The sequence below is a fragment of the Pelecanus crispus genome, chromosome 2, assembly GCF_030463565.1.
Source record: "Pelecanus crispus isolate bPelCri1 chromosome 2, bPelCri1.pri, whole genome shotgun sequence".
NCBI classification, from domain to species: Eukaryota; Metazoa; Chordata; class Aves; order Pelecaniformes; family Pelecanidae; genus Pelecanus; species Pelecanus crispus.
This window is the reverse complement of record NC_134644.1, coordinates 100636890-100781068: the sequence shown is the minus strand read 5'-3', so window position 1 is coordinate 100781068 and position 144179 is coordinate 100636890. Positions and strand designations below refer to the sequence as shown.

At 41.2% G+C, this 144179-nt stretch overlaps 2 protein-coding genes across 10 annotated transcripts; one reads left to right on the top strand and one right to left on the bottom strand.

Annotated features, from left to right (window-relative positions):
* The first annotated feature begins 81156 nt into the window (after positions 1-81156).
* Positions 81157-87488, top strand: RMP24 (ribonuclease MRP subunit p24). Its single transcript, XM_075705756.1, has 5 exons — positions 81157-81236; positions 81474-81496; positions 83162-83361; positions 86557-86765; positions 87155-87488. The coding sequence occupies exons 1-5, from the start codon at positions 81157-81159 to the stop codon at positions 87306-87308; spliced, it is 666 nt and encodes a 221-aa protein (XP_075561871.1). The 3' UTR covers positions 87309-87488.
* Positions 87489-90737: 3249 nt separating this feature from the next.
* On the bottom strand, positions 90738-138994 carry RPRD1A (regulation of nuclear pre-mRNA domain containing 1A). Of its 9 annotated transcripts, none has more exons than XR_012830817.1 (8): positions 138833-138994; positions 125948-126077; positions 125145-125251; positions 124968-125062; positions 123862-123988; positions 123588-123763; positions 122334-123424; positions 120408-120507 (listed from the first exon to the last, which is right to left on the bottom strand). XR_012830817.1 is itself a non-coding variant. In XM_075704587.1 (8 exons), exons 1-7 carry the CDS (start codon positions 138981-138983, stop codon positions 123392-123394), a joined length of 819 nt encoding a protein of 272 aa, XP_075560702.1. In that variant the 5' UTR covers positions 138984-138994; the 3' UTR covers positions 122210-122420. The 9 variants fall into 9 exon arrangements, 7 of the variants coding, with proteins under 7 accessions (XP_075560699.1, XP_009485310.1, XP_075560704.1 ...); XR_012830818.1 differs by having other exon boundaries at positions 120408-120495; XM_075704587.1 differs by lacking the exon at positions 120408-120507 and having other exon boundaries at positions 122210-122420; positions 123392-123424.
* Positions 138995-144179: the final 5185 nt, after the last annotated feature.

Here is a 144179-nt window from a genome sequence, read left to right as displayed (position 1 = left end):
GACACAGTAATTGTGCTCAAAACTGAGAATAAAAATAAGGGGCAATAGAGCCTTATGTTTCAGATGTAAGATCTCTGACGCTGTGCATGGAGCCCCTAATTAAAACCAGAGTTGCTTGCGGGATTCGAGCCTGCAAGTGAAGTTTTTGAGAGAAACAGATCCAGCCCTGGAGAAATCAGCCAGCATCACAAAGAAGTCACTGCTGAGTGCTCAGACAACTATAACACATGTCACTGGGACTCCAAAGCTCTCAGGTGAGGAGAGGGTACTGCCCAGCAACGTCTCTGGTAATACAGTGAGCAGGGCATGCTGTGCAGAGCCCCACACAGATGTCTGTTTGCAAAACCTTTACAGCCCAGAAGGGAGGCTGCGGCAATTGCTATAACTTACTGCCCACGATGAGCGCTGCAGGACATGCCTGTCCTAACTCCCAGCATTTTTCTTAAATAGCCACCCAGTAGTTCTGGCAAAGATCTGACATCGTTTATCCAACATACGCTGAACACGTGGGAGCCATGGAGCATATCCTCCGGCCAAGCATGAGTGCCCACAGAGAACACTGTCAGCCAGAGAAAACAGCGAGCTGGCAGGGAGACAGCCCAGCCTGACCCCTGGAAAAACAACTGGACAGGTCGGTTTGCTTTTAATAACAGGAACATATACAGCCACCGCAGCTTGTTGTCCCAGCTTCATGAAGACTGGCTGCTTCAGAGCAGCTTTCTAGTTTTTGGGAGCCATAGGTGCAAAGGAAGTGAGGTTGCAGGTTTTGATCTGGGGCAAAACAGTGGGAAAATGTGATTTGAGCCTCAGTAATGGAAGGAAAATCCTGCCTAATGAATTCCTGGGAGAGGACTTAAAATAGCAGGAGACAGAGCTGGCTCTGAGTAAGATGGAAGACAGAGTACAGTCATGCTGGACATGACACACTGAGTAAAGTAGTATGCGACAACAGGTTAGAAACTTGGCATGAGTTTTAGGGGTACATCTGTAATTGCTAGTTGTGCACAAAGTCCCATGACACAAAGAGGAAAGCCGGGTCATACGCACGTCTCTCTGACCCTTCTAAAGCCTCTTCAGTTTCAGTCCAAACACAGAGCCTCTGCACCAGCCTCATGGGAATCCTCAATGCTAAAATCACCAGGATTGTCATTTCTAAGGTGGTGTAGACAGATACAGGACACAGGAAGCCTGAAAGTCCCAGGAGACCCTGGAGATGTTTGTTATAAGCTGTATCATTTACTATTATAACCTACGGCATTGGCCAGATGCTACAAACCTTGTCGTGTGAAAGAGCCTGAGCAGCTGATGCCACCCTCAAGCCCAAGAGGAGAAGGTTACAAAGAGATTCAGCTGGGAAGGTCTTGAACAGACAGGAGATTACTATTCGAGACCTCATATCTGAGGTTGTACAGCACCTGTAACGCCAGATCACCACAGCCTCGAAAAATCAGTACTATTCCTCATGAGGGGGTAGCCAGCTGCAGTCCAAGCAGGAGAGAGCAGCATCTATGCTGTGGATCCTACCAGCAGGACAAAGCCAAAACTGATTTACCAACATGAAACAACAGAGTTGCTGAAGAGTCGGGGGGAGAACTGGAGGTCGAAACAGCACAGGATGTCCCAGGGGCTTTCCTGAATTAGAGGACCATGACAATTAAATAGGTATATTTTGTTAATGCTTGTTTTGTGTTAATGTTTGTTGTTAATGTTTGATGTTTGGGTAATGAAGATGTGAGGAAAGGTAGCTGTAGGATGCTCTGGCACAAGGCAGCTGGACCTCTTTCTTCAGGATTGCAGAGGTCCCTGTTACACACGTATCTACCGACACTGCTTAAAACTGGCCTCCGCCAGGTGCCTGGGCTCTGCGTGATGGCTGAGCAGCACAGCTACAGCGTCGTCCGTGGCTGCAGTACCTCTGAAAATAGCTTTTTTCAATAAGGAGCTTGTTTCATTTTTACAAGCAAGGAAGTGCTTTTTGGCTGCTGCTCAGCATGTATTACCTGACATGCCAGGCATTCCCGGCAGCCGGGAGGAGAGTCAGGCAGTGAGAAACTACTCTGTGTACTGAGCCAAACTTACTTTCTTGTTTTGCCAAGTTTTGGCAGGCAGGTAAATTTTTTAAAGGTGATACTTGCCTTTAAATGCAACACGTAACTTGTTTTGCTGCAGTCTATCCATCTAGTGTGCTATGCTTACAGGGACAAGGCATTACCAGTTAATGTGAATCTAAGAATTAACAAGGAAATATGTGCTTTTCTATCAGAGAAAGAGTGGCTTGAGTGAAAATGTTTCAAGGGATTGTGCAGTTCTGTTGAAGTTTGAAGCTCAATGTTCCTCACCTGCTTAAATAAAGAGAAGTTGAGCTTAATGGTATATTTCTGCATAATTGAAAATGCACAAACACAGGGAGAGAGGCAAAAAGAGAGAAAGCTAATTGGAAGCAGTTTCCTAATATGTGCAAGTCGCTTGAGCTTGGCCAACAGAACCTGCAGTTTCAAGCCATTTAGGCACTTCGGAAAATTTGTTCTGGTTATGAAGCATGCTCGCTGGGCAGCTGCAACGCCGGTCAATACTCTGTGCTGCAGCCAGCCCTGGGGAAAGAGGAGTCTCTCGGTGGGCTGCAGCCAGCGTCCTGGGCAGCTTCCAGTCCTCGCCTCCTTCCAACAGTAAATAAAAGCATAATGAAATAAGAACAGCTAATGACAACGCCCCAAAGCTGATGCTGAAAGGAGGAGCACGAGACCAGACAAGCACAAGCAGCATCTCCCCTCTCCTCAAATACTTTGCAGCCATTTGTGGCCCAGACGCATCCTGAGCCAGACTCGTTTTCTGTGTATTTAGTAGCTCTCAGTGGGCTTCCTCTTCCATGAATTCATCCAGCCTTCTCTCGAGGCTGCGCTAGTGATCAATGTTTTCTAAGCAGCCAGTCACACCGAGGAAGAAGGGAATCAATATTCACTTTGGTCTTGGCCTCTCCAGGCCTCGGCTGTTCCCTTACGTGTCCCTGTGTTAACAACCGCATGTGAGGGATAGGAATGAGATCAGCAGCTGCCGGGAGGGCCCTGTGCCATAGAAATTTCCAAATAATATTTGTTCTTTGTCTCTTAAAGGACACAGAGTGCAGCTGACACTCCCGTCCTGTTATTATGCCTTTTTCTGGCATACAACTCATCTGGCAAATAGACACTAAAGTAAATGTAAGGAAAAAAAATCAAAATAAAAGCTCACAAATGAAACCAAAAAGCCCAATCAACATGAAAAGTGCATTGCTGAGGTTTTGTTTCATGTACATATATACATGTTAGTGTTTAGTAATATGCAGAAATTGCAGATGTGACTTAATCCTTCTAAGACTTTATGCTAATTTCTCCCTCTGCAAAATAAAATTGTCGGTGGAGGAAGAACAGTATGAAAGAACTAAGCATCGTGATGTCAAGATGGTCAGTATTATTGACATTTTTTCCTTTCATATTTTAATTTGACAGAATTAGCTAAACACATTTCCTAAAAGAATGAACCCAAATTGGATTCAGTTGAGTTACTGTGTGAAAGAATGAATTATTTTCTTAATTTCCCCCAGGAAAGAAAGGTCTCTGCATTACTCGTACATCCTATCAAACTCAAATGGTGTGAAGAAGTCTCGAGTTACTCAGCAATGAAATGTTGTGGAGTAAATGGGAGGCAATCATTAAAAACCCTCATCTGAGCAGTGAAGGAGAAAATTCCTTCATGATACACATAGGTGACATCATCTTGGGAACACCCTTCCCACAGGTGTGGGGCTTCTTTGCAGATATTCCCCAGATGAATTCTGCACATCGTTTGCCAACATGGCTGTAGATTTATGTCTTTGTTTTCTTAGAAATATGGTACTTTGTAGATTCATTGATTTTCAGTCTAGAATTAAACATTACAATCATGTTGTACATCAGTCCTTATAGACTTGCCACAGACTTTTAAGTTCTTTCCTCAAGCTCATATTTTCTAGCTGAATTGAAGCATGTTTTCTGCAAGGGAAAAAAAAAAAAATCCAGCCTTGATTTAGGGACATCAGGTGTTAGTAAACTGTCAGGCAGACTCGCATTCCTGGTCTGAGTTGTCTTGTGGTTTTCATCATGTGGTTCATTGGTCCCTGGGCATCTGTGGACTACCTCTAATGCAGTCATGAAATGTGATTGAGAAAATGAAGTTCTTGGTCTCTACATAGCAATTGACCTGTGTAAAATGTCCTTGAAAGTCTGTATTTCCACTGTAAGAAGTTGAAGGATCTATAAATTTTAAAAATTACTTACCTAGTATCTAAAAGTGCCAGCACTAGACCCCTCAGAGAAAGATGCAAGCAGTCCTGTATTCTGTAATTATAAAGTAATGTGTCAGAAGGGGATATTATTCCTATCCCAACCTTTTACAAAGCTTGTTTATGCCCTGAAGCACAAGGTTATTTCACTTATTTTTTTGAGATGACTTTTATTCCATCCTGTAACTCAGAGTGGCTTGTTGGAAAACAACATTAGATTAGTGGTCAGTTTTCTAAACCACAGCATCTGACATCCCTTTCTTCAGCATTACCCTTCGATAAACTACTCATTCCAGCCCATAGTCCTGTATAATCTGAAAACATAAATAAATAGTATCACAGATATTTCAGTGTGGTGGCTGTCATGACAGGAAAAAAAAAAAAATCAGTATGGAAAAAAATAGCAAAGTTACTGTATGTCAAAAGACAACAAAAATTGCCCAACTCTCACACTGATATCCCAGCCTTTCCTGGAGAGGCAAAGATGAGATGTGTCATGGTGGAAGCTGCATCCTCAGGGACTGGGGAGAAGAGGCTGAGCTGTGAGATGGTTTCACATCTGCCTTGGTGGGACTGGTGTCAGACACCTCAGCAGCTTCCCTACTCATTCTTTGTCTGAAGTCTGGTCACATTTGGTTTCAAGCTTTGTACTACCATGCTTTCACTGTCGGGCACTGGAGGCCTCATCCTCCTCATGTCCTTAGTCTTGATGGCATTAATGGGCATGCTGATGAGGGAGGCACACATGCCCAGACCTAACCTTTGGAGGGAAAAAAAAAAAAATTAGAAGTTAAATAAATTGTGAAGAAGGAAACAATTTTCCCGTGTTGAAGAGTCACAACAGTTCTGAAATGAGAAGGCATATTTTAGTGATTAGTTGCAGCCAATCTTAAGAATGCTTTAGGCTTTGTAATAAGTCAAACACAATATCTTCTTCTCCATGGAGGAGTGAGATGTGGAGTTTCTGAGTGGAAGAACAAAAGCATTACAAATGAGATATTTGCAATAATTCCTCCACAGTGGCTATCCACACTACATAATATTTTCCCCCAAAACAGAAATCTGTCTTGAATAAATGGAAGAAAACTACATTGGGAGAGAGAAGTCATATCTACAAACTACGTGCAAATCAGAAGTTCATTAGGGGAGCATGCAAAGAAGCTTTTGGAAGGTAATTTTGCTACAAACTAGTTATCACAAGAATGAAGTAAAGCTTTCAAAAGCATGATTGCTCTAAGTAATTCAAATTATCTACTCTACCTGATACTAAGTCTTCCCATAGAGATTACAAAGCACTTAAATTTTTACCCACTTTTTTACAGAAATCCCCAAGGAAGGTTTCAATCCATTTACAAGCACTGCTGTGAGAAAGAAAGAGAAGATGCCAGAAGTTTTCAAAACCACCTCCAGCACAGCTAGAGTTAAACACTTTTTACAGTATTGCCTCCATATCATAAAGCTCTTTGTTCAGAAATTTATCACTGAGTCACGCAAAAAACCCACTCTGGACTGAAACTTGGTCTGCAAGAGTTCAACCAAGAAACAGTATTTCCTGACGCTTTGTCCCCTTCTTTTTTCTCGCACTGAAATCACCAAAGATGCTAAGTGCTCTATGGTTTCCAAGTGCAAATGTGCTCCTACTGCTCAGAAAATGACTTTAATTTTAAAATGAAATGGTGTGGGCTTATAGCCTAGAGTGTCGATTATACTTTAAGCGTCAGGTGAGCTCTGCAGCGCTGGTGGCCACAGGCAGCGCTGGCTGCACAGCCATTGCTCAGAGGTGTGCAGACTCCCCTAGGACATCTCCCATTGTGTCCTAAGCAGTCCAAAGTCTAGCTTTTATTTAGGCAAAACTCCCACTGGCACCCACAGGGGTATGTTACAGCAAGGGTCATTAGGGCAGGTATTGCTCACCAGGACAGCAGTCTCTGTCCCTGCCCCATAGCAAGCGAGACCCGCATTTTGCAGTGTGGAAACACTTTGTGGGGACACAAAAGTGCTTGGACATCTTATCCCTCTCACAGCCCAGCAGCAGCATTAGCAGTGTGGCTGTGTTTTCATCTGGCTTGCCAATCAGTTGTGCCAGACTCGGCCAGTTGCAGCATCTTCCCACAAGGTCGCTCCTCAGGGTAGCTGAAAGGGTTATGGATCGGGACAGGTGAAAGCTGGCCCAGCTTCAACCAAAACCATTTCTAACTAGGGTTTTGTACTTACATACAAGGGGTTTTGCTGAGTTCTGCTTTGTGTGCCCAAGTCTGAATGGCTCCAAACACAACAACATAAAAAAACATCAAAAAAGAAGATGCAGAGGAGGAAGCCTGTGTGGAATAAAAAGGCCAAAGAATGAATGTTCCTAGAAGCTCCTTTGCAAGTGCTGCTGCATGTTGTGCTTTGAAACCTGAAGGTGAAAATCCAGCCCTTCTGAGGACAGGGGGAGCTTTGCCTTTGGCTTTCGTGTACGTAGGCTTCCAGGCAAGGTCACCACTTCGCTGTCTTCCAGGTCTGTACATGCCTGCAAAGTTCCTGCAGGTCACAGCAGCTGCGTGAGGGACCCACATGCCATCCTGAGCAGAGCAGGAGGAATGAGGCAGCAGAAAAGTTGCCAGAAAATACACCATTGTGGTAAAGTGCACAAATGTCTGCATTATTGTGTTTGGCTGCTTCCTCTCCTAGTTGCGTCTTGCTGCCTGCATGAATACATGGCTAAATCAAGATTAGTTATGCAACTGATCAATAGCAGACCAGCAGAAAAGGTGACATAAACAGGGTCCCTCGGTGGCCTCCCTTCAAAGCAGTTGGCAGTCATCTGGGAGAGAAAATTGCTCACCAGCTTCTCTGGGGCTGGAGCATGAAGGAGTCTCCCAACCCAAAGCATGGCCTCAAGAAAGACCTGGAGCTTCTGAAAATGGCTGTGTTGTGTTAATAACTGAGGGAATCACAGAGCTGGAGGGACAAATACCTTCAGATATGGCATCCATGGCCTCTTGCAGAAATAGGGTTGCATTCAGAGTGCAGGCAAAACATTTTTAGTTTTCTTCCAGCATTGCCTCTTGCATTTACTCCAGCACACTGTATTTGGTATGGTTGTTTCTGTAGGAGAGCTGCTCTCTAACAACTGTTATCACATAGAAGAAGCAAATCTCCTGGGAGTTTAAGACAGTTTTTATTTAGACCCATGCTTTGTTATGATACCAAGTTTAGCCTCAGCCATACTGCATACTGAAATCCCAGTGTCTGCGGCTGCTCACAAGCTAAAGGTCTGCATTTCTTTGGTTTCACTGTATTTCACAACATCGCTGCCCGTGCAAAATTCTGTTCCTGTTAATCCAAACCTTCAACTGTAGCTCAGATGTGTGGAAATGGAGAGAGAGGGTGGTCGAAAAGACGGCATGCAGTGTGTGCTGATGGAGACAGGAAACAGTGTTGTCAGCACAGAGAAAGGAAGGCTGGTCTTAGAGGAGCGATGTTTGCGATGGAAGGCACGAAGATCAATTTAACTTCTTTGATGTTCCATATCTTGCTGGTAAAGGTTTAAATGCTATTTTTGTCTGCCACATTGATGTTCATTACCATGAGTCCTCTTTCTGAGGTGAGGACATTCTCTCAGAGAATGTCCCTAAACTTTTTTAGCTTGAGATGATGGCATGTTTTAAATTACAACACAAATATATGCACACACATATGTGCCAACTCATACTATCCGTAGGAGATCTGTGTATGGTACTGTGTAATTTTAGTTTTCCATTACAGCAGCATTTAAATTATGGATTTGCTTGAAAAAGAAAAAGAAAACAAAACATAACTCATCCAACTTGTAAGTACAACACCCTGAGTTATCCTGTTTGTTCATCTCCCATTCAGCTGGAGTTTGGGAGGTATTAAGTGATGCAGACTTTTGAATCTGCCCCCTCAGAAACTCTGACAACTCAGAACATAGAATCATAGAATGGTTTAGGTTGGAAAAGACCTTTAAGATCATTCAGTCCAACCATTAACCTACACTACCAGGTCCACCACTAAGCCAATTAAGGGTAGAGTAGCAATTTCATGTTTTCTGGCTTGGTGGCTGGATTATTTTTTAATGAAAGTAAAAACTAGGAATCATTAAGGTTGGAAAGGATCTCTAAGATCATCAGTCCAATCATCAACCCAACACCACCATGCCCACTAAACCATGTCCCAGAGTGCCACGTCTACCCATTTTTTGAACACTTCCAGGGATGGTGACTCCACCACCTCTCTGGAAAGCAAGTCAATGCTTGACTACCCTTTCCGTGAAGAAATTGTTCCTAATATCCAATCTAAATCTCCCCTGGTGCAGCTTGAGGCCATTTCCTCTCTGTTATTATTCCAAAATATCAGCTTGCATACTCCAAAACTGTTTAAGAAATACTGATTTGATCATACTCTCCCACATTTTTGCAACTGCCATATTTTACTGTGAATGTTAATACACTGAGTGGGACAATGGTGGTGTTTCACTGCTGTAAAGAACAATCTTTTTCCTCGTAAATTCCAGGAACTGCTTCTTTCTGCTGCTCTAGCTGTTTCATGTAACAAATAATCTTTGCAATAGGATAATTTGGCTCATCATGCAGATTTGTGTTCTTTATAAGTGGAAAATAATAGCAGACAGTTTTCCCCGTGTGTCAGGGCTTTTATTCCAGTCAAGGTTGATAAAAATATTTATTGAGGAGAAACATACAAATCAGCCTGTGTAAGAAACCCTGCCGCTGCTGCTGAGGGCAAGTTTTGGGGTGCCATTCTGGTGTAGCGCAGTCCCTTCCCTGTGCAGGGCAGTCTTCATGCAAGTCTAACGTGGCACAGCCTGAGTGAGAAAGACATTGAGGTGCTGGAGCGTGTCCAGAGAAGGGCAACGAAGCTGGTGAAGGGTCTGGAGCACAGGCCTTATGAGGAGCGGCTGAGGGAACTGGGGTTGTTTAGCCTGGAGAAGAGGAGGCTGAGGGGAGACCTTATCGCTCTCTACAACTGCCTGAAAGGAGGTTGGAGTGAGGTGGGTGTTGGTCTCTTCTCCCACGTAGTTAGCGATAGGACAAGAGGAAATGGGCTTAAGCTGCGCCAGGGGAGGTTTAGGTTGGAAATTAGGAAAAAATTCTTTACGGAAAGGGTGGTCAAGCATTGGAACAGGCTGCCCAGAGAGGTGGTGAAGTCCCCATCCCTGGAAGTGTTCAAAAAACGGGTAGATGTGGCACTTCGGGGCATGGTTTAGTCTAGTCTACCCTTGATTGGCTTAGAGTAGACTTGGTAGTGTGGGTTAATGGTTGGACTTGATGATCTTAAAGGTCTTTTCCAACCTAAACGATCCTATGATTCTATGATTCTATGAGTGGGGGCTCTCCCGAGGAACAGACCTTCGTACGGGCACGTACCACCCTCGTCTGCCTCCACTGCAGGGAGGGAGGGAGATGATGGCTCGTCCAGAGCGAAGCAACGCATCCCATTGGTACACCTTTCGGCAGTGGTCCATTCAGGCCTGTGAAGCTGTTTCAGTGCTATATGTTAGAGCAAGCCAGCCACTGGTCTAAAACAGACCAGCAGGATGAATCCGCCTCTAACACAGTTGGGGGGGGTTTCAAAGCTGACCATTAAACCTCTCCTTCATGCGAATAAATGAGTGTGTGTGCATACACCCACGTAGCCACACACACACATACACGCACTCCTTAAGCCTTGCAGAAGATCAGCGAGCACTTGGGTTTTGGCTGGTGGGCTTGGTATGAGACCAATGAACGTTCTTACAGCTGAGATGAAAACCATGCATGATGTTACAGCTGGAAGAGCTGTTTGGAGAAGCCTGAGTGCTCCCAGAATAGTACAGCTTCTCTAACATAACTACAAGCAACACATCAAGCTCCAAACAGCTTCTTTTTTTAAGCTTGGATCTAAGGGGGTGGAGGGGGGGACAAGCAGTGCAGGGCTGACAATAACAAGCAGGCATTCATTTGAAGGAAAAGAATAAATCTACTAAACTCTTAAAGACTTACAGCATAAAGTCTTGGCAATCTCATCACTTTCCTGAAATCATTCCAAGGAACATGAAAATGTCAGGATTCTGGTCTTCGGGAATAAAGAAACAGCACAACGCTTAAGGTTACAACATGGCATTTTGTAACGGCATAATAATAAATACAACCCTATCTGGAAATGTATGAAATAACTGCTTTTTTGGTTTTTCTTTTTTCTGGGCTGAAGGATTGCAGTTGCTCCTGCATAATCATATACCCCAGCTATGTGTGAGCACATGGAGGCCCTAATGTTGTAAAAACACCACTATATTTTGTAGTAATGCCTCTGTACTGTAATTTTAAGAAATGTCCCTAACTGTTAGCATCCCATAGCATGGCTTATTGTTTTGTGTACTCACAGACATTTAATGCCCCTGGGCTGGTTTTCAGCAGGGATTATTTGGGTGGTTATGTTTTTCACTGCTCCCTGAAGGCTTCATGGACCTTCCCAAGTTCCAGCTCAGTCTGGTGAGTGCAGTTCAGCACATCCCAGCTCCTCCGTGGAAAGAAAGAAAAGATCTTGTGGTTAGACCCAGACATTTAGTTTTCTTAAGCATCAGATGCTTCCCTACCTTCTAGACAGCTTAGTTCTCTGGCCTACAGCTCTGTGTTTCCCCGCTGTCTTGGTCGTGTGCAGAAAGTACAATCCAATTACGTCTTCCATGTGGAGAAGATGCAGAGAGTCAGCAGTGATAGACAGATCCCTGCAGGGCAGAAAGACCCATCCTCTGCAAAATAATAAACCCTGTAGCAAAAAAAAAAAAAGTCAAAAGGATCTCGGTTTACACATTGGTTATACATTTAATCTTGCTTTAGCGGCTGCAATCAAGTCAAAAGTTTTTACTGTTTGGGAGGTTTTTTGAGTGAAAGCCAATACCGCGTGTGGGGAGAGAGGGCTTTCTTCAATTCCACAGACCCGAAATAATCAGTAGCCCGGTGTGAGCTCCACTTTGTTCAGATGCACTGTAGGCCAAAACGTCTTTCCTAGTCCTGGACTACTGTTCTGGATATTCTTCACAGAGGTGCGAGCATGGACATTTCTGAGGCAAGCACTGGCATTATCACTCACAGCAGCCCCTGAGCAAGTGATCTGATTTTCAAAGTGATGAAATGAAAGCTGCTGGTGCTTTTTCACTTCTGAACATCAGACAGTGTGCTCACAGCCTTCTCTGGATGGAGGCATTTGATATTAGCCACCGTTTTGAAAATTGTCCCTTCTTGCTATGTTACGAACATGGATGCAAAAACTTGAGCACTGCTATCATTTGCAGTAAGAAGCAGTGAATATCCACTTATCACTGCTGCACCATGATCACGTTAGTTATAGACAAACACAGGTAATTGACTATCTTTGATGTCATTGCATTCATTATTATGTATTTCTTTGCCTACTGTGGAAATCAGCATATTTGGGGATCTTCTTAATGGAAGCAGTGCTATTTGGATATGTATAAAATTGTAGACCTTGCAAAACAGTCCTCTAACAGTAGATTTTTGAAAACATTTCCCTCGTCCCAAAACACAATTTTGCCAGTTATGGGTCTGTGAAATGCAAACATCATTCACTATGTGGCAGAGCACAGCTTGGAAAACCATTCCAATGCCATTTGTCCACCTTGCAGATGTGGCGACGTTCACTTTCTCCGCTTATTGGGGAGCCTGAACTTCACCACCACAAATTAAAGAACAGATACTTTAGAGCCAAGCACCCACCTCACATTGCACATGCACTGGTGTAATTCACAAGAAGCAGCGCACACCATGTGAGTGCTTGCCTGTGTCATCTGGTCAGAGAATATTCCCCCATGTGACACATAACGCCCTCAGCAAAGCCTGGGCTGGGTGACGGCCGCCTTGCTCCCATGGAGGAGCATCTGCCTCTGCCAATAGTTTCAGAGAAACCAGTGGGTGGCAGAATCAGACTCTGGGGCTGTAGCCACCTCTTCCCAGGTGACCTGCACATCAGATTTTTTTTTCTGAAGAAGGTGGCAAATGCATTTGAAATACATGCAGAGATTTTTTTCAGCCTGGCAATAGCCAGTTTAAGCCACGGAGGGGAACTTCCGTGGGCTGCAGAACAAGTAGGTGTAGTTTTCAAAAACCTCTTCCCTCTCTTCATAGCCTGATGCCTAGTAATGGGTGAGTTTATTAGCCTTTCCACCCGTGAGGCATAAGCATCTCTTTCCATCCAGTATGGACAAACTGAATTACCTCCAAGAACTGCTGACCCCCCTGTCAAAAGTCATTGGCACCAGGTCAGCGGGATAAAATTCTGGTGTGGGGTTTGTGGAAGGAGCAACCTGCCACACACACATCTTTGCCCAGACAAGCAGGATGGCATAAACCTCATTTCTTTAAGGAGTTCAGGCTCAAAAAATATTTGATTTTTGCCCTCTTTATATTACGCATTTCATTCAGCTGTGCTTCAATCACTGTTCGCCAGCCTTCCTTGCTCTTGTGAGACTGGAGAAGTCATAAATACAGCAGCTCTCTTTGAGTGTTAATGCTGGATGCTGTCCATGACTGCTGAGTTGCAATATGCGAGCCAGCGATACCACAAAGTGAGAGTTTATATTCCTCCCTTATTGCATATTTTTAGTGTGTAAATCCACAGAGCAGAAAAAAATTACAGGGGAATGAGTGGTCATGGGGAAAGTAATCCGCATACAAAGCAGCAGCAGATACCTCTTTCTGCCTGGGACTCATCCTGTTGGGAAGTTTCACACCAGGCTGAACGAAATCTTCAACCACTGGTGATTTTTTCTTGTGCCTGGGTTAAGGGTGGGGGGTGGGGGGGTGGGGGGGTGGGGTGTCACTGACATTGTTTATCCATTATTCATTTAGCAATGGCTCTGGGGAGCAACTTAACGTCATGTGTTTTTCACTTACATGAATTGCAATAGTGTCTTTTCTTCTTCAAGCCTGCCTGCACTGGGAAATTTTCTAAGTTGTTTAACAACTGGCATGGCTTAAACTGTTTGGGGGCTACAGCTAAGACCTGGTTGTAGACAGCTTGAGGTGAGTGATCAGTTTTTACTGATGTGGTTTCAGACTGTGGCACTAACTACACCTACTAAAAACTGAATTACTGAGACTACATAACCTGGAAATATTTTGGCTTTGTTGAAATGCACAATATCTATCTCCCTTGGACTGAAAATACTTCTGTTCCCCAAATTGCTCATTCTTTCTTGAAAGGACTGGCTTTTATTGGGAGATTTGAGTTTTTCTTGCTTTGTTTTCCTAGCCTTCTTTAAACCAGGTATTTTAAGTCAACGTATCACTAACAAGCCCAGATGAGATTTTCAGTGTAGCCTTTACTGACAGAATCAAAATTACATGAAGTATTGCACTTTGAGGCAGTGATATGTGTGCAGTCAAGAAGAGGTCGATTCTGATCTGGCTGGGTGAAATGCTCCCAGTTAAATCCCATCACTTGCGAGGCTCTGTGCAACCAACACACTTGTGCACTAATAAAACTGAGGGGCTGGAAGGAGAAAAAATGACTTTCTGGGTCTAATAGGAAGGATGTGAATAAAATCACAGCTGAAAACATGGAGCAGAAAACCTTGGCGGATCCCCAAGAGACAGAGATGGTAGACCCTTTGCTGAAGGAAGGCAGAGGAGGAGGAGAAGGTGCTACACGGAAGGGAACATCTGCTTCTGCACTCAAGACCTCCCAGTCCTGACATGAGAAGTATCTGGGTCATTGGATGTGGTGGATTAAAAATTATCCCATAGGCACAAAGACATTTTCTGAAGACTAGCAAGATTTGCTGAATTTCAGCTGGAGTCAGATGCACATGCTTCACTCCTTTAGACAGTCTCCAAAAATAGTAGAAACAAGGGGGGATGTTAAAGCATCAAAGTCCTTGTGCGAGAACGCTTCCCTCGGCGTGGGAAGCATTCCTGCCTCAAGATAAAGTACAGGCCAGGTAAAGGTAGCAGAGATCATGCCCAAGGGGCCATGGTCAGTCAGATGTGCTCAGCCTGTGTCCCAGGAGTACCAGAAGAGCCTGCTTTTCCTACACCTCCTGCCTCCTCTCCCTGCTGGGCTTCTGGCACAGGGAGGCAGGGGCTGTGCTTCCCCATGTGCCAGGGATGAGGCCACAGGGAAGAGGAGAAGGAATGCAGAGAAAACAAGTTGGCTCTCAGCCTTTACCACCCATTAACCTCTGCACAACATTTCCCTCCTGGGAACTGACCCAGGGTTCCCTGTGAAATCAGGAGGCACGTGGTCATATGAAGAGCTGCTAGGTCCATCCCAAAGGAGGGAGAGAGGCTCCTCTGAAGCAGAAATCAGCTGTATTTCCCCTCAGAGCTCTCCTGTCTTCTCAGATGTGGCCTCATCTCAGGCCACCCCTGGAGTGGGTTTGGCTTCCAGGGTCTCTAGTCCCATGCCACAGCTCTGGGGGACAGTAAGAGGTAACTGGAGCTGCTCACTTATCTCCGCAAAGAGATCGCTGGTCACCTTTTCCCCACAACTTTTTTTTCCAGGGCTACCCATCAATAATAGAGGACATTCAGTAGTCTGTTGGCAAGGCTGTAAGCCCTGGTTTACACCAGCTTGTGAGGACATCTCTGTACAGTGTGTACCAGCTTGTTCACACCTCTGTATCCTCTATCTGCCCAGGAGGATGCCTGATTCACAGTCTGGAGTTTCTGGCTGGCCAAATGCCCCAGTACAGGACCCTGTCCTCTGTGCTGTGAAGCTCCCCTGGAAGGAAGTGCCTGTCTCTCTCCACCAGCTCTACAGCCAAACCAGCCTTACACCTCAGGCTTAAAGCTAGGTTCCCAAAGTTAGGCCACGCAAAGGTCTCCCTTGGACTCTGCGTTGAGTGCGAAGGATGCCTGAGAGCACACATCACCTTTCCATCATGCCAGAATTAGTTTCTATGCAAAAGAGTTTTGTACTTGCAGAGACCAGAGGGTGTCATGTGCCTCCTTTTCTTGCCTCCAAGAGCTAAAATTCTCACATAAAATCTGGGCTAAGATGGTTTTGGCTAAATAATCAGTAAAAGCATGCTGAATGATCAGACAACAAACCCCTTCTGTCTTCTGAGAAATGACTGTATGTGGTCCTTGGTGCTAAACTGTCCAGACTGTCTTCTATCTAATGAACTCTCATCTCTGCCTCTACCAAACTAACTAAATTCCAGGCTTCACACATTTGCTTTAGTTTATTCTTACTCCAGCTGACACAGTCTGGTGGAGAACTACATAATAGTTTTCTCGAGGCATTTCTGGTGGCTCTCCAGGTTGCTACCTCACCCACAATGTGGCCACACAGATCCCTCTCAGAACTGGTGGCTGAAACACACCTCCCATGCCCTCCCTTGGTTGGGCTGGGGGCTGGGGGCCAGCGGGGTTACACTGACCACAGTGGTAAGGGTAGCAGACACCTCTGATGTGTAGGACGTCTTTTTTTGGTTGGGGAAGCCTGCAGCTTGCTGATTCACCAGCAGGAGGTTTGATAACTCCTACCCTCCAGTGCTATTTCCTCTTCTGCAGTTACACTGGCTAGATGTGGTGCCCAGCTGGCAAGCTAAGGAGGAAACCTTCGAAGAGAGGGTGTGCTGGAGCTGGAGGAGTCTTTCACAAGTCACAGCCTTGCAGTGAGCAAGGAAGCATGTGGCTTGCATGTCATCCACTTTTAATACGGTCAGGTGTCCCCTTGAAGAGCTGGTGTCTCCCCCTGACTATGTTTTGGGCAGTACACTCCTGCAGCATGCAGAAATACGGGAGTGTGAAACCCTTTTGAGGCTCTATTGGAAGCTGCCTTGTCAGTGGCTTCCCATGCTGGCCACAGGGAAGTGCCAGATGCAATCAAAGATCAAGCTTTTTCCCAGCATTTGGGCTAAGCTGCAGTGTGTCAGAGTTACTCCATCCTCCTCCAGCTTGCTGTGTCCTAAATGGTGGTACAACTCCAGCTACAGTCCCGTGAGAAAGGGATTGCAAGTGACCCCACTCTACCACAGCAGGCATCCATACAGGCAAAGCAGGAAACAGGAGCAGCATGCCAGCATTGGTCCCCCCAAAAAAGAGCAGACTCTCCCCAAATAGAAGGTAGGTTGCAATATGCCATAAGCAAGAATTTGAAGCACCCAGTGTTGATACACATAACATCAACTGCAGACCACTAAAGAGCAATGAGCAAGATTCCTTCCCCTCAAATGCAAGGTTAATACTTTCTATATACCATTTATTAGCTATGCTTAATTTACATTCTTTTTCATTTGGCGGTGAAAACATTGCCGTAAGTGTGAACGCAAATTCCATTTAAATACCTGTATTTAGTTCCATTCTTCCCCTTCCAGTGAAAGTTTCAGTGGCAGAAAAACTTCTGATGGACAGCTTGCATTCATATTGACTATCTGTGATTTTTGATCTGTAATAAATTAGCTCAGATCTGGGTATTGCCTTAACTTAATTGTTTACGTACTAACTGGGAAAAACTAATGTACAGCCTTGGCTTTATTTAGCAATTTAAATTTGAGGTTTTACTGAGTGATTAGTAGAACAAATGTTACTTTTTTTTTTTTCCCCTTGCCCTATAATATTTTACTTTGATTAAAGCTGTACTGAGGTAAAATTGCACATCTCACGCAAAAAGCAATTTACCTCTGCTCTTATTGAAGTTAACTGTACTTATTTGTCCTAGCATAATGTATTTTTCTAGCTGCATTCTAACTGCAGTGCTTTGTCATATGAACCAAGTTAGATTTAATCAAATTCAGTTTGTGTTGTGAATTTTAAGACATTCGTTCAATTAGTTGGAATAAAAGGAGAACATTTGGAGGAAAGATTAAAGTTGAAAAATGCTGCTGCTGAGCTGGGCATTCAGTGCTCCTTCTGCACCTTTCTCACCCCAAAACGTTTCTCATGGTTGAAAAGGCTCCCTGATCTTTTTTTTCCTCTTTCTGTTTCTCAGATTGCCGGTGATGTTCATGGGATGGGGAAGATAAGAGTCATTTAATCAGGTTGCAACACCCAGGTGCATGTAAGGCCTGACCGGTTTTCCTCCTGCTGTGCCTGTCATGAGCTTTTCCTGGGCACTGATGGACAATAATGGGACCACGTTCAAGCTGGGGCTTTTTTAACGTATTGGAGTCCACTGGGAAGCCACAGTGCTGCTCCCCAGTTGCACTCCAGTCTTACCAGTGCCCCTCAACTGCTTTCCTATTACTGTCCTAGTTGCCACCTGGTGGGAAAATTGCCATCACTTGTGTTTGCCTTTCGGACGTGGGTGCGCAGCTCGGGGAGGCCAGCACAGGAGCCAAGGGACACCAAGGAGATCGGTCAGCCCTAACTCCCCTTTCCAGCAAGCAAACTATTTTCTTCTGTCACCCTTTCTGTTGCTTCCTCCTAAAATGGCTTATTTGCACACATACCAAGTATTTTTGGGTTATCAGGATGTTTTTGCTGTGTAGTCCCGTGTGCTGAATGCAATATCCATTAATTATTATTAGCATATTACCTTTATTAAGAAAATTTTGATGTTTGTTGTTATATGTCTTATGGCTGTAATTGTCCTCATCTGGGAATTCTTGATTAACTTGGCTTAGTTTCACCAGCCTGAGTGATTTGAAAAGGCCATTGTAAAATAATAGAAATAAAAATGTCTTGGTGCAGTCAGGCTCCACTCCCTCAACTGAAAAACATGGTGTTTTTACATTTTGAGACAGTTTCTCAGACAGCCAGACAAGGTGACATTAAACAAATCACGCTAATTACAACAGAATTTGTGTAGAGAGATTTTACTGGCCTGCTAATACTTGGCAGGAGCTGCCAATTACAAATGTTTCAAAAAAGAGCGCTTCAAGCATTAACTTTTTTGGTTCTTAGGGAAATGGAAAGATGGAGCCTGTTGAGCTCCTTTGTTTGTGCCAAGGGACGCAGACCCCGGTCCAAGCACAGAAGCAGGAGTCAGAGACCTGAGGTCAGGTCATGGGTTTCAGGCAGAGTTGGACAGACTGTGCTGCAGCCCCCGGCAGATCACTCCTGAATGCACCCCATGCCAAACCAAATCAGCAAGACTTTGTGTGTGATCCCTGGAGGCGTTGCATCTCTTTGGCCTCCGTTATCCAACACCAGGTGTCCTGCTGTGTGTGTCAGCCCCAGAGGTGCAGACAAGACACTGCCATTCTGGTCTGGGGACATTTTGCGTGGTTGATGGTACACCATACAACAGAGGGGAAGATCACCCTCTTGTGCATTAGATGCCTCATTAACAGAAGAAGGATCAAAAACAGAAGAAGGATCAAAAACTTACCTATAACACTTGCCAACAGCATCATGAAATTTGTTTCCCAGGAGCCTGCAAAGCACTTTAAGCTTAAACCTCAGAGATATGTAGGGCTTTGCCTCCTATTCACTTAGCTTAAGGCTGTGATCATGTAAGATGCTACTTCCCCCCATCCATCACCAGCAACTGGTTACCTTCACCTTTGCAGAACCGACAAAAGGGAATGGGACACCCACGCCTCACCCACATTGGTGCTTACACCACAGTTTAAACGCTGTGGTGTACAAGACACCACCTTGTCCTGGGAGGTGTTCAGATGCATCATGCTGGTTTTGCTGCAGCAGCCTGGTTTTGCAGCAGCAAATGGCTTTGGGAGCAGGGCCGGGGCCAGAAAGCAAAAGAGGGAGAAGGCTGGTGATAGCCTCTCACTGAAGGGGTTTACTGAATGAGTGTCCTGGTTTTGGCTGGCCAGGGTTCCACTCCATGCAGTGACCACTGACCACATACGGGAATGCAAAGCTCTGGGTTAGACTCTTAACTCAAAGGAGAGTGAGATGGCAGGGGGAAAGGTCCTCAAAAACCTGCTGCTCAGAGCTAAATCAGCTCAGACCCTTCCTCTGCCTTCTTTGGGACAGCCAGAAAAAGAAGCCAATCAGATAATCAGCTCACTCTCTGCAACAGTAGAAAAACCCTGGCAAGCTTTTCCTCCTGTGCTCAAAGGAGGATGGTGTGAATAAATGTGATTTGGAGATTCTCAGACAGGCTGGTGGGTGGGATGCCTCACTCTGGAGGTGGGTTCAGATCCTCCTCCAAAGCAAGATGAAGTCTTGGGCTTCCTATGTTTTGCTCTGAGGTAGATTTGCAAGCAACTCCACATCTATGCTTCAGGGGCTTCATGCTGCCGGTAGGAATTGATGATCTCTGGTGAGTCCTGGATACTTACGAAAATTGCCCAGGAGGTAAGCTGTATTTTTGAGAGGGTCACAAGCACTCTAAATGGTAGATTTAGCATCAGCTGGAGATAGGAAGACCTTAATGGCCCTTGGTGGAGGTGGCACTTTTTGCATGCGTAAAGGAAATGCAAACTCCTGCCCTGCATAATAGCACCACTAACTCCTGCAGTGTTTGCACATCCAGTGAGTAGCCCTTTGGAGCTGTTGCCTTTGGCTGAGTGGTTTGTGACAGTTGCATAGAAGAGGTTTGGAGGGCAAGGGCAGGGTACTGCAAGAGGTAAAGCTTCCACAGGGAATGAAGCCTCGCAGCCTCACCAGCCACCAGAATTCCTGGGAACTGAAGATGATCAGCACCTCACCTCAGCAACCTCTGGGAGTTACACCTGAGTATGAGGAGAGGCTTTTCTGTCGAGGTGACACACAGAGCTGATTTTCCTTTACGTCTGCACCTGATGGCACGTGTGACTGTTGCTTGCCTGCGTACAGGCACATTTTCACGCTTGACTCACAGTTAGTCCAGCACCACAAGCCAACACTGCCTGTGGTTACATGGAAATTCAGTAGGATTGGGAACACGTATAGCAGGGGAGAGAAATAGGCCAGAAGAGTTATTTCAAGCAGATGTTGGTGATAGCTGCTGGTAGCAACAGTAAGTTAGCAAAAGGAAATAGATATATATCTCTTCAGAATAAAAAACAGCATCTGCACCTGAACAGGGTTTGGTGTTTACTAAATAGCTCCATAGGCAAGAGAAGAGCTTTATGGACAGAAGGTTTTGCATAAAGCAGTTGTTGTTTACACCTGAAACTGGTGTACAAATAAAGTCATCGCTTTTTACTGCCAATCCTCCTCTACTCTGAGCCAAAGCAGCCTGTGGAGCCGCATGACAGCACTCCTTGCAATTGTTGCTCACAGGTGTAGGTTTTATACGTGTTCGCCAACGGTTGTCCAGGTCAACTCACACGCTGAGCCCCATTTAATCCAAAAAAGCAATGTATTAAAAAGAGAAGGGAGGGCATTATTCAGAAAGGCCTGGTCCCTAATTCCCCTTGGATGGAAAAAGGAGAACATGGAGTTAATTTTCTGCTTTGAATTGCCCCGCAGAGGAGTTTAGCTTTTTCTACCGAGTGTCAGCAGAGCCCAGGGAGACAGGCCACCATGGACAGAAGTTTTCTTGTCCAGCTGCCTTACTTGCCTTCCCTTCCACAGGCAGCAATCACAGACCCATAGACTGACCTTCAACTGGATAAAAAATGAAGCCTAAATTGTAAACCACTAGAAAACATTAGGTCTGAAATCCAACCTTTTTCTCCCTTCCCATTTCTGTTTCTTTTATACAATCGCCACCATCATCTGTTTCTCCCGTATCTTCCTCCTTGCTAAGGTAGGTCACATAAGGTGCCTTCACCTTGGGAGGATCAATTTTGGGAGTCATGATCTTTTGGTATCTCTCACTGCGCACCCCCTGCGATGGCAACCCCCAGCTGCTACAGATGTGCCGGGGACCCCTGTGACCCTCAGCACCAAACTGCCCTCCACCAGGTCTGTGTTTGACTTGCAGGAGGCAGCAAGCGCCGGGTTTTCACACTGTCTTCTACACCCCTGAAAGCCACCAGGAGCCTGGGGTGAGGAAGTGCCACTCCAATGGAGGGGACACGAGAAGGGGATGAAGGCACGAAAGCCCTGCTGGTGCTCACTGCGTGTTTGTAATGGCTGGGAGGAGCACAGGGAGGTGGTGAGGTGGGAGGAAAGTCTGGGAGAAGCAATGAAAAGGGAAGCTGGGGGCTGGAGTAACCCCAAGAGGAAGGAGATGGAGAAGCAGAAAGGATTTGCCAGTCTTAGCAAGGGAAAGAGGTAGTGATGGTGGTAGGAAGCCCTGAGCATCGTTATACTGTGCTGCGTAATTGTAATGCAGTGTTGTTATTTTTATGCTTTAAAAAATCACATGCTAGATCTCAGAAAGCTCAAAATGAACTTAAATACCTACAGACGGCTTAAAAACAGTAAGTTCAACCCTTTTTCTTTTCACTTCTCATTGTGGAAGGAGGACTCTGGTCACGTCTTCAGGCTTTTTTCTAGAAATTAACATTTGACAAAATAATATTCACCAAGCCGTGTGACTCAAAGAACTGGGGCTTTGGGGAAAACACCAGCTATCACAAACCTTAGCACTAAACAGCAAGCACTAGCAAGTGGGGGATTAGGTTTTCTCTGGAGCTGCCCCTTTAAGTTCCTGGTAGCCTGTTTTTTTGAGGAAGTAGCTTTGATTTAGCAGCAGAGAACTGAGGTGGGAGTGACAGACCACATACTCCCTCCTGGATACTTTCCTTTTGTAGTTATGTGTGACGCTGTCGCTTAATCTTGGTTAGAAATGGGAACAGACAGTTTCTTCTTGTGCAGGGAGCAAGGATATTTCCCATGCAGGCACTCGCAGCCATCCGTACATTTGAAGAAGCGGTGGGAAACAGGGTCCAGTCCCCGCTAGCCTGGCTTCAAGACACAGTTTCCGAGCAGAGGTCAAGCTGGGGCTCGCAGCCTGCTGCCTGGGCACATGTGCAGCAAAAAAACAAGCCACAGACCCACACCCCAGGTGTGAAGAACTGCAAGGTACAAGGTTGTCCCCCGGGCAAGTTTTGTTTAGCACTTGGAAACTCCTGACAAACAGCCAAAGTCTCCAAACTGTGTCTGGACAAAAATTCCAGATGGAAAACAAGCATATTTCTAGAGAAATCTGGGTTGTATCCAAAACCAAAAAAAAAAATCCATTTCCCATTCAGTGATAGCCAGCCCCAGCCTTCAGATTCACAAATGCAAACCCCAGGTCTCCACATCCCTTCAGACAGTGTGAAAGCTAATTTGGGCATTTGCAGAAAATCCACATAAAATCAAGCTCATCTTAATCTTTCATCCAATGAGACATTTGATGTATTTGAAAGTTTATCTCCTCTTTTAAAATCACCTGTGGCTCCCTTTTAAAGTCTGAAATCATCACACCCATAATAAATCTCTTTATGGAAGTTCAGCTTCTTGAAATTGAATTAGAATAGGAAGTGGCTATATAGACAGATACACAGAAGAAAACAGGTAGGGTGGCTTACAGTGATGTATATTGACTGTAAGGAAATATATCAGCGATCACAAAAAACACCTTTCTGCCACTATGGAATGCATTAAATGACACTTTTTAATGTATTTTTTTTCTTCTCCAGTAAGAAAATTGATTTGTCTGGATATCTCACTTGCCTGAGCCCAACCCCAGGGTGTGTAGTGTCATCTGTGCCAGTGCGAATATTCCTGGTAGATTTCTTTCTAAGGACTCTTTCTCCTACCTGAAGTGATCAAAAGCAGCAAATAAGAAACAACTTAAGTTTATTTCCTTGCTTACATGTCTCCTGTTCCCTGAAATATCTTACAAGCATGCTGAATATGAACTGGAAGAAATAATCTTTAAATACATAAAGATATGCCTACATAAACTAGTCCTATGCTGGATTAGACTACAGATCTTTCCTGTAAAGGTAAAACACTTACTTTTCCATTTTACATCTGTTTTTTTAAGACTGTTATATTTTCTGAGATTCGATAGATCACCCAAAACCACAGATACTCAGATCGACTCTCAAGCAAGTCTTCACCATTCCTTGGAATTCTATTTTTTCCCAGGAAAAAAAAAACCCAGTGGTTTTTGTTAACTATGTTCCACTAATGTTTAAACTATTGATTAGTCAAAAGGTGTAAACAGTTAAAACTCTACCACATGTGAAGCAGCTCCTGATGACACCAGGTATCACTGTCTAGAATTGTGCTGGCTCCATTAACCTTTTTCACCCCAGGAAGACAAAAGAAACTCCCCCAAGAGACGCTGCTACGCAGTATTGAAAAATTTCCCATCAGAGCCAGGCGACAGAGACCGGGCAGGGGCCGTTGTTGTTGCAGCCCCCTGTTCAGGAGCGCTCTCGGGCTTGTGCTGAGGCTCTCTGGGGGGCCCCGCATCGCACCCCCCATCACTGAGGGCTCCCTTCCCGCTCTGCCCCGCTCCGCTGCCACTGTTTGTCCTCTGTCTTCTTCCACCCAGGCGGCTATCCAGCATCTTCTGAGAACTTTCTGCTGACTGAGTTTCATCTGTACATCGACGGGGGATTTATGGCTGCTTCTGCACGGCTTCCTGGCTGTGCCAGCTCTAGTTTCCCACTCAGCGGCTCCTTCTGCTTGACCGTGGATGGCAAGAGAAGCGAGTCAGCAAGCCCTTTCTTTTTTCAGCTCTTTCCCAGCGAAAGAAACATTAGCACGTAAGACTGCCAGACAAGACACCACAGAGATTCTCCACATATTGCTGCTTTTCTTCCTTTTTTCATGTCAAGAGCTAAAGAGGTGGGTGACAGATTTCCAAGGGGGGGGGGGGGGGGGGAATTTATGCTGCGCACTGCTATTGCGAACTTTCTGTCTTTTACACTTGAATGGGAAGGGGCCCTGAAGTGAGGCACTAAAGCCAGCAGCTTATCCACAAAGCCCCTGGCTAATTAGTCAATAAGAAAAAAAAAAAAAAAAAGAATTGCAATCTGTCAAGAGAGGTAAGAGGGGTTTAAAAGGATATACCTTTATAGCTATAAATCGCTTAAGAAAAAGAATTACAGGATAATGCACAAAGGGTCAATTCAATAAAAGGAGGGAAAGAGACACCTGAGTTTCCTTGAACTCATTGGGGAGGCAGCTGTGTTCGGTGCTTTTGCTGCACATACACGTAGCTGGATAATTGCTAGGTTAGGAACTGAAATAGCAGCATGTGGGCACGATCCAAAGGAGCAAGCAGACACACAGAAAAAAAAAAATCGCCAGCCCAGCCTTGGGCAAAGTTTCACTGCATGTAGAGTAGATCAACTATTTATTTCTGAAATTTACACTTTGTAAAGCATAACAAAGCAGGGAGGATCAGCGTGCTCCCCCAGCAATGTACATACCCTCTGACAGACACTGCATTTGGCTGTATCTAATGAGTGCAGCCCCAGAAACGAGACTAGAGCCCTGCAGGAGTTGCGTGCTCTCACATTGCATTTTTTTAGAAAGCAGCTCAATTAATCTGAAGGTTAACTTAATTAAGTAAAGCTCACCTCCTGATAAGGCTCTGCTAGGCTTTTACATCATACCAGGTATTGTGGAGCCATTCGTCAGGCCTCACAATGTGCCTCTCAGCTAGGTAAATATGCGCTAATCGTATTTCGCAGAGGGTTCGGACAAAGGCAGAACAGCTGAGGCCAAAGCTTTGAACGTCTGGCCTTCGGGAGTTGTGTAGGGACACAAAGGAAAATCTAGGGCAGGGGAAGGAATCCCACAGCACCCAGGGGACCACGAGAGCCGACAAAGGAGGAGAAGGAGACTGGACAGTCACCCAAAACACCAATGGGTGTTTGCTAAGCCCCAAACTGCGTGCTGCACATTCAGGGTGGGCTACCAAGGCTCTCAGGGCTGGGGTTGACTGGAGAAAAACCACAGCCACCCCCATCCCTGCAGCTGGGAGGCGCTGGGGAGCCAAGGGCACTGGGATGATGTGATAATAAGGATTGTTTCCAATCCATTTTAGGCTCCTGCTTTCCTCTTAGAAGAAAGGAGAGCTCACACCCATCAGTGGGTGTCAGCCCCAGCAGGGCAGTCACAGTGCAAACCCCACTGGAAGCCCTACGTGCAAACACGGCTCACGTCACCTGCGTGCAGCGAACAAACCAAATCACAGCAGGCCAGTCGCCACATTAGTGATGGTGCAACGTGGAGTCTGGCACAGGGGTGCATGCGCGTGAGTGTTGCAGACTGGGGGGGACTGTCTCTTGTTCTTACATGATGGAGAAGGGAGTTTGTCCTGCCGTCCTACAGTCACAGGTACTGCAGCAAAAGAAACCTAAAGGAACCGGACAAGGTCACCAAGAGAAAGAAAAACAAATCTGAAGGAGGTTTTCAAGACACCTTGCCTTGAATCCATGTCCCAGTTATACTCTTCTTGCCTGTCCTCACACTCCCAAGTTATAATTCCTTAGCCTCATTTTTCCTATAAAAGAACAAAATGAATGTAATGTTTATTGTTACAAGAAGCGCAATGCCATAATCAGGTTAGGGAAACAATTGACTGAATGCTGACATATATTACTGAAAATTTAATTCTGAAAAGCTTCATTCGCTCATTGGGGACGTTTGTCTTGTTTACACTGTCACTTCTGTTACAAGTGTTTTTAAGGACAGACACTTCTGAGAATGAGAGGAGCCTGATGGTCTTGTGAATTTGGCAGGCAAATTTACCAGGCAGATTCAACCTGTTTCCTCACCTATGAGCACTAATAGAAAGCCTGTGTATTCACCTCATCTGAAGGAAAAGAGAGAGAGAGAAAAAAAAAAGAAAGAAGAGAAGGAGACATATGAAGAGAGGAAGGAGGAAGGAAGCATGTGGACCTAGCGCAGCACGAGGGGTTAGCAGCAGAGGTGAGAAGAGCTGTATGTACACCACTAGCGCATAGTCCCTGTCTCTGTTAGCACTCTGCCAGTTCTATATATGCCTTCAAAAAAAGTTCCTCGGTGCTGCTTAATTCCTGTATGGTCTCTGAAGTTTCAGAGACAAATACATCTCCCAATAACCCTATATTAATTTTGTCCTATTCTCGGCATTTTCAAAAATGCACCACCTCCCACCCCAGCCTCAAGCAATCGTATTCATCTTATTCCATCTTACCCCAGAGCTTCCTCAACACTTTTTAGACCTATTTTCACGAATCAAAGTGGTTGCTTTAAAGGCTGATTTCTCCTATATGCTGCTGTTTTGGAGGTAACAGCCTCGGTACCTGATTAGGATCTTCCCTTTCCCCTACTAGAACAGAATCCATGTTTTAAGGACACATTTTCCTCACCTTCATGTTCGTATCTACCTCATTTTAAACAAGCAAGCATTTCTCTTGAAAAAATGAAATCTGTGGTTCCCCCAACGCCCCCAAATTTCTCCTAGAGGAACAGCTACGTGCACTCCGATGCAGGAGATCAGCAGCCAAGACCCAGTGGAAAGCAAGAGTGTCTCTTCGCTGCCCAACCCAGAGGTCTTGGGCACACGTGGATTTGCCACTTTAAGGATGTTCCCAAATCTTAGCCATTTTTGAGGGACTTTAGATGATCTTCATTTCAATGTCTCCTGCTTTTCTGTACTCAAATCACATGTGCTGTGAGCAGCCTAACACAGCTAGCACAGCTCTGTATGGTGTGCTGACAGTTTTTCCAAACCTTGAGCATTTGGCATGTGAGGGCACACTCGGCCAACTACACAGCAGAGGGCAATGATAAAAAAGCGTCCTCTCTAAAAGAAGGAAGGACCCATTTTATTGGCAGACCACCAGCAACAAGAGATTAGGCTAAGACTGTAAATAATGAAAGCATGAGAAAAGTATGAGAAATGCTTTTTTTTCCTCCTCGATCCCTCTATTATGTTTTCTGGCATAAAAACAATAACCTGCTGTTGTCCAACAGTTTCCTCATTTATAGAAGACTCAGAGTGCCCTTGAGGTTTGAGAGGTTGACTCTGCAGTAAAGAGTCGCGTGGGTTTATGCAGACCTCTCTTGGCTCACTGGGAAGGCCAGGAGAAGCGAGCCAGCAAACTGGAGCTGAGAAGTACATGCTGAGGCAGTTCTGTAAAATGAAACAAAACAGAGGAGTAGAGCTGGAGACACATTGCTGAAAGGAGCATTAGTGGAAATTTTTGCCAAGTGGTGTGGGACTACCAAACCCACAGACAGTTTGAGACTACCTCACAGTTCATGGCTTGGAAAATGTATTTTGTGTTAAGAGCTATGCACACTCCTAAGAGCCCATAGTTTAGCTTAAAAGTCAGTCTGATTAATTCATACATAGGCCAGGACTGGGAGCAACATGGAGGTGGGAGCAACAGAATAGAGCTGGGGAAAAAAAGAAAGCAAGCAAGGGAAAATACACTTGGGAGCTCTGTGGTGGTGGACATACTGGCTGCTACTAGCAGTCGGTGGGATTGATGCTGGGGCACCTTTAGAAAAGGGAGCAGATAATGAGAAACAGCATTAAGAACAAATCAAGGTGGGAAAAATTTACTGCCGTCTCTGAGAGACGGTGGATGGAAAATTTGGAGAGAGGTGGTGAAAATACTAAAAGAGGCCAAACAAACAAATTCCACTAGAACCAGCAGAATGTTTTTAAATCATGTCCTTTAATAATCTACTATCTGCATTACCATAACATGCCATTGCATTATTTGGGCTTGCAAACAGTAGTTGAGTTCCCAACTTCTGCTGCTGGAAAAAAATGATGACCCGGGGGAAAGAATTTCTGTAGTAAATACCTCAGCATGAATAATAAGATGAGGTTATTTAAGCGACAGCTCCTTGAAAAATTAGCCTAACTTACTAATAACTGTACTACATAGCTTAAAGAAATCTAATTTTATCTCTGCCTCCCACACAGTAAATCTCCCTATCACATTCTTTCCTTGCTTCATTGCTATTTCTTTGCTTAATAATCAGCTATTTAAAAGATTGGGGATAATGTTAATAATGGGCAAATTAGATACACAGAAAAGAAATGTTTTCTGTGCTTGCAGAGGTACCCAGCATGACTGTCATTAAACCAAAACCAAGGCTGGAGGAGGGAGCACATAAACCTGGGCAGGCTGCAGTGGAACAGGGCAAGGACTGGCTAACTTAGTGTCGAGCAGACAACATTAGTCAGTGTTGCAATGGTAAAATATTTAACAACAGGAGCTCCTCTCCCCTTCAGCATTTTTCTCCCATAAACTAATTAAGCTATAATATTATGAGCACTTCCTTTCAGGCTAGGCTTTCCTTTTAGCATGACTATGGGCAGGCTGGGCAAAGCTGGGTTATTGCTGTGATGAAAAAAATGGCACTACATTTTGCCTCAGTCTCCTTTATTATTTTTTTTTCAAGCTCTACACAAAACCACTCACATGCCCAATGGCTCAATCTCACTTCCAATTAAGTCAATGATAAAACTCACATTGACTTAAATGGGAGTAAGTTTGCATCCCAAAGGCTAGCAGTCAAGGCTTTTAACAGTCAGACTACTAATAGAGAAAGTAGAAAGAGTTAGAAAATGTCATCTTGTCCTCTTTTCTTAGGAGCAGTAATTCAAAGTGAATAGACTAGGCACGTTCAGCCTGAAATTATTTTCAGGGAGAAAAAATACGTAGTGAGTCTATTTATAACGTGGTGATTCAGCTCTTCTTATAATATGTGTGGATGGATCTGTTGCAAAGAAGGAGGCAGCACATACCAAGAATTATCAACTCTCCCTTTAGATAGTTTGCAAGCCCTTTCTTAGCCCTTACTATATTCAGCCCTTACTATATTACCTAGCCTGTGCAGTAGTGTACACTGCTGTTAAAATGTTTTGGCCAATTAACTTGATTATATTGGAGTCCACTGCTGAATAAAGAACAAAAGACCCGGCACGCTCCAGGCGCTTCCTCAGCACTGGCCTCCTGCTAGGGACAGAGCCCGTACAAGGCCCAGGAAGAAAGAGAATTTTGGTTTTCTTTTTACAGCATTGACAAAATTAAGCAAAAGGAAGAGATGAGATTAACAATGGCCACATTAATGTTGATTTCTCTCGCATGAACCCATGTACTTGCAGGGGAAGGGGGCGGGGTGTTAATCCACAAGTAAAAAAGCCTGGAGAGGGCTTTGGACACAGCCTGGCAGAGACGCCCAGCATTTAAATGTCCCACGAATCCTTCAAAGGTAGCTGCTTCCACCCAGCCCAGTTTCCCTAGCATCTGTGTGATTCCCACTCCTCACAGAGGGAAGAGGCACACGCACAGAAGGGCAATCCTTTGGGAGCAGCGTTTCGGGTGGTGAGAACCTGCTGGCAGTGATAACCAATTTCTCCTCCTTCCCCGCCTCTCCTCCCCCTCGCACTGGCAGAGGAAGAGGGATGCAGGCTGCAGAGTGACTCAGCTGCGGTCCCGGGGAACACGGGGGCTTCTGCTGCCGGGGAGCCAGTAGGGAGGACATCGCTACCGCCGACTGGGCCTGGAAATCTGCTGCCTTGCCGGGCGGCGAGCTGCAGGGAGCCGGTGCCCGGCAGATACTCGGCTCCATTACGGCAGGCGTGCAGCTGGAGGGCTTCCACGGGAACCCTGCGGCTCCCGGCCTGCCGCCGCCCCAGTACGCATGATGGAGCCATCCTGGGGAGGCTGACGCCATGGAAAGTTTGAAACTTTCTGCCAGCTGGATTTTATGTTTCTTCAGGATGCCTGTGACAGCCATAGTTGTAAGCGCACACCACGTGTAGGAAGAGGGAAGCCTGCCCTGCCCTGTCACAGTGTTGAAAGTATTTTCCGTCTATTCTGGGTATTGTTTGTTCATCACCTGGTGGATGCGTTCCACCTATATACGTCTTTCAACTCAGTGCCTTTTCTACTCCTTGCTTTTCCCCTGCTAGCAGAGTGGAAGGAAACATGCCTTTTGCAGCGCTTATTGTCAAGTTCAAATGAAGAATGCTGAACTGTAGCACTGCCTGAGTAACCTGGTGTAATACACCCAGGCAGGAGGGAAAGGGAAAGGGGACAGCTTTTGTGAATGACGTTCAAGTTCAGCTTGCAGGTTTGCAAGTCTTCTGAAAAACTGAAATGGCAAAACTGGGAGCAAAGTTCCATTACCTGTTACTCTAAGGGAAGCCAGGTGGCTTGGCAGAAATTGAAGGAGTTGCTCTGGATGAACATGAGGGTAACAGGCATCTATAGCATCAGCTCCCAAATGTTTGCACCCCTTCTCTCCCCAGTTTGCGATCTGGAGAGTACATGTGCATGCGCCCACACATGTGCTGGTTTTCTCTCCTTTTTTGCATCATTCTCCTTTCCAAACCTTTTTGATTGTCACGGCTTCAGAATTCAAAACAGTCCCAGCCCATTTCTCTAATTAAAGCAGAGATCATGGTTTTGCATTTCTGTGTCAAATGTTGAGGGCCAATGGCATTCGAAACAACCATAAAGTTGATAATGAGATAGTAGCTTGGTACAAGTACAAACTGCAAAACCTCTTGGAGGAGGAAGCAGTGCAGTCCTGGAGGCTGTGGGTCTGGGTCCTCTCCTCTTCCTCTCTCTCTTCCTCAGCCCCTGACTCTTCCTCCCTCCCTCCCAGACCCCTTAGAGCAGTATGACCTGTGCTGAGGGCCTTTGCCCACTCCCATGCTGCGGATGCCCTAATCCCAGCATGTTTCCCTCCTGCTCCAGCTGCACCGCATGACCTACAGACCCCCTCTGGCCCCGTGTGTCTCGGAGCTCTTCTCTGGCATGGTGATGGCGAGGAAAAGAAGTACCATTGGCATTGCATAGGAAATCCCACCAGCATCCCAGCTGCTGCTGGCTCTGCCTCCTCTTTGGAGAGCAGAAGCAGAGGGGAAAAGCATCAGAAGTGCAGTGGGGCCAGACAGGAGCCCACCGCTGAGGTGAGGGCACCCAGCAACTCCTGTACGGTTTGGCACCGCGCGCATGAAGACCAGTGTCCTGGTTTCGGCTGGGATAGAGTTAATTTTCTTCCTAGTAGCAGGCACAGTGCTGTGGTTTGGATTTAATAGGAGAAGAATGTTGATAACCTGCTGATGTTTTTAGTTGTTGCTGAGTACTGCTTATGCTAGTCAAGGACTTTGCAGCTTCCCATGCTCTGCCAGGGGCACAAGAAACTGGGAGGGGGCACAGCCAGAATAGTTGATCCAAACTGCCCAAAGGGCTATTCCATACCATATGACGTCATGCTCAGTATAGAAACTGGGGGGGGTTGGCCGGGGAGCAGTGATCGCTGCTCGGGAACTGTCTGGGTATCGGTCGTCGGGTGGTGAGCAATTGCATTGTGCATCACTTGCTTTGTATATTGTTATTACTATTATTATTATATTGTTATTATTATTATTTTACTTTATTTTATTTCAATTATTAAACTGTTCTTATCTCAACCCAGGAGTGTTTCTCACTCTTACTCCTCCGATTGTCTCCCCCATCCCATCGGGGCAGGGGGAGTGAGCGAGCGGCTGCATGGTGCTTAGTTGCTGGCTGGGGCTAAACCACAGCAACCAGCAATGCTGCCATGGTATCAGCGCGCTGGCCAGCAGCAGGACTCAGGAGCATTCAGGACAGGGCTTGCACTGCCACAGCAGCCACTCTGCCTTTAAAAAAGGTAGATGACTTTGAAAAATGTCCTCCCACAGCTAACTGGCTTTGCAGGCCAGTGTGAAGAGGGAAGAAACCTCCTCCCCACTTTCCTGCTGTCACAGGCACCGATCTGACTCACTCCGTTACTCCCACTGGGATTTTGAGTCGACCCTGTGTCAGAGTTACGGGGTTGCTCTGCCAGATCTTGCCTTGCTCCCTTCCTTCACCCGCAGGGAGGAGGGCTGTCCCCCGACTGGCCTGCCTTGCCCAGCCCGGCCCCACTCAAGGAGTGCTATGGGGACCCGTGCTCCCCGTGCCTCTTTGGCTCGGCTTAATTTACAGGGACACTCTCTTTCCTGACTACTGGAAGTTCACCCAAGGCTCTTAACGGATGTTTCCCCTGCATCATGACTACTGATAAACATTCTTCATTAAAGCACTAAATTAATCTCTGCTGAATATATGCGGTGCAGCCTGAAGCCCACCTCAATCTCCATTAACTGCATTGTTCTTGCAGCCGAGAGAAATAAGATTTATTTTAGTCAGTAAAGTGAACAAACACCACCTGTGATCCACTCAGGAAGCTGACCTGAGCTAGAAGGTGACATTTTTACTGTTCCTTTTTGACTATAACCAAGGCTAATGATGCATGGATTATTATGCTTCCAGCAAAGCTGTCTTTTTCACTTGAAAATGAGGATTTTGTCAATTAAATTCTCAGTGAAACAAAGACATGTAAACCACACATATAATAATTCAATTTAAAAAAAACATATGGAAAGAAAGGAGCTTTAAAGAATGGCACTGTAAATGACAGATAAGAATTTTTTTTTTGTGGCTTGAGTGAATTGCCACTTTTGTTCACATGCTCTACAGAGTGATCACAGACTGAATCAGCCTGCAAATATGAACAGTCCCTTTGCTTTCCAAGCAACTCACTGGCTAAAGTAACTTACATAGTGCCACTGTTTTATGGATAAACAGGCTAAGTCAGTTCCTCATCCTGTCAGTATGGAGCTCTGACAATCAGTAAGTTCATGTTTTGAAGAGGGATGGAGAAACTCTCTCAGTGAACTGCGTGGGACTTTCAAAGCATAAACAGAGCTTAAATGAAGACAAGGATACTTCTTTATTACATCTCTTTTTCACAGTTAATGCAACTCCTGGAAAGTTCAGAGCCCGTAAGAGTGCAGGCTTTTTCCATACGTGTTGCAAAGCAGGTTTCCTCCATCAAAGTCAAACAATGTCTGTGAAGCAGACACGCCTTCCCACTTTTTCTTTCAAGATGTACTGTGCCTGATTTCCTGCACATGACATGACAGTGTTAAAAATATAGTCAGCAATTACATATTAGAGCTTGCATTCTGCTGCGTGCTCTCTGCTGGGACTGTCTGAGGGTCTGAGCCTTAATAGGGCTCAACAACTGGAGCGCTCGTTAAATCAGAGGGGGCTGAGGGTGCTCAGAGAAGGCGGAGGAGGAAAACAGATGAAATCACAAAAGGTTCAGGCATGCTTGGGATAAACTTTTAGATTTTGTGTCCCACACTCAGTCTCCTTCTCTAGCACCATCTGGGAACACAAGATGAAACCAGAGCCCCTATGGGGAGAGCTAGGATGATGGTGTCGACTTGTGCTGATCTGTGCAAGAAGCCAGACCAGGTGGGAATCACATGTTCCCATTCAGGACCCAAAGGATGTGTAAGCCTCATGTGAAAAGAGAGGAGAGAGAAAAGAGCCTTTTAAAGGAACACTTTAGGTTTCTTCAGGACTAAGCTTTGGTTCATTATTTGAAGCAAATCTTGTGAAGCAGATAAATTATAGACAGCAAAGCTAATGCTGTAATGACTATCACTGTCAAAGGCTCCTAACTCCAGATTCCCTTGAAAATCCCTGTATGCTGCATGTTGCACTGACGGAGCGGAGTAAGGGCTCTGACTAGTACAGGAAGAAAAAGCTCCCACCATTTTCATGCTTCATCTATGGTTTCCATAGCAGATTTGGCAACATCTCAAACCTTCCTCAGCCCTATACCTATTATCAGTTACGTTATGTTACAGTGCCGCATTTTAATTGCTATGTTTTCTCAGACAGAGGGAGCTGAATCTAAATATATCTCAAGCGCCAGCAGTGATATTTAGCACAGCTACTGTAATTAAGTATTCAGCCATCGCCAACAAATAAACTTCTCACTTGAGCAAATAGGTTCTCTGAAAAACACCTGAATGTTTGACAAAATTCCATTTTCTGTGATTTTAATAACATTAGGAGGCCTTGGCTTTCTTGATTGGCGGGGTGTGCATCTAAACTGCCAAGAAATTACCCGTTTTCGATCACAGCTCTTTTCTTTTTATGAATGTAGACACTGACAGCTCTAACAAAGATGCTCAGCTAGGAAGCTTTTTCTCCTTTAAGAGAAATGAAATATTGCTGAGTTAAACCCACTAATTACAGTTTATAATAACAATACTTCCTGGAAAAAAAATTAAACTATACTTAACTGCTGGGTTTTTTTCTTTAAACTAGGGGTTTGGCTACAGTCTGATGGCTAACTACTTGCAAAAGTCTTCTCAACTGGTACAGTCTAGCTGGCAGATTCCAGAGCAAAAAAACACCCCTCTCCCGCAGTGTAGACGTATTTTTCTGTCAAACCATTTGCTTTGTATTTCTAGTGCAAAACTTAATGTATGCAATAGGACACAAAGAATTTGAATAAAGATCACTGAAAAAACCCAAAGTAAATCCTTCACTTCGAGTATTTTAGAAAGCTCTTGGACTTTTTGCTGGCTCATATGGGATACTTTAGAAAGGGGAAAATCGCTAGGTAAAATGCTTAGGCTGGAGTAAACTGGTGCAGCTGCAGAGATTTATACCCAGACCTCCGCTCTTCTATCCAAGTGCATGTGTCCTTGTTTTCTCCTGAAGTGTTGTCTCCTCCAAGGTCTTCCATCAGGACTGGGGAGTTTTTCTCACTCCCTTTTCCCTCAGAAAATGTCTGAACATTACTTGTATTTGAGAATACTGAGAGACGGAGCTGCTTTAGCAAGACTTTTCAAATTATCAGGTTTTATGCTCCTGGGATTGAAAGAGATGCTGGAGGTGGAGACATGCACACACAGAGATGCAACAGCTGGGCTTTTCAACCCAATAGGAATTAAGGGGGCAATGGATGGCACTGGTGCATCGGTCTCCCGTGGGTTATTTTGCTAATTCTTTCCGCTGACTTGCACCAAAGATCAGGAGGACCAACTGAACACTGTAAATGGCATTGAAAACTGAGCCAGAAGTACTGACCCAGAAGGCCACTTTGTGACTGAAAGCACTCTCTCTCATTTAAATGATAGCTACACAAAGGGTGCAGGAAACACTGAGCCTGATCAGACAAGTGAAGGTGAGAATATTTATTTACCTTTCTTATAACTACCTTTTTATTTTTCCTGTGGGAAATAGCAATCTGAAGCAGACTACAAAACCACAGTGTTTATCAGGTAAGGGAATCTTCAAAAACATCTTCTTTGTGACGATCCAAGGACCAGCTCCTGCTATTCTTAATCCCTTGAGCAGAGCTTGGTTTTGTGTGTATTGCCACTGGAATCAATGAATACAGAATGGGGCAAATTTCTACAGATTTCTACTGTCTACAGATCATAGACAGTCTGGAAACATACTCTAAATTATTCAGATCCTACCCCCAAATTTAACAGTGTTTATTGCCACATGAGAAGACATGTCTCTGTAGCTTCCTAAAAGATGTCAAAATGGAAGGATTGGAATGAGAACATTTTTAATCACATTTGTTATTTTAACAAAACACAAATCCAGAGTCCTCTTCTGGGTATTTCAGTGGCATACACGTTTTCTGATGCAGATATTTAAAACATTATATCCCAGTACATCACGTCTAATGCAGTATTAAAAAGGAAGATTTCAGTTGAGTATACTTTAATACTTTATTAGATGGGACATACTGGCATGCGACGTTTTAAACAAGTGGCAAACTTAAGCCAAATCAAAGAAATTGTGTTGTAGCTCCTACCCAAGCTGAGGCTCACCCTGAAGTCAGCTGCTGAAGAAGTGAAAAATTTGTCCCAGTGAGAAACAAAAAAATTCAATGCTAATCATAGGCATGTTCTCTCCTCAAGACATGTGAGGCTACTTAATTCTATTTCTACTGAAAGCTCACACCTACAACTGCTGAAGTACAGAAACAAAACTGCTGAGTTTCAAAAGGGCATATCATGAGATACTTGCAAACGGTTTAGTGTTTAATTCAGTGATTCCAGTCAAATTTGCAGAAAGAAACAAAAAGACCAACGCCAGTGGCACTGTAAGCACAGTAACTTTTACTACCTGATTCAGATCTTTCAATCTGCATTCAAGAACAGGCAGAAATCTGACATCTCCTCTGGATCTAGGAGAAAGCTTCAAAGGCTAATGCCAAGGATCACATTCCTGAGTCTGCTTCTGTCAGATGTTCAGTGAAGTCCCATGCCCGTACCCGTCTCACTCTCTCTTTACACCTCTTTCATGTTGGTTTCTTCTACTTGTCTCAGACTCGGTTGAAAAGATGTGCCCCTCTGGCTGCAACACAAGACACGAGGGTTCGGAAAAGCTCCCATGTCCTGTGTTGTAGCCGGAGGTCTCACAATAGTTTAGAGCAAACCCTCTGGAGTGCAGGCTCCTTTCGCAGGCAGAGCTCTTTTCCTGCACTTTTGAATTCAACCTATGTGTCAATCTGCGAAAGAGAAGTGGAGAATAATGGAAATCAGGTGCTTGTGGACAGCACGCAGATAACACTGTGTGCTATTGCTACTGTCAACATCGCAAATGGAAAAATGACCCCAGTAGCTGCCAGCCTGGAGCAGAAAGGTCAAATTCAGACCCAGAGTTAAAAGCTGTCATTCGGCTGACCTCGGCAAAGACATGCCAGCTCACAGCAGTTTGAATTAGCCCTACTGCTTTTCCAGCATGATCTCCAAAACTTGCAGACTGAAAGCATTTCTTTGGCAACTTTGCCAGCACCTATTCTTTCAACGGCAGATAAAGCTAAGCAAATAATTAGCAACTAATCATGTATAAACAAATTCTGCCTTTTGTTTCTTGTTTGCAAATTGCCCTTACACGGATCACAACATTTCCAAATTTGTTATGCAGAATTATTTATGAATCCCTTCATAATTAATAATTCCAGGTCTGCAGATCACTCATAAGGAGTTGTGAACATTTGCAAATCACACTGCATTTCTTAATTATGTAAGCCATGTAAAACTTATTCCTGATGAGGTTAGTTGTCTAATTAACTAACTGACGCTGTGGATATGCAGCTCAAGAAATCACTTTTGGTAAACATTCAAACTTTTCAATTTAAAATGGTCACTGCTGAGAATAGATTCTGCTAATAAAGCTCTGTGCCAAATATCCACACAAAACAACCCCCAGAAATGGTTCAAAGAGTTAAACTGAAATTCGTTTATGAATCCAAGCGGATATTCACAGGACGACATGTCTTTTTACTGCTTGCTCAACTCAAGTCATAAATTAATGCTAACGAAAATATTCAGAGCTGTTGTTGAATTTCTTATGAGCACAGTATTTACTTGTATGTGTTCTTTTCCTTGTGGACTTACAATTCATTCCCAGCTGAAATGCTTTGAGAGGCAGAGCTTGAAAAGAATTTTTTTTTTATAAATATCAATCCAGTACAGTACATTGCTGTGCATTACAATAAAGATCAGCAATTTGGAGTCAGGTATACAAGACAAGATTATTGCTATCTCTGTTCAAAATATCTTTGGCAGGTTTATTGCTTTTTTGTCCCTGACTCTCTACATATCACTTTTATGCTGTTGCTACTTTGTTTGGTACTTTTGCTTCTCCAAACAAACTCGAAGAAGCGGGAGAGGAAATGAAGTGTACTTAGCTGCTATTTTTATGAAGGTGACCCACTGAATGCCTGTTCAGGCACTCTGATGATAAGTACTCACATTAATGGAACTTAGTAAATTACATAAGCTGTTTGCTCTGAAATGTCAAACTTCTGTTCAAAAGATTTTTAATTTTTTCTTAAACTTTCCTATCTACTTCAAATAAAACTCACAGCTATCAGCTTTGTTCATTTCCAGACTTATCTCACATGGAATAAAGTACAGTTCAATCAGTCACAGCTCAGATTATGCAAAGGACAAAGCTATGAATTAAAAGATCTTTCCATATGAGCACATCAAAAGAAATGCCGTCAGTATTTTTGACAATAACATGACTCTCAAGGTTGTCTAATGATGAGCGCAACAACAGTTTTCAGCCATTAGTCTGCAACTTGAAAAACCCCCAAATCTTTTTGTGTGCGTATTTTGAGAGTTTTGCTACGAATTATATAGTTTATCTAGAAATTGGTTATTTCCAGCCACCTGCCTTTATCTCAGCTGCATAGTAAAAAAAACCCAGCAATTTTTACATTCAGCGTGAAAAAAAAATCATGCCAAGCTCCATCTGTCTTACCAATTCCCTAAACTGTGCCCATATAGGCACTAAAAGGAAATCAAAACACAGAGTACTAGAAACATGGGACCCAGAATTAATCTGCTTTTAACAGAAAAATTATGTTCAGATAAAGCTAAAAGATTCACTCCATCCCTATTACAGCAAGGAAATTCAAGGTTAGAGCTGAAATTGCATCCTTAAAGATTTGCTGATGCCTTGTGGAAAAAGCATGAAAATCACTTGGGTTAGAGAAGATTCTGCTTAATTAGTCTGTATTTCCTTCTTTTGTGTCTCCTCGTTTTTGTTCACTGAAGGCATTTCCAAGAGAAGTTTCTCTGAGTTCACAAGCCTCTCTGGAACGGTCTCGTTGTCTGCTCCATGCGACGTCTCAAATAGGAAGCAGGATGCATTAGCGCTGCAGCCTGCTCTACACAATGCCTCCTTTTACCTGTTTTATACTACCAACAGGGGTAAGTTGATTTATGGGTCCTCAGGATTCATTTCCCTAGTCTGACAGTACAATCATCTTTCACTCCACGGCTATAAACTTTGAGTCATGATGAATACTGATGGGATGGAGGGTGAGGGAGAGATTTGCAAATCACCTCTTGCGTGGTGTTTCAGTCCCCTCTCCCCCAACGCGAGTGGGAAGCTGATATGGCAAGTTGCAGTGAACGATCATTGAAATTTGGCCTCTCAGCTGAGCCGGTCAGCATGATCTTCACAGTGAGCCGCTCGAGAACAATCAGTGGCGATATCATTAGCCAGATAGTCATTACTTCTATGGCTTGCATAAGGAGCAAGAATGGATATAATGTGCTCATATGACTCCAGAGGTGTCCAAGGGATCCTTCCCTGGGGTGAGGAGCTCCCATTCCAGATCCGGCCGTTGAATCAAACCTCTAAACTGGAGGTCCGAGAAGACTTCTGACTTCCACCACCAAACCCACCCCTAAAATTTGGTGGTGTGGCTGGACCCAAAATGGGAAGGGGGTTATTTTCCAGTTCCAGAAACACATCACAGGGATACTGAAGCCAGAGAATGTGAATCTGAACTTGAGCCAGGGTGATTTGTCCTCATCTTCAAACCATTAGATGTAAACTAGCACTTTCCTTTGGACCTGGATACTGCCTTCTCTGCCCATTACAATTATTACTTAAGTGAGACATTTCTTGCCACTGTTGGAATCAAATTTCCTTCCCAGCCCCCACTCTTTGTTATAATGTTTGAGTTTGTGACAAATACTCTTTTGTTCTTCTAATTAAATTTCACATCTGTTCCACACCAGTTCACCTTATTCTTTGGAGAGGACAGTCATGCTGGGGCACGCTAAACATTTCAGTCATTTTATAGAAAAATAAATGTGAGTATGTGTTGCAATTTACCTAACCACTGTGAATTAATTTGGTGTTTAAGGTGACACCGTACTAATTACATATTAGCACATTAAGGTAGCTGCAGGCTGTAATAATTTCCCTTTGAATGAACAGTGCACACTTCCAGCAAAGTCCTCAAGAACTATTTTGGAATGCAAGAAAGCAATAATCAATTTTCTTGTTGCTGCTACTTCAATATAAAGCAAAGAATTGTCTAACTTTATTTTTAAGAACATCAGTCGCTGTTTATTATTAGTAAAACATTTTTGACAAACTCTGCCCTTGCATGAACACAAACCCTTGTTGTACTCAACAGGTACACATCACCTCAGGTGGAATTCGTCCCTCAGGACCTTAAGCTCTCCATGAGCCCAATCTTCTTCTAATCTGTATTCACTGTGGGATTTCCCCCATTCCAGACTCCAAAGCCTTATAACCACGCAACTTGGGACAAGGCCTCTGCGGGTCATGTGGCAGTTCTGCTTTGACATGGTCACGCACAAGCATTTATCAATGGTGACTGTTACACTTTAACTACCATAATTTGAGAAAGAGAAAGGAAGGAATTCACTTTTAAATATGGAAAGCTTTAAACAATATTTTCTGAATTAAAGACTGCGATTTAAAATAATCCTGTAAATTGAAAATCTATATCTGATGTGGCTGGAGGGGGACTTCTAGATCTAACTGTCTTAAATATAGATTTTAAATCAATATGAGTAGTTTTGGAGCAGTAACGTTCAAGGATTTTGTGCCACTGCTGTTAAAGCATTATTAATTCATGTTCTTATCTTTCTCATTTCATAAAGTGTAAGGTTTTTTTTGGTGCAAGTCTATTAATGTAGGAACTATAATCCATCTTTTTCTATTTCGCCTTGGTATTGTCTCCCCAGATCAAAGTTAGATTATAACACAGAGTGAATTTAATAAATTATTTTGAATAATTTTACAGAAAAAAAAAGAAAGGAGAATGCAGGTTAAAGTCGAAGCACATCACATATCACACAATTTACCAAGAAGCAGTCAAGACTGCTTGAGATAATCTGCTAAAACTCAGCAATAAAAAGTTTGTTTAATTTCTAAAGATGGCAGATGTCATAAAAAAAGAGGCTGATGGAAAAATAAAGCCTCCAGAGTCTGGCAGTGCTGTTCAGATGTCAATAAAAGATAATGTAACCTGTCAAATTTGCAAGCATGTTTTATCCAACCATCGCATTCTACCTTCACCACTCAAGCATTACTTTCCAGGAAACATCCGCATCTGCCTGATTATCCTAAAGTAATTCTGATGAAGAGAGCAAGTTGCAAATTAAAGGCGTCTTTCTCTTCCTAGTTTTCTCTCTCTCCCCCCCACCTCACTTTAATCCTTCATTTTTTACAGTTCAGCTAATTTTTTCTTGAAAGGTTAAGGAGCTAGCAATTATTTCAATGGCTCTTGCAGCTTTAGGGTAAGTGTCTCATCTGGCCTTTATTTTAAGGAGCTATCCTTCATGCTTCATACTTGATGTCTCTTGTTGAACACTTAGGTTACTCTAGAGTTGCAGTACAACGGTAACTTGGGAGATACTGACTCTTGTTCCTACTAGAGCATACAAACCGTGGTATGGAGATGGCCTGCAGTTGCCATGGATGGGTTGCCATGCTTTACAGATTTTTGCTTTCCTGTATCCATTATGATTTTTCCAAACATTTTAATTTGTCTTCTATTAAGTCAGCCTTCACTTGTTTTACCATCCGTTCATACATTGTGACTTTGCAAAGTTTTGGAGGTTTGCTTGACTATTTCCATTGTGTATGTTCAGTTCTGGAAAGAGGCCCAAAAAAAGCCCACAGTCTCAACAAATTGAGCGTTTATTTTGAGGCTTCTGCTGACAGCCCTCATCACTGAACTGAGAAAGTTCGCATCATATCCCCATGATATCTCTTCGTGGTGTTATGCTTGATGGATTCAGTCACCCTGGCCACTGTGTTTCTGGAGAATCTGTCCAAATTCTGCATCAATCTCCAAAGAGAGTCTGAAAGTCAAAAGCTCAGTTGCTTGCTTCCCAGCTGTACAGCAAACATGCAGAAAATGCATGAATCAACCAAGATCACAGCTATTTCAGGAGCCCAGAAGGGTGGAGCATTGGGTCAAGGTGAATATATTTGTGCTAGTGATTCTCCAACATCAGTATTTAGCAAACCTGCCCCTGTGCAAGCATTCCCTCTTTAGGCAGAGCTGGTTTATGCTGTGAGGGGGCTGCGGTTCATTATCCAGCAGCTTGGGTAACACGGAGAAAGCCCATCTCCACAGACAAAACCAAAAGTGAGCCAGGCATTAATTCCTAAAAAACAAAGTGTCTCTTTCCTAAATCGAGGAAAAGAGGCGAAGCAGGCCCAGCACTTCCACTCAGCACAGAAGAAATCCCCCAAAACTGCCACTTTCACCCCAGGATCGGCATCAGTTTGGGAGAAAGGCTGTCGACGCAAGCTCTGTCTTGTCAGGCAGTGCTGTCCCCCCGCGGGCTTGCTCTGCGTGGCCGCGCTCTCCGTGCTGGGAAGCCACCAGCACGTGCCTGCTGCCGCGTGCGTGCACCCTCCGATGGGGATGCTGCGGCTTGCACGGTTTAGGCTCCTTTGCCTCCTTGTTCCTGCGGGGTGAAGATGTACGAGGAGACTGTCATTGTTGTTATGACAGGCCGTAATTTTTTTTTTCCACTTCTTATTCAGCTGTGACTTGAGCTGTCCTTCTCCCACAGAAATGCACTTGTGTAACAGCATCCGCGTCCTGCTTGTGCGCACTTAACACTTTCTGGGTACCGATTTACAAAGCAGAGTTAGGCAGTCAGTTATTAAAACTGACCTAATTAATTAAATGAAATAGCACCAAGGGAAGGCATGTGGCTATACCTGTGGACTGATATAGAAGTCTCATCTAGTGGTACTCTTCACTGATACAGCGACCCTCAGACAAACGTCTCCACAGGCTGGAGACAAGGCACTGAACATTGCTTCCTTGAGAACTGAGCAGCTATTACAGACATTTTATGTCTGGGACTACCGCTGCTCACTAGCTTATCTACGGTTATACAGAAAGTGTGGGGCAGAATCAGCAATGCAAACAGGATTTTAAAGCTGGGACTGAACAGGCATCTGCTGCTGTATGTAAAAACCCTCTGCAGGTTTTGAGCCGGTGTCCAGAGGGCACCAGAAAATAGGGTTGGACACAGCGTGCCTGGTGTGCCACAGTGACATACACAAACGAGCCTCCCCAGGTGCCGGCAGCCACGCGCAGCACTTGCCACGTAGCTCCTCCCAGCCAGCCTCCGGATCCGAGGTGCACATAAAGCCTGTAAACTTCACCTCCCCAGAAACTGATTTCCATATTCACTGTTAAGCCCCTGTCGGTGTTGTCTGCGGTATGTAATTGAAACACGGTGAATAATGGAGTCGATGATGGATTTAGAGATGTTCTAAATTTGCCGGTCTGTAGGTGGTTTTGTCCACTGCTACTTCCTTCCAGTACTAAGCACTGACTATTGCTTCCAGAATTAAATACTCTGTATGAAAAAATTGTTCCCACAGCACAACTGACAGAAATTTGAAATGATATAATAATAATGTACAGTCCATTTGCTGTCTAATGTATGTGTGGGATTGAATAGCTCTTTGCGATACATTCCCTTCTTGCTAAATTACTCTAACTTCAAATGGAATTAAAGTAGTTAGTTGCCACTACGCCACTGAACTTTGATAGCTGGATCCATTCCAAAACTTGGGACTGCAGTCGCTTTTCTTGCAGAAATTCACAAATAAGGGAAAAAGACAAGATTTAAAAAAAAAAAAAAAAAAAAAAAAAAAAAAGCGCTTATTCCATTCTCTAAGCTCTGCTTCATTCACCAGTCTGGAAAGTGTGATTAGGGCTATGCAACGCGTAACACCTGGAAATGTCCTGCCAAGGCGGGGGTCTCCTGTGCACGAGTTCCCAGTCTCTTCTTCCACTGTAGTAGTACAGCTACATCTTAGACTGTGGCTGTGTGTTTACCCACGTACTGATCAATACATTTAAGAACAACACCCCCATTGGTAATTTTTGCTTACATGATGACGTGCCAGCAATGCTATGGCAAACCCATGGATACCTGCTACCAAATTCAGTCCAACAGCTCCTAACACCATTAGCTCATGTACCTCTGTTTTCCATTAGTGCCAGCTATGCTGAACTGTGTGGGAACATACCAAATCATGGAACATACAAAACTATACTAAATTATTACACTCTACAAGTATGGCACCTAGAATCCTACCCACAGGGCACACGTTACCTCTGAGTTGCTGCTGAGGCATGTTAGGCTGTAACCGTGGCTGTACTAAGTCATGCACTCAGGCATAGCCATTCATGAAAGTGTCTACACTACAGCTGACTACAGTCAGTTTTGCTTTTGAATGGGTCCCACTGTATGGCATTGGCAAAGTCAGTAAGAAACTGTTTTTGCACTGGGCATGTCTGGTACCTGTCTGCTCAGCACAGACCTCCCGTTTTATTGCGTTTGCCTGGTAGTGAAGGGTGTAGGCAGACACAGCCTGATGAAACTGGCTACCAGAGAATCATCCTGTTGTATTCTCCATGTCTTTGATTACTCTTTAATTCAGTGAAATTCTTGTGCAAAGTCCTTCTGACTCCGAACGAGCACAAGTATGTCCATTCCAGTTCTTAAGAACATAAAAGACTGTGCTACCATCCTGTCCATAGACACCCTTCTGTTACCCTGCCCTCTCAGAGAACAAAAGCATTCACTTAAGGAAGGAATAACATACAAGGCATTTTTTGAAGTTCAGACTATTGAAGTGTACTTGAGCACTTCGTATACTTCAACGACTATTCTTGCAGCTAGCTGCAAAAGAAGAAGAACAGACATGCAAAAATAGTAAGTAACTAGTCTGAGGTCACACAGACCGTGGCTACAGTGTCTGGCAAGGGCAGCATCAAAGCTTAAATATTCCCCAAACTAAACACGTCCGCTGTCCGGGGGTGAGCCTGAAAGCACATTCGCTGGTACAAGCGGGAAATGCCCTCCGGAGCATGTGCCCTAGCAAGACCGGAACATTAGCGCACGGCTTTCGCAGCCTGCTCGCACACACCGCCCACTGCCTGCCTCCAAGGCAGCTGCATGGAAGGAGGTGAGGAGGAGGCAAAGGGCATCGCCCTTGCACCTACTCTGGAGACAACCCTTTCAAAGTGCTGTAGATAGATCAAAGACACTGAACTGGTTCTCTTGAATATCTTTTAATGCTTTCTCCATTTCCCAGGATCAAAGGTACTTTGGGCGGAAAACCTCAAATTTTGGGCAACTTCAGGGGCATCGCGGAATGAAATGAACAGATAACAGAACAGAAGGTTTCCAAAGACAGCTGTGAGAGTGAAAATGGGAAAAGGGAAATAGAAAACAAAGGAATCAAGTCTCTATACATTCCTTATGGGAATCATTCAGCAGTATAGTCTATGGTTGCTACAGGTGTCACTAACTCTTTGGCAACATTGTTAATAAAAAACAGCAGCAACAAAAAATGCTTTAGTTGGACTTTGTATTTAAGTTAATTAAAATGGCTTAGATTAATCAGCATCATGCATTTACACAGAGTGCATGTGCCATCTGTGTAAAGTGTCTCTGAGTAAATCTAGATTAGCGCTTGTGGTCCGATTTTAATTCAATTGAATTGGCTGTAAATTAATTTAGAGACAGTAAATGGTGACCAGAGCATGCTAAGAATGCTTGGTTCAGTGTGGGCTGAGCTTCAGAGCAGAGGCTGTCCAGAGATGGCAAATACAGTTGAGATGGATGCCAAGGGACAGCAGAGAAGTTTTTGGTGGGACACAACACAAACTTGGGAGCTCTGTACATTTTCTGCAGTCAGTCAGATGAAAGGACAGAGCTCGAGAAGGTTTACACCTATGCATATACGAGAGAGAGCGAGAGTAACTGGCACTTTTCAGTGGGACATTTGGACAGACAGTCTGGACTGCCTGTGTGTGAGAAGTAGCATGAGGTGACCAGCGCAGGTTGTGGGTGCGTACGATAGAGCAGGGGAATGTGATGCTGAGAGCTGACCCTTGTGACGGTGGTGAGCTATACTGCCCCAGTTTTTGCCAGCACTCCAGTGCAGCAGGGCTAAAATCCACCAGGCACCAACCTCCTGTCAGCTTCAACAGAAGACTATGTGCTTAAATAATCTTCGAGGAGTTGTGTATAAAATGGTATTACTGCCATTTGTCAATCCACCCAGGGAAGTCTTCATCTCCAGCTTGGGAAATACTGCTTATAGAGGTGGAAGGAAGTGGCAGTCTGGGAAATTGGTAGAATAATGTATTTGTATAAGCAACAAAAAAAATTACAATAAAGGGAATACTAGTATGCAGTAAACGAGGACTTGTATTTCTCCTTAAGAGGCCATAGACAGGTAAAATTAGCCCCTGTAGCGGTTCTAGTATTCAGACAGACAGATTACCTTTGTAGTCCCACATAAAAGAATGCAGGTAAAGGAGAAATTAACTATTGAATAAAAACCTTCTCTGGGGTTCAAATGTTCAAAAATTCTTCCTCCTATAAATACTGTTTTTCTAGCTCAAACCTAAGTAAAAAAGAAAAGCAATCTCCATCACTCAAAATCATACTCATTTACAAAACTTATACAGAAACATGCTCTACAACAAATCTCTGTGTCTTGTTATAAGCAGGGAGGCATCAAAATCCATAATAACAGCATTTATAAGAGAAAGATCAATATGGCACCTGGTATTTCGAAGACAGAAAATGATTCTATTAAATTTCTACTGGTAGAAAATGCACTGGACAAAATACCTAAAACTCATAGTGGGTTTTAGCCTCTCACACTGTGCCACTGAATAAATCACAGGGAAACCATCATAAAATTCTTTGTAAAAGATGCAATAGGGCCTTCTTCACCCTCTTCTGACTGAAACAACAGCTCTCCAACACAAGATTGTGGCTCAGGACATCACTGACCTTCTCCAACTCACGTCTTATCATAGCATCTCTGTTGTCACTGGGATGTGGGGGTAAAGCTTAAGGTTTGGGGTTTTTTTCCCTGGGTGACACTGTTTTAATATTGTGTGCATGTGTGTGTGTGTAACTAATTTAGTTGTGCTAAAGGAAAAACAACAAAAAGGGTAACAGAGAGTTAAATACTCTGATTTTGATTCCCATTTTAGATACATAAAAGCAAAACCTAAGAATGGCCACAGTGGGTTAGACCAAAGGTTCGTCCACTCCAGGAGAGCACCCTGTTTTTATAGAATGGACATTAAGAGATCTCTGAACACAGTTTTTGCTCCTGGGACTGTTGACAACCTCTTGTTCTGGTGTCTTGATAAAAGAAACCCCAAAGTATGGCCATAAGTGGATGGTTATGGAACCATAAAAGCAGGACAACTATATATGAAACATCTTGCTAATACTCCCTCTGTCTTTAATGATTTTAGCTCAGGACCTTATTTCTCTGAATGTGGGCTTTATGTATTCTGCAATGCTCAGTGGATTTATTTTCATGAGCTTCAGTCATCCCTTGTAAATTTTTAGTATCTACCATATCCTTTGGCAAGGAGTTTCACAAGTCATCCACGCGTCGTGAAAAGAAAAGAATGAGACAGCCCTAGCCAGTGGGAAGTTACGGTGTCAGCCCACTGGCTGTCATTGTTGTCATGTACTCTGCTGGTAACTCATAAATGGAACTACAGAGGAAAATATTTTTGAAGTGTGACGATGAAGTAGATATTGATGGATATTTGCAGAGCACAGTCCCCCAGCATGAGGGACATCAGAGGAGAAAGCATGGAAGTCTCCATTTGCAAACCTTGGAGACCGTGGAAGATGGCCTGTAGGCTGGACCAACCTGCTGGGTTACCTGCAGGGAGACGGCACCCACGGCTGTCTCAGACCTTCCCGGGAATGGGTGGTTCTGTGAATATAGCATTGAAGACAGGCTCAGGAAGAGCAATATAGAGTCAGACTGTATTTCAACTACAAGACAAGACAAATACTGCTAGGCCAGGAAGAAGTCTGGGAAGTTGTATCTTTGTTCCTTATCCTTTATATAAGTGATCAACCATCCTGTTCCTTCATTTCTGCAAGATCTGGAATGACTGCGTTCAGAGAGGAGGCTAGACCAAAGCAGCAGCTCCCTTTTTCCCCTTGAAACCCGTGTGAAGGGCCATTTTGCTGCAATAAACTTTGACCCTTGTTACAGTCAAACACAAATCCAGCTATTCATGGCACTTGTAAATGGCCTTGTCTTAGAGGAATGCTCAGTGCTGAAGCCAGTGACATTAAATGAAGTTAGAGACTGGATTTTTACATGCACCTGAGATAAAACATAGCAACTGGTATGTGGCCTTAGGAATTTGTACATCAGTAGTAATTAATACCAGTCATTAACCTGGGAGCCACGAGGGCTTATGGTGTCTGAAGGCCTCCAGTGGATCCTAATAAAGCCAGGCTTATACAAGGAACAGAGCAGTTATGGATAAAAGCAGTAGGATAGATGTGACAACTAGCAATTTTAACTTATCACCTTGGAGCTTTATTTTTGAAAGCTTTTACTTCCCACTGATTGCAGGCTTCCAATTTTGTGTTGTCATGTAATAAATTACAAAAATTATCTTCCTTTTTTTTTTTTTTGCATGGTGCTTCATAGACAAAGTATCTAAAAAGCTTCTTTTTTTAACAGAATGAGTTAAGTATTGCTGCCATGGTGATTATAAGAAGAAATCAGCACCAAACAGCAGCTTGGAAATCTGGATACAGATTCAAAATTCTCAGTAGCTAGGGTATTTGGTTTGAGTCCTTTCTAACAGGAGGTTTTTACTGTGTGTGTGGAGGGGGTGGGGGTGGAAGGCTGGAGCAGAGGTCATTTTGAAAAGCAGATCTTTAACCCTTTTCCTGAAAGCGAGAGGACTGTCTAACTTACTAATTTGTCTGAAGGAGATATAAAGGAGATCACTCCTAGCAGGGAGGGGAACCTCCTTTTCACAGCAGAGGTGTGAAGGAGAAGGCGTCATCATCCCTGAGGTGGCTGTAAGGGTGGCACTACTGTGCTGATCATTTAAAAGCTGTCCCATTTGACCAGGACCTTCCCTATTTACTACTAAGGTAGTCTTGACTCTTGCATATACCAAGTACTAACAGAATTTATTAATATTCACTGCCACACTTACTCCCCACTGAATTTATATTCTAAATAAGTATTGTAGACCAAGAGGTCTAGTTTGCTGACAGGGCACATGCTTGATCATAACCATCATAAAAAGTCAGTAATGGATGCAAAGACAAAACTTACAAGAGCCATTGTGAAGCTAGTAAAAATGTTTTCAATATTTAATTAATTATCTCCTATGTATCACCCACAACAAGAGGACAAAGATTTTGTGGGATAATTACAGAACTAAAAGCACAAAGCCATAAAAGAATGCCTTACTCAAAACCTGCAACTTAACTAGAGCAGATATAAAACCAGCAATAGCCTGTTAAGCACCTGACTAAAAGGTAAAGTCTTTGCATCAGAAAAAGGTAGTGAGATCAAAGATGGAAAGTTTCTGCCGTTAATGTCCCCCATGGCTAGCTTGAGAAGGGAGCCCAGGGACTGAGAGCTAAACTGACCTCTTCCAGGGACATGGAGATGTAGGTGGTCATGTCAAACTGCTCTGTTCCCTACCATGCAGGGCATTCAAGATTAGTCACATTTTACAGTCAGTGACATTAAACTCTTTCGTAGTGTTCCATGTGCTATAAGTTATAATATATTATTTATAATATTTTAATCACCTAAAGTTCAGGGACCTCAAAGCACATATTAATTAATGCCTATTTTAATTAGCTCTGCCTCAGAGAGAGGGAGAAGACAAAACTGTGGAGCCGTATTAGCACTACACTCCAGCACCATAATTAAACCCAGAAAATGCAATGTAATACACATCAGGACTTAAAGAAGTGGAAGGTTGGTCATCACCATGGCAGCCTCCTACTCTTATAACTTCCTTTTCCCTTAACATCATTCTTCTTTCCTCCCTGCGTCTTCCTGTGAATGGCAGTTTCCACAAGGGAAAAGATCTCTGCTCCTCATGGGCCAAACTCAGCTCTGTTCTTGCAGTAACAGCATCATCTTCAGTGGAGTTATTCTATACTCCATTGTACCTGGAAGAATATATTATTATTATGAGGAGAAATTACTTTTGCGCAGGTATCTTCACATGCAATTTTTTTCCTCCTGTTGGCTACCAGCCACTGTGGATCTGTCTGCAGGCACAGAAACCTCTGCTTTGCTGCCTTCAAGCATTCTGTCTCCTTCCCTGTCCAAGAATCCCTGAAGATACTTCATTTTAAATTTCACAGCTGCTGGATTCTGAAAGGAGAAAAATGGATTCTTCATATTTCCTGACTCTTCACAATAAATTAACTGTGGGCTGAAGGGGCAAGTCAAATGTGCAAAGGTCATACAGCCAGTCAATGGAAAAGCATCAATACAACACTTAGTAGAGCCAATCTTTAGCATCCTACCCTTGTCTGCTGAATGACCAAGTTAGGAAATTCCAGTCACTGCCATTCAAGCATCTTCTTACGTACATTTTAGCCATTAAACAGGAACAAAACTCTAATACACTGAGATGCTGATCCTAACTCCCTGGAAGTCAGTAACAGTTTTCTTCTTGACTTCAAGGTTTTTACGATAAGACCTTAATAATGATAAAGAGCTTAATAATGATATTAGAAAAAAATTACCTAACTCTGTACTGGTACTATAATATAGCATTAGTTTTCAACCTTTTTTGCTTGCAGCTCCTTAAAATTTACTCAATAGACTTGATTTTCTTAGCAAAGTTCTAAAGATGCCTTAAGAGTGGTGCTCACACTCTCAGATAGGTATGGGTCATAAACTGAAAACATCTGCTAAGGAGAAGGAAAGGACATTCATATAAAAAAACCCCAAATCTTACCAGTAATCAAATATAGGAAAGTTCTGTTTTCTCTTTCTTATTTCATGCTAATTCCCAAATTCTTTCAACTCTGAATTGCAATAAATTTCCCTCAATTTCACTTCCCCTGCCCCATTCCATAAAATGTCTCCAAATAAATAATGAAATTGAATAGTTAAGCTTGCAGAAATTGCTATTACTTTATCAATGCCTGAGGCAACAAAAGCATTTTTCATGCACCTGCATAAAAGAGAAGGAACTGAATAGCTTTTAAGAAATGTGCTACATTTTAATATGTCCTGGTGACATGCAGAAGCATATCTACAACGCTGAAAGGAGTGGAGATGGAAGAATGGGTGGAGAGGGCTCCATTGATCACACTGTGTGAACTCAGAGCACTCAGTAATACCAACAAATTTTGTACACTCGTGTTTCTTTGTAATGAATTTACTGATGTTAGAACAAACAGTGGTACTGTGCTCCAGAAACAATTCTTGGCCAATAAATTTTGCATCAAATCCTAAATCATCATTTTAGTAATTTCTAAAAAGCAAACCCATGTAAAATGTTAATATTTCAGTATCTTTTACTCTTAAATGTAGTATTTCACTTTATTATTTACTCATTTGCATTTGCTATTATTTTGTTTGCTGTTATTTTGCTTTACTGTATTGTAATTTATTTTGCAATTTTAACTCATTTTGTGATATATTTAAAGTGTTTTATTAATTCTGATAGTTTTGTTAGCACAACACACAGAATATTTAGTGGATTATAGCATGTTTCCTTCCACTACTCAGCATCAAGTGACTGTAGAGACATTAATGTATGCCTAAATTAGACCCGGCAGCAAATGAGTTTAGGCTGGTTTAACCTTCCCCAAAGTTTTAGAGGAGCTCATTAATGTTGCTCTGCAAAGCATCTATAGTCTTATAATGGAGTCATTATGTGATATTGTTATGATACTTTCTTCCCAGGCTCCCAACGCCTTGCAAGTAATTCACTTTTTATGCCCTGTTATTCTCACTGGCAATTTTCAGGTTGCATCATCACAATTCTTCATTTTGACTCCTCCCATAAAGTAAAGTTTCCTGAAGTCCTCCTTATATATCAATGATCTGGATGAGGGGATTGAGTGCACCCTCAGTAAGTTTGCAGATGACACCAAACTGGGTGGGAGTGTCGATCTGCTGGAGGGTAAGAAGGCCCTGCAGAGGGACCTGGACAGGCTGGACCGATGGGCCGAGGCCAACTGTATGAGGTTCAACAAGGCCAAGTGTCGGGTCCTGCACTTGGGTCACAACAACCCCATGCAACGCTACAGGCTTGGGGAAGAGTGGCTGGAAAGCTGCCTGGCTGAAAAGGACCTGGGGGTGCTGGTCAACAGCCGGCTGAACATGAGCCAGCAGTGTGCCCAGGTGGCCAAGAAGGCCAACAGCATCCTGGCTTGTATCAGGAATAGTGTGGCCAGCAGGAGCAGGGAGGTGATTGTCCCCCTGTACTCAGCGCTGGTGAGGCCGCACCTGGAATACTGTGTCCAGTTTTGGGCCCCTCACTGCGAGAAAGACATTGAGGTGCTGGAGCGTGTCCAGAGAAGGGCAACAAGGCTGGTGAAGGGTCTGGAGCACAGGCCTTATGAGGAGCGGCTGAGGGAACTGGGGTTGTTTAGCCTGGAGAAGAGGAGGCTGAGGGGAGACCTTATCACTCTCTACAACTCCCTGAAAGGAGGTTGGAGTGAGGTGGGTGTTGGTCTCTTCTCCCAAGTAGATAAAGATAGGACAAGAGGAAATGGGCTTAAGCTGCACCAGGGGAGGTTTAGGTTGGATATTAGGAGAAACTTCTTTACGGAAAGGGTGGTCAAGAATTGGAACAGGCTGCCCAGAGAGGTGGTGGAGTCCCCATCCCTGGAAGTGTTTAAAAAACGGGTAGATGTGGCACTTTGGGACATGGTTTAGTGTAGTCTACCCTTGATTGGCTTAGAGTAGACTTGGTAGTGTAGGTTAATGGTTGGACTGGATGATCTTAAAGGTCTTTTCCAACCTAAACGATCCTATGATTCTATGTTTATTAGAAGGACCAGGAATAAAAGGGAATTTTAGGGAAACTGTTTACAAGGAAAAAATACACCGGTACATTAGTGCTTCAGTAGCTGAACCCCAGCCTGAGCACTCAGCTTGAGACAATAGCTTCTCTCAGAACCCCTTGAATTTGGACAGATGCAAAACTGAACTGGGTCCTGGGAACATCTTTAAATAGAGCACAACAAGAGTTTAGTTTACTGGAGGTGAATGCTACAGCCAAACTTCATTGAAAACCTACTTCATTTTTTCACCCAGCTTCTGCTTCCTCACGAATGTGTACCCATGTATGAATTCTGAAATCTAGCAAAGATCTTAAAGAGAAAACAGAAAACAAACAGGTTCAGTCACGTCTGCAGAGCATTTTCAGAAACTAGTGGATGCCGGACTAGAATCTTATAAGTCAAAGAAGGGCAGGCAAATGGACACAAAGACTGACACTGCAGACTGACTTTCCACAGAAAGCTGACAGTCATTTTGGAAATACAGAAAAAAATAATGTCATGATATTTCCCCTCTGTTCCCACCTTCTCTCTTCTTTCTAACCCTCAAGGAACTAACTTTTTTTAACCGTGAACCCAAATGCATTGGGGTAACTCAATTTCAATAAATTAAGCACCAGCTGTTCTTTTTAGAGCTCCATTTAAAAAAAAAAAATTAATTAACTATTAAATATTTAATCATTAAATATACTCCCTGCATGTGTGCATGCTAAAATGCAAAATGCTGGGCCCACTTCTCTGGCTCTCTGCATTCAGGTGGCAGAGGCAGAAGTGGAAACCAGATGGAACACGGCAGATGGGTATTGTGCTGCTGCAAAGAAGTCCCTGGAGCTGTAAAAGGTAATGCAGTCCAGCTTCTGAAAATTACACTTCAGGCAAGACGACTAACTGGAATAATCACAAAATCAGCAACAGAAAGGAAAAAATAACCTCCTGCAATAAAATGAGAAAGATATACAAAGATATAGACAAACTAGGAGGTTAACTTTGCAACACCTTATGGTAATGAGCAGTGATCAAGATTACAATGAAGAGATTCATGCCTGAAGACTGGCCTCCTTCTTCCAAGTATAGCAGATGATCTAATAAAAGATAATCTCTCCTCTAAAACCTTGCCTCTCTTAGATTTTTAATCCATTCCGAATAGAAAAACTACTGCTATTTCATTTTTCATTTGGAGATTTTAAAGAGCTTTACAAAAAGGTTTACAGATATCAGTGGGATTCTTGATGTATGAAGTGTGATGGACTATCTTCAGAAAGACAAATATTCCTTGATGCTTGCTTTGACACTTTATAATCCATATGCTGACTTAGATACTGATGTGCTATTAGGTATTGCATGGGAACAGTTAGGTGTCTCAGCATGGGACAAATGAAAGGCCCACCTGCTGAGGCTGGCCAAGTGGCACTGCTGGAGGTGGAGATGTCTTTCTCTTCTCCCCAACATAGCTGCTATCCTGAGCTGCAGCTGGCGCTTCTCTTCTCCTGCAATTCATAGTTATGAACCCTCTCATGAAGATGGACACTTAAGCCTTCCCTTTCTCACAAAACACAGATAAGATCCTCTCTAAGCTCCTTGGAGCTCTCACTTGGGATCTCAAATCCCAGCTTCAAATCCTTCAAATGTCTGAAGGTGTTTGGCCCCTTCTCTATCCCTTGGTACAGTTTGTTCATTCTCTTCACTCCCTCCCCCCAAACATTTAATCACTTCCTAGAAATTGGAAGAGCTTCAACTGAGGGAAGGACAATCTTGGCTCCATGTCCCATCACCCTTTCTCAAAGCTTACTCTATAGCCTGGTGTTTAAGCTGCTTCCCCTGTGAGGCAGAAAATGCAAATTCATATCTACTTAGGCAGAGGTGGGATTTGAAGTAGGATCTCCCAATGACTGGATGAATGCCACTAGACCAGACTAAGGGTGTCAACACCATCCATGCTCAAAGAATATCTATAACATTGGATCCTCCATGTGAGCCATACATTTCTAAGTTTGAAACCCTGACAGGTCTGAGGTGCAAGACAGATGATGAACTGCTCAGTAATGTCAAGGCTGAAGAAACTTTGGGCATGTAGAGGAGCAAGACTTAAGGCAGATCAGGAACATCTTAACATTAGACACTTAGACTACACCTGATTAAGAGACAAGTGGTTCTGCACATATGTGATGGGAAAAACCTATATATTTTCTTATCTTGAAAATATATACCTTCACACTTCCAGCATGTCCAAGAACTACCAGCTTCCAAATCTAGAACACAGAGCAGCAGGCTGTAAACAGAAGAGAAATCTAGGGTACATTAATTCAGGCTTCATAAATTAATAGCTAAACTGCTCAATAAGATCCTGGATACTACAGATATGTGGAGAACCTAGTGATGGCATGAAGGTGTGCTAGGAGATAGAAAATGAGGACAAAGCTCTCCATACCTGGGGTCAAATTTTCCAAGCTGTCTCAGTTGATGTTCTGGGTTTTTTTCATATGGCCGTTTCATATGTGTACATCACCTGTGCAGCTGAGCACAGTTGGGCATGAACTTGTCTGAATCCATTCCCATTCAACTGCAGGCACAAACCCTGTGGAGACCATGAATTCTACCATGAATTTTGCACAAATGTCTCTATATAAGTAATTTTACACTCATACAAAAGGAGACCTTTAATATCCTATGCTAGGCAGCTATTGAAATTTCATGAGTGTATGAGATGGACACATTTTATGACCCCTTAACTAATTATTGTGCCATTACTACCCTGGGTGCTTCCTACATTTACTGACCTCAGACTATACTTACATACCTTTCTTCACATGATTTCAGACTGAATATGACTTTCGTCTCATACCCATTTTCACTTAACTCTGATCTGTCCCTTTTTTGAAATTCTGAGCTGGTTTTCATAAAAATCTTATCTACAATCAAAGTTCTGATTCTCTTTAATGCTCTGGGATATGGCCGTATCTCATGCTATTATTAAAAACGGAAAACTCTTTTATACAGGTATATTTTTGACCTCTGCTCTTCTCTGTTTGGAACAAAACCTGCAGCAGCATGGCCAAGAATAGAAGTGGCATCACTCAGCTCCCAATTCTGTACTTTAACCACTAGATCATGCTTCCTGTGAGTATATAAAATTTCATTTAAATGCAAAACTCTCACTATGTTTGCTTCCACTTCTGACATGTTAATATTATTTTTTACATCCTGCCTCTCCTTGACCTCCCTTGTCCTCCTGGTCTTAGCAGATTTTCAAGGTCCGTTACAACAGTGAGGAAGGTTTATGTGGCTACTTGTCATTCAGCTTGTATGTGAAAGGTTCCCATCAAACAGCTGGGGATAGTTACTACACCATAGTCGGCGCTGTTTGAACAAAGGACTCTCATGACTCTGTGAACAAAATTTCTGATAATGCAGATATTTTAGGAAACAAGCAGAAACCTTCTGAGGATATTATCGCCAGCCAGGCATTTGTATTACCCAGGAGTTCAGCACTTTCAATATGTGATGAAATGTCCAAAAGTCCTTTTTTGCAGCCACGTGTATAAATTGGGATGCATTCCACTTACACTGAAGGCACTATATTTGTATCAAATAGCGTAAACACAGAGTCAATCCCAGCCAATCACCATTACAGTAAAATAAAAACAACACTGTGGTTCTGGAGATAAAGTTACCAGGTAAGTGGATAAAGAGTTGTTGCTAGTATATTGTGCTCTGCCAAGAAATCAAGACTACCAAGAAATTAAGAAATAAGAAGCGAATAACAGGGTCAATAAAAGAGGCTATACTGCACATCAATCTATTGCGAAAGCTTTTAATAGTAAAACTACGACTTATTTGTGACTATGACTTATTTCTGACTGTAGGCCATGAAGTTGTTTTCCAAGTGCAGAAGGAAGGTAAAAGAAACATGCTATTTTCTACAAAAGCTTGGGTTCTATTTAAAAAATCTTGTCAACCAGAAATGGGGAGGAGTTGCTGAGTAAGAGCAACCATAAGAATAGCCATTATCTTCTGAAAAATCAAGGCACCACAGACAATGTATTTGACCAGCAATATGATCATAAGTTCATGTCATTTTGATCAGGAATAACATTAGCCTGCTAAGCTCCAAATTTTCACAGCACCTTAGTACCCAGCTTTTCATTGAGTTGGTAACAGCCACAGTGAATTAAGTACTCGCTGCATTGAGAGATGGTCAAAATTTAAATTTCTGTTCTGCAGGAAATATCAACCCTTCAGAATTTGATTATGTTCTAAATCAGAAAGAATGTCACTACTTCAGAATTTCCCATTAAACAAATGTCTTGAAGAAATTCAAGATTCAGGAATCTAAAACAAAAGCCATTTGGTAATGACAAAACAATTTATTGTTATACGATTGAATGGTTTTAGTTTGATGTAGTAAGAAGCTTTACATCAATTGTATCTAAATGCTATCTAAACCACTTTAGATTACATTTCCTGTCATCATAGTAATATGGTTAACATTAATATCTAATGTAAAAGTCAGGACAAAATAAAGAACTGGCATTACTCAACCAGAAGATTTTTACAAAACTGAAATAATTATTTCTGACAGGTCTCCATGGATATCTGCACTGTATCTATTACAAAATCTTAAAATGTTGACTACCCTTCATTCACTGGTAAAAAACAAACCAACACTCCTTACCCCTGCCCCAAAACTATTCCTTTGAAAAACATGATTAGTTCAGGCCTCACTGAAGTGAGTGGGAGTTTTGGCATTGACATCAATGAAGTCAGAATTTTATTCACTGATTTCAGGACTAGTTGTGTACTTGAACACAGGCAAACATAAGTCCTGTATTGATCTGGAACCTTAACAACAAAACTTCAAGGAAAAAGACTTCATTTCAGTCTTAGCTGAGAGCATAGAGGAAGACTCAGACATAGTGCACAGACTCTCAGACAAGCAAAAGCATTGTCTAGCCAGATTTTGAGACCATTTTCCATGAGTTTACATCATCTGGAACAACAGCAAAAATAGATTATTTCAAAATCAGTATGACAAGTCCACCAATTTTAAAGCATCTTCAACCACAGGAAAATAGTGACACACTATTTTTACCATACACTTAGAAAAAAATCATTACTGTTATTACATTATTAAAATCTGCATACTTATAAAGAAGGTATTGATTTCTGACATTAAGGAGACACTGTTCTCCACAGTTAATATAATAAAACAAAACCATATAGTAACATAAACAAAAGGAGAATTCACCAAATGTGGGCAAATATGCCTCAGGCACCGTCTCTTATGTGCACATCTGCCCACAGGGCAGATTGCTATTATCTAGCATTATCAAGATGCTCCATGTATTTCTCAGGAAACAAGTACAAACACTCCCAACAAATCATGGTGCTAAATTTATGTTTCTCTGTCAGTAAGACATTGCCTTCCATCTTGGTTATGCCTGAGAGAGAATGTTTCTTTTTTTTTGTCAGTTCAGAAAAAAGAAAGAGTAGATTCTCTTCTTCCCTCCTGCCTCATCCCTTGAGCATGTGCTTTATTACAGATTTGAAAAGCCTCGTGGGGCCCTTTTGTCATGGAACAGGCAGGCTTCATTGCCCACATATGGGCTTCTTTGCCTGTCTACGCTGCCCGCCACTTTTCTGATGGTACCTTGGAGACAAAAATTCTTTTGGATGTCCACTGGCCTGGATATAAACATGAAGCTAAAGATCCTGACATCATCTTACGCCAATATAGTCTGAAGCGACATCCCCACTGCTGCAAATGATAGAAGACTAACAACCATCCACCCCTACCTCCAAAACCAACAGCCAGTGCAAAGTAAAAGGCATCTTAATTTTAAACAATAGAGAAGTATATTTAAGAGAAAGTAGGAAACAATATTTCAAGTATGAATCATGCAACACAAATGACTGCAAAATGCCACTGAAATTTTCAGAATCATCACTTAAAAGCTTCTTTATTTTCTTTAAATGAATGTTTATTTTTGGTACATTAACTCGGTATTTCTGGAATCAGTAGGTGGAATGTACACCCTAATCTAAACTCAATATGAGTATTAGCCGGAGCTTTGAAACTACTTTCATCCAAACACATGAATGTATTTAGTACTGCAGTATAACCTTGCTTAGTCTCCAAAATAAATTTGAAAAAGGGTTGGAATACTCTGAGGATAATTAATGTGATAGGGAGGGGTTTTTATCTTGATGTCATTATTTGAAACTAAATTAAATCTGTTATGTTAAGTAATCTGGGGCACCAAATGCAATTGGAACCCTACTTCCTAGGTACAGAAGAAAACAAAGCCCTGTCACAAAGCAGACTATCCAAGCAGCCAGGGCATAAGAAAGAAGCTCTGTCAACCCTATTATGACAGGCCCAAGAGCGACTCACCTCTGTTCCCACAGCAAATACATAACAGAGATGGAAACTCTCTGAGCAGGGACCTCCCAAGTGCCAAGGTCTTAAGTACAAGTCCCAACCATCACTATGGAAGAACCTGCATTGACCCCAGTGAATCTGTATTTGAACTACAGAAGCCAGACACAAGACAAAACAGAGATGGGGAGCAAGTAAGTGTCCACTGAAATGCTAGTCTAAGGACCAACTGTCTGTTGACAGATGTGTTGTATCACTTTGACAATGCAATTCCACTGAAGTTCTCTAATCACCATTTAAGTATTGCTGGATATTAGTGAATTTGCCACATTTTTTAAATGTACAATGAAAGATTAAATACCTTGCTCTATTAATGTTATACAAATTTTATCCTATGTTTATTGATTATCTCTATGGACAGCAAAAAGCAAATATGGTATTTAACAGTGATGAGAATTAATAGCCTGATAGAACGTGCAAAAGTTTCACTGGAAACTCATGGATAATGGCCAGAAATCAGCAGTACCACAAGCATAAAACTAGAGTAACTGCAAGGATCATTCCAGGCCAATTAAGGTTCAGTGAACATTCAGCATCTGTGGGTTCCTTATGGTTTTTATTAAGCCAGAATGAAAGGGTTAAGCACATAATTCCGTACCCCTTTTTCTTTTTTTCTTTATGTTTTTCTTTCTTTTTTTTTCTAAAGAAGAGCCTCCCTAGAGGTCTCCCAAGGTCTGAATCTATCGCTGCATTTAATCACTTTTGGTGTCTTTCCTTCTTCTTTGCAGCAATTTTGCCTGAACACTCCTGGGACTGGCGTTGCATTACAGATTCATCAATGATGTGCTGCTTACTCTACATTATCCCACAAGTGCTGAGGCAAACAGTTCTTTGCCAGGATCAAATGATGTTCTATATTTGCCTGCAGTTTAAAATCTTGTTAATGTTGACACTTCTGATGAAAGCTCCACAGTGAAGCTGGAATGAGTGAAATCTGCAGGCTTTGGTGACTGCCAAATGAACGGGTACTCAGGGCACAAAGTTTCTTCCATGTCCTCTATATGCCCACAGGGGCATCATCAACTTAGGCGACATCTTTACCAGAAAAAATGTCAAATAGAACACCTAACGCACCCTGGCTGTGGGTGACATTGCTGATGGGTGACAAGGTGACTGTTTGCTACCCTATGTTGCTAAACCAGTGTGCCTGAGAAAGAACTTTGCTCTAAAGTCAATTAACTTCAATGGAAAGACTCCAAATTACTTCAATGATCTTTGGACCAAGCTCAGTAAGAACTAATTCCATTCCAGAACATTCCAAAGGTTAGTTGTCAGAATTATTAATGGATTTTTCTTTGTTTGTTTTTAATATTGGATGAGAGGCTCTTTTTTTAGAGGGACTGACATCGCTTTGAAAGTCATAAGTTGCAAATACAGATGCCAGTACTGAAAAAAATAGTTTCAGATAGTAAGACAAGTAGAGAAATTTTACACACTGTGCAAATATGGTCCCCTTCACGGGGACAAAGGAAATACAAACTACAGTTAGTGACACCTATAATTTAGTTCTGTGGCATTTACTACACTCCACAGCCTTACCAAATCTTACATGTGTTCAACATAAGTACAACTAGGTTTACTGACTATAGCTTCCAGTTCTGCCAACAAAATCTATGACTGGAGCTGGACTTTTTAGAACTCACCTCACTCCCTCTTCTTAAAACTCCTGACACAGAAGAAGATTGTATGTCTGAAAAACTTACCACAGGAGAGAAGATACTTGAAGAAAGATGATGATACAGGTTCCTTATATGGGAGTGATACCACAGCAAGTGGCTGAGCAGTCTTGGCAATTTCTAAGATTTATTTATTCTGGCAGCAGATCATCACCTGCAAATCAAATTAAGAAATGCTCAAAATCTGAAAGTCACAAAGTAGACCAGGGTGAATTCTATGATGTCATTTATCTGACGATGATTTTCCTCCTATCTTTCCTTCCTTATAAATTGTCCCAGTAGGCCACGAATTTTCTTCTTTGGACTTTCTCCATTACTAAAAATAAATTGCTAAATCATTTCTACATATTGGTCAGTAGCTTATTGCTTTTTTTAAAGGAAGTTTTCCTGGAAATTGCAGGAAATACTTAAAGTTCAAAGTATAATAAACATAATACACTCAAATTGTATTTATAGCATACAAGACAGGAAACAGAGATGTAATTCTTCCCTATGAATTGGTCAGACAACAAAATGGGTTAACTTGGAGCACAGTCTTCAAAAAAAGACCTAAAATCTGCCTTTGGATACTGGAGTCCAGTCCTCTCTGGCACTAAAGAAAAGTCAAATCATATTCTGGAAGAACATGGGCCTGCACCTTTGCTGCTGAGCTCTGAAAACCTAGTTATAGGAGAAGAGGAGTCTGTCTTCGTGGTATAACAGAGGGGATGAGAGGAAAGACATAGCTCACACCGTCACAGGGTGCATACAAAGGTAGAGAGCAAAAAGTTCTTCCTGTGGGCAGGGACTATGCCCTCCTTTCTCCCCAGTAGGGACCAATCCCCCTGAAATACAAGGCGGGAAAGGAGGATGGTTGCTCCCCTCTCCTCCATCTCCCGCTCCCCTTGTACGCACCAAAGGGACAAGCTCAACTGAACTCTGGCACAGAGGTTTTCAAGAGGCTGCCCCCACCTGCCCCTTTGCCAGAGGCTGTGTCAGCTGAAACGTGCATCTGCTCTGTACCCCCTCCAAGTGACAGGTCATTTACTATCTTAAAGCAGATGAAACACCAGGGTACAAACAGGATGCACTGAAGGTCACCTGATGGAAGTCATGGTGGGTGTAGGTGCACACACACTCGTCATTTACTCTGTGCATGGACATGAACCACTGGCAAACCCATTTGGTCTGAAGTGTTGGGTCTTCAGAGCTGGCTTATAGTTAACAGTCTCTTGCAGAGCTATAGGTTAACTGCAGAGCTGTGGAGTACCCTGTACAAATCCAAGCTTTAGAAGCAGTGACACTGTTGACTTAAGCTAAAGCCAATGAAGATGTGGGCAAACAGCCTTTCTGAAAATCAGTTTCTCAACAGTCTTGTAGTTGCACTGAGTAACAGTTACTCAGATTTCTAATTAATAGACAGACCATAAAAAAAGATTTTGGGTTAATAAAAAGAAAAATTGGAAGAGCTCAGATGCACTAAATACCTGTGCCGACCCCAGCCTAAAGGCTCGATTATGATGTGTAAGTATACAAAGCAACTTGTGCTAAAAATAGTAACAACAGAACTGGCGCTAATTTATGCCCAGTCAATCAGAATGATCCATAATGTGGAATTTTTTAACAAGCTGCTGTCCAACAGTTTTGACATGTTTTAAAACAAGCCATCGTGATCAGCCCTGTAGAGGCTAATGCTTCTAAGCTTACTGACTCTCCAAAGGCATGAAGATTTAGCAACTCAGTAGATGACTGCACAGACCTCTGCAGCCAGCTTAGAAATGGCAAACAATTTGTTAATAGAGAAGCTTTATTTTTTTTTCTGATTATGTGAAAACAGAACATTGATTAAGCAATCCAAGCTGAAAATATTCTATCCAAATTGGAAAACACTCAGACGAGCAGCTGGTTTCAAGGCTTTGAAATACAACTTCTGTTTGTTGTTTGATGCTTAAAGATACCTATCTTAGAGCCACAGACAGTAATTGATGTCAAGCTGACACTGTAGTTCACAGACGGATTTCAGTTGTGTGGGCCATGCCACATGCACAACACTTGTGTAAAAAATTATTTTTGTCTCAAATGCTATGAACTCAGAGAAAGGATTAATAGACCCATCAACAAAAAAGTTCTCCGTACAAATAGAGTATGGATGAAGAATACAAATAGCCCAACAAGCTCTTAACTCACCATCACCCCTCTCTTCCTCCTATCAGATGAAGTCATTTGTATATAAATTCAGACTGAGCCTTTCACATGCATCACTAGGTTTTTGCACAACTCAAATTCTAAGCTCATTTCCTGTGAACTAATTTTACTGAAGTCACCATACGTATTCAACAGTAAATGAGAACTAGGTGTCTAGAGGTAATTAAAAATATTTGTGTTTTTTTCCTTTGCAGAGAAGAATTCAATTTTCCAGGGGAGCTTTAAATACAAGCTTTTGGCCCTCACAGATATTAAAGTTTGAGTGACTCATATTCTCATTCCCTTGCGTAGCTACATTATTAGACTGTATTTCCCTCAATTCATCAGAGAATAGGCTACGTCCATAGTCATAAAGCAGAGATAGTGGCACATCATGGAAGATTAGGTCCACACAGGAAAACAGGCCCCTAAGTAGAACAGGAGCAAGAAGCATCTAAATTGTAATACTCAGAAGGTATTATGGAGCCTTTTTGGAATTAAGAATAATATGATTTTGTGGTTGAATATTTGGGTTTTGAGGTGGTTTTGGTTTTTATTAAACTAAAGCTGCGAAAAGAACATGCCTTTCACTACAAATCTCCTAATGCACCAATAGAAAACTGCTGCAATGAAAAATTTTTGCGTTAATCAGGTCACTTTGTTTGGAGAGACTGCTGAGTAAATACCTATGCCACATTATTTGTATTGTAGCTTTTTCTCCACAGCTAAGAAAAATCAACATAGACATATAAGCCAAATGAAAAATATGCATTATTTTTAACAAATAAGCATTAAAATAAATTATACTTTTTTTCAACTAGGGATCTATACATTTTACACATCTGAAAATTAAACCAGTTATTTTTGTCTGCCTGGATTTTAAATCAACACCCATCACTCTAACGGGCTGTTAACAGAGGGAGTGTCCCTGATGTAGTAGAATTGTTTTCCTGAAAAGCTCATGCAGGAGTACAAATCCTAAGGCTAAGATCCTGTTTTCTGAAAATCTTGCTCAGAAAGTCAGCACATATACTGGAAGGGGCAGCTTTCCATTACCATGATTTATCATCCCCGATTAACCTATTCCTTCCACATTCCTGATAGAAAAGTTTCTAATTGTTTGAGTACCTCCTTCTTTCGTGAAAAAAAACAATCAGAACAAGAGAACAAAACAAAGATTTGTGTTGGCTATTTTAGAACAGAAACTGGAGAAAAAACATTACCAGTAGAAAAAGTATCTGAATTTTGTTTTTGTTGAGACAAATTACTGCGCACAAGATTTGTTGGGTGAGTAACTGCAACACTGGTGCCAGCGGAAACCCTCTTGTAGTGCTTTTTACAACACTCTGTTGGTACCTGACAATCCTGTAGGCATTCATAGCCTGAGTACCATCTTGATCAGAATTTCTTTGAAATTCCTTAATATAACATTATGTGAGCACTTCTATGAGATTTGTTGCTGTTCTTTTGGTAAATACAATATGTAGTTTCGCTGCCAGAGAGGGAAGTAAGAGCTTTGCCACGTACATGAGATGACACTCTTCAAATTCTGTTTCCTTTTCTTTCCTATGACCCAGGATCCTGCCTTGCTGTGAAGTTGACACAGTGGTAAGTACTGAATCACGCACAGTTTCCTCACTAATCTCTCCTGAATCTTTCAGACATACACAGGAGTGACATTCCAGCTAAGTTTTATTGGTCAAACTTAAATTCACTGAGACGCTGCTGAAGTAAATAGATGTATTTATACACGGAAGAGACTTGCAGGGTTTTTTTTTTCATTCCCACAGCAAAAAATGACACTATTCAAAGTAGCTGTGTCCATTACATTAAAAAAAAAAAAAAGTTCTTTTTTCATTAACTGATTATTTTCAATGTATTTCATAATTTATTTGTAGCAGAAAAAGGATTTATAAATAGAAACCACAGGAGAGTCATAATTCAAGTCACATTTGTGCAGCTTGCAAGTTAATCTGAAAATCTAAATGTACTGAGACTTCCTCATATCTTCTCAGAATTGTGTGTAATATTACTTATGAATAGGCTCAATCTGAAAGGAAGCCTTTTATATACCAAAAAATACTTTCTGCATCGTCATCTACTTCTTTGTTCAGTCATTTCATGCCTATTGCTCAAAATTTGTAAATTAACAGCCAGATCAGGTTTTGACCCATCCACTGCCTTCTGCCTGTGACAGATTAATAGCTAATATATACTCCCCGACTGGATTGGCTAAAAAATGCAATGGCACCAGCAGAGAACATACCATGCTTTCTCCTTCTACCAATTACTTTGTCATATAGTGACAGATTATTAAAGTAAGTGAAACAGCAGGAAAATAAATGAAATTTTGTCTCTTTTCATTCCCATTTCCTGCTGAAATTTCCTACTCCTATTAATGACTGCACTGGATGAAAATAGGAAAAATCTTTCTGCAACTGAGAGAGAGATTAACAAGTCAAGGAGACTGGGTTCAGCTACTGGTCATGCCCTAGGTGAGTGACACTGGCTTACTTCCCACATTTCACAATGACCGTAAAAAAAAATGTTTGCTTCCTTTGGCTTGGCCCTGAATGTATTTTATGTATTTCAGTTGCAAGCTCTTTGGGGCAGAGTCTGCTGCTGAATGTGTGTTTCCAGTGTTAATGCAACACAGCCTTGATGTATCTTGAGACCTGACAAAAATCCAAGTAATAAGTAGTTACCAAGGAACTTTCTCAAACAGCTTTTACAGTTCAGCTAAAAAAGCCACCACTGTGAGAAAATTCTACACCTGGTGAAAGTACTTTAAGGAATGTAGACCCTGACCTGCAACCCTTTTCTCACACAAATAACTTTCATAGCTTTGATTACAACATGAGTAGGATTATTTATGTAAGAGAGAAGCAAGGTAGGCATAGGAACTTAAGAATTACACTAGCATAGAAAAACATTGTAAAACAACAATAAAAATGGCATTTAAGCTCTCTCAAGTTATGTCTATTCTGTAGTGCAGAAAAGGGACAGTAAATTGAACAAGCAGCTTTTACAAAGCTGCAGCCAGCAACTAGTGGGACCCTGTAAGAAGAGATCCCAGGTCTAACCTGAATGAATAACCATGTCAAAAAGAAGGTACTGGAAATAAGCAGAGTCCACATAGAATGCCAAAGGTACTGTCCACAAATTAAAACCATCTGAGAGGTCAGGAAGTACAAAGATAATGTTTGAACTGCCAAGAACCCAACTGAGTTATCTCTTGCAAAGAATATGAAAACAAATAGTAGAAGGCTCTTTGGTAGTATAAATAAAAAAAGACAAGGAAAAACGCTGTGCTACTATGGAGGAAGGATGGAGGACAGATTAAAGACAACACAAGGAAAAGCCCTGAATAACTATTTTGCCACAGTTTTCAATAAGAAGTTTAAATTAAAGTTGAATTTAGAGACAAAGATGGGCTGAATAATGAGAATGTGCACATGCAAATAGACACAGCTAACACAAACGCTCGACTCAAAAAGTTAAATGCATCAAGCTTGAAGTCTGGTTAATCACTGTCTCTGACTTCTAAAAATTTCTGGCACATGTAATGCTGGTTCAGTGACAAATATTTTTAATAGCACCAACAAACTGGGAGTGAAACTGAAAAATAGTAAATATGGTTTCTTCCTTTAAAAAAAAAAAGTGAAGAAAAATAAGAGGAGAAGGCAGTTGGGAAATTACATGCTATTTCATTTGACCTCATTAATTTGAAAGGCCTTAAAATACATTTTGAGGGAGACAATATATAAAGACACAGAGATAAATGAAAAATGGGATAAAATGCAACAGCAATTTACCAAAAGGACACCATACAAACGATCCATATAGTTTTCTTAGATGAGGTAAGTGATTTTCTGAACAGATGACATGTAACAGATCTCATCTTTCAGGACTTTAGGAATGCATTTGACATCATGTTATACACTATTAAGGAATCTGAGGACTAAGGAGAAGATTGGTGGTTAAAAAACAGCTAAAGGAGAAGTAGTAACAGGTAAGTGCCATTAAGAAGGGATGCATCAAGTCAGTTGAGATTAGCAGTGAGGGTCTTCAGAATCCATCCTGGGGCTTCTGCTGTCCTTTCATAGCTCTTGATCATTGTGACCCAGGTAGAAGAGTACCTGGGCACTCTTGTACTGTCAATACAGAAGAGTAGTGAAACTATACAAATATAGCAGCTTGAAGATGGGAGGCATAGAAATGGGGTAAACAGCAAGGTCATATGCAGAAAAATCAAATGTAACCTGGGAGATGACCAGGTAGACACAAATAAGGAGTGTAGTTGCCAATGAGAGGATGACTAAATGGGTAACATGATGAAAAAGGCAAGTGAGACTGTAGGACATGAGGACAGAGATTTCCAGTAGAAGCCAGAAGACATCTGTGATCATGTCCAAAGTACCTCACCTGAAATCCTACATACATTCAAGAAAGATGAACTCAAATGGGGAAAAGTGCAGACAGTAACTTCTAAAATGAGCGAAGGAATGGAGATCCTCCATCCAAAGATACTAACAGAGCAAGGTTGTTTAGCCTAGAAATAAAAGAGGTAAGTAAGGATATAACTGCTGCCTAGAAATGCCTTGAGGAAGACACCTCCAGGTGGGAGAAGTTATTTAAGTTAAAGAGCAACAATAGCATAGGTGAGGTGGGGAAGGCAGTATACTTGCCACATATTCATTCAGGCTGTAAAGAATGGACCTAGCAATAAGCCTATGAGTTTCTCAAATAGTCTCCCAGATAGAAGAGAGGGCAAAATTACACCCTTCAAGTTGGAGCTTGAGATACCATTTGATGTTACTGGTATCATTTTGGGGAACATATCCAACACCATTTACCATTCCATTTTTCATATACAGTCTTCATTACAAAGTCCACATAAAACTAATTACATAGATAAAGGCTTTTGTGATAATGCAGGCTACTTTTAAGTGAAAATAAATAAATAGAAGAATGTAGGGCCCAAGATTATTTGAATAGCTAGGACTCACACAAACATAATCAACAAAAGCTTTAATGAAAAATAATTAAGTCTTTTGTGAAATTATCCAGTGCAAACTATGAAATTGTTTTAAAATTGTTATTAGCTGCTCAGATGGAGTTTGTCAGATGGGTTTTCAGTGCTCTAAAGCTGAGAAATTTAATAGAAATAGTACGTTGCTGTATTTTCAGAACTTGCAGAGAGATGCATCTCTCCTGAAGAGAGTGAAGATTTGGCACTTTGTATGAGCAGAGAGGATCTGGCCCAAACACTCCTGTCTGCAGATGACGACTTTACTGCATTATTCACTTTGTCTTGGCACAGTCAATCAACAGAGGAAGTGCAGCGGAAATAATGAAGCCTTTTCTCTGTTTGCTGATAACATTTTTAGCACATATAAAGAGAAATCTGAAGAACCACAATAATTTCTGCACCTCAGAAAATGTGTTGAGCAGTGAGAAAAGGACAGAGGGGACATCAGTTGCAAAATACAAAACAAAACCCAGGAAAATGTCTCTGAAAAGGGAATGTGAAAAGATACATTTTAAGGAAGTATATGAAAGAACCTTTCCAGGACATAACGCCTATTTACACCCATTAAGTTTACACCTATCTGAACACAAATCAGTGGATTTATATTAGGGGCGAATCTAATCCATGTTGTGTATTCAAAATAATAGGTTCAAGGGATTAGCGAGGACAACAGCATTTTTATCAAATAGAATTCCTTTGTATCCATCCTCACATTACCAGAAATGCAGCTATCTCCTAATTAGCACATCTCCAACTTTAACCTTTTGTCTTGTCTGCAGTCTCTTAGATTAGTGGTGATGTTCAGCCTCCTCAAAACTTCTTTCATAAATTGACTATTTCCATGGCAACAGCTGCCACTTTCATTCTACAAGCGTCAAGAAAATGTGATTTCCTTTATATCAGAGGGCCAGGCTGGGTGTGCAACTTCGGCCTTTGTCAATGCTCTTTTCAGACAAAACTGTTTATTCCAGAAGAAGAGGAAACAGGTGCAAGCACAATTCAGGAGGCAGTTGTTGGCTGATCCATGAAGCAGGATTGGCAACAGTCCGAAAGGGAGCTGTCGGACAACCCACCTGCAATGCCAGTATGTTCTGCAGCTGCAAGAGGGAAGGGACAAGCACATTCAACATGAGCCACCAAACTTAAATCAATATTTTCTGTCGGGGTTTTTTGTTTGGTTTTTTTTGTTGTTGGGGTTTTTTTTTTTCTTTTTGCTTGTTTCTTTGGTGGTTCCGCAAGCAGTAGCAAGACATCAGCGTAATACCCCCACAAGAATAGTTGAGAAACACTTAATATAAATCAAGGGTTCTCATTCAAAGAGCACTGAACTTAAGCCAAAAAGAACATCAGTTCGTTGCTGAGAAGCTGACACAGCTTTAATGATCAGTGTCTTCACCTTCAACACTCACCCCAGTCTATAACCAAAGTCCTAATCTCAGCTGAAGTCAATCCCCAATGTAGCATCAACTTCAGTGGCACCCGCAAACGTTCACGACAACAGTACTTTGTCTCCTGCCAGTCATGGGAAATTTTTCTGGAAGTCTATCAAATTGCAGGCTTTTTCCAGAAAACCCATCTGTTTCATACGAACTCACTCTGACACCTTTACCTTCTTTGAAACTGAAGGTTTCCAAGTCAATCTGCTAAGATGAGAACGGATAAAGTGAGATTCACATCTACTCCTCTAGCAATCCACTGAAATAATCAGGTTTTCCCTTAGTCACAAATGTAAGATTGTGTCAGAAAATAGAGCTGCAATTTTCCAAAGTTAGTATTGCATGTTCAGTTTCTTAAATTGGTCTTTAAAATACATTTTTAATTTTTTTATGAAATTTTTAGCACTCATGTAAAGGACTGGCAGAAGGCAAAGAGACTGAAAAATTAAACACAAACAGACCTTTTTTACTTCTTCCTTAATTCTTCATTAATCCTTTTAGCACTAGAGCAGGTGATTGCTTTCCTTTCCTTACATACTTTTTAATTCCAGGTGTACCAATACCTGCTGTTAATCAGACACTTGGAAAACTTGAACTCAGTTTGGATTTGGGCCTACTGTTTTAAACCAAAATTACCAAGTGTTTGAGGACAGAAAAATCATGGGTCTGCTTTTCTGAAGGTGAACAGTCAACGGTTGCAGTTGTGCAACCTATATAAACTCTTTCTCTGCCCATTCCAACAGACATTAAGATCGTTCAGAATGGACTTATTTCTGACCCTCATATATGAGCATTTATCACACTTCTACATCTGCAGATTTTGTTACCATTATAAGGTACCAAACCCAATATCAACAGTGAAGCCCACAGCTTCTCTCACTGTAGCTGAAAAAGAAAACGCCACTAGTTAGAAATGAACAGCAGGCTGTAAACATACTGCAAGCATTAAGCTAGTATATTTACACGAGTATCACAGAACCTGGATGCCATTCAGATTCAAAACCTAATTCTGTTGCTGGATCATAATCCATAAAGCGCCAAATTAAAACTCGCAGTTCTGGGCTCACATTGGGAAAGCCTGGGTTTGAGTTTGAGCTCAGAGTCCTAAGCTCATATTTGTTTTCACTTGAGCTCACCAAAAATTGGTGAATAATCCAGAACTGCTCATCCAGGAAAGATTCCAAAGGTTTGCCAAGTTCCAGACAATAGTCCATGGAAAAAAACAAGTGCACAGATCTGCTGGCAGGAGACGCCTCTATCCACGCTCAACTTGCACGTGTTTCTAGGGTGGTTCTCAAAAACAGAACACCCTTGGGAAGGAAAGGACGAGGGAGTTAACTGAACCGTACCTGTGAATGCCATGAATACCCCTCAGATTTAATGCAAAGGAACACCAAAAAAATTACTGCAGATTAATAAAAAAGAGGAAATGGGTGGCAGGAAGGGTTGCCTACACGACTGGCAACATCACAGCAACAAAAGCATTTTACAGGACAACTCATAGATCCTGCACTGCAGATGTTTGCCATCTCAGTAGTAGTAGTCTATATTCTGATGCCACAGCGCAGTTTTGCAATCGTGCTACAGGCACCAGGATTGTTAAGGTATTACTTTGATACCCCACAATACCAGCCTGCACCCTGTTTGGTGCCTTCCTGTGCCATCTGGCCTGACTTCCACCTGGGAGAGACGTGACTCTACCTGCACTGGCTCCTGGAGTCAGGAGAGGCACAGGAGGCAAGCAGTGCCCATTTTCCACTTTCCTCAAGGGCTGTTCTTCCTCCCCAGTAAAACACCAGAGCAGAGCAGAGTTGCCGTACCTGTATGTTTTACAAGGATCTGTGACTCCTAGAGAGTTCAAGGACTGGATGGTGCCAAGATGGAAAGTCCCATACTGCAGAAGGATGGAGAGGAGGGGATCTCAATTCCAATGCCTTCCAAATGGAATCCTTAAAGTGTAAGTCCTGGCTTCTCTCTCACCACCCCTGCAAGAACATCAGCTCAGATCTTACAGGAAGCAGGCTAGGGAGAGGACCACTGTCCTGACCCACAAGTCCCACAGATCTCACTCACCCTTTGCTCAGAAATGTTAACAGGATTGCTATATTTAGTGTCTTTACAATACTTTTTTTTTTTTTTTTTTTGGTATCAGTAATATGGGAGATTCAAATGGTGTTGCTTTGTCTTCACACTGCTTGTAAGTGTCTCCAACTTCTGGCAAGCAGTGCATCACAGGCCCTTCCTACCTTATGCCAGGGAGACATAAACAGCACCCCTGCACCACTGTCAGAGTTTTGAGCTTTTGTGCACGCTTTTACCATATATTAATGGAACTCGGCCCACACCAATTGGTGAGCTAATTGCTGTCAGAACAGATGGTAAGACAGGCCTGAAAAAGATATTTGGTATTTTTTATCATGTGAGGGAAATGTAAGAGGGAAAGGATGTCTTTTCCATTTCCTGAGGGTTGCAACAATAGTTAAAGCAAGCTTTTATGATCAGTGGAGTCTGAGGAACAATTATCCAGCTCCAGTGGATGCACACCTCACATCTAGCTCTATCTGATTCCCTCCTCTGTGGTTTACTTTGCCTCCTGGGCACGTCATGTGCTGGGGGTTCATAGACTGCCAGTATGCTAGTTCAATCTGCTCCAGGCACCAGTGTTCAGAAGCAGTGTTGTGAAGCAATTCAAGATACCAAAAGCAGGAAGAAACTCATAAGGTACTCATGATAAAGAGGTAATATTTGTTTCTATATTCTGTGCAGTTACCTTGGAGGGATGCTAGCACAGTAATGCCCTCTGTGGGAAACTATTGCTCAGCGCTAACTTTCCAGTGGCAGCCACCATAAATATTCAAACAGATATAAATAGCCCTGCACTATAAAAAGTAACAACAGCAATAGAGGTCTGTGTGAGGATCAGACCTCAAAACGTGACACTGCAGAAGAGACGCTGCATAGGAGCTATTCAGGCAGAAGGCTTCGTATTTGGAGAAGAACAGTTTGCCAGTTGGCATTCCAGCAGTTAGTTGCTGGCCAGGATTTTCAAAGTTCCACTTTATACCCCTAGTTTCATAAAGGTCACACTAGCAAACTGGTGGGGCTTAAGAGACCAAGACACATTTGGCTTTTATTCCAAGGCCCGTTCCCTGATTTTAATATAGACAACAAGGGAATAAACATTTAAATAGCTGCACAGAAAGGCCAATGCACAAATGTGCTATACGCAACATATGGAAGAAGTTTCAAGCCTTTCAAACTACTTAAGTTTCCATGAGAAAGCTGTGGATATCAACAGCAGAAAAAAAAGAGCTAACAGGGGAGGAAGAAGCCTATATCCTATGATGCTAATTTGTATTGTTAGAGAGGAAAGTCAACAGCAATGTTAGCTATGCTGAGGATTGTCAAAAGTTGTATTTATTTTGGGTTTCCTTTCAAAAATAGTGTTTTAATGAATATGCAGCATGCTGGGTCTGTGGCACTGGTAGTGTGTCCATCACCATGGTACCTGAGCACTCAAGCAAATGATTAACCAGCAGAGCAACTGAAACAGAAGCAGAGAGCCAACAGGCACCGTGACAAGCTCTTCACAGACCTGCCAGTACCTCTCTATCTGGACCTTACTCCTTCAGGCTTTCCGCTGTCCTATCTTTCACCCACACTCTCATGATAACCAGATCTTTTTTTCCAAACAGTGCTAAGGGACGCAGAGGTCTCAGACTGGCTTAGAAGGAAGGGTGAGATTAATAAAAAAACCCCAAAACACACATATTTTCATCAGGAAAACTTTGCCTAAGGACACAGTAAGAAAAAAAAAAAATTAATTTGCACAAACTAAGCCTGATTATGAATTGACAAAATTTGTTATGTCTGCTATGCCATGAGCCTGGCCACTTTAAAATGACTTCTCTAAAGAGGAAAAACAGGCCTTTTCCCCACTAAGGGCCAAAATGACATTTCAGGAGGCTGATGCAGACCATACATGAACACTAGTGTTAGCATTATCTAATAATAATGAAAAGAATACATAAAACCATATGGCTATGGGCCTTCTGGAAAAAGCCTGGAGATTGCATCAGTCCCTCCCCACACTTCAAACAGGTAGCAAGTTAACAACAACTCTGGTAATGTTTGTTTAACGTTGCATAATGTTAAACGTTGCATAAATGTTGTTTAACGTGCATATTACTTTGAGCTTCTTCTGACTTGGGATGCTTAAGCAGAGACCTCTGGGGTTTTATAAAAAAATATTCTATTGAGTCATCTATCCCTTACTGTTTTGCTTTCTGTACAAAATCTCTGAGGAGCACAGGAAAGCAGAGGGCCTTGCAAGCAGGCCAACTTTAGAAAGGCTAGCTCCTTTCAGTATTGGGGAATTATGCAGCTGTAATACAAACCCCACTGAAGAAGTTTCCTGTTTTACATCACTAGTCAGGACAGTAACACTGCAGTCTCATAAAATGACTGCCATGTGGAATTTTTCCTCTTTACTGTAGCTGCTTCAGACTTATGCGTAGTTACATCCTCTCCATTCCAGTTTTTCCTTTAAAAGAGGAATAAATTCTGGGGGCAATGCTACTTTACTAGCAATGAAGACTCAAGTTTCTCTTCCCAATGTAGATAAAATGTACTGTGCTGCCACTGTGCCTCAGCAGCAGTTTTGAAGCAGATAAGGAGCGCTGCACCACCCACCCATGTTTGACTGTGAAACCCTGGCTTAAAGTTCACTCTAAGCATCAGTCTGATTCTGTTACCTCTCTTGTGTCTAAATTATATCCATCACTGTCATCTCTAAAGATTCAGATCTTCTGCGGACTTTATCGGGCTTTATAATCGAAGTTAATGAAAGATATGTTTGTTTACCTGTTGTAAACAGCTTTGAAGATCTCGGTCTCAGCAAGGGTGATGAATTAAGGATGTCAGCTGAGCAAACAGTTTAATTTTGAATGAATTTAGCCAAAATTGATTACAGAAAAACTGATAGGAATCTTTCAAGTTCATATTATTTCACATACTTTAGCAGTAAATATTCTGCCCCTTCTTGCCATCTGACTCACCAAGCATAAAACTGGAAGAATCAGCAATGATGGCAGCTTCTCAGACATGAGACCAACTTTGGATACTATAAACTGGTCTGAGAAGCCACATTTTGATTGCAGCAGGGAGTACACCCCTCAAACGGTTTAGCCCTCAGCTGACTAAATTTCTGCATGATAGCAATTCTGTTAAGCAGCCTACACATGATAGCAGAAGCATTTATCACAAAACCCAGAAACACAAAACCCAGAAACCAACAACTGCAAAGAACTACTCCATGACACAGTTATTTATTGGAAGTACCTGTTTTTTAGTCTCTCTGGTCCATTTTCAAACAAACTAAAATAATAAGTTAGGGGGGAAAGAAAATTGTATTAAAATAGTCCTGTTTTTTTCCCTCTCCCAGGTAATTTGGAGTCAGGAAGAATCCAAAATAACAGCATGAGTATTGAAAATTACAGGGTAAGGTTGGAAGCCTCTAGAGGTCATCTAGTCCAACCTCATGCTCAAACCAGTGCCACCTTAGAACAGGTTGCTCAGAATTAAAAGAAAATAATTTAAAGCAAAAAGAAATAAAAAATGAAGACCTCCTCTATCCCCGTTTTGCACCAGGAGGGGGGGAAGCAAGAAATGTTTTCCTGAAACATATAGCTCTTCTTTGTTGTTCATAAGTAAATATGACCAATATGGAAAATACCTCCAGCTGCCTCCTTTCGTTGACCAAGTTACCCTTCTGTCTTGATGCAGGTAATGTTTAGCACAGCGTGTGGCAAACGCCAACTCAGTTACCAGCACTGCTCTGCCACACTCCAGGCCAGAAAAGGCTAGGAATGCTGCACGTTCAGCTCCAGTGACAGAGAAAATGCTCCGTATCATTCATTAGCAGTCCCCTCCAAGATAATTAAGGAATGGAGCCAACAGCTGCTGAAGAGGGTTCCACCCCATCTTTCGGCTGGGAAAGCAAGGCCTCTATCGCAGGGGCTGGACTATACAGCAAAGAACAGGGTGGGGAAACCTTATAAGATCCCAGTGAAACCCAGATGACTCATCAGAAAGTACAATGTTCCTATTTTGGCAAGAGGCTGAAATAGCAGCCCTGGGTTGTGCTGCAGCACAGCAATAAATGACCCTGAGTGCTTGGGACAAACTCTTGTGCACATTGATATTCCTAACAGTAGGGGCTGTTTCACATCTCATTAAGCAAAGAGGAATACATGACAATTAACACATTAAATAGCAGCGTCTTTTTCACAGGTGAAACTTTGGCTTGAGGTTCCAACATTTTTAGACAACCGTTTCATGAGTGAAAATGAAGGAATAGTTTCTTAGGACTCAAGGAGACAAGGAGCCATACCCAGAACTGGCATAGCAGCATATTCGTCTGCGTCCTGAAGGACACTGAAACTAGATGATGGCCTTTCCCATAAGTTCTATGCATGGAGGGCCTCCTTGTACATCTGCAGCCTGCCATTCAAAGCCTAGCCCTTAGCGTGGGCAAGATGCCAGGCTGGCCACTTCATAAGCTGACCATAAAAAGGCCCAACATACCACACAGTCACACAGAGGCAAAGCAGAGCCTGGACTTGAACAAGCAGTAGCTCCCATTTCTCACCCCCAGCTGCTGACCTGCGTGGCTCCTCACTACAAAACCCCCTTTGATTATATCTGTAGAGATATGACCCCTGAGAAAACTCTTCAGCAAACACCTACAAGCAATCATGCTAATTTCACTGAAAATAGGTATCAGCTGTAAGAGAATGTTTATTGCCCTAGAGCTTCACATTTTAGACAAAGAACTAATCATTTCTAGCAGAGACCACTTTAAAGAAGAGTTGGTACGCAAGTAGGGATTTCCTTAAACTGCAGGTACGTTTCTCTTTGAGGTTTTTTATTCTGTGCCGTCTTTAATTTATATTTTGAGAGAATGGATTTGCAGGTATGTAAGAAATTTGAAAGTACTGGAAATGGAATAAAAGGAACTAAAAATTGGAGACTGGAACTGGAACTTGCAGCTTTCAAGATCAGGGGGATTCTGATATTCATTGAGTCCCTTCCCTGTCAGATGGATGTTGCCAACTCATGGAAAATAGTGTCATGCTTTATATATGTTATCTTTTATTTTTCTCATGTACATACTGCAAGGAAGCTGTGTTCTAAGCAATGTATCAACAAACAATCTTCATATTAATCTTTTACATATTGTGACACTCCAAGCACAGATAAATCACCATGCCGTAGCCTTACCTATCATACTACTTACAAAATAAATCCAGGCTCAGGAGGAACACTAGATAACTTTTCCTTTACTTAGCTTTTCAAAGCTGATGGTATTTTTCAGAATATGATTTATTCCTTTTACTTATCAGCCTGCCTTGTTTCAGATGGGTACTGTCTGACTGACCTCTAGATACCCTTGCACTTGCTCTGTGATATCCCCAGAATGTCAATGCTTCAATTCTTCATCTTTCATTTCCCAAACGTTTCTTATTGGTCACCTCTGGTACCAGTGGCAGCTGAAGTGGAAGTTTATCCTCTGATAATCTGTACTGCTTTAATGGTTCCCAGCATCCCGAGGATATTTTCCAAGTGTTATGGTGACACCAGCCGAGATCTTGGCAATAGAAAAGCGTTTCTATACGCTTATTTCCTAACTTAGTCTCTTGGTTTTTTCTGCTTTCCCAACCCTCTGTCAGCCCCTTGATTTTCTATGGCTTAACTCTTTTTGTTATTGCTATATTCTTTTTTATCACTTCTCAGTATCTTTCTGATAATAAAGCCTTTGAAGAATCTGAGGGCATTCCCACCATGCATCCAAAATCTCTTAATAAATTTCTCCAAACCTCCAAGTCACATTTGTCAAAAAGCTTAGGAGAATTCCCCTCTAAAAGGAACAACAATAGTCACATCTTCTTTATCTATTTCTCTGTAAACTAGAGTCTAGGAACTATAGCACATAAACCTTGTAAAATGATGAGCATGTTTCAAACAGTTCTGATATAAAAAAATTACACATAAAGCAAGTCACCAGTTTTAGCATGTCTCCAAAATAATGTATGCTTAGAAATGCTTATCGTTGTAGCATCACTATCCTTTTTTTTTCCCCAAGATAAAATTAGTCTTGCACCAGCATGCCTGAAAAAGCAAAATTCTCATATAATTTCAATCACTCAGTTTGCTCGTGACTTTTATACAGCTGACTGAACGCCTATTATCTCACCTGAAAGAGAAGCTGTGAGTTTGCTCACCTCGGTCACCTGCAGGATCTTTGAAATGCCTCCTTTTCCTTCCAAAGAGTGCCTTCCCGCATCTCCCAGTCCATTCCCGAGTCCACTAAACATGCAGTCATCAGTAAGTTCTGGCTAAGTTATCCTACGCAACTCTGAAGAAAGAAGGAGAGACTCGCAGATGCTGCCGAAGGTCGTCTTTGCTGTCTTTGAAAATTTTGTTTTCTTGGTGGTCTGTCACAGTCAGGTCTCCAGTAGTAAACTGAACAACCTATCCTCCTGGCTCTTCTTTTCTTCTTTTTCTTTTCTGTAAACACATAATCAGTGCTTCAAATCCTTTAGGTATCACAAACTGTATTTCTCTATTGCCCTCTACTGACTGCTAGCTACCACCGCCTTCCTGGAGAATCGGCACGCAACAGATACACGGTACGCTTTCCTCCGCTGCCCTCCCTCAAATCAATAATGATACACGATGACCAAAAGTCAACACAAATCATTCTATTTTTTCCTTTGTTACAAAACACCAGGCAAGATTTACAGCTTGTTGGTCAGCCGTGGTAGCTACAAAACACTAAACAAGAGAAGCAGGAAGCAGTGGGTAACATGGGTCTACTAATGTGGGGTTTTTTTGGTGAGCAAAAGCCAGGAAAAAGTAGAGACAAATGCATTTTGCCTTGAAATGTGGGTGAATTCACTCCACTAATGTCATAAATACTATACCAGGGATCTGAGGGTTTTCTGGTTTTAAGGGTCTGGTGCTGCCAGCACTGGATACACAGAAATACTGACTTTTGATGGGAGTTCTGCAGAAAGGGGCCCGCAGAGAGCCGCGAACTGGAGGCCATGGTTTCTTGGTCATTTTGCCTTTGCCTCTAGTTTTATTTGTTTAGCACATTCAGCACCACACCTAACATGGGACACGTCGTTTCTGCCTCACGAGACAGGTACGGGGACAAGACACAGGGTATGCTGTGTATGAATGGCACTGGGAGGTGCTGTTTGCACCGCTTTTCAGACGACGATGATCTACAACGCAAAGAGAAACCAGCAAACTGACGTAACAAAGGAGGGAACAGCACAGCGCAGCTTCAGGAGCAGAAGAAAAAAAAATACGTATAAGCATTTCAGACAGACTGGAAGATGGGGGGAAGCAGGGATAAGAACGGTGTAAGAGCCAGGTGGGGGGAAGGGAGAGAAATAAAAAGCATTGTGCAAGTCACGGCTTCCAGCCACTACAAGAGTGGCTGGAAAGCTGCCTGGCCGAAAAGGGCCTGGGGGTGTTGGTAGACAGCCGGCTGAACATGAGCCAGAAGTGTGCCCAGGTGGCCAAGAAGGCCAACAGCATCCTGGCTTGTATCAGGAATAGTGTGGCCAGCAGGAGCAGGGAGGTGATTGTCCCCCTGGACTCGGCGCTGGTGAGGCCGCACCTGGAATACTGTGTCCAGTTTTGGGCCCCTCAATACAAGAAAGACTTTGAGGTGCTGGAGCGTGTTCAGAGAAGGGCAACAAGGCTGGTGAAGGGTCTGGAGCACAGGCCTTATGAGGAGCGGCTGAGGGAACTGGGGTTGTTTAGTCTGGAGGAGGCTGAGGGGAGACCTTATCGCTCTCTACAGCTACCTGAAAGGAGGTTGTAGTGAGGTGGGTGTTGGTCTCTTCTCCCAAGTAGCTAGCGATAGGACGAGAGGAAGTGGGCTCAAAGGAAATATTTCTTTACGGAAAGGGTGGTCAAGCATTGGAACAGGCTGCCCAGAGAGGTGGTGGAGTCACCATCCCTGGAAGTGTTTAAAAAACGGGTAGATGTGGCACTTGGGGACATGGTTTAGTCTAGTCTACCCTTGATTGGTTTAGTGTGGACTTGGTAGTGTAGGTTAATGGTTGGACTGGATGATCTTAAAGGTCTTTTCCAACCTCAACGATTCTATGATTCGTTAGTACAGCACAGTGCTTGTTAACCAAGTCACTCAGGCACTTGTTCTCACCAAAAAAAAAAGTTACGCCGAGGTGCTGGTGCAAGTGCTCTGGCCGAGGGGCAGGGAGGGAGCCCGGTCCCAGTGCCGGGCGCCTTTCCCTTTGGCGAGGCAGAGGCTGGGGGAGAACATGGCGCTACCTCGCCTCCCCATTCCTCCGCTGCCACCGAGTGCCCCGGGGAGCAAATGGCCTCATGTGGTTCAGCAGGATAAAACCAGGCCCACCCCCCCCACCCCCCCCAAAAAAATGTTGACATTATTTGTGCTTACCCATGCTCCAAAAAAAAAAAAATAATAATTTTGTTTTTTCCCGCCACTATTAATAAACGGGAATATTTCGTTTGCCAAAAATTTGTTGACTGATGAACGCTGGTTGCGTTTTAAGTGGATGTTACGTGACGGCCCTGCTCTTTGACTCAAGAAAGGTAGAGTTCGCACAAAAACGATCATTCACAAACCCAGCAACTTGGCAACAAAAAATGTAATATTGAAAGGTCCATTGAAAAATGTATTTTTAATTCAAAAATAAAGTCAGCAGCTACAATTAGGACCTCTATTACGAACATTTCATTAACAAGCCCAGATTTATTGACTTTACTGTAAAGATCTCCTATTAAAGGAAGCCCAGAAATTCAATTTTCCCCATGCTTTTCTACTTCTAAAGCCCTCGGCTACTCCGTGTTAGAAAATAAGAAATAATTATATTTATTCAAATTCCGTGATAGAATATTGAAGCCTGCTCAGATGAATACCTCTCCTAAATGAACACCATTACCAACAGATCAAAGAAGAATGTCTAGCAAATGAACGGGGCCAAGGGAATTAATAAAACACACATCAAACATTGAAAAGTTGAGGGTTTTGGTTTTTTTTTTTTGCTTTAATCGGAGCGCATTTGCAGAGTGATAAAGCGACGTGTGTAGTTGCCAAAATTCATAAAAAGGCATCCAAATAGAGCGGGAGACAGCTGACGTTCAGCACTTTTGAACATCGAGTGGCCTTCTGGAGCTGCTGGGGGAAATTATTCACGTGACAACTCTTGACAGAGAAATCTATTTTTCCCCCGCTAAGGTAAAAGTTCTCTTTCCTGGGGGGGGGGGCGCAAAAAAAAAAAAAAAAACCAAACCCCGAACTTTTTAACACCGCGGAAGACGCAGGCGGCTCGCGCGCAGAGGCAGCCCTTCCGACCGCCTCTTCAGGGGCGGCAGCGCGAGGCGGGGCGGGCGCCAAGCCCGCGCGCCGTCCCCCGCAGCGGGCCCCGCCAACGGCCGCGCGCAGCCGTTGCTGCCGCCCCAAACGGCCGGCGGCGGCACGAGCCCCGGCGGATCCGCGGCCTCCCGGGGACGGCGGCGGCCGCGCGCGCGCCGCTGGCGAAGCCTTCGCCAACGCAAGGATCCCGGGCCCCGAAGGGCCCGGGGGGAAGCCGCGCTGCGCTCCGTGGGGCGCCGCCGGCCCTTCCCGAGCCCGGAACCATGGTGCTGCGGCCGCGGGTGCCCGCCGGGCCTCGGCGAAACAGTGCACGTCGCCCCCCTTCCTTCCCTGCCCCTTAGCCGCCGGACCTGGCTGGCGGCCGCTTCCGGCGGGGCGGGCGTTCAGCGGCATGGGGCGGCAGTGGCGGTTCTTGGAGGTGGCAGCGAAGGGGCTGGTGGGCGCCTGCCCGGGCCAGGCGCGGTTCCTGCTGTAAGCGCCCGCGGCGGGGTGGGGGGCGGGGGCGCGGGAAGGGAAGCGAAGCGAAGCGAAGCGGCGAGGGACGGCGCGCGCGGGATGGAAGGGGTCGGGTGGGGGGAGAGCGCGCGGGTGACGCGCGTGGGCGGCCCCGCCCCCTGTCTTCGCGCCTGCCGTGGCGTGCTGCCGCGTGGCCGGGGCCGGTGCGGGGTGACGTGACGCGACGTGACGCTGTGCCCTTTTCCCGCGCAGGTGGACGCTCCGCAATGACCGAGGCGAGTGAGGGGGCCCGTGCGCAGACGGTGGTGCCGGTGCCCTGCTGCAGGAGGAGGAGAGGGGCTCCCGCTGTCCCCGCCGGCGGCCCTGCGAGCCCGGTGCAGCCCAGCGGGGGCTCCTGCCGTGGGAGAGCAGCGCACAGGGGTTGCCTGGGCAGCTGGAGGGCGGAAGCGTGGCCCTAAGAATGAGGGCAGACTTTCCCGTCTTCTCCATTTTCCCTCGCGCTGCCCTGCAAAAACTGCCGGGCTGTGCTTCGGGGCTGCTGGCAGAAACGGCATACTTGCTAAACAGCGGGGTCCAGGTGTTTCTTCAGGGGTTGAGAGATGCTCAGGCTGCGCCGGGGGAGGTTTAGGTTGGCTATTAGGAAAAATTTCTTCACAGAAAGGGTAGTCAAGCATTGGAACAGGCTGCCCAGAGAGGTGGTGGAGTCCCCATCCCTGGGAGTGTTCAAAAAACGGGTAGACGTGGCACTTCGGGACATGGTTTAGTCTAGTCTACCCTTGATTGGTTTAGTGTGGACTTGGTAGTGTAGATTAATGGTTGGACTGGATGATCTTAAAGGTCTTTTCCAACCTAAACGATTCTATGATTCTATGCTTGAGTCCAGCTCTGGCAGCAGGAAGTAATAAGGCAGATGCGGGAGCATGCTTTTTATTATTAGGTCTGAAATTTATCGCAAAGCTTTTCTTCATCTCAGGCTGAGATGCTGTCATCTTCTTGCCCTTAAAATGGAGAAAGAGCTTTACAAGGCTTTGGTGTCACTGATCTGGCAAAAGAGCCTGCTTGCTTGGAGCTCCTTGCAGAATTGCGAGCCTCCGTAATTAAAGATTTTTAGGAAGGAATTGCATTTTTCCAGCCAAATATACTATTACATATTGTGTAAACTTATGCTGTGCGTAAACTTAGCATTAGTTTTTGTCGTGGTTTATCCCCAGCCAGCAACTCAGCACCACGCAGCCGCTCGCTCACTCCCCCTACCCCGATGGGATGGGGGAGAGAATCGGAGGAGTAAGAGTGAAGAAACACTCCTGGGTTGAGATAAGAACAGTTTAATAGTTGAAATAAAGTAAAATAGTAATGATAATAGTAACAGTATAATAATAATAATAATAATGATATAGAAAGCAAGTGATGCACAATGCAATTGCTCACCACCCACCGACCGATACCCAGACAGTTCCCGAGCAGCGATCGCTGGTCCCCAGCCAACCCCCCTAGTTTATATACTGAGCATGACATCATATGGTATGGAATAGCCCTTTGGGCAGTTTGGATCAACTCTTCTGGCTGTGTCCCCTCCCAGTTTCTTGTGCACCTGGCAGAGCATGGGAAGCTGCAAAGTCCTTGACTAGCATAAGCAGTACTCAGCAACAACTAAAAACATCAGCGTGTTATCAACATTCTTCTCCTACTAAATCCAAAACACAGCACTATGCCTGCTACTAGGAAGAAAAATAACTCTATCCCAGCCGAAACCAGGACAGTTGTGCTCAGTTGAGCACATACTGGTGCTCAGCTTCCTCTTGTGTTCTAGCTGTATCTGAAACATAGAGTAAAAACGTCTCTACCTAGATAATGTTAAAATAGAACACTACAATTTTAATGTTTGCTTATGAGACATAATTGTTTCAAGTTTTACATTTTTTACCTTTATTAATCTGTAGATAATGAATGTGGATTAGAAGGGATATGTCCTTACTGCTTCCAGTTCCTGGTTCCTGATAGCTACCGGGTGCGTCTCAAACCAAAGATGAAAGTGACTCCACAGATAGAGAAAATTCTTAAACGAGAGGCGAAGAACCATAAACTTAATATGAAACAGACAAAGCTTTTGAAAAAATACAGGGAGTCGAGAAGCGTTCTGGTAAGGATATTTACTTGGAACTGCCAAATGCCTGATATTTCCCTGAAACCTTTCAGTGGCATAAAAAAGAAAATATGGAAATCTTTCTCTTAGAAGCAGAGCTCACACCTACACGTTTCTTTTTTTCGTGAGCCTGTAACTCTTCCTTTCTTTTGGGATAACTTCTATTCACAATCAAAATTTTTAAAATCTACCCTCCACAACAGAGAGATCTTGAGCACAATGAGAAGAGCAGTGATCTTTCCCCCCCAAAAAAAACCCCAACCCTACGTGTCAGAGAAGCTACACAAACAGCTCTGCCCTCCCTGTGATCTCTTTAGTGGCAGTCTGGGTAGACTCTGCGGATGTCTAAGATCTTGCTGAAAATTAAGTATTTTCTTCCTGACAGGAAGCTCTGGCATTTCTGCTGTCAGCTACTGTATCATTTGCATAGCTTTGCAAAAATGGCAGGACTGGCAGATTTTTGCCTGTTCCTTTTTGCCTGTGAATGTGGTAGAATTAGGACCAGGCAACTCTACTGGATGCAGAACCTTAATACAGCCATGTAGAACCTAAAATTCATTAGAATCCTTAGAAATCCATTGCTAAGAATACCCCAAAACATACCTAAGAAGAAAAACATGCCACTGACTGAAGTCAGGCTGGTTTTGCCGGTATGCATAGCTTCACATTTGCTGCCTTTGTTTCAGCTGTGAAGAAGGGCTTGAGTGACTGATAGATTGTCAGTTTTTTCAGTTTTATCAGTTGTCTAAAAATACATTTACAACTTAAAACCTTTACTTCATTTACTTCAGTAGACCATCATGGCTACATCAGATTATTGTTACCTTCTGTACAAACCTAAATTTTTACATTTGTCTGAATATTACTGTTTATAGGAAGTCTTTCAAAACTAAACCACGTAGGTAATTTAAACAAGTTAATGTTGCTTTTGGGGCTTCAGTTCTTTCTCCTAAAATTACTCAGGAGTTTAAGATTTAATCACTTTTTTTTAATAGTAATTACTATTACTTGAAGAATAATAGTATACATTTAATCTAGTGTTGCCAAGTCATGCACTACTATTAAAACAGGTTATGTGAATGGTTGTTTTAATAAATGAGACAGCACCATACTGTGCCTAGCAGTTGCTGGCACACTTGGCATTTTCTCAGATGAGAGTCTGCTGGTTTGGGGAGTAAAATTTGCAAAACCAAAAATTATTAAAGAGTCGGTAGCACAAAATTAAACTGAGGAAATATGACAGAGGTTCTCAGCTGTCAGGGTAAAAAAAGGCGCTCCAGAAAGGCACCCTTGCTATTACTCTTTCCGAATCATAGATCATAGTTGAGCAGCAGAAAGGGCATCTGAGAAGCTGGAATCTTTGCTTTATTTTTCTGGGATCACAAACCTTTAGTGTACATTAAGATCTGTCTCTTTAGACAACTGATGAACAGTGTCCTGCGGAATTATGATGGGTTCTTAGATTTATTCTGTAGCTGAAGAGGTTTGTAGGATGCACTGTGCATTCATATGAGTAGTTTAAAATTCCATTTTAAATAGGTCCAGTTTAAACTCTGGGTAATATTCTAATCTTGGGAAGTAATTACAGTTTGCTGCAGTTGTGTTCTGCTCAGTTCTGTTTGCATTTGTGCTGTGGATTATGATTTAAGTATTTAAAATACTGTCAGCAACTGACAGCTTTCAAAATTAGCAATGTAGATCCCTATAATCTAATACCTGAGACTTGGGAAAATGAAAATTCGAGTGTGGTTGAAAATTAAACCAAGCAACAATATGACAGGTTGTGCCTCTGATACCTTTCTTAGCAAGTAGAACTTGATTTGAGAATGCTTCTGCCATGAAAAGGCATATGACGTAATGAACTATTTCAGGGCTTTTAAAATTTTTGGAGTTAACTGTATTTGCAATTCAGGGAATGGAAACTAGCTGTGCAGTGCTATGATTAATCCACTAATTCCTGCACTGTAAGGTGTTCAACTCCGTGTATATTCCATGGAGTGCTAAATCATCATGTGATGCTGGTTTTTTTTTCCCCATCTGAATTTCTTTTAGAAGAACTAAAAATACACCAATACCTGAGCTGTGTAAGTTAATGATCTTTCTTTTTTAGTTTGTTAGGCTGACAAAATAATGTCTAGAGACACTCAAAGCACTTAACTGAAAGTGTTTCATTTCGGCATTTCTAAATGTAATTCTTTCCAAGCAACGTGAATTTAGGTAAATTTACGCACTTTGAAATGAAGAATGGTTTGGTATAGATGTTTTCAAAATGGCTTAGACATTTTTGTGACATTCTTTTGAGTATGTTTTTTAACCGGAAACATCACGAAACTGTGGTTTTTCAGTCAGTGTAATTGTGTGCCTCAAAAAGTTGCCTGGCTGGATTACTCTCATGTCTCTTAATCAGAGTAGTTGCCATGGCAGTCGGGGATATTAGGAATATCTGACAGTCTCTGTGACTGTCTGACATTATCTGTTGTGATGCACCTCTGCAACATACTGTGCTGCTGGAAGTTCCCTGCAGCCTAGAAGTAAACAGAAGAGAAAGTGCCCTTTGTTTAGGACCTACTCTGTATTGTAGTAGGTATTTTTACACTAATAGAAAGCCTCTTCTTTGTTCACTAAGACTTGCTGTTATTAGTTATGGATGACTATTTTTGACAGTTTGGTAATTTAAACGTTTTATCTCAAGACTCCCTGGAAAGTGTATGAGAGAACTTCGTCGGGGGTAGAATATGCTAATGAATTTAGATCACACGGTATGTCATGTTTTTTAGCAAAATATGAATACCCCTTATGTATACTTGAGATATAAAATATATATATATATCTCCAGTTCAGGTGCTGTTTCATCTCTCTTGTTTTGACAGGGTTGTTTTCCATATTTCACTGTACAACGTTACATTCAGAGTTACAGGTCTCCTGAAATTAGTTGCCAGGGGACTGGAGACATTTCTGGATAAACCCAGATGTGCTTGGCTGTGCTTGGATGTGCTTGGCTTAAGAAGCCTGAATAAAAATACTGGGTGTAAAGTATACATTGCTTTCTAATATCTCATGTCTCACTTAAGCAAATGTTTAATTTGTGTCGTGATATTTGGAGAACAGTTTGGATAATTCTTAAAATGGCTTTATAACATAAAGGTGGAAAGACTGAAAGAATGGTTGATACTTCCTTTCTTCTCTCTGTAGCTGGTTACTTGCAGCTCGTGCAACAAAACAACAAGACATTATGGTAAAAGCAGGGATTTTCTGGCTACCAAGACACACAGTTCTGGCACTCCAAGTATTAAATCTAGCCTGAGGACACCAGATGTAAAAATTCAGTCTGCAAACAAAGTGACACCTGTAAGCTGCAAGAAGTTGGGATCTAAAGGGAACAGTCCTTCATCGCTTTCCAGGTACCGAGAGGCACTTTGCTGAGTAGAGTGTATTACGTCTTATTGGGACAGGGCATCATGTACTGATTTCAGATCAGTCACTTAATAAATTTAAATTGATAACTTAAGTATTTTTCTTTAGTGGTCAGATTGAGGAGATCAATTTTAACTTTCCAACCTGTAAAATCAAAGATTCTAATGAAGAGCGACTATGTGCAAAGAATGCACGATGATGTTTTTGTCATGCATGTGAAATGTCTGGCTTAAAATTTGCATAAGTTATACTTCTGACTGCTCACACTATTTACATGCAAAATTTTTCACTCAAATTATATGTTTGCACTTTCGTAGTTACCTTATGTTAATTCTGCTTTCTCACCTTTAAGACATTTGAGTCTTTTGTTTTTCAGAACATGTGTATCCAGACAGGCGACAACCAGCTCTGCTTCCAAGACTCCACGAAACTCCAAGTTTCACTTTTCTAAGCTAAAACGGATGCTTGACCTACAAGAAAAAGAGAAAAGCCAGAAGGCGGATTTGCAAACCTTCTTGAGTTTACTTTAGCGATACAAGTTTACTTTAGTGATACATTATTTCAAAGTAATAAAGGTTACAGCAATAAGTATTGTTCCAGTTTTAGTAAACCAACGAAGTGATTTCTTTAAAACTCTAGCTAACAGCATGTACCCTGTGAAAGCGTAGACCATATTTTTTAGAAGCAAGCTCTGTTTCTAAGGGGACTGATTATCTGCAAGAGGGAGAGAGAAAATAGCCAGTCTAATATACTTGGGAATCTTGAACATGTTTTGCGGTCTCTAATGGCCAAGAATTAAAAGCCAGGATCTATCCTTTGAGGAAGCTGACAATACTGGATCCATTAGTGGGTCCAGCAGGACCAACAGGTAAGTTGGCAGACCTGAAGGCAATTTGGGGGTGGGGAGGCTGCAGTTTGCTCCACCTCACTCTCCTACTATTATTAAGATAATGCCTCACAACAGAATTTAAAAGATCTCATCCCTGCTTTGCATGTTTGAGTAAAACAAAGACACTTTGACCTGCACTTTCTGCAGGTATGGTATTTTCAAGGGTCTAGTGTAGTGTCACTGTCTTTTGATACCTGTGGTAATTTAACAGCCTTTAACACAGCCTTTACAAAGGCTCCAAAATAACTTAGTCTTTAAGACAGCACTCGTATACAAAGAGGGAGAAAACAGCATATCATCAGATTAAGTTTTTTCATTTTCTTGACGGTGTCATCTGTGATTTGGACTGCAGATGATACTGGATAACGCAGAACCTTGTAAAACTGCACTCTAACATGGGATGCTCTCAATAGCGACCGACAGCTCCACGCTAGACTACTATTGGCACCCTGATTTGTTACTGCTATGAGAGTGGCGCAGCCATAAAGAATACGGGATGTGCTTCCTTTCCAGTTGCTCTGGTGCTACCAAAATGGGTCACTTTTGTCTCCTTCAGAAATGACTAAGGAGAGAACCTCTTTCTTAAACGTCTGTTGGTTTTATCAGGCTTCAGAGTTGTTTCCTTCCTGGACTTGGATCTGGAAAACTAGGTTTGCCGTGGACAGTAGTCAGCTCATTGCACCAAAACGTGATGTGAATAGATGATTGTCAAGGTTAAAATGGTCTTCGCTGTCAGATTTTACATTTTCAATTTGGCACAGAGGTGAGAAAGGACAGTAGAAAGTCACCGTTCAGGACTGAGTTTATAGCCTGCCCTGTGTGTAGTCTGCAGTGACAGTTCTGCAAATCATACTTCAGATTTCCCCTCTGAAAATAGAATCCATCAGTTAAAAACATTGAAATTCTTGGGTTTAAAGGTCTGTATTTTCCTTTTTTTTTTTTTTTTTTTTTTTGGTGTTCTAAAGGATAGTTTCCTTTAAGTGGACTCAGACTCAGACAACACTGTTTAAGAAATAGGATCAGCAAATAAGTTGGCAGACTTGAAAGCAATCCAGGGCAGGGGAGAATAGTTTGTTGCAAATTCTACTTGGCGGTCTCAAAGATTGGCATGTAACCTTTTTATATCTCCTATACGCTTGCACAATAACTTCGAAAGGTTCACTGCTGTTTGTTTCTTACGTACGTGTATGATCAAATTAACTGTCATTCTTTGATCAAAACACAGACCTTGGAGTTATGCCTTTTCCAATGTAGAACTTGGCATTAACTCACCTGTTGTTGCTGTATTTATGATCCAGTCCTCTGGAAAAATACTTCAATCTTGTTGATGGAAAAATGTGCATTATACAAAAGTTTTGAAAAACAAGTTTTGCAATAAATTTTTATACTAAAAGTATACACATTAGGTACTCTACTGCTGTGCTTCCTGTGCCGCTTACATGAAACCAGCATGGGCACCTGCTATGTTTTAAGATGCACCAGCATGAACGTGTTAGATCAAAGAGTACGCTTGTCAAGCACATCTCCCAATTGTCCCTGTTTACTGTGTTTTTTACGCAATACTGAGTGGTTTCAGAGTACGAGTCACATGCCTTTTGGATAAAACTACAGATAATGGATAAAAGACACGATCTGGGGCACAACCAGTGTGCTGTGAATGCTAATGGGCAGTCTATCCACGGGATCACAGGAGAGCTAGCCTGAAGTACACAACTCCAAAATGTATTGTGGACGCCAGGCACCAAGCTTCAGGTATTCTGCACGCCAGGTGTGCTACTACTGCAATGCACTATTTGTTAATGTAGACAGTCTTGTGCTCCAAACAGTATCTTTTTCTTTGTAATTACCAGAGGTGTCAGATGCATCCAGATGTGTTGTTACAAGGGATCACTATTGCAAGCTATCAGACTTTACTGTGGGGAAAAACAGGAAAAAAAAAAAAATTCATTCAGTATATGCCATTCCTTGGTTTACATGTGTGCTTCAAAATGCCGGGCAGAAATAGCGTTGGTATTTTCCTATCTGAAGTGCTCTAGTGTTATTCCTAAGCCTCTAATACAGGCTTTTTCTGTTACTGGACTTTCACAGAATCAATGAAAGAATTGAAACCCATGTATATATGTGTGTGTGTGTGTGTGTGTGTATATACATACCTATCTGTATAGATATGAGGTATATTGGTCTATACATACATATACATACATCAGATGCGTGTGTATATATATATATATACATACACAGAGATACACACACACACACACGCATCTGATGCCCTCTTCTCTTCAGAATGTATTACATTCCTGTACTTGACAAAAGACTGAAGGTTAATTGTTGGCTGCTGAGCCTCCCCACCAGACCTCTGCCGTGCAGCGTTACTGGTTTGTGTCTGAAGAGCTGGAGGAACAAGTCTTTATAGAGAGGAAACGGCCTCACTGATTTCCGGGAGGCCAGAATTTCACCCAGACTTTGTAAAGCAAGCCCAAGAAGGTTCTCTGTTAAGCATACACCCCTGCGTACTGGTATTTCATGATAGAGTGGGAGTTATTCCCCAGCTCATACAAATCCTACTTACGCAATGGTCCGTCTATCATTGACAGTAATAGCATTCACACCATATATTGAAAATGTTACAAACTGGGTCTTAATATAACCAGCTCAACTAAACCATGTTGTATTTTGAAGCATCAGTTTGAGCCACTTTCCCATGTATTGGGGAGTACTGGGAACCTCAAGCTGGCGTATTACAACGGGTTCCCTCACACCCAGCCCCGCCTCTGAAGAAACAGAAACTTTGGCCAAACTAGATGGTATATGAACAATATTTCTTTTATGAAGTTTACAGTTCTAGAGATATGACCTCAGGCTTTTTAATGCACTGCTTCCTCACTGAAAATTGTCACACAAAATACAAATACAGAGAGTAATAAACTTCAAAATTAGTGTCGACCATTTCCCCAGCATCACTGTGAGATCTTGCTTGACTTGTAAGTATAGGGAGCAGTTTACTTTGAAGCCATTTCTTTCACACCCTGAGATTGAGTAGGCAAGCAATAAACAATGATTTCAAAGATGTTTTTACAACAATGTTTTATTCTATTAAATATGAAAGAGTGTACATACAGGTGTTATTCTGAGGACATAAATTACACAAGGATTACACGTTCTGTCAGAAAAGCACAATAATGAAACATCTTTACATTTCAAACTTTTCTTGTTAGCTTTTAACAAATGAGTCTATTTCTGTTGCAAACAAGTAACGAGTGCTATTGAACTTTTGCAAATTCCCACAAAAACATCATGCTTAGTAGGATACCTTAAATATTGTAAAGATGAAATCAGATTTCTAAATAACAAGATGGAAGAGATTTACTACTTAATCAAGATAAATGACACACTGAAATAGGAGCAGAGACAAAATTGGTCATTCATTTAAAAAAAAAATATTCCACTTCAGACACTACATTTGAGTCTGCTTTCTTTACTTGCAGGAATAGTCACTGTGATTATATGCATGAGTAATGAGCAGAACTGGCCCTAAATATTTATAAATGCAACTGTCAAATTGTAGATGCGCTGGTTTTCTAGTTCACTAATTTTTCCACTGAAAAAAACCCCCACACCCATGAATCTACTTGCTTACATTTCAAAAGGCTGAAATCCAGCTCTTCTGTAGAGGGCCAGTGAAGCCTATGTATGACTTCCATGTCTTCCATGGTCACCTGCATGGGGGGCTACTGCCTCCTACCTATGTATTTTGGGTCATCACTGAAGTACCAGACTGAGTTACCACTGACTTGTGAGAGCAGTATTGGTCTGTGGAAGTCCTAACACGTTGTCTTTTTATACTTCAGGTAAACAGGAATGTAATTTTATCATAATGAAAGCTCTCAGTTTGACATTCAGAAGACTACTCAGATAAAATACATAATAAGCATGTAGTTTGGGTTGTGTTGCTAGGGATTAACTGAGGTGTTTTAATATATTAATACAAACATCAACAGAGTGAAACAGACAAGCTAATGTTACTGCAGGCTGCAGTTTAACTTTCAAAAGGAGTAATGAAACACAGTTTCTAAGAATGGTAATTTTTGTATCTAAGGATTTCACATTTATTTATAAAACCACAGCAGTGGCATAATATTCCTGATAACTTTCAAAACATTCTGCAAAAACACAGCTTGAGCCTGCACACACTAGAATATACAAGCAGTCCCAGTGACCTCCAAGGTAAGCATTCTCACATGGCAAAGAGCGGCAGGAATCTCTGCGCTTTTTTCCGAGAATGCTCAATAAAAGTGCAATATAGTGAAGCAAATAATCTAATTGTTATGCTTTTATTATTAGATGAAAAATGTTCAGATATTTTATAATTGTGCCTTTTGTAGGCTGGGCATTCTGGTTTGAGTAGAGTCAGACCACGTTAGAAGAGACGGGCAGGGTACACCCACACATTTTCTTCCCCGGGGTGGTAACGCCCCAAAGCAGTTCTATTGTATAATCCCATCTACAGCTAAAACATTGTGCTGCCGAGTTTCACACTGTTATTTGTTTTGACAAGAGTTGACATTTGTTTTGCTTTTCATTCCCACCCGGGGAAGTTCCCTCTTTCAGCTCCTCGGCACCCTTCTTTTCCCCACCCAGCCTCTTTTCTTCCTGAGATGTCAGAAGTACTTATGTTAAGCTTTGGAACCTGAGAATTTGGAGGTATTTTTTGATACTACAGGGCTGCATTTGTATGGTACCATGTTATCTCCTGCTATACTATTACAGTTACAATATAAATCTTCTAACTAGTTGATACCTGATGCCTTTCCCACATAAATAAAAAACAACGCACCATTCAGCCACTAATATATGACACTTGCTATAAGAGTGACTTTTACCTTCCGCAAGTCCTCATTTCCAAACAAATGTTGAGGGATCATTTCCAAAAACCCAGCTACAAAATATTCCTTGAAGTAAACAATTTCACAGTAAAATAAAGAAAAATATATAAAAAAAATAGCACTCTCTCAAAATTAAAACTTACATACATCCAGAAGAAGTTAAGATCTTTCCTCATTCTTTTATGAGTTCTACATTATCTGTAGATAAGCAACATTATCATTAAGAGTTATGAATAGGAAAAACAAGTCTAGTGAAGTAAGTGTTGTGTCTTTTTTAATACGCTTGAGAGATCAAGGAAAGTGAGCATTCAACTTTATTATTACAATTATTTTTAATTAAGGTAGCAAAAGACTGTTTAAGCTTAATTCCCTATGGTTTTGAGTACCCAAGACTTAGATCCTTCAATGCACTCTAAACAAGCCATGCCACTGCACTTATAATCACCTCTGGGTACAAATTAAGTTTTCCATGGATTGGGATTCAGCCGTGAATTCACTGTTTATCCTCCTTGTTTTATGATTTATTTTATAATTCTTAATAGATTAAGCTGGTTTAATATTTATCACAATTTTGGTGCTATTCTTTAGCAAGACTGAGCTTTAACTGCAACTGTAATGCACATACATGTATGTAAGAATTTATGAGCTGAGTTTAACATACTAGAACAGGAATATTTGAAACATTAAAATTGTACCTGAACATTAATTTTCTTATTAAGAATCTATGCCGAAAAGATGCCAGTAAGTGTTATTTAATTTTGCATATTAGACTTAAACTAAAGAAACACTCCTCTGGATTCCTTACAGTTAGCTCTTTTTTCCTGTGGCGTGGAAAATTGCCACTCAAAACTTACCAATCTTTGGACAGCTACTGAGCTCTGATGAACTATTTTCAGCATCCCTACCTGTCAGTCAGAATTTTTGATTAAATTAGTATTCTACATTGCATGCTATGGAATGCTATGTCAACAGCTGGTGTTTTTTATCTTTTGGGTTTTTTTCCCTACTTAACTGAGGTCTAGTTCATGGCAACTTCCATGAGAAAAGACCAAGGTGCTTATGTCCAAGTGTATCTATTTTAAAAAGAAAGATTATTCTCCATTCATACCCAACAAATATTCTAGTGATTAGCCCTGTAGAAGTCAATAAGAAGTGACAGGTCACTATCTTCAACAATTTCACTCCAGGACTATTTTGAATTGTTGTGGTTTTTGAAAAGGAAGAACAGATTTTTCTAAAAAAATTTGCTTGCATGTGAGGAGTATTAAACTTGTAAACTGTGAACTTAACTGACACAAACCAATGCCTGACAAGTGCAAACCCATGAACAAAATGCAATCATTAAATCCTCTGATGATTCATCCAACTCAAACACTTGCAGCCCGGGTTTTTAAGGTTATCTAAATGCCAGAGGTACAGGTAGGCATGTTTTAAATCACTACTCAACAATTATGTGCCTAACTCTGATTGACTGAAAAGCCTAAACTTTCTGGCAATCTGCTAGATGCCTGTCTGTATCTTTAAGTTTTTAAGTGAACTTAAACGCTGGTGCATAGTATGGCAACAAGGACTTTTCACAAATTCAGCTACCTGTAGACAAATACTGCATTTGTGCCATGCAAAGGGCTTTTTTAAAAACAGACACTCGGCAATAATTTTCCACTGTTTGACTTATACCCAGGCCTGAACTGTCTCCTCCTGTTCTGTGAGAAAAGAAGATAAAGATCTAGAAATGTCTGCTGGTGCCGGTGGAGGTGGGGGGTTGGAAGCCCATGCTGGCCTCTGGGGTTTCTCAGTGGAAGAGGATGTACAGCATGGCTCTGTCATCATGTTGCTGCACGTATGGATGGTACATAGCATTGTCAAATTTTAATAATAGGCATTTAACAATTGGGACAGTTTAGAGAATGACCTTTCAATTTAATTAAAGCTGTAAAATGGCTTCACGTTTCTGGGATTAACCTTTTTAGATGGAGACGGGTGTTCCAGAAAGGGATTAGAGTACAAATGAATGGTCCCTCAATTTAGAAACTAAGCAGCTGTAAAAAGAAAGTTACAATTTTGACACATAATTAAACTGGTCGATTGTATCATTTTTTATGCTGACTTTTAAATGATACTAAAATATTGCAGTATTTTGAGTCATTTAAAGATGTGCTCAGTATAACATGATTTACGTTTTCCAATACAAAATTGGTTACTAACATTTACTTCAAAAAAAACCACCTGGCTTGTTTTGGGAGTGGGTAATTTAAATGTAATGGACAGTAAGATCACTTTTAACTTTGCATTAAATTGCATCAACCTCTTGCAAACATAAGCTCATGATTTCCATATTTCACTTCCTCACTAGCAACTGAAATGTCTCGAGTTAGAAGTATGTGTTGATTATATTGATCTACATTAAATACAGGGTACATAAGAAAAATCTTAGCATGTTCTTTTACCAGGCACCCAACTAAAATCTTTACAAAAGATAAGATAATTATCCATTCTTCAATGTAATAGACACAGATGCCACTTTTATAAATGTACCCTTATGTTCACTTGCCAATAAAATAGTAAACAAATCAACTTTTTAAACCATTTTTTATAAATTATTAGAGTATTTTTACTGACACTCTCCAACAATATACAAAAATAATACTACAAGAGTACCAATCAGTCTGACCTACCCCTCATTTCACAGAAAAGTAGAGGTTATGGAAGGATGTTCTTGTAATCAATCATCACTGTAGATGTCTCCTGCAAACGGTAGGTGTACGTGGCTGCCCGTGACGTTGGGAAGTCGAGAGAGATCAGGCAGGTTCTGGATACGTGACCTGAGTTCTTTCCGTACTTGGGACACTCTGGCTAGCTTGCGTTTGTACTCCTGCAATGCAGAAGAACTCAACATGAGGCTCTTAGCTAATACCATCCCTACTACTTACTGCACTTGACGTTTTCCAAATAAAGTATTCCTTCTATAAGTTACAGGACAAAACATCCTTTAACAGGTAACAACACAGAAAACTGGGTATTTCGGAAGCAGAGGCATCAGTTCTAGCATCTTCTCAGCACCTGACTTTGGAAGCATAGCCATGGGATTATTTTACTTTGAATTCTAAGTACATAATGCTAAACAAAGACGACAATCCCAGTTAACACAACTACATGCATTTCTGCATGCAACTAGTAGAATGGCATTATTCTTAGAAAATGTATTAAGGATAATTGATACACATACTCTACTATCACTCACAGAGTATGGGAGGATAAACTTACTAATAATGTCAAAGAAGTACTTTCAGCTCGTACTGATGAAAGAATAAAAAGCAACCAAATACCACCTAACCAGGCCTGTTGATCAGCCCCACCAAGCTGACCAATCGTAAGTATTTTGTATTAACTTTTATAATAAAAACCATATTGCATCAGTACATTTACGGATCTAGCCCTGAGTTTCCAAAAACTTTTTGAATCGGGGTCTTAGGATTTCATGTTGTGTTGGAATACAGGTCGAACCACTAATAATTCATTTATTTAATGATTGTGAGGAACTTTTCACATGAAACAACATTATACAAGATAAAGTATTTAACATTGTAAACCAGTGCACTAGAATACAGTTAGTGCTCACCTATTAAGAATACGAGACATAATGGAGCTTGTATAAAATGAAAACAGATATTCTAAAATATAGGAAGATTAGGGTACAATTTACAGGAATATTTACATTTCAAAAACTTGGAAACACATTTCTTCAGAGAGCAGAAGAGACTAAGCACTAGCAGGCAAAACAGCATTTCATGAAAATACACTGTAATTCACAAGCCATCAAATGCAGATGCTTTCTAATGCAGCCGCAGGTTTTGCTGCAGCCTGGGAATGGCTGGAAATAACAAGAAATAGTTAACCTACAACTTGGATAATCAGCCCATGGACAACCAAGATCTCATGATTATAACCACGTCTAAATAATAGAAGGGAAAAAAATTGACATTATCCTGTAAAAGTGCCAAATATAAACACTTGAAAATTCCAGCAAGTATAAAAACACTGTACAAAGGTCTATAAAACATAACAATCATGCTATTTACAAGGTCTAAACATAATTTTAAACATTTTTCTATACTGTCAATAGCATGGAGTAAAAAGGAAGGCCAATGAAAAGACCTTTTGGTAGTAGAACCCAATACAGTAGCACAAATGTTAAATACTTGGGGCATGATCAAGATTATTGGACAAGGTCCAACAGACTTAAAAACAAAGTTTGAGACTTTTAGCAGCAGTGTGGCCTTCTTACCAAGGGCAATAAGAGAACCACAAGAAATTTTAAATTCTTAATGAGAAGGTAATGCACAGCTAAAAAAAAAAAATTACATCTTTACATAGAGAGAAAAAACTGTCCCTGAATTAGGATCATCAATTCCTTGATATCATTTATATTTACAAATTAAATATTACATAAAGTTCAGAGTCCTATGAGATACTAAACACAGTGAAAATACTACAGATGCCTAGGTATCAGAACTGTAAACACTTGGTCACAGTACACAGGGCAAAGCAGCGTTCCTTTTATGATACAGATGACCAAAAAAGTCTTACAACTGCCAAGTCCCATGATCTGAGGAAAATGGTCACTTGCTCACACTTGCCCAAAACATTCTCTCTGGTGCAAGTGGAAATGAAGGGCTGTATCCTGATACTGTATCCATACAGTAATGCCCACAGGCTACAAATACTTCACTGTTTCATATCTAATGTTACAGCAGCATCCAGAGACCTCAGTGGGCCAATTCTGTGCAAGAGTCATAGTCCTTTGCCAGCATGTAAAAAGCTAGTAACAGAATACTTCTTGCCCTTTTCACTATCTATTTGAGTTCAGATTGCAGAGATACACTCCTGACTGTTATTTTAAGGAATAGATTTTAATGTCAGAGGAAAAAATAGGTTTCATTGTTTAGTAAAACACACAATTCAGCAATATACATGGTTCTAGTTAAGCAGAATCACTATTGTCAGAAGCAGGATGGCTGGAGATTGAGCACTGGGCTTTGAGCAAGCTTGAAGCTAGGAGACCTGGCCTCCGTTGTGAAAGATGTACTGCTGTACAGAAGAGGATGAGTAGAACTGTAAGCAGAATCAAAACACTCACAAGGCCCAAAATTAGTAAAAGAAATTAACTATAACATCATTCCAGCAGTTAATTCTTGTAAATGGTGTTTGAATCAGCTGAATCCTAAGTTCATGCTGTCAACGAAGAATGTGAAGCAGCAAATCAGTATCCCTTCATAAGCTCGAAGTGTGATGCTAGGCAAATAGGCACAGATCACACTTAGCAGCTATATTCTCTCAAGACTTTACTCCAAAACCTGAAATGTGCCTTAAATTAGATTGCCAGTTGCCTGACTCCATTAAAATTCCTTTTAGCTGATAATAAATCATTTCCATAGTAACATCACATTTCTGACATCCAGTATCTTCCATATAAATTTTGCCTGGGACTTGTTGCCTAGTGAATATCAGCTTGATCAATATTACTGACAGCAGGTTCCTTTTTCTTACTAAGGAAAACATTCTCATAAATTCAGTCTCCCATAATAGTCTTCTTCCTCTCACCAGCACCTTTAACATAATGCACACTCTCACGGAGTCAAAACTTGTTCCTTGTGCCTTCTCAGAAATAGAGACCTCTGAGAAAGTTTGCTCAAGGTTTTTACTAAAAAACTAAATAAAAAATTGCATAAGGCTTTATAGTTCATTATATTATTGATGCAGTATAAACTACAGAATGCAATTTTAATAACATTTTGGTAATCCAAAGCATGTGTGAGATCTGCCACTACAGGTTAGATGTCCGTAACAATCCTCCCCACAAGTAGAAATATTATTTCACCTTATCCAGAGCACCCTGTTTTCCATGACACTCCCAAAACCATTCTAGAAATCACTGGAAATGTCCGGTTTTCATGACTGGTGAGCAAGTTCAAAGGAGGGCTGATTTTCAAGTACAGTGACTTAGCAGTTTTAAGGCACTTTCAAAGGGGCTGCTTTTCACAGTTTCATTCTATTTAAAATCACTAGTCACTTCTGAAAGGGTTTGCTTATGTATTTTTAAGGCTGCTAATATAGTCCTGACATCACCTAAGTAGTCCTGGACTGTTGGAACACCAGTATCAGTATTCATTATCAAAAATACTCATTATATGAACAGCCTTTATTAGTTTATTGTAACAGCATGCACATGCACCTACAACCTTTCTCCTCAGTGTAGACGTTGAGAGTGTGACTTCATTAAAGCAGAGGAGTGGAAATGGGGATATCTAGGTGTTATTTCTGATACTGTTGCTCCATTAGAAATGCTGTATACTGTACAACTGAGTGACAATTTACCCATATTGTTGACACTTCTAGCTACAGAAATCCTCATGGAGAATTTCAATTTCATTTTCATTATGTTGATTTTAAGATACACTTCAAATTACCGCTGTGTAAATGAGGTAAGATTCAAGCTATTTACTTCAAACAGTCAAGGACAGGCAGAAGTATGTTTTCTTTTGCTACACTGAGCATAATTTGCATTGCTTGCTACCTATGCTGAACCTTACTCTTGGGATATATGGGCAACCTGATGTACGGAATTAAGGTCTCTTCAATTTCTTCATAGGTCTAAGATAAAACTACTTTCAAGCAATAATTTTTTGTACTTCCAGTCATAAAATTAGGTTTATGAGATAATTAGAAGAACTTATTTTGCTCATTAGAATCCCACTGATTACTACAGTTTCCATTACTCAACAGTGTAGAACATGGATATTTTGTGAAAGCAATGCTAACAGCATATGGATTCCACGCCTAGATTAATAGTAATTCTCTATCAAATAGGTACCAGGCAAAAAAGCCAAATAATTTTTGATTAGACACTACAATCATCATGAATAATAAAAATGTGGGTAGGCCAAACAGGCTAAGCACTGCAGAGAGTAATTTCCCTTCCAACTGAAATAAGCTGAAAAATACAGAGTTTTTGCAATTACTGTAGAGAGGTGCTACAGCTAAAACAACTTGGAGTTTCATGGATATGCTGTCCCTTTACAACATGAATATAACTTTGAACCCTCATCTGATCACTACGGCTATGGCACGCATCAAAATACTGTGTGGCAGAAAATGCATAGCAAAGCAAAAGAAACAAAGTCTGATTCCAAAGCAAGAATGAAAGGCTTGAAGAAAACACAAATATTTAATCTGCACCCCTGTTAGCTACAGAAAGGTAAGGTGGAAATCAATACTCTCAATACAGAAAAAACAAAACCCAAAAGGCTTAAAAGGCTTTTAAGGTGTTGAGGACATGTGTGTACATCAGCATCCATGACGTGTATATACATCGTATTTAAAACTGAGATCTCTAACTTTCTAGGTCCATTCCAACCTTCCAGTTTCAGGTACAGACATCGGAGCTGTGTCACAGAGCAAAGGCTTCTCACACACTGTGTCCAACAGCGCAGAAACCACTAGAAATCTTCAAAGGCTTAGCTGAAGGCAAATGGCATGTGATACCCTGATATCTAGATTTTGAAGTTCAGAAACACAGTATTTGTTTATAGACTCCACCTTGTTAAAATCTAATGCCTCACCCAGCATGGGTATTTTTCTGCAAGGAAGACTGACAACCAGACTTGAAGGAGTCAGATAAGCCTCACTATCACTCTGGAAAACAGACAAGCAGGGTTAAATTTTGTGCTGCCTTTAAAAATTTGGCATGGCTTACGTTCTTCACCAGTATGATTAAAGGCTCAATCTATTTACCAGTGTTAAGGATGAACAAAACCCTGAAATAACCTTAATTTAAGACACCGAACAGAGTCTGAACACATCTATATGCTTCACACACACACAGAGAAGGTTGAAAAATCAAGGACAGTAATGACAAGCTTAGGAAAGGACTGACTTGGCTAACGTTCCATTACACATTTTGCCTGTTTACTAGAAAAGACTTTTAGAAGAAAGCTGCAGCTTTCCAGTATGTTAGCATCTATCAGTTTTCCATTAGGTCTGAACACATTTAGAACAAAATAAATGGCACTGAAGCAATGAGCACCTATCTAGTGATTGCTTTGTTTATTCCTTATCGTTCTATGCATTGCCCCACACATTACTTACTGTACGTGTTACTCTGTACGCAGATTTACTAATATTCTCTTAGGTTTTTTAATGGCATACTTCGCCATTACAAAACATAATTCAGAAAACGTCTTTGAGCTGACAGATCAAAATGAAATGCATCCTCTAATTTTGAGTATCCCATTTTTTTAGTACTTAAAATTACCAAGAACTTAATGCTTCAAAGCAAATTTTCTAAATTGAGTTAAAATATTCGAGACTCCTCAGCTTGTCTGCAAATGAAGCAACAGGAAGCAATGAACTCAGAAGTTTGAAACCCACAGACTAAATTAGTGACCATCTGGGGAAAGCTTAAGTGACTTTGTCTACCATCAACTGTTATGCTGTGGTACAGACAGCGATACACTGCAGATCTTCAAGTCATAAATTCCTGAGTGCAGCAGTAGTAAATAGGAACAAAGCATTTTACCAGGGCATTTCCCATCTGAAGAGTGATTATCAGAAATGTGAAGTCCTTCACAGCGGTCACAAACTATTCTTCCCATTTCTTGAAAATGCAATTCTTCGTCCAGCTCCTTCCAGCCTAAACCTGGGTCTCACATCTCATTCACCCCAGTCTTGACTCCTGGTCTCCATCTCCATTCCTTGAACGCTATTCCTAGAACCAACCTCTTTGTCCAGCAAGGCTGTTCAATGCCTCTCAGACTCCTGTCATGCCTGTATTCACATGCAAACACTCACTCACAACTGGTTTTTGCCCAGCTGTTCCCATTTCCTTCCTTTCTGGCTCCATATCTGAATTCCTCCCTCTCCAATCCTGGTCTGCACTTACCACTTTGTCTATAGCTTTGGCTGCGTCTGGTTCTAGTTCCACCTAGTTCTCCTTAGTCCTATACTCAGCCTGCCCCTGTCCTCTGCCTGTATAATACCTCCATCAGATCTCTCTATCGCCTCATACCAGTTTTTGCTTCCATTCTCTTAGTCCTAAGGAATTCCAGTTCCTCCCATTTCTGTCCTACATGACATGCTTTTCTGGCTGGTCACTCCCTTTCTTCTCAGCTAGCTGATCTCCTGTTTCATTCTTTACTGTAATGTCTAGTCCTGCATCCCTTCTTAATCTCTGCAGCCTCTGGTGCCAAGTTCTATGGGAACTTGTCCAAGTTTTGCATTCAAACCCATTGGCTTCCACCTCCCCATTACTTAGACTCATGGGAGCCATGGACAACACACCCATGGCAGAAGTTGTCTGCTCTGACGTCAGGTGCTTGGCCCATGGTCAGCCTAGAAAACAACTATACAGTTGCAATTGCAGGAGAAGTCTTCTTTAGGCCAAGCTGGAAAACTCCCTGGCAGAGAAGCTCTTCATGGAAGTTAGTAATGTTTTAAGAAATCTCTGACGAGCATATTGGAAGTAATATTTTTCCAATTTAATTTCATTAAATTCAGGATGATTTTCATTACTATATCAAAATGCATGTCTCTGACAGAAAAAAGGATTTCCCCATTCCATAATACTTTGAGAAAGAACATGAATTCCATCATCGCAAAGAAAAGGTCATTTTTTGAGATTGTTTTATGACAAAGTTGTCCTTAGATTTATTCTTGAAGATTGTGTTGGCAAAAAGTTGGTCAAGGTTTGGGAAAGTTAAAGAAAAGAAAACAGGGACTTACAAGCTTAATTACTGCAAGTATTACTAGGCTTACTTAGTTTATATTTTCCTCCATTCAATCATAAAAGGTCCACACTGATGAATATTTATAAAATAGATTAATATTTAAAGACATTGATTTAATTAGAGAATGTCTACGGGACAATGAGGCAATTTAAAAGCATTTCAGGATGGCACATATGAGCAGCAGCTCAAATGAAAGATGCCTGCTTGAGGTTAAATTTGGTCTCCTTGTGTTTTGTTATCTGATACAGCATTTTTATCTGGTTGAAAACTTAGCCATTATAATAAACTCAAAGCTACACACTTCCAAGAGATGCTTAAATTGCACTGAATTCTTAAGTTTCAAATCTTGGCTGACAGAATGAAGTTTTGGAGAACTTCTGATGACAAGCAGCAGGCACTTCAGAACAATTCTGAGCAATTGCGCTCAAACAAATACTGAAGTTGATACTCTACACATCCTACAAGGGATAAAGCAGAACAGTATTGAAAATAAGAAAATAAAAAAACAATTAAATGGCTGCAGGCTTAGAGATAGCTTCTTAAAGTTTCACAAATGATCTGAAGGAAATCCAAATTAAAGTTCAATTTTAAAGGAATCTATGAATGAAAAATTTTATGATCTATTAGAAAAAACACGCCTTTAGCAATGCATTTAAGAACAGTTGCGTAAAGTTTTCCATCTCAAATATTTACTGTACCTAACAGCTGAACTGTAAAAATTGTGTATGTCAGATGCACATTCCTCATTTCACACAACCCTTGCCTGCAGGTCATTACAACAGTCTTCAGTTCCAACTTCAGAGTCTACATGTGCAACTCATCTTTCTAAAGCTAATGCTGTGGGTGTCAAACCACAAAAATGTGGACTTTGATGTTCATAATTTAAGAGAGACAAATGGACATCTGAAAGTATGAAAATTCTGTAAAGCCAAGACTACATTTAACTATTGTGAAGATGAAAAGTGAATCTAAGAAAGAAAGTAACACTGTAGGTCACTAGGTAGGGGATTTACCTATAGCTAGCCAAGAGACAACTGTTACAGATCCTTTTCTTTCATCAAAGACAGATCTACATAAAGTAGAAGCATGAGACCTAGTTTTATTGTAGCAAGGCTACGTACTAGTAGCAGTCTAATCCAAGCAGCAGAGACCTTAAAGCAGGCTAATGTATATAGCTTTTGCAACTGTGTAGAGCCACTCAGTGTTAACCTGTGAGCAGGAAAATTAATGACAAGTGTTTGAATCAAAAGTGTTTTATTGACCTGAGATTGGGTATTAGCTATATTTCAAGTAAAATAAATAAAAGTAATATAGATAGAGGACCTCAACTTTCTGCTACAGGTGAGCCCAGGCTGTTGACTTTTTTCATTTAAGTAGTCTATCAGTGCAGGTCTAACTGTGCAAAACTGGTGTTGGACATTTTGAACAAGCTCTTCAAACAATTTTTTTCTTAAATTTATTTATTTCTGTCTTATTTTCTCAGTTCATAAATGACTCCTATCCAACCTGAAGAAACAGCTGTGAAGGACAACCACCTTACAATTCCAGAACAGTCTTACCTGAAGAGCACGTGGCTATTTCTTAAAGAGATTTTTAAAGAATGGTTCTCAAAATGAGCCAAGAAATGCCAGGGGGTCATCCAATGTGTGTACGTGCTAATAAATTTTATCAGCTAGACAGTTTCATATTACACTTGTCAACTCATTTTCACAGTTTCATTAAGTAGGCTGAAACATCCATTTTAGGGACATGCATTCTAAAGAAGAGGATTTAGTTACAGCTCAAAGATAAGCATTCACAAGCCTGATTTGCTTTAATGGTAGCTGAAAGTGCTCAGCATCACTTGAGAATTGAAACTGTAGTTTACGTGACTAATGAGAATAATTATCTGTGTAAGACAAACTGTTGATATGCTGCATGGTAATTTTGTTTTTCTCTCCTTAAATAGATACTTCAAATGCAGTGTTCAGTGATGGGGATGGGAGTGTGAGAAAGGTAAAGTTGGAAAGGGAGAACTACACAGCAGCAGTAGATATTCTGACTTCTTGAAACTGCCCCTCATATGCCCTGTGGGAATATCTCCAATGAAAACTCTACCATGCCTGAAGCAAGCAAACAACTGCACCCCATCTACAGCCAACAAGAAAGGAGCAAAATCTTAATTTCCTAACAATGCACATAGATACGAGTTCTATCATTTAAAAAAAGTGCTTACCCTCAAGCTTTACTATTAAAATGTTATGATGAGAAAGTTTTGCATAAGGGAAGCGATACCAATAGAGAGCACAGAGCAATTACAAGAAAAATTCACAATGTAAAAGTCTCTTATCAAACAACCAATTTCAGGCAGCAAATTTGGCACACCCACCCATTTTTGACATTACTTTCCCAGTTCTGAATTGCTCAAATATATAGTTTTATAATAGAAAGGGTGTAAAAAGAGGTTGTCAGGGCAGAAATTATGAGCAACCAGAGAAGAAAGTCTAGAGAGAAAGTAGAACATAGAACAACAACATTAAAACAAACAAGGAAAGACATTTACACTGTTTTTCCTGAAGTTTTCTTTCCCATTATAACTATTTTCCTCCCAAAAGCCTACAGCTTGCAATAACCCCACTAATGCACATCTTTCTGTGATCTACTGATAAAAGAAAACATGTATCAGCGGTTAGCAATCATTTCTATCTAAAATGTCTTAGCTTTTTAAAGCATCTTTCATCCATTCAAGCCACCTGTATTTCATTGAAAAGGTCTTTAAAATTATTATCCTGGTTTATATAGAAGCTCTAAGAGTAGGGGTGGGGGGTTCTGTTTTGAAGGTCTGTATTTCTATCCGGTTGTGGATGAAATGACCTTGGAAGATCAGGTCATCAGGAGAATACGGTAAGTTAAATGTTGTTAAAGTAATTTATTACTAAGGTATTTACAAATGAAATCATGAGTAATTCAGTAGATGTGTTACAGAGGAAAAATGCAAATAATGTAAAAAATTCTTTATTTCTTTCAATTTTCACCCAATTTTTAATAAATGTGTAATTTTGGAATGGAGGGGAACACAGGGAAGAATCATTGTTTGCAAAGTACAGTATTTCAGATATCCCTGATAATGATTCTAATGACTGAGATTTCTGACTATTCAGTAGGCAGTACTGTTCACAGCTACTCTTCCTCATCAGTTCCTTTACTGTATTTCCTAAACTAGTTATTTAGGTTTACACAGTGTTGAAAAAAATGGAATTGTACAAAGTAGTAACTCAAATTCCCTGTTTTGCCATGTGCTTCTTGCATGTCAGTATACAAGTCACTTAGGTACATTTTCACAAGGTACATTACCCTGTTTTTTTTTTCTATGACAGACACTCCAGTTTTCTCTCTTATTCATACAAAATCCACTCTCACAAACTTGATACTGTTTTAAATTTGTATCAAAGGTTCCAGAGAAAAACTCAGGCCCTACTTCCATTTGCACAGGCTAAAAATAAGAACCTAAAATCTTTTAAAGTGTTGTTTCTCCTTACAAAACCTTAGGAAAGCAGGGAAGTACGTGGGTTTTATCAGATTTGATGTTGAAATTGCAAAATAATTACATCTGTCTTCTTTTGCTGGTGAGCTGCTTCAAATTCCCTGAGAAAACAAGACCTGAAGTAACAATGGAGACTGCAGCAAGAGTACAGAAAAGGGCTTACCATTGTGGCAAACTGAATACAAGTGGAATATTCATGGCTTACTGTAGGGCAATTTAAGAACTTTTAAAATACTTGTCCATTTCTTCCCTACTTGCTCAGTAAACCGTGAAGACTGGTCTGTCCATAAGCTCATGTTTCCAGATCTCTCATAAACATGGTTTGAAAGAAAAAATAAAAATAAACTACGCCTAACATCTGACGACTGGGACTTCTATCAAGGGAAACAAAACCAGCAGGTCTGAACCTACAGCTGAAGTTCAGGCAAGAGTTGGATCAACTGGCTGGCACAGCAAAACCAGCCTGCCAGGACATGTTTTAAGATTTCTAGTCTGCTGGACATGATCAGTTGCAGGGTAGAGAAAGTGTTTATGAAGAACAACATAAATGCCCTCTGGGTATATGTTTCCAGCCTTCTATTAGGTAGAGCACTTGAGTATTAGGCCTGGGTATGCCACTTTGCTTTCACTCTGCAGTGCAATCATCATGCAAAAAGGCAACATTTCCCCCTTGTAGGAGGGGAAACATATGATAATGAACAGCACTAAATCCAAGGTACATGATTTATCCAAGGTAATGAGGTAAAAATCCAAGGTAAATTATTTATAAGTTAACCATGACTTATAATAAAATATAAAGACTTGCACCCAAACTTAAGATACCATCTTAAGGAGTGACTGTAAAAGTCACCATGCATTCACTTTTTTTTTTTTTTTTTAAAGGGCTTGCCTTGTAAAGCAAAAGATAATTTCTCTACTGACACCCTGCAAACCTACCTGTGAGTGAAAAAAATCAAGCTAGCCAGGCATCGCAAGCTGAAGGCCCCCAAATGAGTCCCTCAGTGACTCCCAGCCAGCTCTACCATGTCCTTGATATGGCAACAACATAGCAAGAGGAGCCTCCGCTGAGAAGGGGGCACGTAACTGCTGACAGCGCAGAGACCACAACTGTCCCCTCTTTCACAGCTAAAAAGAACGAACTATGAAACCATGCTTTTGCCGCTGTTCAGGGAAAGTGCTTGCTTGCAGCCACGTTATCAATAAGAGTCAAGACAAGGGGGCCAAGTAAAAACAGCAAAAAAACCCTCCCCACAGTCATTCATATGTAGGTTGAAATCTTCAGTTGCGTAGGGCATATTTCCTTACGTTTCTAGATCAACTGGACCTTGGAGGAGAAAGTTCATTGTGCAACATAGCAAAAGCTGTGTGATGTAGCACAAAAGCATGCTACATACTCAAGTATTGGAAGAAAAAGCATTGTCAAGCACATGTGCCATGAAAAAGTGGGCAACATGCTTTAACAAGTAAAACTACATGCAGCAGCGCAAGAAAAAGCTTTTCTGCCATTAAACATTTTGTGGGCTGTGTAGAACATGCCTCCTGTGGAAACTGTTTTAATGCAAGTTTGGACTTCGCAGAGTTGTCAGCACTGTACCGTATCCCTCCCTCCCACTGCAGCACAGAGAGCCTGCCTGCTGTCCCTCACAACAGTTCGTCTGTGTGTTTATATTTTTCACTGATAGCTTTGTTTTTATTGGAACTCTAGTGAAATTCAGTATTTTCCAGCAACTTTCTTCTACTGAAACTTGGGCACTGACTCACATGCAGAAAATAAATTTGCTGTAAATCTTAAATCACATAATACAATTACGATTTCTTAAATTAACAAATATATATTTAAATGCTAAGCCTTTATCAATTACATTGAAAAATGCAAATCTGGAGTTTGTGCTCAGCATTTTATAACTGAAGATAGCTAAAACCTAGTTTATGTATCTTGGTCTTTATCACTTATGGTATTTTTAAGAGTAGCTTACGTAAACTCTCTTCTTCTTTTAGTTACTACCTAACTGGATGTTAGCTATTCAGACACCAGAAAACAATGAATATTTACAGGTAACTCCAAAACTGAAGTTCAAGTGATCAAGATTATCCTACAGCCCACATACAGAATTACCCTCAGAAGCCTAAGAATTATTGCTTAGTGCTTAACAGAAGCATAAAGTTAAAACCTGCAGCTGTTATTGAGTGTGTACAATTTCTCTGATAGTGTTGCATGAAAAGAACATTCATTTTCCACTGATTACAGTGGCTGTTATCCAGCACGGCTTCAAGGATTTCAGGCTAGGGTATTTGCCAAGTTGTACAAACATACATAGAGCACAGAGGACAGGAATGGAATAAATGAGAGGTACCTCATCAGCACAGTGACAGGAAGCTTCTCTATCTTGAACTGTTAAGATTTGAAAAAATTATGCTAATATCATTTTATGTTTTGCATATACAACAATTTTCAACTACTTGGCTTGAAAGCACTTGCGTGATCCTTTGGAGTCCAATCTTAGTAACACCAATGAGCCCAATAATAAAGCAGCACCCCTCTAGGACTCAAGGATTAGCTCTAAGTGTAACAGCTCTACTGGACTGTGGGTTGGGAATAAAGGAAGATCTTGGTGTTCCACAAAACTGGTCTGGATTCTTCTCTCTGCCTAAGGCAGAAGACGCTCATCAGTCAGGAGGTAAAAAAAAAGAAGTTTCAAGGTGCTTTTTTCTAGAAATGCTGAGAACATGGGTACAAAACGGCTGCAGAAGAAACAACCCCTTACATTTTCAATGGCATTAGGATGACTTTCACTTACAGGCATTGCAGCAAGAGAATGCATTGACAATCCATATAAATTACAGGTGAGAAGCTAGCCAGGAAACTAAAGGAGTAGTGGTTTACTTTCTGGAGGATAGCCTAGTCACATTAAATTTGTTGCTGCTGCCTGTCTTCTAAGACAGCAGTATTGCAAAAGAAGAAATCCAGAAAAATCAGGAATTATTAGTTCTTGAGAGGAATGTGTCGTCTGAAAAAGTTCATGCAGGCTCCTCAGAACCAAACCAGCACGTAGTGACTGTACTTTATGCTTTGGGTTTGTATCTGCATCACTGTTTGTGCTTTATTCCACGATCTTTCAGCCTTAGGATAAAAAGCCTTTGAGATAACAATGCTGAGCAAGAACACCCGATTTCTTCCACAGATAAGAATATTATAAATAGGGAACTTCCACTCCTACATCTTCAGGTAACGACACAGCTAAGCACAGTAATTGTGTTATGGCCAAGAGAGCAAATTGATAGGTATATACAGACAGAATTTAATTCTCTCTATGGAGGTTGCATCCAGCATCATCCTATGCCAAATGATGTGTTTCTCTACTGGAAATGGCACTCAATTCACTACATGACCTGTGACAGCAAGCAAGATTAATGCCTGGTATTCAAGATGGCATGCTAAATTGTTTTTCTAAACAGTGTACCCAATACTAAGTACAGTGGTACAGCTTCTAGATCCAAATCGTTTAAAACTTAAGGTTGTTTAATGTACCACTGGTTTAAAAAACAACAGCAGCAACAAAAATCACCACAAAAAAATTTTTTCCTAGGGCAGAAGGCAGAAAATGGGGAAAGATGAAAACATGATTTACTGGCACCCATGCAGTATCTGTTGCTTACAGTGGTTATTATGGAATCAGAGATGAGTGAAAGACTGAAAAGATACGGCTGGTAGCTATCCATCAAATACCCATTTAACTAAACCCCTGATTTCTTCTGGATGCCAAATGATTAGCAGTATCTGGGAGGCCAAATACTCAGGAATAAAGTTGGTACAATGATGGCACAGCTCACTCAATTCATCCATCAGATCTAACCTTATAAATGAGCCACCACCTTTTGACCATGGTTCACTATGGCTGATGGATGTCAATTACCTCCATCAGAAAACAGGTACCTTAAAATGGGAGATTTTATGATGTTGCTAGAATACATCTAGAATTTAACCAGGTTTCACCTTGATACTCTGAACTCTTAGGCAACGCATAGCACCAGATTCAGCTTCAGCTTCACTGTTGAGTCTTGATGTGTAGCATAGCAAAAACAAGGTGGAAGGAGAGAAAGAGGAGATTCTGTAAGAATGCAATGTTCTCAGCATTTTCTTAGTGACCATGGTTTGAGGAGAAAGCAGAATAAGTGATCGCGCAGAAAAGAAAAAATAAAGCAATGGGTCAGATTACAAATAGTGAATTGGGATGTGACGCAGGAAACAACTGATTTCCTATCTAGTGCCCTTGCAGAATCATTCCTCTTACTCCGCTAGTTACTAGCAACCTAGAAATAAATTGCATTAAAACTTTGTGTGTTTGAAATGTTGCCAAGTGTAACACTTGGGGGAGTTATACTGTCTGCTCAGTCTTCTGCCTTCTACCATCTTCACGATCACAGGGCTCACATTTACTGCGATTAGGACAGCTCTGAGCCTTGTTTTTAAGGAAGTTACAAGGAGCTCAGTGCTCCACATAAAATCCAAGAACTTGTCTACAGGCACAACTCTGGAACAAATGATGTTGTCCCTCCATCTCCTCTGCTGTCTGATAAATGAAGTATTTGGGCCGGAGTAAAATTGAATGCTACTGACTGAAAAGAAACAAAGGATGAAAAGAAATACATAATTAGGAATGGAAAGGGGTAATGAGAACCTGACATCTGAGGAACTAGAGCAAAGCATCTATCTACTTAACCTCTAGGATCAGAGTCAGATACATCTTGCTTCTCCAGCCTTCTTCACATTGTTTTATTGCTATTTTTGAAATGTCATTAATGTACTACTTTCAGAAGTGATTTCAAAACAAAAATCTTTTTAATGCTGGAACTCAAAGCTCAAATGCTTATCTCCAACTTTTGATTCTGTGTTTCAAAACTTGACTCTCCCCCTCCTGCGATGTAATAACTAATGAAGCAGCCACTACACATTTCCTCCTTGTCCCAAACTCTGCATGCAGCAGAGCTTTAAAACTGTTGCATGTGCTGATCACAAAACTGAATCTCCACAGCTGCTTTACACGGCCTCAAAGATGGAGCAGTATACAAAAGTCTGGTTTGGATGCATGGGGAGAAGGAAATAACAAAACACAGAGGGAAACATTTAACTTGCAGGAAGATCAAAGGCTTAATTTTACAGTGATTTCTATCTATTAGTTAACATTGGCCTACACTTAAATCAAAGACTTGCAGAATAGCTTAAAATACTTCAGGACTTATACTAAATCACAAAATACCAATTAATATTCCAGCCCTCTGGTGCACATCTACTGTAACTTCCACAATTATTTTAAAAAGCACGTGGCATTCTTCCTACTTCTCAGCTTCCTCCCTCACCACTTACAAATGATGTGCACACTATGGCAAATGAACCCAGCTATGGAGAGAGAACTGATCTCTTTTGCACTCTGTTTCAGGGAGATAAGGCTGGGGCCAGATAATGTTGTTAACAGTAATTTATCTCCTCACAGTCCTTATTTTGTCCACTAACAAAAATGTAACATACTTGTCTCTTACATTCACTAAATTTTCTGCCTAAAAAGTCACAGTACATTCCTCTCCTGCACATGCCCCTCAAAAATACCATTTTCATTGGCTTAAAAAAGTGTTTTGGGTTTTTTTTATTTGGTTGTGTAAAAGTGTGGAAAAACAAGTAACTAAAATTCCTTTTTGACACTTAGACAACAAAGTGTTCCAAATACTCCCATTTAAGTATGTACCATCCCATTTCAAATACTGAAGTTGTTCTTCAATTTGAAGAAGTTATGACAGCAGATTGTTCTTCATTTTCTTGATGGAGCAGTGTACTTTATTTGATAACTGTGTAAAAGGGTTTGTTTTTTTTTTTTTTTTTAAATCAATTTGAATTCATAATATATTTCTAAATTACCAAACCACTGAGAATTTAGAACCTGCTCTGAGGTCAATTTCACAGATGAAGAAAATCACAGAAAGGTGCTTTTGTGAACAAACAGGAACTTAATCTAATAGTGAATCAGGCAAGACTATAAAGCAACTAGTGATGTTGGAGAGAGCAGCTCAAAACACTGGGTCTTCAGACTAATACTTTCAGAGAAATACTGTTTCAATCCTATTATCAAATGCAAATATTTTACACCCTCAACAGTATCATTTATTCAAGATGAGGCAGTGCAGTAGCAAAAGGATGCTCAGTGAATGGTGATGTTGATTCCTGTAAAATGGCTGAACATCCTAACTCCATCCCTGTTAGCCCAATTCTCCAGCCCACAGTAACTCCCACCCAGTGTGCCCCCTCCAACTCTCCCCTCCCATCCCAATATCCCTTGATGTGTTCTGCATTGCCCAGCTATTGTTGTGGCAAAGAGCAGCGGAGATTATAGCTGGTTCCATGCTACACAGGCTGACTGGAGAGCAGACCGAGGGGAGAAGAGCTACCGAAGCATTCCTTTGGGCCTCTCTTCTATCCACTTATTCACAAAACTAATTTCACCAAACTTTTAACGAACTGAATTATTAACATTGTTTCCCTGTCAAATGAAAGAAGAGACTGGCAGCATGGCTGCAAGTCAAGTCTCCCAGGAAATCAGACTAGCACAATACCTGTAAGTCCTGTATAATAGCAATTCACTCTCTCCTTCTGCCAATCACTGCCAGCAGTAGCTGAGAAGTGGTAGAAAAATGTTTTGCCCTCTCTAATCACATCAACTTAATGCACTTTTTATCTCGGATATACATCTTCATACTATATTAGTAGAATGAAATTCCAAGACAACATAAGAGTTCATTTACAGGATTTATACATCATTCTGAGTTGTCTTCCTGCATTCTGCTTCTCCTTATTTCCATCATTTTTAGTCCACAGCATTGCAGATTTTGGCAGTGGAAAAACTTTACCAACAACTCCAAAGTATTCTTTTACTGAACTGAAAAACACACAACTGTTTCGGCCTGAACGCAGAAGCCAATGTACTCTGGCCATTCCTTTGGTCTAGAATTAAATTTTAAGGCCAGTGTAAGGCCCACTTTACAACCTTATCAGGTAATGGTGAGCACTCCTGTGACAAAAACTCCTTCCGTTTCTCCCCGGCTAAGAAACTAATTCTCAGCAAGCACAACAGATGTGGCATACATTGTTTCCTCACTGACGATGAAATAGCTCTCCCACTTGCTCTCTTACCGTTCCATTATACCCCTCAGAATAACTAATGCATACAGCTTCAAGAGACAGTTAATAATGAGAGCTGGTGTTTCACATTGTCCTCAACCATATTTTAGTTCACAGCTTCCAAGTTGTACGTCCCCGTCCGCCCGTCGACACCTGTACCACACCCCACTCAAACAGGAAAATCTAGGTATGAAGAAAATAATCCAGCCTCTAGAACAACACATTTTGAAATAAGGTGCTAGGAAAAAAAATTAATTGGGGTGTGTGTGTAAACATATACATGATCATAAATCTCAGCTTCCAGTTTCAATCAACGCAGGAATAAACACTTCTACCAGGTAGCTGTAGCATCCTGTCAAAGCCCTGCAGTTCTCTTCCTCCCATTCCCCCCCAGCATTTTGACTGAGAGTACACACACTCTGTGTGTGTGTGTGTGTGTGTGTGTGAGAGTATGGAGGTAAGCCTTCCAGATTGGCTTCTCCAGGGAAAAAGGCTATCATTATTCTTGGAGATTAATTTTCAGAATCAGGCCGGTATTAACTACACTACAGTTGCTACTAGCTGAAAGGAAACATCATTCAAAACTCTGTATTTCACTTATACTTTAACAGAAAGATAGTTTTTAAGGACTGGATTTTTCAGGAACAGCCCAGCTAAGAGAAGCATCATTTTCCCTAACAGTTTTCATCTTTTCTCAGCTGGGGCTCTTGGCCCACTGGCTCCAGGAAGTGGCCTACTATTCTTTGAGCTCTTTTTAAGAACCAGGAGTAGCTGATTTTATCAAATGTCTGGATTTTATTTTTTGAAGTAAAATTTCCCAGGTTTACTATACTGACTTAGACATTAGTGTGTGATGTTTGCGATCTATAAAATTCAGTTTCACTTTGAGTCCTACTGAACAGTGTTTCTGCCCTCTACATGTAGCCTGAGGTGAAAAGATATGAAGTTACTAATTTTCATGATCTGCTACTTAAGCAATTAGCAGAGGTTACTTAGAAAAAAGCACCTTGGAGAGCTATTGCTCAAACAAAAACACCTCACTACCACGGTATGTTAAAACTCTACCTGTTGGCTATTATTTGTCTACTTACTCATACCTTTATTAAGAACTACAGATGAAGAATTTATAGTTAACAGAAAAGTTCAAGGTGTCCTTCAGATCATCAGCAGCTATTTTAAAAGAGCATACAGACCATAAAAGATGTCCAAAATAGTCACAATAAACCTTGTGACTAGTTTAGTAGTACCACTACATAAGATCACCATGAATTTAAACTAAGGAAGCAAAATAATTTTGGTGCCTGATTAAAGCAGCTCAACTATAAACTCATTCATTTTGATTCATATGAACTCAAATAATTTTGATTTGACAATGGAATTATTAAAAATAAAAATTATCCGTATCTCAGTAATGCAAGATTCATATGAATTCTTCAATGTTCTTATTTTCAGTGATATTTTACCTGTAACTGATGGACTCAGTCATCAATGAATTTCAATTCAAGCTCTGGGTTTCAAAAGAAAAAAAAAAACCACACACCCATGGAAAGTGCACTGTCCTTACATACCACAAAATGTTTATGTATTCCAAAAGAAGAATATTTCACTCCTAATACAAATTTTTTTTAAAGGCAAACCGGTTTTTGTCATAAAGATATCACCTATACTAATTAGCTTGCGCCAGTTAACATTTCTTCCAGTAAGAACTTTACTTTCCCCTATGCCGACATTAAAATACATCTAATAACAAAAGGTAATTTATTATTTCATTAACAGGCTCTGAAAATATGTGCCACCTCAGACTGTTACAGGAGCTGATTATTTTCCTATGTATATGTGAGGAGACAGATAAATATCAACGCTCTGCCCAAGATCTACAGGAACTACACTAGATGCAAATTTTCTTTAAAAGCTGTCTCACAAACAGCTAGTTGTCATCCACTTGTAGACTGTTTCCTTGCTGTGCACATTCAAATTCTTCAAAAAGGTATCAGCCCTGTCCACAAATGCACGAGTGCTACTGCGTTCTGCATCAGATTTTATGCAAATAATTTTTTGTCTAACACTATGCTGGTTTTAAGTGGAAACATCAAAAGTTTGTAACTGAGATAGAATGAAATCTGCTTTGTGTTGTTTCAGCAAGGCTGAGAGAAAAAGCAAACTGACGTTCTAGCCATTTCTCCTTCTGTCAGAGATTCCTAGAAGCACTTTTTGTCAGCCCTTCCAACCAACCAGCCAAATCATTATCAGAAATGCAGAAAAAAAAAATGTACTACTAGTAAAGAGTAACTTGAGTGTGGTGCTTCAACTTCATATAGAAGCTTGTTAGACCAAAAAATTTATAATAAAAAGCTTCTAGATCTTACTGATGGCAGAAAAGTTTTCCAAGTGTAACTTTTGAGTATCAGCCTAACGACACAGGCTTTAATTAGGACACAGTAAGGAGCACAGCGTTTGAGTCAAACACAATTATCTTCAAATACACATGGGCTTATTTTCCTGTTAAATGAAACTAACATAAGACATTAGCTAAAGCAACAGATTTCTATTCAGTTCGTTTATACAAGTAATCTCAAATTGTGGAGCAGAGCTTTCTGATAACTTCCCTTCCCCTTTCCATCCACAACGTTCAGTTTCTTTTTTGAAACTGGATCACAAATGTTTCCTTTGTAACTCTCAAACTGAGTGACAAAGCCCAATCTTTAGTCTGTGTAGTTACTACCTGTCATTCCAATATAGTCTTATGGTTCTATTTAGAGTTTACACTTTCTTTAACAAATAACAATTCCCAAAAGCAAGTTTCTAGTTGTGGGATGGATACAAGCAGGGTTTACACTCCTGCTGACATTGTATTCACAACACAGATTAAAAAATAAGTTATTGAAATTTAATATGTCTAGTGACACAAACATCAGAATTTTTAAAAGTCTAAACAGCAACAATATTACTGCAGGAAATTAAGGCTTGTAGAAAAAGTGTAGTCAACTTGAAAAACTACACTGCTACTACTGACATAAATAGGTGCTACAGTTTCAATATTTTACATCCAGTTCTTACATCCATTTCTTACATCCAGTTGTGTTTTTTTTTCTTCCAGCAAACATCTGATCAAATCAAAGGGAGTATCTGCTGCAGAAAGCACCAAAGTCACTTGCCAATCTACAGCTGTCCTTCAAAAACTTAAGAAGTTCTAGATAGAGCACTGATTATTCCATTTTCAATTTCCTGTCATCTCAGATGTTTGTTTGCACAAAAACTGAATCCATTACATACCTGCAAAACTTGTTCTTCAGAGGATGACACAAATAGATCCATTCATTTTGGTTAACAGTATCAAGTTTTTGGCTTGCAACAGCCAGGAACATTCTGTCTAAAATTCTCATGAACAACAGCAAGTCCTAGCTAGATAAGACAGTATCTTCTCTCGGCATTTTTATACCAAGGAATTCAAAAGGTACCTCAAGGGTATAAGATTAAAGTACCCAGTATCTTGTAATTTCTTTCGCTTTTTTTTTTCCCTTTCAAATAAAAAGTAATGGGTAAGATGCAGAGTGAAGGTTAAAAAAAACCCACCCTTCACAAATAGTAAGGGTGAAATTGGTAAAAACTTTTATAAATACAGAAGTTGTAACATTTTTATTACCCTGTTTCAAAAACAGAGCATCTTCAATGTGACAAGCAATGCTTTAAAACATGATGAACTGAAGCAAAAGGTTATCCTTATTTTACAAGGATGAGCTAAGTACAACCTACAACTTGCCCAATCTGTCAGAGAAGCCAGGATTTATACTCAAATATCTGGTAATTCAATTTAGAAAGTGGAAGTCTTCAAGTGTTTCTGTTGCCGTGAATGACAACATAGAGCTCTGAAGTCTAATACTCTTCCAGGTACAAACTGAGAAACTATGTACCATGGTACCTGAGGCTCCAGTCATTAAGTCACAATATAAAAAAGGGGATATTTATTGCTTAAGTACAGAGAAGTTATAAGCTTGTTGTAAGAAATGGGGCAAATAAGCACTATTCTCATAAAATGGGTACAGCATAGAGGAACAAAATGCACTGACCACTGCACTTTGCTTTGCTGTTTGACATAAGGGCTGCTGTTCTCCACTCTAGCCCAGCAAATTACTTCTACAAAACTTAGCCTTTACAACTGTATCCCCTGCCACTGAAAAAAATGCTCACGGAAAGAAAAGAACAACCACATCTAAAAGACAGGTTAGCAACCTGTAAGCATGCTTAGCTATTGCAGATAAGAGATGCAACCTATGTCTCATTTTAAATGTCCCCTCACATTCTTTAGCTTCTAACCTAATAAACCTTAAGGAGAGACAAGTATTGCAGTGATTGCTTAATTCTCCCCAGTCATCTTCAGGTAGATAATCCAAACTACTGAGCTTACAGAAGTTTGGTTGGAGGTTTTTTTGGGGGGCAGGTGGTTTTGGTTTTTTGTTGGGTTTTTTTTTTTTTTTTAAAAAAAAAAACAACCCACACCCAAAACCCCCATTGACTATATTCACTAAAGGACTTGCACTGTGCAACTTGCCTTTAAGATTAATAGACCATTTACACTACACAAAGCATCTCAAATGGTCATTCAAAGCCAACCTATGAGCAAGGGCTTTGAACCGATCTACACAAATCTCTAAGCATAGGGGCCTGTTTCTGAATCATACTCCATTTTGAACAGGGTAGAATGGGGAGAACTAGAATGAAGAGAATCTGTCCATTAGAGATCCTTAGCCTACATTTCCCTCCTGATGTTTAAGAGCCACATACATTTCTCTGAACCACAGTGAAAGTTACTTGAAATTGGCCCACAAAAGAAAGAAAATAATTCTGGCAAAGGCTCTCCTTCCTTTTTTATTATAAAGAGATTCATAGTCAAGCTCCCCTCAGCCCAAGAATATCTGGATCAATTAAAACACCTCTTTCAGTAGAAGTCATATACTCCCTGAACTGGAAGCACTGTCAACCCAGCTTCAATTTCTGAAGCTGTAATCCTGAATGCGATGGTTCATAATGTCAAGAGACCACACAACATGGCCTGTTTGGTATCACTACTTATGCTGCCAAGCATGTATCAGAAGACCTTAAATACTCAAACAGTCCTGATGAGTATGGATGAACCTTATTGCCCACTTACTGATCAGCTACCAGTTCTGTAATCATTGCATTGTTAGCAGCAAGTACAGCACAGCTCAGTTTAACTCGAGATTAACTTGAGTAACTCTGATGCTGACACATTTAGGGAGCTGCAGATCACCTACAAAGCTGCAAACTCTACCCCATAACAAAAAGCAGTGTAGGATTCATGCTACAAATCAATCTTCCTCAACTTCAACCAAAGCTCAGCAAAGTATTTTAGCTGCTCAGCTGCAAGGTTATGAAGAAATGAATCCCAATTATTTTAAATGGACTTGAAAAGTATGACGCATGACTGAATGCATTACCCTAAGTTCATGTGGCTCTGGAAGAAAGAAGCTGGCATACAAAGGTACTATGTAAGTATAAGGGGTCTGAAGGGGGGGCAAGAAAAGCACTACACCCTGTGACAACACAAAGGCCATGGTGGAGGGAAACAGCAGACAATAGTATCAATCCAGTCTTGCACTGAGAAACAAAACCTAAAGACAAGAGGCCTACTCACCACTGCCATCCCTAAATTCTTTGCTTAACATTTTTGTCTGCATTTGAAACCATTAAGCTGGAACTGAACAGGAGGAAAAAAAAAAGCTTTTGACTCCAGAGCTAGACTAGGATGACTAACTGCTTGCTCTTCACTCATATAACCCCATGACAAAATTAAACCCTTAGGAAGACAAGTCAAACTATATTGAGCTATAAAGCCCAATCATGAATGAAAGTGCATTGAACATATAATATTTTCTCAACATGCTAAGAAACCGCAATTATAACCACATGTGTGAGTGTAAGGATATGAATATTGTTTATACAGCTGTAGACAATAAGGAATGCAAGACAGCAACACCATCAATAAAAGTGTCTTAATTAAATGCAAGCTGCTAAAACATAGCAGGCCTCCCAGAGTAGCATTTCCTTCATAAAAATTTGGATTTAGTGACAAGATGTTCCCCAATTTGAAGTGGTAAGTTGATAGAAACACTATGTAAGAAACCGTGTCATCGAGTATACGCTGTAGTGATGCTACATTTTTCCATAACATCAAAATGAAGGTGAGAGGAGGCTGTCTTGTTTTTCTAGAAAAAGGTCATATGATCCCCTGCCCACACTCATTAGTAAGTTGTGTAAGATTTTGAACTATCAAAGTCTTTATTTGAAATTTAGTAAGAGTCTATTTACTCAGTAATCAATGAGACTGTGGAAAAGGCAAATGCAAAGCAATATGGCAAAACAGTAAATCAAGTACTTCTCTTGTTCGTATCATCCCTGTATTTAAGGCCGTGTTAATTCTAGAATGTCTACAGGACAGTCTTTATCACGAGGAGATAAGCGCACCTGGATATTAATTTATGTATACCTAATTTTCTGCTCCTGCATAACATAAAAAGCTCTTTTTATCAGCCTTCAGTGAGATCAACAGATCAACCAACATTTCTGTTCAAAAATTAAGGAACAGGCAGGGAGGTAGGAGAGAGGTACAATGAGGAAGCAGAGAGGGAAGAGTCAGCCAAAGCAGTAGAAAACAGGAAGTGATATTAGTCCTCAAAGTTCTGAGGGGAAAAAAAAAAACCACACCTTTCTGCAAAAAGTTCCATTTTCTCTAACAGATAGAATCACATCTACCTATAAATCCTATACAAGCTTCTATATACAACTACAGTACGCTGAACCTTAAATATTTATACTACTTTAACACTTACAAAAGTGAAGGGAAAATGCTCTTTAAGACAATCCTAAATTTGAGGGGGGGGCTCTAAAGGGGCATAAGAACAATTATAAATACATCTCTGTTACCTACATAAAATGTTAAGATGTATATTAATAAAGTGAAAGTTCTTTATTGTGCTTGTGAAGGACAAGTTCCACATCCATCACTTCTCATTTCTGATGTTCATGTAAACCCAAGAACTAGAGTGTAAGCTAAAAAGTGAAAGTGTGAAAAAGTCTTGTTTTCACAGCTCTTTCCTTTTGGTAATGGCAGCTTCAATGCAATTCACACCCAAACTTTTGCATTTGGAATTTCGAACGATTTAACTGAAAGGACTTGTGAGTTTTAGGAACAACCACATGAAAGTTTTAATCTTCAAGAAAAAGGAATGACACTGGATAAATACTTATCCACCTCAGGCATAAACTCGGCCACATTTGTGAGAATATAGATGAAAATAGCAGAGGTTTGGTATGAGTAGTTACAGAATTCCTCCTCTTCAGTTTTCAAAAACAACAGACAATACAAGATTTTGATTCTTAAATTTATTTTTAGCAGGATGTGTGTACTAATGGATGGTGACATCATTAGAAGATAGGTCCATGTCCACCACCTGCAACAGAAGCTAGACAGATGTTAAAGAAAACAATTTAAGAGTTAAAGATGACACTACTTACCCAGAGCAGACTTATGAAAGCCACTACTAAGCAGTTAGCTTTTGATGCAGTCATGATAGCTCGTATTATTTATCTGTTGTCAAAATTTCCTGTCAAGATTTAATGCATACATAACCTTGATTTTGATGCGAATCATGCACTTCTATTTAGAAATAACTATTAGAGAAACTCTCATTTTTAAAAAAGTACTCATGGACAGACTGGTTATTCAAAGTTACTCACCTGTAGATTTTCTTCAAAAGATAGAAGATCTGAAAATTTAGGTCTAAAGCTCCCATCTAAATTTTAAAGTTAGCAAGAATTCGCTGGGAATTCAAATTCTAATACCGTTAAACCAGGTCAACAGCAGGTAATATTTCTAGATTCCACTAAGAATACAACCACTTGTTTCTTACCATACCTGGGCATTCGACAAAGTAATAAGGTAAGATCTCAGCAATATACACACAGATGGGTTATACTAATTCAGAAAGAAATGAAGACTTGATATGATACAACCCAGAGACCATATTATACTCAAAAAAGAGTCAATAGCCAGAAGTCTAACAAAGGAAACAAGCTTGTCTAAAACAAATTAATTTCACCAGAAATTAAACTTGAGCAGCAAAACCTAGGGAGAGACAGTTCAGGAAATACATTCTCAAAGAATTAGGTGACAGGCCCTTTTCCAGTGCTATTTCAAATGAGAAGCCAAGGAGGCTCAATGTGAGGTATGGTATTTCCCAAGACTGTAAAAACAGAGTCCTTGCTTCAGAAAACAAATGCATCTGGCTACAGGTATTTGGTATTTACACCAGAAGATAGCCATCTCTTTAAAATAATTAAAAAAAACCCAGAGAAACTAAGTCAGCTGGCCATATAGACAGTATCCTGAAGACATCCTGACCTTGCATTTCAAAACTTCAGAATGTTTATCAGCCTGCAATTCCCACACCAAAAGGCACTACTGGTAGCGAGCATGGTAGTGAGCATAAAGTCATTTCACTCATCTTAACACAAGTTTAGAAGCTTATTTTAAGGTTCTTGTTCTTTACAATCTCTTGGCTCACAACTCTTTATTAGTACCTTGGGTTGACATCATCTTGGCTCACAGTTCTTTATTAGTAACCTGCACTTACACCACACTGACACTCTTACAGTATACCTCAACATCCTAGGACTTCATCTGTTTAAAACAGACTGATACAGATACAAAGACTGGCTCCTGCTTTCTGAAGAAAGACCTCTGAAACGAGTCTGAAACTGGAAGCTGTATTAGAATGAGATTCTTTAGCAGTTTAAATAATTCAGCCAAAAAACCCAGTTTTAAGGACCATGACAGCCTGGGAATAAGCGATTGCTTTTTCTACATGTTTTCTACAAACTCTTTGATCTAGTAATATTGGGAAATTAAACTGTTTTGTATTTGTTGAAAACCAACAAGAGTGGAATCTGTTCACAGCTGCACTCTGTTTGTAATTTCTGATTAATTGGGCTCTTTTGTTTTTACAGAAGTATAAATCTGTCTGAAGGACTAAGTCACTGCCTTTTGAGCAACTCACTATCCCAGTGGTCTACTATACCTAATTGCTGGTAATGATACACAAAAAGAAGTGAGTGTCTCAAGACAATCAGTCCTACACTGGTACTGTGGGAACTTGTCCTTCAAACGCATCACACACACAGCAAAGGTAGGGCAGGTGATTAAAAGCTTAATGCTTCCTGGTTTTTAATCTTCCAGGTTCCACTGTGCAGTTGGATCAATTGCTACTGCAATCAGCACTACTGTGCATACCATCTATCTTACGTGAAGTTGGTTGATATTCTTCCCACAGGATAAACACAGTGAAGTTGATAGGAAGAACCTTCATCAATTGCTTTTCTGTGAGGCATAGAGCAAAGTAAGGAAGTCAGGAAGTAAGAGTAGTCTATGAATGACACAACTGATCTGAATGATCACTTCAGATACATTGTGAACAGCATTCTCCCCAAACAAAGACACCACAAAACCTCAACTCAAGTTATGAAGTTATAAAACAGTAAAGAAACCAGAGTGAAGACGACGTTCTTGACAGGCCTGTATAATCTGAAACCTGAAGAGCAATTAGTTTGTGCACCATGCAAGGACTACATGCATATGTTGCAGTTACGAAGCAATGCAACTGTTCAGCTATCTCCCCTTGCAAAAGGATGCAGCTTCAGTTCTATTACTGTAACACCCAAGTTAGTGCTGGAACCTATGTGTCAAAGCTGAGACAAGAGATTTGGGAAGCAATGGACATGAAATTACTGACCTATTTAGGATACGTGGGATGGCTTGACAGCATTATGTGGTAGGAAAGGAAAACAGATGACATGTAATAGTGAAGAACGGAATAACTTAGGAGATCATTTGCTCATAATGAGCTGCTCACTCTGCATCCTTCTTTTATTAATGGTTTGTCCTGTCCTAATGGTGCTGGCGCTACAAATGCTGCCAACCAGCTGTGTTAGAGGCTGTAGAACCTAAAACTACATTTTACTGGGTTTAATGGATGCTTGAGTCAGGTTAAAAAGTTGTGCTGAAATCAGTAATTAAATTCTTATCCTTTAAGTGGCTTCACAAACCTACAACTACCACAAAGATCATTCTATTCACAAAAAGGATATTATTAAACAACGTAATACATAAGACTTACAACACTGAATTAAAGGAACAAGAAAAAATTTTCTCTGCGAAGAACTAAGTTTGTACCATTCAGGATAAGACTTTCTATCTGCACTACTAAAACTAAGTCTGTACATATAATGAAGACTGAATAGGCTAAAAAACCAGAACAACAAACACTGAAGTGATTACAGTTTTAACATTACCTAACGTTGAGCTGGTTTAATAGCTTTAGAACACTAGAACAAAAAAAAAAAATCTTGTTAAAAATGTGCTGGAAGCAAAGACCTAACAGTGGCGATTAAATATTTACCTTTGGAGAGAAAATTTGTTTAGGCAAACTAAAAACATTTGCAAGAACAAACTTTAGTGAAGAATGGACTAAAACAAAACATTACGCACTTCCAGCTTATGTTCTTTCTCTGCAAGGAATTCTTTTTGACATCGGAGAAAGTCCGACAACATTCGAGTTAGCTGTTTTCTATCATCTATTTCAGCTGCCAACCTGCCATTGTAATCCGCCAGCAACATACATGCATCATCTACCATTTTGGAAAGTTGCTCTCCAGATTCCTTATCTAAAAAGCAAGCAGAGAAAAACAAGCAAAGCATGATTTCATTATATACTGTTAAGTTCTCAGAACAGCATTTCAGTTACTGGATCCCCAACCCTCACCTGTTATTCTGTCTAACAGGGACACATCTTGGACCTCTATAGGCAAAGAAGCTATTCTCTGATGAACTGCTGCATCCCCAGAGGCAGCGTTTTCTAGTTCTTGTAATGCTCTAATGAGATCTGTGGTCTGAAAAAAGCATGCAAGATTGAGAACTAGTTTAAATAAACAGATCCTAGCACTAAACATTATTTCACAATAAGCTTATGGAATCAATTTGATGGTAATTTTAAAACCTTTTATTGTATCAGCATTATAGCAACATTCTATCCCCTCTCAGACTGAAAACAAAACAAAATTAAGCCATTAATTCTCATAAATACATTGCAGTGTTCCTAGTTTTAAAGGTCACCTTCCTAAAACAGATTTGTCATTTAAATTCTTGGTATAGGACTACTTATAAACCTTTTATTTTTGACAGTAGTGATCATTTTACAGTACCTTTCATTTTACTATACATTTTTGAAATTATTTTTCTTGTAGTTTTGCTTCACTATCACATCAAACTAGATCAGTGCACTTCTTTTGGAAGTAGGGCTGATGTTCATAGAAGCCTAGATGTCTGTTACAGAGAAACATACTAAATTGTCATTATTTGAGGACAGTCATTCCTTACCATAACAAAAAGCCTTCTGAGATGGGGCACTGCGATTAACAAAAAATCCGCAAGAATTATAAAAGCCATAACAATGCAAGGTAGACAAGAACTTTTCCCAACCATCATGACTGCAACATTGAGAAAGACTTTATTGAGAAACCAGTAACAATCTTATTCTAATACATGTGTTACTAGTTACCACCCTTGAAACCAAAGGAGAACCAAAAACATTGTAGAGACTAATGCTGAAATCCCAATTTGGACAAAGCTGGATATATAGTTCGTACATTCTGGTTTAGTGCTAAACTGACTAAAAGTTACAGCATGCTCAACTTCTTAGCTCCACTTGTAATCTAAAGTACTGTGAAGAAAAGTTTCAGATGTAGTCACCTTTGCTCAGAAACAGTACCTCATTAAAAAGAAAAACAGAGACCATTCAAAACCGAGAGTAACTGAAAAATTCTGTATCAAACCATATACGAATACAGAATTTTATAAACATGCTTTTACCTGTGGAGGGTCAGTGGGAGAACTTCGAGGTGAACAGTTATTTTCATCCACTTTTATCTGTTCATATGTGCGCTTCCTCACCTTTCTGTCTCCATCTAAGTGAAAACAAACAGAGGAGTCAGAGAAATAATATTTCAAACAAGAGACTGAATCTTCATATACACACAGAATACTTACACAAAGCTTGCCTAAGTTGTTCTAATACATCATTTTCATAAACAGACCTTTCTTCCCAGATAGAGAGCACTCGGCCAAGGTGTTTCTTACAACTCTCATCAGACTCACTGTTACAAGAAAAAAAGCAAAAATCAGCACTAGGTAAAAGTACAGCACTACTTTCACAGAAGGACCTTGGCATACTTTATCAATATCAAAGTATCAAAAGTCCAATAATCTCAGAAAAAAAACCCAAAATCACATTTTAAAGAAAGCAAAGACCAGTTCAAGATGTCTTAGCAAGCACATAAAAAACCCAACGCCCAATTCTCTCTTTCTGTTTGCTTGCTCAATCCATAAATCTGTAGGTTTGTAGCCCTATTATGCAAACACTGCAAACAGGTTTGTGTTCCTTCAACAGCTGTGTACCATGTGAAAATAATTCTGTATCAAGACTAGCATCCTCATGCAACAAGATGAATGGCTGCTGGGAAAAAACAAATCATGCAACACTAGCTATGAAACATATCAAACTGTTGTAGCATATAAACACAGACTGAAAGCAAGTCTTAATTTAAGGTATAGCTAACAGCTTTCCAAGGCAAAAGCGACTGAATGCAGATGAATTTACTATGTAACTTCATCCAACAGCATTAAGACTACCCAAGACCAAAAGAACACTGAATCAATTGAATTAACAAGACTTCAAGTACACAAATAGCACAGAAAGACTAGCTGGGTCAGAAGAGATAATCTGAAGACTTCTCTAAATCCCCCTCAAATACAGTATGATGAAGGACACTGCACGTAACAGTTTACTGTACCTTGAAACATGTTTAAAAGCCTCCACTATTACTGGAGCAAAGTCTTTCGTAAATTCTGGTCCTTTCCTTTTGCTGTTCTGTATGACATCATTGGCCAAGTACAGGAATGTCAGCTTCCTATTTGGTTTTGCTAATAAAAAGTGTGATAAACAAGAATAATTAGAAATTTTAGTTCTTCCAACTAATACCTATTTATCCACATTTATACTAAACACACAAAAAAATGTCCTTCCTATTCTCATTACTGCTTACAACATTTCACTCTAATCTTGTATTTTAAAATGTGAAAATACTTTGGTCACCCATTGGTTTTTCTCTCTCTTCTGCCGTCACTCTTTGCTCAGATTCTTCCTCCTTCATAATATGACACTCCAGCCCCATCTCAAAAAATAAACAGAAAAACCCATGATATTCCAAAGTGTTCTTCACACCCCAACTATTTTCAGGTGTTTTCCTGAGCCCGATGTGATTTGTCTGTTTGGCAGTCTTCACGGATTTCTTCCATGTACTTCAGTTTCCCTTTGAGCCTGCATAAATTTCTTACACCAATGAAGTCCTCTGACAAGGAGCTTCACAGATCCATAATCATTCACATGAAGAACCTCCTCCTTTTGGTTTGAATTTCAGTCTTACATAACCACCCCTCATCTTGTATTTCAGCAAACTGAACAGTCAATCCCTAGTCAATCTCCGTATCACTGTGATACTCCCCTCCCTCATCTCCTCATCGTTAGAACACCTATGTGCTTGCAGCTCTCATATCAAGAAAACATTTTCAAAAATTTCAGGCTGCTGTGGCGTATCTCTTCTCCAAGCGTCTTAAGCATTTTTCCCCATTCCCATTAATATGCAATAGATTACAAGCTTCCAATTTACAAATTACTTTTGAAAACCTATTCCATGTTTTCTGAGTGTTCCTACTCAGGTATTTGCATTTACCATCACACTTCATCTAATCTTCACCTCCTACAAGTTTCTCAGAGCTGCAACTCTTATTGTAACACTTCTAACCTTGTGTTAACACCAGAAAAACTTTCAATATCCATTACCACCACACAGTCTGACTTTAGAAAGAGGCTTCTCTTGAAAGACAAGACTTAAGTTTTTTCTGCCCTCTCAAGGAAAGCAGCACTGTGTTAAAGCCAAGCTAGGATTTCCTGAAACTCGTGCTTAGTTCCCAAAATGATTTGATTTTGCTAATTTCCATTCCAACATCTCAAACATGCAAAACCACCATCCTCACATACAAACAGGTAATTCAACGTTGATATGCTTCCATTCTAAGGAAATGTTTTTGAGAATAAATTTTGCACTATAGAAAGACTCCTCTGAAGGATTTCTCCTTGGAGTATTGAATTTTTCCCATCCTCTTGGACAGACATATTCAACAAGTTAAGAGAGTTCTGGATTAAGTCCGGGGAAAAAAACCTGCATTAAAAGTAAAAATGCATCTTCTCTTAGAATCAAGGCAAACTAAAAAGCAGCAAAAAAGAATTAGTTTGGAAGTGCTGGACACAAGGTGGATCTATTAAAAGTCTGCTCCAAACAGTGAAGTCACTATATGCAAACCACTCAGGAAATTCATCTATTTGGGTCAAAATCTGGCTAAACTAAAATGAAGATCTTATAAACTTATGCTACTTAATTTCTTTATTAAAAACTGACTGACAATATAGCAACACATCTCCTACCTATGCTTCAGGTAAATCATAGTTCTGATACATATAAAGCTTTGAATTATTCAGAGAGAAAATCTTAAGAAAAACATCTTGTCTCATGGGTGCACCAAAATTAACTAGCATTTAGCAAAGCTGACCCTGCCCCCCCACCCCATTTCTTAAATGAGCCCAGAAATAGGACTCAAAATCTAATGAAGCAGACTGTTCCCCATACTGCATCCTCTGAACTGCATGCAGGATAGGTCCTCATCCATCCATTTCATGGAAAAAAAGTCATGTTTTAATCCTCAGTGATGTAACTCATTTTTGACAGACCTCAACTTCCTTGTTTCCAACAAGTAACCAAATCAACTGAGCTGGTAAAGACAGGAGATGTTATGCTGTGCCATGAAGCCAGGTACCTAGACTATCTATTCACTAGAGTAAACAGATCAATATACTGCATTGAGAAAAAGCACGCTAAACCCCAGAAAAAGTCACTTTCAAGCTTATTTCCTCTAGTATTACCTTTTCAGCTTCCTACAGAAACAAAGCTGCATTTAATAAACAAAAATCTTCAAAACATTATTATACTCTCTGTGGCTTTAGTTAGAAATTCAACTAATATTCTACCCTTATGTTCACAAAAAATATTGTTAAGTAAAATTTAATTCCTCTTGCTGTGAGAATACTCTGCACAAAATTCCAAAGCTAAAAATTACACCTACTCTCAAGAAGTGTCCCTTTCACTTCACAAATCTTCATGAGTTACATACTGGCCTACTACTGCTCTGCCTTACACATGAGACTGAAGTGCAATGTAATCTTTAGCCACTGAGGCTGACAACCCTGAGCTGAAAAAACCCAAAGTGTTCTATTGCTACTATGACTGTAAATTAACTATTGAAGTCTGAAATACAAAATTAAATTCCAGACTAGATAGATCTGTTCTGAAAAAAAATTATCTGTTTAAAGCATCTCTCTTCAGTAGCAGTGACACTAACTTTTCAGCTCTGGGCTTTGATATACCTCAGAACACCAAAATGGATCAAAGAACAGTTAGACCATTTTAAAAAAGGGCCCTCAATGTGTGGCAAGACTATTAGCAAAAGCACTCTTACTGTCAGAAGAAAACAAAAGAAAACAGTATGATCTTAGGTTAAAGAAGGATCTGAAAGGCACATACTGCCAGAGTGTATAGTGCTAGAAGTTGCTAGCCCACAGTATCTCTGGTACGCTAACAGTACAGTCTGCAAACAGAAAACTGCTAAGAAAGCATCCACATTGGACTGAGTCATTTTTTCAGAAGCTCTGTGCAGTGCTCACGTAACTCTTCTGCTTGTTTCAGTTAGATTTACCATTTACTCACCAAAGCAGTCAAAGCAGCTCTCTGAAGTGCTGAATTCTGAAATATTTTAACAGGTCAACAGTGCTGAGTGGTATAAGAGCCACATTAACCAGATTACTCTTCAGGCATCCACAATGAGACTAACTGGGATTGGCACCTCACAACTGAAACTAAGCCTGTCCCAAAAATGTATCTGACCTGTTTAAATGCCAATGAATACTCTGCAGGTATTCATGGTATTTCACCTGCAACTAGCGTAATCAGGCATCTACGGTGGAAAGACTTAGCATCCTCATTATCAAGTCTTAGTTTTTGGCAATCTATACTTCTTATGAACACACACTTGTTAGCCTGGTCTGGGTATTCCTGGTTCTCTACCAGTCCAATATAGATGCCCTGACATTGTACACTTGAGTCCATAACACTTAGAGAACTCTAACACTGAAGAGCCACCACTTTAGTGCAAAAAACTCTAGTACTTTACCTTGGAAGGCAGTCAGCATGTTATTTTCACTGAGGTTAACTCTGGCAAACAAAGCCAGCATAATCACCCATATTTGCCTTCTCCAGGTTTACCTCCTGGCATTGGAAACTGAGCTCCCATGAAGATTGCTAGAAACATGCCCATTACTTTCATGCTGTTCTACACCTCTTCCCTAGAGCCGAGAAAGATTTGCTTACACATACAGGAGGAAACTACAGAGAAACACACAGGCATAATGGATTTCACTCACATCCCGCTACAAGTGTATAGATTATTGACCCCTCTGAAAATGTTACATCAGGCTTTAACCTTCCACAGGCCAGCTCTGCTATGCCAACTGACCCTGAATGAAAGTATCATTTAAGAAGAGGTTTTGAGAAAATGAGCATCAATAGGTTAAAATCCCACAACAGTTATCAGCACTGAAGTTTCTTTTTTTACTAAAGTTTTCCAACATGGATTCAAATAAAGATTTGGCTCAATTGCTTTTGAAATACATTAGTCTACATACATGCAGCAGAGTATATGAGTGTCAGCGCTTCTCCCAAAATCCCTGGCACACTTCCTGTGTCATAGAATGCTTCATACCTTTGTGTGAGAAGTTACATGACATCTTTGTAAATATCTGACAAGCTTTCAAGCTTTTATTACAAGACCCAACTCAAGTCAAGCAGCACTGAAACTTGAGAGCAAGATCACTAACCCTTCACAGAGAGCTAACCTGAGTTTTTATGCAAGCCGATTAAGTGCAGCATCTTTACTAACATGACTGAAAGTATATCTGTAAAAAGTCACTTGAGAGGCTATCATCAGAAAGGACAATTCAAAGATAACATAATCTACAGAAGGCATGTTGTACAACAAGCACTTAAAATTCATTAACCTTCTGTTATGAAAACATTAAACTAAATGTTCAACATTGCACAGTCACGTGATTCTCCTGGTGAATTTTACCAAGGTTTGAGAACTGCTGTGTTTCCTTTTCAAAGAGGGGAATGAGATTGCCCACAGAATGTGTGTTCAAGGTTTGAGGGTCTGAGTGTCTTGACTTTGAGTTTGGAGGCTAGTAGACAAACAGTCTATCCCAGCATACAGCCACTGCTGGGAAAGAGGCCATCAGCATCAAATTACCATGGGGATGTGAGAAAGTTGGTCACAAACCAAGGAATCCATTCCAACATAATTACTCTGCAGAAGCTTCCCGCTGCACTTAGTCTATCTTGAATTACCTGAACACATGAAACAAACCAATTTCTTTCATTGCCTGGCCTGGCTGGTACAATGCCAAGATGGATATGAATAGACAGCAACAACAACAGTTTTAGGATAGGAAACAGACACTGAACTTAAGTATTCAGAACCAGAATGATGAAAGATGGGCAGGTACAGGTAAGATACCAGGACACGAGTGGTACAGCAATAAATAAATATAGATTTGTACACACTGCATTCTTTCAAGACTAATATTAGAGAGTCAGCTAGTCAGGCTGGATTACACAACCCAAATGTGACTATTTTAAGTGAAAGATTGTTGTATTGCTAATCTGTTGCTCCTGTCTATAGGTCATTTTGTACATCGTGTATGTAGCAAATACGCTTTTCTAACTTGACTCACAACTCGCGTCCACCTGAAGTTTTGTCTACTGTTGGTTGATCTCCAACCCTTTTTGCACAGATAAGAAGATTCATGTGGATAAGCAGGAAGGTACCCACAAGCACCTCCATCTTAAGTGTCTTACTGGCCTCCTCAAGAACACCTACTAACCAGTGAAATAGGTAAGCCAGAGTTTTCTGTCTTTTAAATACAAGAAAACAAAATGTATTTATTCTCTCAAGTGTATCACATTGGCCAATGACACTGTACCACCATTAAGTAAAATAATCTTATAACCACCAGTAGAGAAAGATTCTGTCTCTTACCAGAAAAACTACACTACATAGTACAGAAAACAATTGCTTTAAATCAGGAACTTGTTTCCTGAAATCCACTTCCCATCTGCAGGACAATATACTTTCACCACTTTTGGCTGTGGTTCTGCTCCAGGGCAGCTGACTGAGTATTGAAGTCATTCAGATGTAATACAACTTTCAAATCTGGTTTCAATGCTGCTAGGCCTTCTCAATTTGCCTACTAAGATCCTCCATCTTCCAATTTTCAGCAGCATTGAGCAACTGCCACAACAGCCACTGGCTTAAGAAAAATGTATTGCATCAATGCTAACAGCTATAATGAGTGAGGACCCAAACACTAGCATATGTCCCAGCAGCAGAAGTTGCAGACGAACAGCCATAAACAAGCAAAAATAGTTGCTTCTTATACCACTGAATGACTTCTACACCCCAAAACAAAACAAAAGTTCAAGCATAATAAACTGGAACAGCAGGTAAACTGGCAGAGTTGAGTGCTAAAAATATGTCCCTCTGTAGCAGCCCAGATGTACTTACACAATTGTAGCTGTCTTAAAGATGATATACAATGGCTCTGCTAACCTGCATAAGCTTTTCAGTGAAGACAATGATCAGTGACATGGATGGGGTGACAGATGACAGCCAAAAGAAGCAGTCAAGTGATTAAGGGGGGGAGGGGAGCTCAGCATCAGTTTCTGAGACTGATTAATCTATGAGATGCCATGTCAGGCTCAGATACCTGAATCTGAAATTAAGTTTAAAGATAGGCCACAACAACTATCAAAATATCACCAGGATGTAAATAGTTAACAAGTGACAGAGCTGGACCTGGAAAAGCTAACAGAAAAACAGTTGGGCAGGGGGAAGATATTACACACAACTGGAGCTTGAAATAAAAAGTCCCATATTACCAAACTCAAACATTTAGCAACTTTTTTTTTTCCTTTTTAAACAGAACACATTTTAACCTAGTACAGCAAATATCACATGAAGCCTACTGAATAAGCATTTACTATTCACCTTTGAAGGCTGATGCTTTGAATTATGGAATTGAATTTTTTCATTTCAAAACAAAACACACAAACAAACAGCAAACCCCTACAGTTGCAGACAGACCTGAAACCAGGGAGCAAGACATGTATGCAAAAGAACATACCTGATTTGCAAATAACAAATAATAAATCTCAACAGCCTCCACCTCAAAAGAGCCCCTTTAAGGGGGTTCTTAAGGGTTTTCTCAGGCTTACACAACAAAACTGTATGTGTAATGCCACTAATTAGTTAAAAAAAAAAACCCTCTAAGTCAATCCCTTCATGTATACACAAAATTAAATAGTTTTAACGGGCCCACCAGTTGCATTTAGGGAATGACTGATGTACTCACATTACAATTAATTAATTAGTACTACTTAACAAGCTTATGACTACTAAGTAATTAAATAGTTTGAGTGTTACATTTCATACATCTGAAGTCTAGCTGAAGTGGGATCGTTTTCCTCAGTGCACTTTTTAAGCCTTTACAAAATTCTACCTAACCCCCACTCAAAAAGTCTCTGTAAAATAATTAGGTTGTGTGGCAACATTATCACAAAAGTTAATCCACATAAGTTACTTTGAAGCAATCGTGAAGCTGCCATATCACAAGTACCAAGGAAAAAAATCCACATTTTCCTAGAATAAAAACCTAAACTGCACGAGATACTCATGTTAGTAAGACATTTACTACAAATGAAAGTACTGAGAGTAGTCTCCCCACCAAATTATTTATTCCATAAGTCAACTATGAAATTCAAAAGAATGCAGACTCATGATTAGCACAAGCTAACACAGGCTGCAGCCTGAAACTATCCTCACAGTCTCCTTTACACCAGCACCAGCTTTCCATCGGGGAACTCATCTATTTCAGAACTAATTATTGGTTTTGCTGGATTTTCAGCAGCAGCACAGCACAAGATACTGTCAGCAAAAAAAGCATCAGAAATATTTGAAGACATATTTAACCAACAGCAGAGTGGAAAAGAAGCTGTTCTGTTGTCATTGTAGACTGCTTATCTGTCAAAACAGGAGAAGTCTTTGTTATTTCATTACAGTTGTCATTTAAGTTAAAGGCATTCTATTAATCTTTTCTCATCATTTTACCCATCAATGAAAAGATCAATGAACTGCAGAATCTATTCTCCACTAATCATAGTAATTTAGTGAAAAAAAACTCCACTACATACACTAAAATGTGGAGTACCTGGAGTGACTGACCAGATGCAGAATCAGGAATACTTAATACCCCAGGCAGAGCACCAGCCCCACCCTAGTGGCACATATTCATACGTTTTCATTAGTACATAGAATCATAGAATCATAGAATCATCTAGGTTGGAAAAGACCTTTAAGATCATCCAGTCCAACCATTAACCTACACTACCAAGCCCACTCAAGACTAATCAAGGGTAGACCAGACTAAACCATATCCCAAAGTGCCACATCTACCCGTTTTTTAAACGCCTCCAGGGATGGTGACTCCACCACCTCTCTGGGCAGCCTGTTCCAATGCCTGACCACCCTTTCCGTAAAGAAATTTTTCCTAATTTCCAGTCTAAACCTCCCCTGGCGCAGCTTAAGCCCATTTCCTCTTGTCCTATCGCTAGCTACTTGGGAGAAGAGACCAACACCCACCTCACTACAACCTCCTTTCAGGTAGTTGTAGAGAGCGATAAGGTCTCCCCTCAGCCTCCTCTTTTCCAGGCTAAACAACCCCAGTTCCCTCAGCCGCTCCTCATAAGACTTGTTCTCCAGACCCTTCACCAGCTTCGTTGCCCGCCTCTGAACACGCTCCAGCACCTCAATATCTTTCTTGTATTGAGGGGCCCAAAACTGGACACAGTATTCCAGGTGCGGCCTCACCAGCGCCGAGTACAGGGGGACAATCACCTCCCTGCTCCTGCTGGCCACAGCATTCCTGATACAAGCCAGGATGCTGTTGGCCTTCTTGGCCACCTGGGCACACTGCTGGCTCATGTTCAGCCGGCTATCTACTAACACCCCCAGGTCCTTTTCGGCCAGGCAGCTTTCCAGCCACTCCTCCCCAAGCCTGTAGTGTTGCATGGGGTTGTTGTGACCGAAGTGCAGGACCTGGCACTTGGCCTTGTTGAACCTCATACAGTTGGCCACAGCCCATCGATCCAGTCTGTCCAGGTCCCTCTGCAGGGCCATCCTACCCTCGAGCAGATCGACACTCCCACCCAATTTGGTGTCATCTGCAAACTTACTGAGGGTGCACTCGATCCCCTCATCCAGATCATTGATAAAGATATTGAACAAGACTGGCCCTAAAACAGAGCCCTGGGGAACACCGCTCGTGACCGGCCGCCAACTGGACTTAACACCATTTATCACTACTCTCTGGGCTCGGCCACCCAACCAGTTCTTTACCCAGCGAAGAGTATGCGTGTCTAAGCCGTGAGCTGCCAGCTTCCCGAGGAGGATATTATGCGAGACGGTGTCAAAAGCTTTGCTAAAGTCGAGGTAGATGACATCCACAGCCTTTCCATCATCTACCAGGCGGGTCACCAGGTCATAGAAGGAGATCAGGTTGGTCAAGCAGGACCTGCCTTTTGTGAACCCATGCTGGCTGGGCCTGATCCCCTGGTTGACCTGTACTTGCCTGTGGAGTTCGCTCAAGATGAACCTCTCCATAATCTTCCCCGGCACCGAGGTCAGGCTGACAGGCCTGTAGTTCCCCGGGTCCTCCTTCCGGCCCTTCCTGTAGATGGGCGTCACATTGGCAAGCCTCCAGTCATCAGGGACCTCCCCTGTTAACCAGGACTGTTGATAGATGATGGAAAGTGGCTTGGCAAGCTCCTCTGCCAGCTCCCTCAGTACTCTTGGGTGGAACATATTTGAGGTACATATTTGAGGTCAGTCATTAAACAGCATGTCTTTACACTCAGTCTTTTGAAGCATATAATAGGCAACTTCTTATCATAATCTACTGGTTGTATAAGATGACATCCTTTCCTTAAATATTTGTGACAGTTACTAGGAGTGTCTGGACAATTTAGAGTTATCAGTACTTTCACAATATAGTCAATTCTAGAATATATTATACTAGCTTTCTTCCAATTTTTGGTTATTTCTAAGAATGACCCTATAAATTCTACATGCTAGTATGTTAAGAACCACATATAAAAGTTATGATAGTATTAGGGAAAAAGCATATATGCATACTCTTTCAGTAATCAGAGTTACACCAACTGTCTTGATACAACTTCAGCAACACTGGAATTCAACAAGACAAATCCCATGTTACATAACTGCTCCAAGTTATGACAAAGATATGCAAGTTCTGCCCATTCTCCAAGTTTACACCTAAGTGCAAGAATTCACTAAGAGAATCAATGAAAGTTCAGCTGTAGCAAACCTGTGTATGGAAGGTGTATGGAACTGATGACCTGCAGAGATGCCATAATATGGGACCTGAACACTACCAATTAGTCCAAGTAAACAGAAAGAGACTAAGATGTTATGTTGCCTAAACTATATGCACATTTGAAAGGGTGCCTCTTCACCGCTACTCCAACATGATATAAAGACAATGACTATTTTAAAAATAAAAGAAATGGAACCAAACATTAACGAACAAAAGAGCTGTGACCCTAGCACTTGCTTTCATTAATAACTAAAGACATCTTGAGAAAGGTTCATGCAAACTGATCTGATGCAAGGGATCTTTTACCAAAAACCAAAAGCATCCAGAAAAAACGTAGTATCACACTGCATTGTGTTCAAGTCAGTTGTTATATGATGTTCTACAAGCCTGAAAGGGAGTAGACTGGAAGGAAGGTCTGGAGACAGGCGTGACAATAAAAAAAGGGATACAATAAAAGGAAATGAAATTTAGAAAGGCAAGGTTCAACTTTCAGTTCCAGGACACTACTGGCTAGCAATAGCAGCAGACAATGCCAGAAATTTTTGTGTCCATATTTCCCAAATAGAGAACATTTTCCTCTCAGGTAGGAGGGAAATCATGTTTCTATGGCTTGGATGGTGGGCAAGTCAGGAGCCTTAAACTTACGCTATTTATGGTCTCATTGCCAGTGTTCTGCTTTGTGATGTTTTACGCAAGTCACTTCACCACAGCATACTGGTTTTCTTTCTCATCTTCAACATGCTGTCTGCTTAGACCACAAAATCCACCCTTTGGGGATTAGGGACAGTCTTACAATTCTGTGCTGCAATCAGCAAAAAGTTAGCACCAGGCAAATGTAAGCTAACATTTATGAAGCTCAGGTGCTATTATCAGAGATGGAAAACTAAAATACATCCCATCTATCTTAACTATGCCAGCTTTAGATGAAGTGGTAGTGGAACATACAAAAGAAGAAACACTTCACATAAGGCCTAAAAGCCTGGAAGAAAAGGTGCAGGACCTTGAAAGCAGCCTACCTCCGGTACGAGTAGGTTAGTTATCACATGCTTTCTGCAGACCCTTGAAGGCTGGCTTCCAAAAAGAGGTCACCAGAAAAACTTTTCTTAGAAGCAGTACAAGCTGGACGACAACTTCAACAAACTGAAGATAAAACCAATTATAGCAGCTATGCTCATCCAAAGCTCCTGAGCTACATACTCCAAAGAGGCTTAAAAGTGGAAGCCAGACATTGAAAGCTGAGAAAAAGCAAAGCATTCCCATGAGTTCTTACGAAGCTCATTTTCCTTGTCTCACAATGCCACCTTCAAACATGTAGCCCATGTTTCAAACATTTCATTTCTCCAATTAGTCAAACAGCATAACAGGAAGTTTATGTTAATACTGAAGTTAAGGACTGAGCATTAATATTCTAGATTATTATGAACGGGTATTGTGCATGTTAAGACAAGCAACCAAAACTCTGGCTGTGTACCAATTAGTTTAAGACACCTTGCTGATACCATTCAGAACACCAAACATTCACACTGTTTGTATAGAAGGCCCAGAAATGTGAAACATTTCAGATGCAGATGGAAGATCCATTCATTTGTTCTGGGAACAAGAAAGAAAACTTGCAACAAACATACAGTGAAAACATGTTTATTTCATAAGATGAATTATGCCACTAAATACATCTGTCTTTAGGCAACAGGAAAAAAAGAGTTTAACTCATGCTTGAAAGTTCAAAAGATAACATTTCACACAAAAAGCATATTTTAAACATCACAGTAGCCACGTGAAAACCTACAGAGTTTATGGGAACGTATTTCCATACTAGACTGTGAAGTTTAGTACTATTTCATACTCAAGATTTTTATTTTAAGGGTGGTTCAACCCATTTGCTAAGAAGTTATGCCCCCTAACCAAGAGGTAGCTGTGATCCAGCCATGCACTCTTTGTATTCCATCACACACCATTTCTAAGAGTCGACTATTCCTCTTAGTTGCGCAAAACTAAAGGAGTGGTTTCTCTTTCATAAGTCCTGTAATGGCTTAGTGCTATTTTTCCTCTCCACTTGAAAATCTAGCCTTCTACTTTTCCCATTCAAGATCCACATATTAATGAGGCTCCAAAGGAAGCTATTGGAAGACATTAAGATTTCCTAGAGCAAGGCAGAGTTCTAGCAAATTATTTTTCTTTTTCTTAAATGAGTCAGCTTAAGATCAGAGTTATTTTCCAGTCAGGTCAAATAAACCTTCACATGCCATTTCTGCCTTTCAGTCCCTGAACCACTGACTATAGCTGCAAGTTCTTTCCTGTTAAAAGGAAAGCCACATAAGAATCTATGTCTGCACACTCAACATCAAATACTCAATACAGCTAAAGACAGACACATCTTTATTATGCTAACACCGGTATTAGCTATCTAGCAAAAACAGGAAGTAAAAACCACTTTGGACACATTAAATTGCTCTTCCCATCCTCAACTGCCCTACAAGAATAGTTGCTGGCGTAGGTGTACGGAGCCACCGTGTCAGGAAATTCAAATAGCATTACAGCATTAGAGCCGTAACTATCAGTATTAAAACAAAAAGCCCTAAACCCCGTGCTTGCCGCCTTCCTTTCCTTTGGGGAAAGTCCCCACCTCCCTCTCTCTTTCCACAAAGGGGAGTAAAACATGAAAAGCAGCCTCCCCAGAGGCTTCACACTGAGGGAGTAAGGGGCAATGGGGGAGGAAGGAGAAAAGAGGAGCCAGGGAGTGGGGGGGGGGAAGTGTGAAGAGAAGCACCTCCCAGCCCAATCATCAAGAAATCGAGATCCAGGGTTTAACACTTGCCCCAGTAGCCCCGCTCTCCCCAGACGTCGGGCCGGGCCGGGCCGACCCGCCCTCTCCCCTGCCTGCCTGCCTCCCTCCTTTCCGGGCCCGAAGAGCCAAGGAGCCCTTCCCTCAGCAGCCGCACACCCGAGGGCGGCCTCCTCCTACCGCGGCCGCACCGGCCACCGCCCCCCCAAGCCCGCCGCCCCCGAGGAAGGCCCCACCCGGCACCCGAGGGCGGGAAAAGGCCTAGCGGCGGCGGCGCCTCACCTTTTCGCAGCTCCCGCTCCCACACGCTGACGATGAGCGCCGAGTGCTTGCGGTGATGGATGAGCCACAGGCTCAGGGTCTGCACGCTCTGCTGCGAGTTGCTCAGCTCCGACAGTTTCCGCTCCAGCGCCGCCTCCGAGAACGCCGACATAGCCGGGCCGCGCTTCGCTTGGCTTGGCTTGGCTTGGCTCGGCCCCGCCGCCCGGCCCGGCCTGGCCCGGCCCGGCTCGCCCGCGCTCAGTCCCCGCCTCTCCGCCCCAGGGGGGGAGGAGCCGGGCGAGCCCCGTCCCTTCCCGCTTCGCCGGCCGCCACTTCCGCGCGCCCCGGCAGCCCGGCGCTAACAAAATGGCGGCGGCCGAGCCTCCCGGAGAGCCGCCCGGCCCCGCCCCCCTTCTCCTCCCGTCCTCACTTCCGGCAGAGGCCCAAAACGAGGCGGGGCGGGGCGGGGCGGTCCTGGAGCTGCTGCCTGCCCTTCCAGCGCGCGCGCGCCGGCCCCGCCCCCGCCCTCGCACCTCCCCCAGCAGCCCTGGCGCGGCCCGCGGGACGCGGGCGTTAGGGGCGGGGCTCGCTGCAGGTGGCCGCGCTCCCAGCGGCCCTTGCGTGGCCAGCGGGCCTCGCCGGGCGGGTCGGCCTCGGCGACATTGCCTGAGGGGGCCTGGGAGGCTGTGGGGTGTGGCGAGCACAAACGGGAGTTACGGGGCCGTTACGGCAAAAGAACTGATGCATCGGCATTTTGCCCTGGGAAATAAGATTAAAAAAACCAGGCGCAAATAAGGCAGCCCAGGCCTACCAGTTTCTTTCACCTGGCAGGTTAACGAACTTAGTGTGATACGGGGTGCATCCTATTTCATATTTGCAGATGGACACATGCTCCACAACTGTGGCCTCATTTTTAAAAGCTGTCTCCTTTTTTTTTAAATTTCTGACATTGACAGTATTGTGTCAGAATTCCCCTGTTCAATGACAAGATGATGTGCGAAGGTGTTCCCTCTTAGTTGTTTCAAACATGAAAGCTTTATTGCATGCTTGCTACTTGTTGTGGAAATAGTGAATAAAAATGCTGCTCTGCTCACCTTCTTTGCATTTTTTCGTAGAATTTGTATTGTCGTCAGTGATTTTTCAAGCTGAAGGATCCAAGTCAGTTTTCCTTGACGGAAAGTTGTAGTTTAGCCCCAGCCAGCAACTCAGCACCACGCAGCCGCTCACTCACTCCCCCTACCCCGATGGGATGTGGGAGAGAATCGGAGGAGTAAGAGTGAGAAACACTCCTGGGTTGAGATAAGAACAGTTTAATAATTGAAATAAAGTAAAATAGTAATGATAATAATGTAATAATAATAATATACAAAGCAAGTGATGCACAATGCAATTGCTCACCACCCGCCGACCGATACCCAGACAGTTCCCGAGCAGCGATCGCTGCTCCCCGGCCAACCCCCCCCCAGTTTCTATACTGAGCATGATGTCATATGGTATGGAATAGCCCTTGGGTCAGTTTGGGTCAACTCTTCTGGCTGTGCCCCCTCCCAGCTTCTTGTGCACCTGGCAGAGCATGGGAAGCTGCAAAGTCCTTGACTAGCATAAGCAGTACTCAGCAACAACTAAAACATCAGCGTGTTATCAACATTCTTCTCCTACTAAATCCAAACCACAGCACTATGCCTGCTACTAGGAAGAAAATTAACTCTATCCCAGCTGAAACCAGGACAAAGGTGCTCTATGCTGCTGAATACGAGTAGCACTTCTAGTCTTACTGTGAGCATTTCTAGCCTTCTTGCTGCTCTTCTAAAAAACACCTGACATCACTTCTTATTTTAAATATTACCAGCTGACATTTTCAGAGAGCTATCCACCTTAACTCCTACAGGTCTATCCTGAATCCTATTTCTCTAGCTAATAATTATGACTGCAGATGATGTTTTTCTCAGATAGCGTTTTTAATATTTCTATAAAATTATGTGTGTATTAGAAAAATATGCATATACCTTACTCTTGGGACATCCTGTCAATGAGTAAGTATCCACCCTTAAAAGTATTCCCATAGCCTTTCACACATATAGTTTGTTCTCACCAAACAGCAGAAAGCTAGTTATGGAAAACAATCTGTAGAAGATTTTTTAAAACTTTATAAATTTTTCTCCCCATTTCATGTCTTGCATTCAGAGAAGATGTCCCAGAGGATTGTTTTCAGGCAATTTGCCTAATACCGGTTCTTAGTGATATATTCCCTTTAAACATAAAACATTGTTGAGGGCGAGGTGGCAGTATTAGGAGGTTTTAATGTGAATTATATTTACAAAATAATCTGTAGCATGGATGATTATTGCGGAACTAGAAAGGATTTTGCAAAAATGCTTTGACAGAGAAATTTAAGTGAGAAGCTGCACAGGTCCCTACAGAGTTTCATTTTCTATCAATTCACTGCATTTTGATCATCATGAATGGAAGAACCTGTAATATATTGCTATTTTTGCTATGTACAGCAGAGGACACTGGCATTAAGTAGAACTGGCCAGTGAAGTAAGATGAAGGCAGAGCCAACATGGATGCAAGCATCAGAAAAATGAAATATGAATGGTAATCTAGTAATTTACATTCAAATTACTATTTTCTGGAGGCATGTATTCTGACGTTAGCAGGAGAAACTTGTGGGCAACTATGGAAAAAGAAACATTTCTCTCACAAGACTAGATTAAAAAGTATCTAGTGACAAACAGTGAAATTTATTTGCTAAAGCAAAAAAGATAAGGAAAAAGAGGAGGAAATTGGTAGAGAATTTTAGTAATGGTTGTAGAAATGTTTATTACTGCTTCCTCTGCATCTTTCATCCCAGATTACCAGAACATTTTACAAACAAGAATAAATCCTGAGATACGTATTTGTTTTGTAAATAAATATATTTAAATAACGAGTGATTTATCATCTGTGTATAATACGGTGTGTAATATAATATACAGCAAAACTGAGATTTTACTTTCCCCATAAATCCTTATAGCACATTTTAAATTTGTAATCATAAATGTTTACACCAGTAATGTAATTTTAGAAGCTATGCTTATCCGGAGAGTGAATGGAAATTTACCATGAGACTTACTCAAAGTGAAGCAAGTCTAGGACAGGAAGTATTCACAATGGAGGATTCCTTTGCTGCGGAGCTTTGAAAACCTCCGCTTTCGTTCAGAAACAATTCATACATTATTCACCTGCCTTTAAATTTTTAAAAATTTAAAATTCACCCACGTCCACAGGGGCAGAGTTGCCCACAGATGGCAAGTTTTCTTCCACCCATTCCTGTGTGCAAACCGTAATAACTTCTTTCCTCTGCTTTCTGAAGGACAAAATTCTGCGCTGCTTCCCTTCTGTCTGACCACCATGTCCACTGTGTTCTCCCGCTCCTGGAGAAAGGAGCCCTATGCAAGTGTAAGACGATGACTGTGAATAAATTACTCGGTCGATGTTTTTGTAGAACATGGGACTGGGAAGCTCTAGGTAGTTCAAGATGTAATTTACATTTCAGGATGAAGTCACCAAGAGGCTGTACAGCATCCTTACACTTCATGTGCTGGTCGCAGATTTTTTTTTCCCCCTCACCCAAGGACATCCACATAAAACCTTTCATAAGAGAGGAAGTTAACCCTAGTAACAATTGGAAGCTTTAAGTTCTGTTACCTTGAGGAAATCCTAGGAAGTGTTTAAGCACTAGAAGGGCTGATCTGCACCTAAAACAGCAATGCTTATGGTGCGTGTGGGAAAGGTTAAAAAAAAAAACCAAACACATCAGTCCATGTCTTCGCATTTTACTTAACTTTTTGCCAAATAGCTGAGCATTTCTATTATGCAGCCTTAATTCAAAAAGAAAGCTTGGTTCTACTGAGGTGCTGGGGCACACAGCGTCTTGACTCTACTATAGGTCTCTCTCAAAAGCACCTGCTCCGAGCCACAAACCTGTATGTGTGCTCTTTCTCTGCCTGAACCACTCCCGCTGATCATCAGAACACTGAACCCTGTTTCTTGGACTGCCCTTCAAAAATCTATCTGGGCTTAGCTCCTGGTACTCTTGGAGGCATGATCAAAATGAAATTGCCACGAGACAGGAGCATGATTTTTCATCACTAAGCATTTTAAAGGTAGGATAACAAAAGATAATACAGGTTTAGATATTTTCTCTGAAACTGGCAAAAAAGGGCAAAATTTAAAATGAGATCTACATTAAGATAGATAAGGCAGATTGTCTGTACTGAGTCTCTATCTCTCATCTTTCAGATAGGGCCAAAGGAATGGCAAAGGCACCAGCTGGTGTTGGTTAACAGAGTGCCCAGAGAGGCAAAATGGGCAAAGCCATTTTCTGTACTCCAGTGATCATGTAGTTAGTGTGAATTGGCTGCTATTGCTCTGCAGGACAGCACTCTACCTGCCAAATCCAAGAGGTATAGACAATGTTAAAAATATACACCACCTGACTACTTTGCTGTTCACCGAGCCTACACATCTCATTGCATGGTTTGTTGATACGAACATGTCTTAGTCTCAGAGTCAATTTTAAGTTTGTTTCCTCCAGGGCACTCCAGTCTGGTACTCCCCCCAAACAGCTGTCACCTTTAAAAGTTGTTTTGCCTTGAAGGACTGTCGTGGTTTAGCCCCAGCCAGCAACTAAGCACCACGCAGCCGCTCGCTCACTCCCCCTGCCCTGATGGGATGCGGGAGAGAATCGGAGGAGTAAGAGTGAGAAACACTCCTGGGTTGAGATAAGAACAGTTTAATAATTGAAATAAAGTAAAATAGTAGTGATGATAATAACAATATAATAATGATAATAACAATATAATAATGATAATAACAATATACAAAGCAAGTGATGCACAATGCAATTGCTCACCACCCGCCGACCGATACCCAGACAGTTCCCGAGCAGCAATCGCTGCTCCCTGGCCAACCCCCCCCAGTTTATATACTGAGCATGACGTCATATGGTATGGAATAGCCCTTGGGTCAGTTTGGATCAACTCTTCTGGCTGTGACCCCTCCCAGTTTCTTGTGCACCTGGCAGAGCATGGGAAGCTGCAAAGTCCTTGACTAGCATAAGCAGTACTCAGCAACAACTAAAAACATCAGCGTGTTATCAACATTCTTCTCCTACTAAATCCAAACCACAGCACTATGCCTGCTACTAGGAAGAAAATTAACTCTATCCCAGCTGAAACCAGGACAAGCCCAGAGATGTAACTGCATGATTTATTTATCCTTAGTGATATTCTATGCTTCACTGAAATTATTTAGGAACCCTTATTTTACACCACTACACAGAGCAGTAAAACAATTTATGTATATACTAGTTTACCGGTTTACT

Coding starts and splice junctions, on each gene's coding strand:
- RMP24 (XM_075705756.1), top strand. CDS start 81,157: ATGGGGCGGCAGTGGCGGTTCTTGGAGGTGGCAGCGAAGGGGCTGGTG. Junction 81,237..81,473: donor GGCCAGGCGCGGTTCCTGCT/GTAAGCGCCCGC, acceptor TTTCCCGCGCAG/GTGGACGCTCCGCAATGACC. Junction 86,766..87,154: donor AGTCCTTCATCGCTTTCCAG/GTACCGAGAGGC, acceptor TTTGTTTTTCAG/AACATGTGTATCCAGACAGG.
- RPRD1A (XM_075704584.1), bottom strand. CDS start 138,983: ATGTCGGCGTTCTCGGAGGCGGCGCTGGAGCGGAAACTGTCGGAGCTG. Junction 126,078..138,832: donor GGAGCGGGAGCTGCGAAAAG/GTGAGGCGCCGC, acceptor ACTTTTTATTAG/CAAAACCAAATAGGAAGCTG. Junction 95,426..123,587: donor AGAAAGAACATAAGCTGGAA/GTGCGTAATGTT, acceptor TCTGCATTGCAG/GAGTACAAACGCAAGCTAGC.